This window comes from Xyrauchen texanus, chromosome 25 (genome assembly GCF_025860055.1).
Source record: "Xyrauchen texanus isolate HMW12.3.18 chromosome 25, RBS_HiC_50CHRs, whole genome shotgun sequence".
In the NCBI taxonomy this organism is placed as follows: Eukaryota; Metazoa; Chordata; class Actinopteri; order Cypriniformes; family Catostomidae; genus Xyrauchen; species Xyrauchen texanus.
Genome location: NC_068300.1, coordinates 41320967 through 41442862, shown reverse-complemented (window position 1 = coordinate 41442862; position 121896 = coordinate 41320967). Strand labels below are relative to the sequence as shown.

The 121896-nt window shown below is 44.2% G+C and overlaps 1 protein-coding gene across 2 annotated transcripts; it reads right to left on the bottom strand.

Moving 5' to 3' along the window:
* Nucleotides 1-255: 255 nt before the first annotated feature.
* LOC127618989 (uncharacterized) lies at nucleotides 256-111562 on the bottom strand. Of its 2 annotated transcripts, none has more exons than XM_052091702.1 (3): nucleotides 111426-111562; nucleotides 2052-3527; nucleotides 256-1516 (listed from the first exon to the last, which is right to left on the bottom strand). In XM_052091702.1, the coding sequence occupies exons 2-3, from the start codon at nucleotides 3378-3380 to the stop codon at nucleotides 1109-1111; spliced, it is 1737 nt and encodes a 578-aa protein (XP_051947662.1). In that variant the 5' UTR covers nucleotides 3381-3527; nucleotides 111426-111562; the 3' UTR covers nucleotides 256-1108. The 2 variants fall into 2 exon arrangements, with proteins under 2 accessions (XP_051947662.1, XP_051947661.1); XM_052091701.1 differs by lacking the exon at nucleotides 111426-111562 and adding an exon at nucleotides 8805-9105.
* Between the last annotated feature and the right edge of the window lie 10334 nt (nucleotides 111563-121896).

Below are 121896 nucleotides of genomic sequence, written 5' to 3'. Positions count from 1 at the left end.
CACTCGGTTAAGTTATTTCAGAAGGGAATTATGACTCTTAGCTTGTTATGAAATATTGCTCATTGTAAAATTGCTTATAAATGTCAACTTCTGAAAATTTTTACTTTCTGTGCTAAGAGAGCTATAAATCAGAATTTCAGTAATCCCTATTTTGTTCGGTTTGTAGATTCTAAAATGCTAAAAATGGATTTAGACTCTTTCTGTATAAATTTAGAAAGCTTTTGTTTTATTTATAGCAAACATTGTATTACCGTCTCACAACTTTAAAAATATACAATTTTAGAGCTATAACATTTATAATGAAAAAAATAACAGCAAAAGTTATTTGAAAAACCACCACAACAAAAATAAATCAGTAAAATAAAGTGATAGAGTATGCTTGATCAAGAGTAGATATACCCGTATCAGAGATCAAAACACTAGATTTCCATAGTTTTCCCTGCTCTCAATCACACGGAAACATTAAAGGGGAAACCACCAATCACCAGAGGACCTTTCTGATGTGTCATTAGCACCATAGCTCTTTAAAAAACACCAGCCCCTGTACGGTGTGTGCGTGGGGATCAGACTCCAGCCGGGGTGGTTAATTCCATTATTAGTGTCTTTTCCCTTGGTAAGAACAGACTGGAGTATAATACTAAAGTGAACTAGCATATTGACCCCACACTGAAAGCTTGGCTGAAGGCAGCTAATACATTCAGCTAGCCTGCTAGACTGAAGGTACAAATGCAGTTCATAAGCATGAAACAAGACTTCTATTGTTTTTTTTGTTTTTTAGCATATTCACTAAACACTTGTAATATATTTATATAATTCTGTATTTTATCCAATATTATTTGGATGTTTTAATACTAATTGAAAAGACATACCCTGCAGAAAAAGGCTTGAGATTAGCATAACTAAAAGGTGCATGGCATTACAGATACTTGATTTTTGATTGTCTTATTGTGCATGTAGGGCTTTCCCATCTGAACTTGCATTTAACAGTAAAGCACAGAAGGAAAAGGATTGACAGGCTATTCCATGAGGTTACTTATAATCAAATGCTAAACCTTTCCAGGTGACTTCCCCACTCCTGGTCTTCTCATGGTGAAGATAAGTAAGATTGTTACTGCAGTCTCTCATGCTTGGAGCCTTGAGGTAAATGGGAGCTAGTCTCATTTCCCGACTGGAGCTCGGGGGCGGACCAGTGTCTTTTGCGGGTGTGGGGGCATTCAGGGGGAGAAGGCTGGGCCACGGGGAGAGGAGGAGGAGCAGGTGGAGGGGGCATTCTCTCTGCTGTGTCTGTGCAAGATTCCAGCCCTGCTCCTGAGTGCAGTGACTGGCTGCTGGAGTGTGCAAGGGTTGCCGTTGAGTGGAGTGAAGTGGGTGTGGGAGTCAGTACCAGACACACATCGCCTGTGCTGAGTTGACGGCAGTGCAGGCCATACAGCTGTGCGCTCTGCTGAGGACTGCACGAAGACCAGCCTCGGTCCCGTACGAAAAATGGATACTCTGCTAAGACTGTGAGTAGCTCCTGCCAGCATGAAGATTAGCATCTTAGTACAATTGTAATACCATATAACACATCATAGTCCAAAAAAAAAACCTTGCCAAGAAAATGAACAGAGAAATTAATGAAGTAAATAATTTATGGTTCTTTTTAATCATTTTTATGAACAATTCCTTACAAAATCTATTTGAGGTGGTTGAGTCTCTTATTATAGAGACCCCTAGAGCAACCTGATGTTAAGACTGTATAAATTAGTTTGTTCAAACATGAGTTTGATTCTACCATGTTTTGAGTACTTAGATATCAGACATCAGAAATAATGTTCTACGTGACTTGCTCAAAGAGAAAATGTAGAACGTTTATGATCTTTTAGATTACAAGCCCAAATCTTTAACAAAGTAATATCAAAATTTAAGTTGGGATATTGGGAGTTGTTAAATTATTGTGGGCAAATTAACTTCTCAATAAACAAAGCAAATGTAAAGTCAAGCTTAAGTCAAAACCACCCAAAAAAATGTAATATACACTAATCATTGCGTGTTTGTTCTGCTGTACTCACCTGAGTGTTGTGATCTGTGAGCAGGATCTGCAAGTTGTTGAAGCCATTGGTGGGTCCTGGTGAAATTACCAGAATAGTGCAGGTGCTCAGATGAAACTCAGGCAAAGTGTCAGCACTGCGTAAGAAATCCTCTGTCTTTATCTCCTCCACCTTCTTCAGACGGCCTCCGGCCAGCTCAATCAGGGAACCTTTGGAAAAATGAGGTAGGACTGTAGAAGGGGGCGGGTCAGGGCCAGTGAGCACAGCGACTGCAGGGCGGTAGGACCCTGGAGAGGGATCACATTCTATCTCGGTTCCATGACTTTTGCGGAGGCTGTGCAGGGAGTTCCTTAGGGGGCAAGAAGGGGGGTCTGAGGGTAGATGTTGTGGGTAAGCCTGAGGGTTCTGGTGAGCAGTAGGGCAGAGGGACCCTAGGGCATAGTAGATCTGAGCTCCACCCTTGGAGGCACTTCCACCAAAATGGTCCTGAGAAGCCTTTCCAGCCTTTGCATCTGATACTGGGGACATTGGAGCTTTAAGAGTTTCCTGGGTGTCCCTGTCCCATGGTGAGGAATGTGCACTTGTGCTTTCTTGTAGCAGAAGGCCCCTCCCAGTGCTCTCTTTGGCTGCATCATTCTGCCTCCGGCCATTGGCATGGGAACTGTCCAACCTGGTCATGCTATCGTTCCCATAGTCATCACAAGAGGGCACTCTTCTGCTAGAGCTAAACCTGCTGTCTAGGTCATCAACACCATTGGGCCGTCTTGCTTGGTAGCTGTGGTGGCTGTCAGGGATGGTGTCATGGGGATAGACTGTAGACTGGGGAAGGAGATGGGAAGAGAACAGAGTTGAGCTGTAATCTCGTTGGCTGAGGCTGTAAGGCCATATTTCTCTTGACTCGCCTACGTAAAAACTCTTGAACATGGGCATGGATATCAGTGGCTGCAGACTCATTGGGGGGGTGTCGCCACGCCACCATCGGGAGTGGTGGGCAACCTGGTGCTCCAGTCCCCCTTCTGTACCCCGTCCACACACTGTCTCTCTCCATGATGCAGAGGCCAATCCTTGCCTCTCACCAACCTGGACCGGCACATATGTGTGATGCATAGACGGGGCGTAGGATGCACGCCAGGGCAGTGACAGAGGAAGGGGTAGGAGTGTGGGTGGAGGGGGTGGGAGTAGATTGCCACTCTCTCTGTGACCATCGGTGGAGTGGTAGTGCCTTTGGCTTCGGAGAGGGGCAGGGGGTTTAAAGTCATCATCCGAGGCCAGCTGTTCTGAAGAGCCCTGTCGGGACTCCCGCTTCTTGGGGGGGAGACACTCTTTGCTGCGGTCTGGGCTTGGATTCATGGGGCAATCCCCAGGGCTTGCCGAGCCACACTAGGTTACATGGGCTGCTGAGGAGAATGAGGGGCCAGGAGAGAGACACTTTCTTCTGCTGATCAGCATCACGCACACCACGTGTCACACACGGCCAGGCTCAGAACTCCAACTCACCTGAGAGAGACAACAAGAGAGGGCAAAAATCAACATATTACTGTTTTACCCCTTCTCAGATATATACAGTGGTCCCAAAAAATATTTGAACAATTAGGCCACTCTTTAAAGGATTTAGTTGCATAGATGAAACATCCAAGTATGTAGCTTTTGTTTTTTATAAAACATTTTATAAAAGTATGTTTGTGCTTTTTTTATTTATTATTAAATATTGATATTTGAAATATCAATGACATTCAGGCACTTTTAATGGTGGCTTAAAGGTACACTCACTAATATTCTGAATATGTCATATTGGACTTGCACTGGCACCTAGGAGCATGAATGCACATCATTCAAACACGATTGTTTTCATTTAGCGATTTGCTATATGCAGTTAGCCACGGTTAATTTAATCTATGAGTGAAAGTGTCCAGTAACAGGGTGGTTACTGAGACTAAGGAAGTAGTATTTGGCTAGTCATGGGTTGCAAACATGGCTGCCCCCATGAGGGAACCCTTTCATGTAGAATAAAAAAGCTTGTATAATACTACTGATATGACAGGAGTCTTCATAATCATGTCATGTGAGTGTTCATGATTTTTTGCATAAGTTTCAAAATTACTATTCATTTACACTGGAGTAAATCTTTTTAAATGAGAAAAAAAATACTAATTTCACCTTTAAGTATCCAAATATTTAGAAAGGCCAAAATGAAAAGTGTTTAAGGACTATTGTTCTGTGGTTGTGAGTTTGTAGATTTAAACAATCCAACAGCTTTCAGCAGGAAGCATAAATTGGCCAATTGTACTCTAAACTGATCTAAATATAACTTTCAAAAGAGTATCACCATGGTGCTGCTGTGCTACCAGCCAACACACAAAAACATATTGATTCTCTCTCCCACACATAAATATGGCAAGACACTATATTCCAGTTCTTAGGAGATGGGTTGCCAGTGTTCATTAAGGTGCAGGGCTGGACTGGGAAGACAAATCGGCCTGGGATTTAACATAGTAACTGGCCCAAAAGTTGTTGTGGGGGGTGTTCACTGTCCTTTTCTTCATATCGCGGTGCCGTTTTGTGGTCTGTTCTGCATAACGCGGTGGGTAATTTTAGCTTATCACGGCCCATTCGGTCCGTTTCGTGGCTGACCCACTGGACCGCTCAGTTCTTCCGATGGCCATTCCGCCCCTGATCGGCCCCATAGTGCGTCAGCCCACCGTGAAAATGCCTGGTATGCCAGATTACCAGTCCAGCCCTGTTAAGGTGTGATTGGAATCTCCACACCTATTCCAGAACCTCTCAGTTACTGTTACTGTAGCGATATGACAATTCTCCTCATGGTATTTATATTTTAATTTGCAGACCCTTTTAGCAGTGGCATGTAGTGAACCTTTGAAATTAGGAGGCAATGTGCCATCTCAGGATTCAGTTTGAATGATGAATGAATTACAGGGTAATGATGACCAGTCCAATCAAAGTGAAAACACTGCCTTCTCTCACAATCCCATTCATGCCATGCTTTAGAAGCTCAATGAGATAACAATGAGCTGAAGGGATTCGAGAGAGGCAATGCCTCCCTCTCAAACTTCATCCACGGGTGTGGTTGTTAGACAGTGTAGTTTTAGAAATATGACTTCTTTATTGAATTATTTTAGCTTACATTTCATAATATTTTAATTATTTAAATTATGTACAGTCAGTTGTATTTCTCATCCAAATGTTTTGAGGAGGCACTGCCTCCCTTGCCTCATAGAAAACGTCATTGCCTTTTAGTAAAATGTTTTTGGGCTCTCTGTGAATCAAACCCATAACCTTCAGTTGATCTACAGTTTGCCCATAAGTTCATTATGGGTATGTAAATGCAAAAAAAGATTTAAGCATTTAAGCGTGCTTGTTTCATTCACAGCAACATGTGGCAGAGTTTTTCTAATGTCACTCTGAACGCTCAATATTAGACACTGCCAGAACATCTGGTCTCCTCCTTAACGTATCTGTCTACCACGCTGTCTGTGCGGACAGAACCCAATACCCTTCTGCTGTCTCCATGGAAACTAAGTCCATACATTTACAGTGACCAAAGAAGGTTAAGAGGGTTATATCGGGATTCTCTCAAGAAATGTACGCAGAAAAACACTTTAATACACCCCAAAATAGGAGCAAGCTAAAACAACAAAAGTGAATAAAATAACAGTTGGGTTAGGTTATCCACTCTTGTGCTCACAAGTTGATTGAGTATTCATTTGAAGAGATGGATGAGATAAAAAGACTTGGAGAACTCAAGTTCTAGGGAAAATTATTGGACAGTATGTTTACATGAGTAAATAATGGTAACCATTATCAAGGTTGGTAAGACAAGCATTATTTTTACAAAGATATGAATGTGGAGTAGCCACATGATTACATACCAATGTAAATTTTTTGTATTTGTGTTTATTTTTTAAAGTAAAAATGTTTTTAGTTTGTTTTATCTTGCATACTATGTATGAGCACATTTTCATGATGTAATCTGATCCAAATTCAGATTTTTAGCCATATTTAATGCAGTTAAACAAAAATTTACTCCAGCATACAATTAAATACAAATTCATGTTATTTTTCTCACCTACTGATCTGCCTTGAAAGGATTTTTGTTTTTTTACAGTGTTTTTTGTTTTATTTTTATTATTTTACCACTTAAAAGAAATGTAGAGATTACAAAATATAAGAACTAGAGTGTAGAAAACTGTGTGCAATGATTTTTTTGCACATGAAACAAAGTCATTTATGTGAACTGATATTGTGCTTTTTAAGTGGATATTGTCTATTGAAGGACTTGTACAAATACGTTCAACATAGACTTTTTCATGTTTAAATGGGGTTTTGTTAATGTTTTGTGTTTTTTTTTTTTTTTGTTGTATAGTCATGTTTTCATGTCAAGTGATTTCCTGTTCCCTCATGTGATCTTATCGTGTGTTTCCCCTGTTCATGTGTCTTGTTTTCATTGGTTCATTGTTTGAGTATCTTGTTTATTAGTCTTGTCTTTTCATTGGTTCATGTTTTAGTAGTCTTGTTATCTTGTTATTAGTTTAGTCTTGTTATTGGTTGTCATTGTCATGTGTTTGCCCATGTCCTTGTATTTAAGCCCTCACGTTGTCTTCTGTCATGTGTTATTTGGTGTAACGTCGTCTATATTTGTTTTGTTTTCATGTTGGATTTACGATATTTGGATAGCACTTTGTAAATAAAATGCACTTGGGTTCTCACTAAGTCTTTGTCTTTCTGTCACTGCCTTGCCAGCCAACGTTATAGTCTTGAAAAAGCCTTTATCAACCAATGTGTTCACTGCAAAGTATTTTCAAAGAACAGCTGGTTGTGATGAATTTGATCTCTTTATGATATTTTTAGGTCAAGTACAAGCAAACTTGGAAGGCATCTTTAAAAAACATTGAAACTAAAAGAGTAGAAAACAGGAAAAACACTGATTGATGGGATAGACACATAGAAAAGACAATCCACATCTTTACTGTGTCCTTCACGAAGCACAGGAAGTCAAACTTAATTACAGTAAAACTCAATAGATATTCAAAAATATTTAAGGGGAGCTATTCAGGACTTATTAATATGGTGAAAACACAGGCACTGTTCTTAACTCTCCTAATAGACAACACAGTAAATCAGTAGGCAGTGTTGGGAGGGTTACTTTTGAAATGTATTCCACTACAGATTACAGAATACATGCTGTAAAATGTCATTTGTTATGTATTCTAAATACTTTGGATTACTTCTTCAGCACTGGTAGATTTTTTTTTCACTTGTTTTGACTATAAAAATGCCAGTACAGTAAAACAAAATACATGTTAAAAATACATTCTCTGAAAAAACTAAATGTCTTATGCAGTGTTGTTTCTAAAACAAGATTAATCAAATTGATCTTGTTTTAAGGATTTTTAGAAATCTTTACAGGAAATCAATACAAAAATCATTATCAAGAATATGTTTTTTTACCCTAATATCAAAGGTCTTACTAGAAAAAAACAAAAACATTATGATCCAACATGAATTTTCTTGATAAAAAAATTGGATCATTCTGTAACAATAAAGACTATTAGTATGCAGGGTACCTTTAAGATGCTGACCATTTCATTTGCATATGTGTGTGCTGTGTGATTAGAGAGCTACTCAGTCTGTGTGCAGGTGCAGGAGGATGATGACGGATATGCTCTTCCTGTATTATACTTTTATGTTTTGTGACACTAATGGTTTGTTAATTTTCTCATGTATGAGAAGAGCGTGCAGCCTGTGTATCTACCATTAAATGTATGGAATTCAGACTTTTGCTGTTTGGCTCCATGATATGTCAGAGTAAACCATTATATTCGGGTAAAAGCTTTACAGAGCCTGGTAACGTGCATGTAAAATGGCTAGAAATAGCATTTTAGCTTAGCGTAAAGCTGACAATTTACACAAGGTTTATTTCTATTTCCTCTGATCCAGACTTACATCAAACTTACTTCTCTGTCTGCTCGTATGAATGTAACACATCATAAGAAAGTGAAATATAAGTTACTTATATTTTGTATTTTAAATACGTATTCCCGTTACATGTATTCTGTTACTCCCCAACACTATCAGTAGGTCTACTAGGCAGTTGTAGCCAAAGATGCTGCCAAGCTGATTTTCTTATTGATGAAGCTGGATTGATGGTGATCAATGTGTCTGCAAATCTTGGGAAGCAGAGCTACAAATTTCCCTGCCTACAGCTTCTACATGGCAGAAAATCACTCACCCCACTGAGAGCTTCACCTAATGGAGACACTTTTATTCAAACTGAATCATTGTGAGGTGAAAAACATAACATATGAAACATAAAAGAATGTATATGTAAACTACAGAATTGAAAAATTGTAAACCACTGGAATAACTCTTACCAAAACTTAAAAATGCTTAAACCAGAATAAGCCACACTTTCAGACATTAGTGCAGCGTAGAGGACATGTACCAATTTCACAAAAATAAGAACGTTTCCTAACCTCTAAGAATGCATGCATGCATTTAACGCATCAGATCATGATCCACATGAAAATCTGTGCAGACCCTTACTGTCATTCTAACTACAGAAAACCTGTTATCCACTGGAATGACTCTTACTAAATCAAACTTAATACAGAGTAAACCACACTGTCACAGAGTGAAAAGCACATACACCGACTGTATAAAATTACATTTACCTAACCTACGAGCATGCCTCGAGCATACAAACGCAGTTTTAATGCATCAGATCATGAAAAGCGGTGCTGACCTGATGGGACTGACCTTGATAGGGTGTGATGAGCAGATATCCGTTTTACACCACTCCTTTCTGCAGTTATACACACACACACACTCTCATGTAGATGTACCACTAAGGCAATGGTGTACGCAAATCTACAGACAAACTGTGGAGTCACAACACGTCGAAATGCTTTGAGGCTGACTGTGAAACAGTGTGAGAGTTTGTGTGTGTGCGTGTACACAAGGCTAAGGAAATGAGTAATATTGTGCAGTGTCTGCTATGCAACAGCACACAGGCAGACCAGTTGCTGCTTTCGCCCACTCGCCTTACTTACTGTGAAAGGGATAAACACACATATGCATGCAATAACAGACAGGTAATCACACACAAACACACACAGACACACACACACGCACGCAATAACATACAGGTTCTCGCATAACAGACACACACACAAACCCTCTTCTCTGAACATATGCATTTTCATACGTGATAAGAATGTAAAGAGATAATGATATATGCCCAGATCAAACAAGCTTTCAAACACATCATATGTACATGAGTAGGAGAAACCGAGAAATGAAACTATTGAAAAGGGAAAGAGTGGTATAGTAGAAAAAAAATTTGAAAGAATAAAGTAATGTTGAAAGGTTAGAGGGCAGATAGTTTGCTTGAGTAGGAGAGAAACTAGTTACGAAGACCCAACCTACACAACCCCCCCCCCCCCACACACACACATATTTTGGTCCTTTTGCGTATGAGGACTCTCCATAGACATAATGATTTTTATACTGTATGAACTATAGATTCTATCCCCTAACCCTAACAAAAAACTTTCTGCATTTTTACATAAAAAAAAAATAAACTAATTGTTTAGTATGTTTTTTAAGCTATTTAAATTAAATTAATTAAATTATGGGGACACTAGAAATGTCCTCATAAACCACATTTTTAGCATAATACCCTTGTAATTACCAGTTTGTAACCTAACAGAATGTGCTTGTAAACCACCTTAACCTGCCCCCCTACCCCCCACCCCCCCCCCCCCACACACACACACATTGGTCTACCTATCATTATGAGGACTTTCCGTAGACATAATGATTTTTATACTGTAAAAACTATAGATTCTATCCCCTAAACCTAACACAACCCCTAAACCTCCCAAAAAACTTTCTGCATTTTTACATTTTCAATAAAACATAATTTAATAGTTTTTTTAAGCTATGAAATTTAAATTATTGGGGACACTAGAAATGTCCTCATAAAAAACATTTAAAATATAATACCCTTGTAATAACCAGTTTGAAACCTATGGGCTTTGTAAAAAGTTTCTAACTTCACTCCTTAATATAAGCATTTTTGCCATTTTCTGGACAGATACATTGAAGTCTTAAAAGTCTTGTTCTGGAATATTTCTGTTATTGACAGAAATTTATTGAACAAATATTGCCCCATTAGTTATTAAAAAATACCCTTAAAGAATCAGGTAAACCTCACAGTCTACCTTTATTATACTGTACAATATGTATGCCAGTGTGTTTTTTTTATGTTCTCACACACACACACACACACACACACACACACACACACACAGTTGTGTTTCCATGTTTTATGGGGACTTTCCATAGACATAATGGTTTTTATACTGTACAAACTTTATATTCTATCCCCTAAACCTAACCCTACCCCTAAACTTAACCCTCACAGAAAACTTTCAGCATTTTTACATTTTCAAAAAACATGATTTAGTATGATTTATAAGCTGTTTTCCTCATGGGGACCGACAAAATGTCCCCACAAGGTCAAAAATTTCGGGTTTTACTATCCTTATGGGGATAAATACACTCTCACACACACACACACACACACACACACACACACACACACACACACACACACACACACACACACAAAACTTAGTCACTGAGAAATTTTACAACTTCCCCATGTGACAACTAGCCCTGGTGGCCCTTACAGTTAAGGAGAATTGTGGGGCCTGGGGGCTCAGCAAGAAAAGGCGCTAACTACCCCCCCTGGAGTCATGAGTTTGAATCCAGAATGTGCTAAGTGACTCCAGCCAGCCCTGTGCACACAGTGGAGCATTTTGGATATAATCAGAACTTTGTGCATAACTTACTGTGCTGATGTTTTGCCCCTGTGACTATCATGTGTTTACTTTTGTGCATTCTTTTGTGTGCCTTTTGAGTCATCTAGGCTTGACAGACACTTCTATGGAGAGTAGCCACAGAAATAAATAAACTCCATTTAAAGACAATTTGTCTATCTGTGGAAAAATGAATATCTAAGCTCTTTGAGATAATTTTGTAACCTTTACATCTTTATGCAAAGAAAAACTTCTGTATGGAATCAATTCCACGCCACATATATTTGCAAAAATATAACGTATTGCAAAATTAAACAAAGTTTTGCAAAAGAAAAAAGTATTAAGCAAAAAAAATTATAAAAATGTAACCAAAAATTAAGTATCACAAAAGTAAAATAAAGTATCGCGAGAAAAAAGAAAGTTTTGCAAACAAAAATAAAGAATTGCAAAATATAAATAAAATATAGCAAAAACCAAGATATAATTAATTGCAAAAATCACTGACTGTTGTAAAAGAAACTAAAGAACTTTTATCCTTTTTATCTCTGCAACAGATTTTTAGTGTGGCAAAATCATTGCTGCCATCTTTTTCTTTGCAATGCCTACGAATTATTTTGCAACGCTCCTTTTAATCTGCATTTCCATCACGTGTGAGCTCATGATACCATTTTGCCTTTGTGCTTCACTTTTCTGTGCGTTTCACTTTATGGCACTGTTTTGATGTGGGGGTGGAGTCAGAGGATTGGGCGAACTTGAGTTCTCTTTAAGAAACACATTTTTAAATGATTATTGTCATCATTATTATTATAATATACTTAAGCAATATCACACGAGCAAGAGTACGATATGGCCCTACATCAGCACTGCTGTGATTCGGCCGCATGCACAAGTGCCGTAGGTAATCACAGCAGTGATGATTTAGGGCCATATAGCATGGTTGCGAGTGTGATATTGCTTGTATACAACAGTTCAATGAACAAGTATATTTTAAAAAATTAGGAAAAGCTGAGTACGGTCATAAAAACTCATTTGTGCATGGAATTACTTATGCGACCGATCAGAATCTGCCGTTGCTGGTTCAAAACAAATGATGCGTCCAAGCCTCCGAGACGGAGCGTTTGCAATCACCTGTTGCCACACCCAAGCAGAGATGCTGTCAGCTTTCTGAAGATTAGCTTTTTCAGTGGTAAAATAGCCATCCAAGTGGGGGTATTCCTCTCTATTTTGCGGTAGCGGTGCGCAAGAAAAATCAAATCAAATCACTTTTATTATCACACGACCATATACACAAGTGCAACAGTAGGTGAAAGTCTTGTGTGCAATTCCGAGCAACATAGCAGTCATGACAGTGACGAGTCATATTCCAATTTACAATAAACAACATAATTACACAACACAATATAATATACAATGTCCTCTGCCAATTTAAACAGTATGTATCCAATGTGGAAACTCCGGTAAGAGGAGTAATCAATCAGTCTGTGTTCCTGGATGCGGTAGAGTACTCTCCGCTTCCGACGGCCACAGGCGTTGTCTCGTGTGTCTGGGTAGCGATCACACCGAGGCTGCGTTTGTGGATGGTTCATGTTCTCATTGTGAGAACATGACCATGACAACGTTGTGATCGCGGCTTGCTTACAACCGTAAGCAAGCCACTCCAGCCGACCCCCGCTTCACTCCTTCTTCCCACGGGATTGAGGACGATGCGGCTGGCAATGGTGGCGATTCGGGGATGGTAGCGGGTGCAGCTCCGCCGGGTACGCCCCCTCAGACCACCCGCGCCCCGACACGCTCGTTGACTCCCGTCCCCGCTCGAGGTGGCGGCGACTCGCCTCACAGCCAGTCTGCATACCCTCTTGCGATGGAAGCAGACGAGTTCGCCGTGACATCGGAGGTCGTGGGATCTGATGCTGAGGACTCCTCTGGGCTGCCGCCTTCGGGCTTGCACGCCCAGGAAGAGGCCGATGCACAGATGTCCGATATGCTTTCCCGGGCAGCCAACAGCGTGGGCTTGGACTGGAACCCTCCATCCTCCCCACAGCCATCACGGCTGGACGACTGGTTCTTGGGTGTGGCGCCGCTCACAGCCTCGCCCCCCCGGTTCCATTCTTCCCAGAGGTGCATGATGAGCTGACGTCTTCGTGGAGAGCACCCCTCTCCACTCATCGCACCGCCACTTGCTCGTCCGCCCTCACCACACTCGATGGCGGAACGCGCCACAGATACACGCCGATTGCCCAGGTGGATAGGGCTGTTGCGCTCCACCTATGCCCCGGAAGCACTACCACCTGGCGGGGTCGCCCTGTACTCCCTTCCCAGTCCTGTAGAGCAACATCCTCGCTCACCGCGAAGGCCTACAGCGCTACCGGACGCGCCACTTCCGCCCGGCATGCCGTGGCTCTCCTGCAGGTCCACCAAGCCAAGGCACTGCGAAACATGCATGGGGGTGGCCCTGATCCCGACACGCTGCAGGAACTGCGCTCAGCGACCGACCTTGCCCTAAGAGCAACAAAGGTCACAGCGCAGGTGCTCGGGCAGGCGATGGCCACACTGGTGGTCCAGGAACGTCAGCAATGGCTGGACTTGGTTGAGATGCGTGAAGCCGACAAGACTCGCTTTCTCAATGCTCCTGACTCCCAGTTTGGCCTCTTCGGCGACACCGTTGAGGATTTCGCCCAGCAGTTCTCCCTGGTGAAGAAGCAGACAGAGGCCATTTCTCACATCATGCCTCGCCGCAAGCCTGCCGCCACGGCCCAGGCCCCATCTGCTCGCCGAGTGCGTCCTCCCGTGGCCAGAAGACCTTTTGCTCCGCCTCAACCCGGGCCCAGCTCTCAGCCCCACCGTCGAGCAAACTGCGGGAAGCATACGCCCCCTGTCTCACTGTCTTTCACTGCCCAACCTGTCGCGATGGCTGCACCGGACCATTCGACTCGGTTACGCAATTCAGTTTGCCAGGTCTCCGCTCCCCTTCGTGGGCGTTCATTTCTCCGCAGTGCACGACAGACACGCTCAGTCCCTGCGCGAAGAAATCGCCTCCCTTTTAATCAAGGACACGATAGAGCCTGTCCCTCCAACCAAAACGAAGAAGGGTTTCTACAGCCCTTACTTCGTCGTACCCAAGAAAGGCGGCGGCGTACGACCGATCTTGTATTTGTGAGTTCTCAATCGGACCATGTCCAAACTCCCGTTCAAAATGCTCACCCAGAAACAAATTCTATCTGCCGTCCGGCATCTAGATTGGTTCGCAGCGATGGACCTGAAGGACGCGTACTTCCACGTCTCGATTCTCCCTCGACGTCGACCCTATCTGCGGTTTGCGTTCGATGGCAAGGCGTATCAGTACAAAGTCCTCCCCTTCGGCCTGTCTCTGTCCCCTCGCGTCTTCACGAAGAAGGCTCTTGCCCCACTCCAAGGAGCTGGCATACGCATACTCAATTACCTCGATGATTGGCTCATTCTGGCCTCCTCGCGGGAATTACTATGCGCACACAGAGACCAGGTGCTCAAGCACCTCGGCCGTTTAGGGTTTCAGGTCAACTGGGAGAAGAGCAAGCTCACCCCGGTCCAGAGCATCTCTTTTCTTGGTTTGGAGTTAGACTCAGTCTCAATGACAGCACGTCTCTCCAACGAGCGTGCTCAGTCAGTAATGGAATGCCTTGCTTCCTTCAAGCCAGGCACCGTGGTCCCTTTAAAATGTTTCCAACAACTCCTGGGGCATATGGCATCCTCCGCGGCGGCCGCGCCGCTGGGGTTGATGCATATGAGACCACTTCAGCACTGGCTCCAGACTCGAGTTCCGAGAGGAGCATGGCGCCGCGGCACGCACAATGTGAAAGTTACCACTACCTGCCGCCAAGCCTTCAAACCCTGGACAGACCTCTGCTTTCTAAGGGCAGGAGTACCCTTGCAGCAGGTGTCCCGACGTGTTCTGGTTACGACCGACACTTCCAAACTGGGTTGGAGTGCCGTGTGCAACGGCGCGCAGCCGCAGGCTGGTGGAACCGAGGGCCGCTGCACTGGCACATCAACTGCCTAGAGCTGCTGGCTGTTTTCTTGCCCTAAAGAGGTTTCTTCCGCTAATTCGGGGCAAGCACGTCCTAGTCAGGACAGACAGCACCACGGTGGTGGCCTACATAAACCGCCAAGGCGGAGTACGCTCCCTCCACATTTCACAGCTCACCTGTAGTCTCCTCCTTTGGAGCCAGCAGCGACTCAAGTCACTGCGCGCCACTCACATTCCCGGCAACCTCAATGTGATAGCGGACGCGCTATCAAGACAAAGCTTGCCCAGTGGAGAGTGGAGGCTCCACCCCCAGTCGGTCCAGCTAATTTGGGACAGGTTCGTCAAGGCCCAGGTAGACCTCTTTGCCTCCCAGGAAAAATCCCACTGCCCGCTCTGGTATGCCCTCACAGAGGCTCCCCTTGGGACAGATGCTCTGGCACACAGCTGGCCCGCGGGGCTGCGCAAGTACGCTTTTCCCCCAGTGAGCCTTCTTGCACAGGTGCTATGCAAGGTCAGGGAGGACGAGGAGCAAGTCACTCTGGTGGCCCCCTACTAGCCCACCCGGACGTGGTTCTCGGATCTCACGCTCCTCACGACAGCCCCTCCCTGGCGAATTCCCCTGAGGAAGGATCTTCTTTCTCAGGGACGGGGCACGCTCTGGCATCCGCACCCAGACCTCTGGAACCTCCACGTCTGGGCCCTGGACGGGATGCGGAAGAGCTAGCCGGCCTACCACCGGCCGTTATAGACACTATCAACCAAGCCAGAGCCCCTTCGACCAGGCATCTTTACGCCCTAAATTGGCATCTGTTCGCAGACTGGTGTTCTTCCCGAGCCGAAGACCCACTCAAAGCTGCCAGGTCAGCATATTTTAGTAAACTCATAGAAAATAACCACAACATTCCTAGATGTTTATTCAGTACTGTGGATAAATTGGTTAGGAATAAAGCCTCAACCGAACCAGATATTACGTCACAGCTCAAGAGTAATGACTTCATGAATTTCTTTACAGATAAAATTGAAATAATCAGAAATAAAATTGGAATTATGCAATCATCTGTCATAGCACCTCAGAAAACAGTGTCGAATAATTTCCCTCATGTGCAACTTCAATCCTTCACTATCATAGGTCATGAAGAGCTAACAAAACTTATCGAAACATCAAAAGCCACAACTTGTTTGTTAGATCCTATACCAACTAAGCTCTTAAAAGAGGTATCTCCTGTAATATCAGAACCTCTTCTTAATATCACTAACTCCTCGCTATGCTTAGGACATGTCCCAAGAAACTTTAAAATGGCAATTATCAAACCGCTAATTAAGAAGCCACAACTTGATCCTGGAGAACTTGCTAATTATAGACCGATTTCAAATCTCCCGTTTATGTCAAAAATACTAGAAAAGGTAGTATCCTCCCAAATATGTTCATTTCTACAGAGAAATAGTATATATGAAGAATTTCAATCAGGATTTAGGCCTCATCACAGTACAGAGACTGGACTTATCAGAGTTACAAATGACTTGCTCTTATCATCTGATCGTGCTGCATTTCTCTTCTAGTGCTTTAAGATCTTAGTGCTGCATTCGACACAATAGATCACAACATTCTCTTGAATAGGCTGGAGAATTATGTTAAATTTGTGGAGTGGCATTAGCATAGGTTAGGTCATATTTAGCAGACCGCTACCACTTTGTCTATGTAAATGAGGAATTGTCAAACCAAACAAAAGTAAAATATGGAGTGCCACAGGGATCAGTTTTAGGGCCTCTGCTTTTCTCCATGTATATGCTTCCCCTGGGAGATATTATCAGGAATCGTGGAATAAGTTTCCACTGCTATGCTGACGATACACAACTTTATATTTCTTCAAAACCTGATGAGATTTCACAATTCTCAAAATTAACAGAGTGTATCAATGAAATAAAAGATTGGATGGCCAGAAATTTCCTTCTACTCAATTCTGACAAAACAGAGGTTCTAATTATTGGACCAAAAACTCTAAAAATAAGCCACTAAAATATAATTTGACTCTAGATGGATGTACTGTTACATCATCTTCAACAGCGAAGAACTTAGGTGTTATATTTGATACCAATCTGTCCTTTGAAAATCAAATTACAAATGTTTGTAGAACAGCATTCTTCCACCTCAGAAATATTGCTAAATTAAGGCATATGCTCTCGGTTGCTGATGCCGAAAAACTAATTCATGCGTTCATGACCGCAAGACTAGATTATTGTAATGCATTACTGGGAGGATGTTCAGCAAGATCAATAAATAAACTTCAACTGGTTCAAAATGCAGCAGCCAGAGTGCTGACGAGAACCAAGAAATATGATCATATTAGCCCCATTTTATCATCGTTACATTGGCTACCTGTTAAATTCAGTATTGATTTTAAAATTCTGTTAACTACGTACAAAGCTTTGAATGGTCTAGCTCCGCAGTACTTAAGTGATCTACCACGCTATATTCCAACACGTTCATTAAGATCGCAAAATTCTGGCCTATTAATAGTTCCTAGAATATCAAAATCCACCAAAGGAGGAAGATCCTTTTCATATTTGGCTCCTAAACTATGGAATAGTCTCCCAAACAATGTTCGAGATGCAGACACACTCTCTCAGTTTAAGTCTAGACTAAAGACTCATCTATTTAGCCAGGCATACACCTAATTTATCCTCCAACCCACAATTAGGCTGCTTTATTTGGGTCTGCCGGAACCAGAAACATTGAACATGAGCTCTAACTCTGCAATAAATTAAATGGCATCTACGCTTACATCTTTTTATTTGTTTCCCTGTCTCAACCTCGGGACTCCTATCCTGAGGTCACCAGAACCGGCTGGATCCAGCACCATTCCTGCTTCATGTTGGACTCCACTCCTACATGCATATTTTAGTAAACTCATAGAAAATAACCACAACATTCCTAGATGTTTATTCAGTACTGTGGATAAATTGGTTAGGAATAAAGCCTCAACCGAACCAGATATTACGTCACAGCTCAAGAGTAATGACTTCATGAATTTCTTTACAGATAAAATTGAAATAATCAGAAGTAAAATTGGAATTATGCAATCATCTGTCATAGCACCTCAGAAAACAGTGTCGAATAATTTCCCTCATGTGCAACTTCAATCCTTCACTATCATAGGTCATGAAGAGCTAACAAAACTTATCGAAACATCAAAAGCCACAACTTGTTTGTTAGATCCTATACCAACTAAGCTCTTAAAAGAGGTATCTCCTGTAATATCAGAACCTCTTCTTAATATCATTAACTCCTCGCTATGCTTAGGACATGTCCCAAGAAACTTTAAAATGGCAATTATCAAACCGCTAATTAAGAAGCCACAACTTGATCCTGGAGAACTTGCTAATTATAGACCGATTTCAAATCTCCCGTTTATGTCAAAAATACTAGAAAAGGTAGTATCCTCCCAAATATGTTCATTTCTACAGAGAAATAGTATATATGAAGAATTTCAATCAGGATTTAGGCCTCATCACAGTACAGAGACTGGACTTATCAGAGTTACAAATGACTTGCTCTTATCATCTGATCGCGGCTGCATTTCTCTTCTAGTGCTTTAAGATCTTAGTGCTGCATTCGACACAATAGATCACAACATTCTCTTGAATAGGCTGGAGAATTATGTTAAATTTGTGGAGTGGCATTAGCATAGGTTAGGTCATATTTAGCAGACCGCTACCACTTTGTCTATGTAAATGAGGAATTGTCAAACCAAACAAAAGTAAAATATGGAGTGCCACAGGGATCAGTTTTAGGGCCTCTGCTTTTCTCCATGTATATGCTTCCCCTGGGAGATATTATCGGGAATCGTGGAATAAGTTTCCACTGCTATGCTGACGATACACAACTTTATATTTCTTCAAAACCTGATGAGATTTCACAATTCTCAAAATTAACAGAGTGTATCAATGAAATAAAAGATTGGATGGCCAGAAATTTCCTTCTACTCAATTCTGACAAAACAGAGGTTCTAATTATTGGACCAAAAAACTCTAAAAATAAGCCACTAAAATATAATTTGACTCTAGATGGATGTACTGTTACATCATCTTCAACAGCGTAAGAACTTAGGTGTTATATTTGATACCAATCTGTCCTTTGAAAATCAAATTACAAATGTTTGTAGAACAGCATTCTTCCACCTCAGAAATATTGCTAAATTAAGGCATATGCTCTCGGTTGCTGATGCCGAAAAACTAATTCATGCGTTCATGACCGCAAGACTAGATTATTGTAATGCATTACTGGGAGGATGTTCAGCAAGATCAATAAATAAACTTCAACTGGTTCAAAATGCAGCAGCCAGAGTGCTGACGAGAACCAAGAAATATGATCATATTAGCCCCATTTTATCATCGTTACATTGGCTACCTGTTAAATTCCGTATTGATTTTAAAATTCTGTTAACTACGTACAAAGCTTTGAATGGTCTAGCTCCGCAGTACTTAAGTGATCTACCACGCTATATTCCAACACGTTCATTAAGATCGCAAAATTCTGGCCTATTAATAGTTCCTAGAATATCAAAATCCACCAAAGGAGGAAGATCCTTTTCATATTTGGCTCCTAAACTATGGAATAGTCTCCCAAACACTGTTCGAGATGCAGACACACTCTCTCAGTTTAAGTCTAGACTAAAGACTCATCTATTTAGCCAGGCATACACCTAATTTATCCTCCAACCCACAATTAGGCTGCTTTATTTGGGTCTGCCGGAACCAGAAACATTGAGCATGATCTCTAACTCTGCAATAAATTAAATGGCATCTACGCTTACATCTTTTTATTTGTTTCCCTGTCTCAACCTCGGGACTCCTATCCTGAGGTCACCAGAACCGGCTGGATCCAGCACCATTCCTGCTTCATGTTGGACTCCACTGCTACATGTCGCAGAATGATGATGACTAAATGCAGCCGGTGCCAGCCAAACATCACTTCAATCTATTATGACGGACTTCAGAGGATGAAATGATGCCAACTCCAACCTGCATCACCTCGGTCTATTTATGGACTACGATCTTGAAATGAAATGCATAGACTAACTATTGCCAACAAAAGCCTTCATCAGCCAATTAACAAGGACAATTGCATCTTACAGTTCAAACACAAACGATGTTTAATCACTGACACTTAACACTTAGTTTAATAATTTTAAACCATGATTTTACCTATACATAATTAATATTTACATTACATTCATAATGTTAGCCAGAGGGGAACTGGCCCCCACAGTGAGTCTGGTTTCTCCCAAGGTTATTTTTCTCCATTAATCTACATCTTATGGATTTTTGTGTTCCTTGCCACAGTCGCCTACAGCTGTGGTTATTAATACAATTATCATTTATTTATTTTTAAACACTATTTAAAATCGTATTTTATCTAAATTACACAATGATGATTAATAGAATTTATAGACATTACAGTTTTATCGTCTGTTAATGCTGATATTCTGTAAAGCTGCTTTGAAATGATGTGTGTTGTGAAAGGCGCTATACAAATAAAATTGACTTGACTTTACAGAAGTGCGCGGTTAGCTCAGTGCTCGTGTTTCTACAGGAGAGGCTGGAGAGGAGGCTGTCCCCCTCCACCTTCAAGGTGTATGTCGCCGCTATCGCGGCCCACCACGACACGGTAGATGGCAAGTCTCTTGGTAAGCACGACTTAATTGTCAGGTTCCTAAAAGGTGCCCGGAGGTTGACTCCCTCCCGGCCTAACCTGTTCCCCTCCTGGGATCTCTCGGTTGTCCTCACGGGACTCCGGAGACCCCCCTTTGAGCCGCTAGACTCAGTTGGACTCAGGGCCCTCTCTCTCAAGACCGTCCTGCTGATCGCGCTTGCCTCCATCAAGAGGGTCAGGGACCTGCAAGCGTTCTCTGTTAGCGACTCTTGTCTGGAGTTCGGTCCAGCAGACACTTTCGTGATCTTAAGACCGCGACCGGGCTATGTGCCCAAGGTTCCTACCACACCCTTCAGGATCAGGTAGGGAACCTGCAAGCGCTGCCCCGGGAGGAGGCAGACCCAGCCCTTTCACTGCTGTGTCCAGTACGTGCTTTACGTATCCATCTGGACCCCATACAGAGCACTAGACGCTCTGAGCAGCTCTTCGTCTGCTTTGGGGGACAGCAGAAAGGGAACGCTGTCTCCAAGCAGAGACTCGCCCACTGGGTTGTCGACGCCATTTCCTTGGCTTATCACACCCCCCTTGCGGGTCCGAGCTCACTCCACCAGGAGTGTTGCATCCTCGTGGGCACTGGCTAGGGGCACCGCCCTAGCAGACATCTGTAGAGCAGCGGGCTGGGCAACATCTAACACTTTTGCGAGATTCTATAATCTCCGAGTTGAGTCAGTATCGTCCCGTGTTTTCTCAGGTCTGAGCCCGTAGAACTCGGTAGCACACTGACGATCTGACCAGGTGAACCGCTTGCGCCTAGCGCCCTTTCCCCCTAACCAAGGGAAAACAGTGCGCCTCTGTTCCCAGGAGATCCCATTTTTGGGTCGCTGGTTGACTCCTCCCTAGCCCTCGCGGGTCCGCAGTTTGGCGGAGGAACTCGCCGACCTAAACCACTGCGGGTACCGCAAGCTACCCTGTACTGGTATAGGTGCTTCGCAGGTAAGGCCTCCTGTTCAGATTCCCCCTGTGTGTAATGCCACGGTACTGTCCCCTCACAAGTGGACCCCCGTGTCTCCCTTAGGCAGTTACAGCTGCCTCGGTCGCTGTGCTGTATGCTTCCCCCTCTACGAGGCTGGATCTACCACCGCACCAACTTTTCCACATAGGTCCTAAGTTAGGCCATCTGATGTATTTTCCACTAAATTTTGCCTCCCCTCCCGGGTAGGTGTGGCCTCCGCAGGGTCTTCTCCGCCCAGAATGAGGGCTAAGACCCTCTTCCCTCAATGCGTGTAAGGGCCCCGGCCGTAGTTGCTCTATGCAAGAAACATAGATAGAAAAGAGGCCCAGCCAGGCTGGCCCGTTCCCAGGTTGGTGGCCATCACCTTGTTCCCCCCTCCAGGGTAACGATAAGGAGTCTGATGGCTTAAATGGGGCATTGGGGAAGGGTACGTGCAGCCTGATACAGTTGGTCGTTCTGCACGTAAGAATACCTGCTCGCTCCTGTATCAGCAGTTCACGTACACGGCTCAGCGCATAGCACTTTTTAAGTGGACCCCTAATGTCGCTTCTCTGACACAACGTGGAGAGAGCGACAGAAGGGGAACGTCTAGGTTACGTATGTAACCTCCGTTCCCTGATGGAGGGAACGAGACGTTGTGTCTCCCCTGCCACGTCGCTGAGCCGAGCCACTGTTGTGGCCGGACCATTTCCGGCTCCTCAGAAAAATCCTGAATGAACTCCCGTATTTGTGCCGCTTAAATACCCGTATGTCCAGGGGCGGGACATGCAAATACTGGTTGCCAACTCTCATTGGCCTTTTTTCATAGTTCAGAGGTGAATATCAGCGCTCAAGAGAGACCCCTAGTGTCGCTTCTCTGACACAACGTCTCGTTCCCTCCATCAGGGAATGGAGGTTACATATGTAACCTAGACAATACCCACAATTGATACCACGCTGACTGAGCAAATTGATGCCCCGGTAACATTAGAGGAGATCATATGTTCTATCAAGGAAACAGTCAGGGAAAGCCCCTGGCCCTGATGGCTTTCCCCCTGAATTTTACAAAAAATTCCATGACAAACTGGCCCCACTGCTATTGTCTGTTTTTGAGGAGTCACTGAAGTTGGGCTCTCTTCCCCCCACAATGAGACAAGCCTCAATATCTCTTCTCCTAAAAGAGGGGAAGGACCCCACTACATGTGGTTCATACAGGCCCCTTAGCCTTCACAATGCTGATGTTAAGGTGTTGGCAAAGTTACTGTCATCTCGCATAGAAGGTGTGGCAACAGAACAGATTGGCTTCATAAAAGGTCGTCATTCATTTTTCAATATTCAAACCCTGTTTATTATAATTTATTCCAAAGATATAAATAATCACCCTGAATTAGTAAAAGTATCTTTTTGCCACATTGAGTAAGTTTGGCTTTGGTGATGCATTCATATCTTGGATACGCCTCTTGTATAAATCGCCTCTAGCGTCTATCAACACTAATAATTTCAATTCAGATCATATTACCCTGTCTCTAGAACTCGCCAGGGTTGTCCACTTTCCCCACTGCTTTTTGCTATAGCTATTGAGTCTCTCTCAATTGCACTCAGAACCTCGCCCTCATTTGTAGGGATAACCCGCAGAGGGTCAGAACATAGACTTGCCCTATACGCCGATGACTTGCTTTTGTTTGTAACTGACCCTGTCTCCCACTGTGCTGCCCCCTTGTGAGAAGAGTTATTTGTGTTTTGAGTTTCTTGTGTTTTGTCCTCGCAGAGTTGCCGTAGGGCAGTTTTTCGCTTTACAGTCCCACAGCAAGTCAAACTCCAGAGTGTTAAAGTCTGTAAATTACTATTTTGGTCCCTGAAAAATATCTGTCTGTAAGTATTTGTTTGATAGTAATCTTAGCTTCCTTTTAGATACCAAATTTAGTCATTTTAGCATGTTTTCAATTCGTAATTTGTAAGAAAATATGTGCGCTAGTATTGTAAGCGTCCCTATGGCATTTTTCATGTATATTAACATTGTGCTATTCGCTCGCTATGCAGTCGTTTTTGAGGGTTTTGGTTAATTCTAAGCTACTTATTTTATATTTGTATTGTATATTCACCATATCAAGATTGTAATATGCTTCTCTTTGTTTCTGTATGTTACAGTTTTACAGTACTTCCAGTAAAACACACTAAAAGAGCAAGATGCTTTCTGGTTCTTTATTGGAGACTGTTAGCTATCTGTAAAACTAGTTTACTCACACTAAAGGCAGAATAGTAAAAAGACAGATGGAAGGTCAGCCAAAATTAGACACAGAAGACAACACTGCTGTCCCGGATCACCAAAGTACAGTCAGAAACGTTGGTGACCTGTGGGAAACAAGATCGAACTGTTCCAACATATCACGTGCCAGTGAGCGGTCACGTGCCAGTGAGCGGTCACGTGTCAGCCAACGGTCCAATGCAAGCGTTTTGGCAGCAAAAGCACGTGCTAAAGCAGCTGCCGCTCAAGCACAGGCATCATATGCTGAAAGAGAAGCAGAGGTGATGAAAAGGCCCACATCGAGGCTGAGGCTACAAAGATGAAAGCAGAGCTCAGCACTGACCTCCTCAAACTGCGTCTACAGAGTGCAGCTGCAGCCGCCAACGCCGAAGCAGAGGTGCTAGAGGCAGCAGCCGGGGAGGAAGGTGGAGATACCTGGTTTCCAAAACACAGCGAGAACATCATCGAGTCCATACCAGTTCTACCTCCGCCAGCTAATACTCGCTTTGACTCCGCACAAGCAACCACACTAGGGCTTCCAACAGCTCAGCGAGTAAAAAACAGTGGTGATTTTGTGCAAAATAAAGTCAAAGAGCATAGCGTACAAAACAGTGAGATTAGTGAATATGGGTTTCAAGAGCTGCCAGTGGCGCATTCTCCACAGCATGGCATCATCAGTGGAGCAGATCGTTCTGCCCAAAGCTCCTTCAAAAATGCCTTTTTCACATCCCACTCACAGTATCCAACCCCAGTTACTACTGACCACAGATTTCAGCCACACTCTATGAATAAGTCTGCCCCTTTCCAGCCCAGGCTATCGTCCCCACGCCCTGTTGTCAGTGCAAATGAGTCCAATTCCCCGGCCACATCAGATTTAGCCAAATATTTGGTTCGCAGAGAGTTGGTTAGCTCAGGTCTCCTGACATTTGATGATAAGCCTGAAAATTATTGGGCTTGGAAGGCATCCTTTTTGAAAGCTATAGTAGGACTCTATTTATCCCCAAGAGAGGAGTTGGATCTCCTCTGCAAGTGGTTAGGCCCCAAATCATCAGAGCAAGCGAAACGATTAAGGGCTGTACACACCTATGATGCCACTGTTGGTGTCAAAATGGTGTGGCAAAGACTGGAGGACAGCTATGGGTCCCCTGAAGCGATAGAGAACGCTCTCCTGAAAAAGTTGGAAGATTTTCCCAAAATCGCAAACAGAGAAAATCACAAGTTAAGGGAGCTAGGTGATCTCATCTCAGAGCTTGATGCTGCCCGTGTAGACGGTCTCCAACCTGGCCTGAGTTACCTAGATACGTCCCGGGGCATCACTCCTATTGTTCAGAAACTCCCATTCCACCTCCAAGAGAAATGGATCACTTCAGCATCCTACTACAAAGAGCAACACCATGCTTCATACCCGCCATTTCCTGTTTTCGTGAAGTTTGTGTGCGACAAAGCCAAAACTCTTAATGACCCAAGCTTTGCCCCCTTGCTTTCTACTGGTTGCCCAAGTGTTTATAGGCCTGAAAAACTGAACAAGCCCAACTTCAAAACTGCGGTATCTGTTCGAAAAACTGAAATAACTCCTCCAAAAGGTTATCGCGACTCCTCTGACCAAAAGGTGGTTGACCCAGATAAACAGTGCCCGCTCCACAACAAACCACACTCCCTTCGCAAGTGTCGTGGTTTCAGAGCAAAGACCTTGGATGAGAGAAAAGCCATACTGAAAGAAAAGAACATTTGTTACAAGTGCTGTTCCTCCCTCAACCACATGGCAAAGGACTGCGACACAAGTGTGCATTGCAATGAGTGTAAAAGCGACCACCACACCACCGAGCTGCACCCTGGACCAGCACCCTGGAAAACGGAAGCTCCAGGCTCTGCAGCCCCTAACGGGCATGGCGGGGAGCAACCAGAAAGTCCTACCCGAGCCATTGTGTCCAAATGTACAGAGATCTGTGGCAAAGGCAACAGCTCACGCTCATGCTCCAAAATCTGTCTAGTAAACATTTATCCTGCTGGACACAGGGAAAAGGCAGTGAAAGCCTATGCTGTGTTAGACGAGCAAAGCAATAGGTCTTTAGCAAAGACAGAATTCTTTGAGATCTTTAACGTGAACACAGGCACCAAAGTTTACACTTTGAAAACCTGCTCAGGTGTAGGAGAGACAAGGGCACGCCAAGCTGATGGGTTCATAGTGGAGTCTCTCGACGGAAACACTAGCGTCCGGCTTCCCACATTAATCGAGTGCAACATGCTCCCATCTGAGATCGATCTGAGATCCCGAAGAGTCCAGAAGAGATGTACGTCCGTTATCTGATGATCGATCTGAGATCCCGACACCGGAGGTCGCAATACACCACACTCACCTCAAGCATTTGGCAGCCAAGATTCCAGATTTGGACCCAAATGCTTCAATACTGGTCCTCCTCGGTCGGGACATACCAAGAGTACACAAGGCCAGAGAACACTACAACGGCCCCCACGATGCTCCGTACGCTCAGCGCCTCGACCTGGGCTGGGTCATAATAGATGAGGTCTGCCTTGGGGGTGCTCACGTGCCAAGCAAAGTCAGTGTTTACCGCACAACAGTGTTGAACAACGGACGTACATCTCTTCTGGACTCTTGCCCCAACTCATTCCATGTTAAAGAAAAGGTCCTGAGCTCTGACTCCCCATTTAACTCTTTGAACATGTCCAGCCGAATGGACATAGATGAAAACGACTGTCTCACCAACAAATTGTTCATGAGAACCCCACATGATGACAAACCCGCCATGTCAGTGGATGATGAACTCTTCCTGGAGATCATGGATGAGCAAATGTTCATGGACGATTCCAACAGCTGGGTGGCGCCACTACCCTTCAAAACAAACAGGCACAGATTACCCAACAACCAAGACCAAGCGGTCAAACGTCTCAATTCGCTGCGTCGCGTGCTTGACAAAAAGCCCCAGATGAAAGAACATTTCTTGAAGTTTATGCAGAAAATGTTTGAGTCAGGACATGCAGAACCCGTCCTGCCACCCGACAAAGACCAAGAGTGTTGGTACCTTCCGTTTTTTTGGTGTATACCATCCTCGCAAACCTAACCAGATACGAGTAGTGTTTGACTCTAGTGCCACTCACGAAGACACGTCTCTGAACAATGTTTTGTTGAGTGGTCAGACTTATTGGGGTCCTCTTGCGTTTCCGCAAAGAACCTGTAACAATCACTGCGGACATAGAGCAAATGTTCTATTGTTTTGTCATTCGTGAGGACCACCGCGACTTTGTGCGTTTCCTGTGGTACGAAGGTAACGATCCCACAAAGGTCATCAGAGAGTACAGGATGACTGTACACGTGTTTGGAAATAGCCCGTCTCCCGCCATAGCAATATATGGCCTCCGGAGGGCGGCGCTAGCTACACAAGAGGAGTACAGTGACGAGGCAAAACAGTTTGTTCTTAAAAACTTTTACGTTGACGACGGACTGGCTTCCTTTCCTTCAGACGCCAGCGCCATCCAAACTCTGAAAAGCACCAAAGGAATGCTTGCAGACTCTAACATTCACTTGCACAAAATAGCCTCCAACAGCCCAGGTGTAATGGAATCATTTCCCTCTGAAGAACGTGCAAAGGAACTGAAAAATCTTGACCTTGGTGCAGATCCCCTGCCCTTTTAGTTTAGGGCTTAACTGGGATTTGCAGAATGACTGTTTCACCTTCCTCGTGTCAAGAGAAGACAAGCCATTCACAAGAAGGGGCATTCTTTCTGCTCTTAACAGCTTGTATGATCCCCTTGGTTTTGCAGCCCCCATCATCATGCAAGGCAAGGGTCTCATCAGAGAATTGTGCTCAGAGAACTGTGAATGGGACACTCCATTGCCAGCAGAAAAAGAGGCACAATGGAAATCTTGGAAAAACTCACTTGTTGACCTTGAGAAACTACAAATACCTAGACAGTATGTGAACACGTCACTGCAATCTACCTGTCAAAGAGAGCTGTGTGTCTTTGCAGACCCTTCTACAGTAGCCATTTCAGCAGTTGCGTACCTTCGAGTCATAGGCACCGAAGGTCACGTCCACGTAGGCTTCTGCATGGGCAAGTCCAAATTAGCTCTTAGACAAGTCCACACAGTACCTCGCTTGGAGTTATGCGCTTCAGTTCTGGCGGTGGAGCTGGCAGACATGTTGCTAAATGAACTTGACATCGAAATTCACAAAGTGAAATACTACACTGACAGCCGAGTAGTCTTAGGCTATATCAACAATACAAGCCGAAGGTTCTATGTCTACGTAGCCAACTGTGTTGCTCGCATCAGTAAGTCATCTGAACCCAGTCAGAGGCACTTTGTGAGCACGGAAATCAATCCTGCCAATCATGGAACACGGTATGTGCCAGCTTCACTACTGAGTTCTACCAATTGGTTTACTGGTCCTGACTTCTTGAGGAAAAGTGATGGAGAGTGTCCTGTGCAACCAAATAGCTTTCAACTTGTTGAACCTGCCACAGACAATGAAGTCCGCCCTCAAGTCTCGACATTTGCAACTACAACTGTGGAAAAATCGCTCGGTTCACACAGGTTTGAACGCTTCTCCAGTTGGAAACGTCTTACTCAAGCTATCGCCAAATTCATTGAAAAGGTCAGATCTATCTCAAAAGCTCCTGAATCAAAAATGGACGCTCTAACACAAGCAAAGTTAGTCATTGTACGAACTGTTCAAGGTGAGACGTTTGCAAAGGAATTAAAAACTTTGAACAAAGGAGAGGACATACTAAAACACAGTCCACTGAAGAATCTTAATGTGTTTTTGGACAAAGAAGGACTGGTGCGAGTAGGAGGACGTGTGACTTCTGCTGAAATAACTCAAGAACAAAGGCAGCCTATCGTAATTCCAAAGAAGCATCACATTGCTGCTTTGCTGGTTCAGTTCTACCACGAACAGGTTGTGCACCAAGGTAGACACATCACAGAAGGAGCCATCAGGTCTGCAGGTCTGTGGATCCTTGGAGAAAAAAGGTTGGTGACAAATCTTCTCAACAAATGCACAACCTGCCGCAGGTTAAGAGGAAATGTACAACAACAAAAGATGGCAGACATTCCAGCTGATCGTCTCTTCCAAACTCCTCCTTTCACACATGTTGGTGTGGATGTGTTTGGACCATGGAACATCATGGACAAGAGGTGGAGTGTTAGAGAACAAACTCTGGGCAGTAATGTTTACCTGTTTAGTTACACGAGCAGTTCACATCGAGGTAGTTGAGTCCCTCTCAACTTCAAGTTTCATAAATGCTCTCAGAAGGTTCCTGGCCATAAGAGACCCCACCAAGCTCTTTCGATCAGATTGTGGAACGAACTTCGTTGGAGCGTGCAAAGAGCTTCAGATAAGTTCAGAAGATCCAGAGCTTCAATCCTACCTCAAAAATGAGGCATGCACTTGGAAGTTCAACACACCTCACTCATCTCACATGGGAGGGGTGTGGGAAAGAATGATCGGAGTGGCCCGACGTATTTTGGACGCTATGATGCTGAAAGTTCACTCTCCAAATCTGACTCATGAAGTACTTGTGACGCTCATGGCAGAGGTAACAGCCATAATGAATGGTCGTCCATTAGTACCTGTGTCATCCGATCCTGATCAACCCGACTTGCTGACACCAAGGGCCCTTCTCACTCAAAAAATCTGTCCCGTCTCTATTCCACCTGGAGACTTTGATCCAAAGGACTTGTACCGGAAGCAATGGAAACAGGTGCAAAGTCTTGCCATCACATTCTGGAAACGATGACGAGAAGAGTATCTTGTAACCCTTCAACCAAGAAGAAAATGGCAAGCAGATCAACCAAACTTAGCCATTGGTGACGTTGTTCTCCTAAAGGACACTCAGGTCAAAAGAAACGAATGGCCTACTGGACTTATTGTGGACACTTATCCTGGTCGAGATAAAAGAGTACGTAAAGTAGATGTACGCATAATTAAAGAAGGTACTGCTAAGGTGTACACAAGACCTATTTCAGAAATTGTGTTATTAGTTAAAGGTTAATAGTGTTATAGCAGTATACCAGGCGGGGAGTGTGCTGCCCCCTTGTGAGAAGAGTTATTTGTGTTTTGAGTTTCTTGTGTTTTGTCCTCGCAGAGTTGCCGTAGGGCAGGTGTTCTCTTTACAGTCCCACAGCAAGTCAAACTCCAGAGTGTTAAAGTCTGTAAATTACTATTTTGGTCCCTGAAAAATATCTGTCTGTAAGTATTTGTTTGATAGTAATCTTAGCTTCCTTTAGATACCAAATTTAGTCATTTTAGCATGTTTTCAATTCGTAATTTGTAAGAAAATATGTGCGCTAGTATTGTAAGCTTCCCTATGGCATTTTTCATGTATATTAACATTGTGCTATTCGCTCGCTATGCGATCGTTTTTTGAGGGTTTTGGTTAATTCTAAGCTACTTATTTTATATTTGTATTGTATATTCACCATATTGAGATTGTAATATGCTTCTCTTTGTTTCTGTATGTTACAGTTTTACAGTACTTCCAGTAAAACACACTAAAAGAGCAAGATGCTTTCTGGTTCTTTATTGGAGACTGTTAGCTATCTGTAAAACTAGTTTACTCACACTAGTAAAGGCAGAATACACACATACCTAAGATTTTGTCTCTATTGGAAACTTTTGGTTCTTTTTCTGGTTACAAGCGCTTCTACTTCAACAGTCTGATTTGACATTCCAATTGAATCATCTTGGTTTCAAATATTTAGGAGTTAATGCTACTAGCTCACTATCTTCCCTGTTAGATGCTAACTTCACTCCTCTCCTTTCTCATATGAGGACTACTTTTCAGAAATGGCTTAACACTCCCATGTCTATGCTTGGGAGAGTTAATGCAGTTAAAATGAACATACTGCCAAAATTTCTTTACCTATTTCAATCCATTCCCCTATTTTTACCCAAATCGTACTTTAAATCTATAGATCAGGCTCTCATCTCTTTTATATGGGGAGGGAGGACTCCCAGAGTTAGGAAATCCCTACTGCAGCAATGCACTCTCAGCAGAGGGCTATCTCTGCCTAATTTTAAGTATTAATACTGGGCAGCCAACATCCAGAAGTGCTTGTTTTGGATGGATGCTCCACAGACATTGTGGTGTCAACTTGAGGCTGGGTCATGTGTGTCATCTTCCTTACCTGCTCTTTTGTTCTCTTCCATCCCCTTATCTCCTTCTCGCTACACAGACAACCCAGTTGTCTGTACCTCCCTTAAAATATGGTATCAATTCAGGCGTCACTTTCAGTCATGTTCTGCCTCTACTCTAATGCCCATCTGCAGCAACCATCTCTTTCCACCCTCTCAGTTAGATCCCGTCTTTGTCTCTGGGAGAGAAATGGCATAGTGAGCTTCAGTGACCTATACATTGGCAATGTTTTTGCCAAATTCTCAGATTTATCCACCTTTCACAACTTACCCCCTACTCACTTATTCAGATATTTCCAGGCTAGGCATTGTGTCTCCAACACCTTTCCCGACTTTCCCTCCCCACCCCCAAAGCAACCATGGGAAGAGTTATTTAATCATAAACCACATCAAAAATCTCTCATTTCAAAAATATATCAAACTATTTTGTCTTTTGACAAGCAGACTAGCTCTAAAGCCTCTGCTGCATGGGAGACTGAACTGGGAGTTGATTTTGGAGATGATCTTTGGGAGAGAGCCATCGAGAGAATACGTACCTCTTCGAAATGTGCTCGCCTAGGTCTTATCCAGTTTAAAGTGGTACAGAGATTGCATTTTTCACAATCAAGATTATCTGAAATTTATCCAGATGTTGATGATGCCTGTGTCAAGTGTGGATCAACTCCCTGCCATCTTAGCCATATGTTTCCCCTATGTCCAAAACTTGAACATTTTTGTCCACTTCAATATCCTTTCAGACGTTGTTCGAGTCCACTTAGACCCAAGCCCCCTACTAGCTATTTTTGGTGTTACACCAGTTCCACAGCTCCTTAATGGAGAACAGGCACATGTGGTTGCCTTTGCTACTTTGCTGGCAAGGCATAGGATCCTATGCTCCTGGAAATCCCTTCTCTGTCCCTGTGGCTGAAGGACCTAATTTTCTTTTTAAAATTAGAGAAGGTGAAATACACTCTCAGAGGGAACACTGATAACTTTTTTAAACACTGGAACTCTTTTATTACCTATTTCAATGAGCTACAAACACTTCCTTGATTAGGGTGCGCATTCACTCACAACCACTTTTTACTCCATTGTTTTTATTATATTTATTTATTGACTTTTTTATTTATTTATTTTATACACTCACTTAATTTGGTTTCTCAGTAAATGTTTGTTTGTGTGTTTATGTGTGTGTGTGACAAGTAAGACCTACCCTGGGAGGTGGCTGATATGGGATTGGGGACGATAGGGGCTCAGGTAAATGAAAGCTCTATTTTATACTCATTTATGTTGTATTATTATTGTACAATGTTTGTAACTTTTGTCATGACTTTATATAATAATAAAATAAACCTTGAACCAAAAAAAAAAACAAAACAATTATCTTTTGCCACCACCTGCTGGCTAACATATGTAATGTAAAAAAAATAAACTAGATGTAAAAAGAGACACATAGCCTACATTAGCGCTTAACACATATGCACTACTCTTACAATTTATTTTAGGACAACGAACACAAGTGGAGTGATACACACAGTGAAGCATCTGAGTGCTGATGGTGTCAGTCCAATCAGATTCGAGGACCAGAACTAACTGTTGTATATAATAGTAATATATTTCTGAAACAATTTAGCACATGGCATTGATATACAGACTCAAGCCTTCCCTTTAGTGGAATACTGAAGTAAGACATTGTGTTGTTGTTTCTGTTGACAAAATTCCTTCCATACTATACACAGTGAAATTCTCTAATCTCCTCCTCGCTCCATAAAACCATGGTGCCATGGGGTAAATAAAATTTTTTCTAAAATCTTTAAACGGCCAAACATATTTGTAATTACACGATGTGCAACTGAAGAAAATCTGGAGCGCACGCTAGCGACGAACCGAACAGAGCACAGCTGTTTTGTACAAAATGCACATAATCAGAGCATGAGATGCAATAATAAAAAAAAGGCTAGAGCCTTCTGAACCATTACTGAAAGGTTGACATCAACTGCCATCCCGAAAATGTCCAGAAGTGGATTTGTCCACATATGAATGAGATCATCTCGGTTAACTTAACTGTAACCCTTGTTCCCTGAAAAAGTGGAACAAGATGCTGCGCTTGATTTAGCGCTTTAGGAACATCTTTTTGGAGTGACCAGCTGTGAATATGTGTGCAACACGTCAATGAAATTGACTGGAATTTATAGCTTCTGCTGGTGACATCATCAGGATGCGCCGGTACCAGGGGCTATAAATAGATGCGCCACAGGTGCATTGTCAGGTATTTTTGTCTGAAGAGCAGTCCTGGGGCATCCTCAGTGCAGCAATGAAGCGCAGCAGGGAACAAGGTTAAGTAACCCGAGACGTTCCCTATCAAAAGCTACACTTTGATTTAGCGCTTGATTTAGCGCTTCGGGAACGAGAATACCCACGCCGCCACACTGCGGATGTCTGGACCCCTTACGGTTGTGTAGTTTATAAACCCAGAGAAACCAGATGAGTTAAGAGTTAAGCCAGGACATATCTTAACTGAGTGAGATACTACTAAATTTAAACTAATGTTAGCAGGTAATGGCATTTGATAGCATATAACCGAATGCAGAGAGAGGCTCATCGAGGACTGTTCCAGATAGGCCCAGGAAGGGAATTCAGAATTCAGATTGTTCCTCCAGTGTAAAATTTTCCAAAATGGTCTATTTCCCCATAAAAAGGAAATTATTTGTTTGTCCAAATCCATAAAAAACTTTTTCTTAAGGTAAATTGGAATATGTTGAAATAAGTAAAAAAATCTGGGAAGAACAGTCAGCTTATATGGCCAGCAAGAGAAAGAGAGAGGTTAGCCCAGCGTTCCATGTCAGATTCACAATGTTTAAGTAAGGGGACAAAATTAGAAACATACGTTCCAGTTAAAGATTTGCTCACAAAAACACCCAAATATATAAATCCTTCAGCCACCCATCTAAAAGGGTAAAAGTGGAATTTGCAAGGTTATCTGCTGAATAATTTACAGGGAACAACTCACTTTTATGAAAGTTAATCAAATAGCCTGAAATTTTAACAAATTGGTTTAGAATGTTCAAAATAATAGGAACAGAAGTGTTGGGATCAGAAATAATAGTAGAAGATCATCTGCATATAGGGATAATTTATACTCACTACCTAGCCGATTGATACCTTTAAAATGTACAACCTAATGAAGCCAGATAGCTAAGGGCTCAATGGCAATGGCAAAAAGCAAAGGCGACAGAGGGCAGCCTTGCCTAGAGTCCCTCTGAAGTAAAAATGGAGGTGAACCCACACCATTAGTTAACACAGATGCCTGTGGAGAGACGTACAATAGTTTGATCCAGGAAATAATTCAGGTTTTGTGCTGAGGAGCCGAGAGAGAAAGTCCCGGCTATTTCAGCAGGTAGTCTAGCATTGTGGCAGGAGGGACACAACGTCTCGTTCCCTCCATCAGGGAACAGAGGTTACGGAAGTAACCAGGATGTTCCCTAACTCATCACTCACTCGATGTTGTGTCGATGAAGTGACACTAGGGGTCCTCTACAAAAATACCACAACTAGCTGCCACAACTGTGTTACGTGAACTGGCGGTTCGAGACGGGCAGACTACTGTGTGCCTTGTAACCAGTGCACCAGGACAACACGCAACCTCCCCCAACGCAGTTATGAGCATCAAACGGCCCTTTGGGGGCAAGTCGACCACCCCAAAAATAGGGAGAGGCTAGCCCAGTCCTGCCTTATTCCCTCTTTTTCCTTTTTCTCCACAAAATGAGTAAACATTTGTCAACCGACTGGGACCACCAGTGTTCACATGTTGACTGGGGCAGAGGGGCCAAAGAAGACACAGTTTACCAACAGGGAAACGTTTTAGCGGAAGATATACGTCGCAAGGGGTTACCTACGGGGAACCAGAACATGCAGAGCACCTACAGGATAGCACATGAGCCAGCAGCGAGTTTCACCACAAACTCCAATCTTGATGCCGGATGCTTGCTAGAATACGTTTTTGCATCAGCATCTTGAATTGGAGTCTGTGTATAGCCTGTGACCTTGTCAGCTCTGTGTGCACTTCCGGGAAGAAAGGAACTGGGGTGGGGCGTGGCTGTGAGTGAGTGCCTGAGACTGGGTGACTGAACCCAAGGGGGACACGCAGCAGATGCGCCGGATCCACAATGGTGCTATTTTTGTTTCTTAGCCCAACTTTTATGACACATGGACATCAGAGCAAACGGTGTTAGTGTTTACCATCACCAGACACTACTCAAATACAAGAATCATGCAACAACCAAGCTGCACGATGATCTGCAGGAGAAGCTATGCGACCTCAGCTTGCTGCGAAGACCAGGCTTCCTGACCTCGGCGTCGCCTGATGCCGGTGGCCGGGGGAGGGGACGTCGTAAGCTGTGTGTGAGTAAGCAGAAGCGTGGCAAGAGGGCGGGGATCCATGCTAGGCTAAAAATAAAACCTAGCTGGCCGGCTCTCCTGTATATCCTGCTCTCAAATGTTTGCTCCCTGGACAATAAACTGGACTACATCCAACTCCAGCAGACTAGAAGGTGTGAGTTTAGAGACTGCTGCGTCTTTGTTTTCACGGAGACGTGGCTCAGCGACAGAGTTACGGACGCCGCCATTCAGCTAGACGGGCTCGCCTCGTTTCCTGCTGACAGAAATGCAACTGTGTGGTAAGACTCGCGGTGGTGGCTTGTGTGTTTACATCAACACGGAATGGTAAAGAACTCTATGCTAGTTTCTAGCTACTGCTCATCGCTGGTGGAGTTTGTGACTTTTAGATGCAGACCATTTTATTTACCACTTGAATTCAACACTGTCATTATAACCAGAATTTACATTCCCCCCAGTGCTAATGCTAAGGAAGTGCTTTGTGAACTGTATGGGGCTATTAACGAACTGCAGAATGCTCACCCTGATGGGCTGTTTATTGTCGCCGGAGATTTCAACCATGCAAATCTCAAGACAGTGTTCCCTAAATTCCATCATTATGTGGACTTTGCAACAAGAGGGGTGAACATGCTAGATCTTGTTTACACAAACATCCCAGGCGCATACCGGGCGGAACCCCGCGCCACATCGGCTACTCAGACCACATCTCTGTTATGCTAATCCCAGTATACAGACCACTCGTTTGGCACACAAAACCGAGTCAGAAGCAGGTGAAATCCTGGCCAGCAGGAGCCATCTCTGCTCTTCAAGACTGTTTTGAGTATGCTGACTTGCACATATTTAGGAAGGCTGCAACATATGGCGACTCTACCAACTTGGAGGAATACACAGCATCAGTGATCAGCTACATCAGCAAGTGCATTGATGATGTCACTTTCTCCAAGACCATTATCAAACACTCCAACTAGAAGCCATGGATTAGACTCTGCCTTCAGAGCAGGCGACAAGGTGGCCCTAAGAACAGCGAGCGCCAAACTGTCCCAGGCCATCAGAAAGGCAAAGCGTCACACGCCCAGAGAAACAACAGTCACTTCCAGGACAGCGTGTGGCAGGGCATCCAGGCCATCACCAACTACAGGACAACATCAGTTGCCTGTGACAATGATGCCTCCTTTCTAGATGTGCTGAACGACTTCTACGCTCGGTTTGAGGTGCAGAACGACGTGGCGGCAAGGAAGACCACCCCTCCTCCCAACGACCAGGTGCTACAGGTGAAACTCGAAAAATTAGAATATCGTGCAAAAGTTCATTAATTTCGGTAATTCAACTTAAAAGGTGAAACTAATATATTATATAGACTCATTACAAGCAAAGTAAGATATTTCAAGCCTTTATTTGATATAATTTTGATGATTATGGCTTACAGCTTATGAAAACCCCAAATTCAGAATCTCAGAAAATTTGAATATTACATGAAATCAATAAAAAAAAGGATTTTAAATACAGAAATGTCAGCCCTCTGAAAAGTATAATCATGCATATGTACTCAGTACTTGGTTTGGGCCCCTTTTGCATTAATTACTGCCTCAGTGCGGCGTGGCATGGATGCTATCAGCCTGTGGCACTGCTGAGGTGTTATGGAAGACCAAGATGCTTCAATAGTGGCCTTCAGCTCTTCTGCATTGTTTGGTCTCATGTCTCTCATCTTTCTCTTGGCAATGCCCCATAGATTCTCTATGGGGTTCAGGTCAGGCGAGTTTGCTGGCCAATCAAGCACAGTAATACCATGGTCATTGAACCAGGTTTTGGTACTTTTGGCAGTGTGGGCAGGTGCCAAGTCCTGCTGGAAAATGAAGTCAGCATCTCCATAAAGCTTGTCTGCTGAAGGAAGCATGAAGTGCTCTAAAATGTCCCGGTAGACGGCTGCGTTGACTTTGGACTTAATAAAGCACAGTGGACCAACACCAGCCGATGACATGGCTCCCCAAACCAACACAGACTGTGGAAACTTCACACTGGACTTCAAGCATCTTGGATTGTGTGCCTCTCCATTCTTCCTCCAGACTCTGGGACCTTGGTTTCCAAATGAGATGCAAAATTTGCTCTCATCAGAAAAGAGGACTTTGGACCACTGAGCAACAGACCAGTTCTTTTTTTCTTTAGCCCAGGTAAGACATTTGACATTTGAAGCCCATGTCCAGGACCCGTCTGTGTGTGGTGGCTCTTGATGCAGTAACTCCAGCCTCAGTCCACTCCTTGTGAAGCTCCCCACACATTTGAATGGCCTTTTCCTGACAATCCTCTCCAGGCTACGGTCATCCCTGCTGCTTGTGCACCTTTTTCTTCCACACTTTTCCCTTCCACTTAACTTTCTATTAATGTGCTTTGATACAGCACTTTGAGAACATCCAACTTCTTTTGCAATTACCTTTTGAGGCTTTCCCTCCTTGTGGAGGGTGTCAATGATGGTTTTCTGCACAACTGTCAGGTCAGCAGTCTTCCCCATGATTGTGAATTCAACTGAACCAGACTGAGAGACCATTTAAAGGCTCAGGAACCCTTTGCAGGTGTTTTGGATTAATTAGCTGATTAGAGTGTGACACTTTGAGCCTACAATACTGAACCTTTTCACAATATTCTAATTTTCTGAGATTCTGAATTTGGGGTTTTCATAAGCTGTAAGCCATAATCATCAAAATTATATCAAATAAAGGCTTGAAATATCTTACTTTGCTTGTAATGAGTCTATATAATATATTAGTTTCACCTTTTAAGTTGAATTACTGAAATTAATGAACTTTTGCACGATATTCTAATTTTTCGAGTTTCACCTGTATGTCTTACCACAGCTGATGTGAGGAAAACTCTACGTAGAGTCAACCCTCGGAATGCTGCTGGACCAGACAACATTCCTGGCAGAGTGCTCAGAGGATGTGCAGACCAGCTGGTGGATGTTCTTACCAACATCTTCAACATCTCTCTAAGCAGCGCAGTCATTCCAACATGCTTCAAGGCCCCCACCATTGTCCCCATGACGAAGAAGTCTTCAGTGTCCTGCCTCAGCAACTACCATCCCGTCGCACTCACACCCATCATCATGAAGCTTCGAGAGGCTCGTCATGAGGCACATTAAGACCCAGCCGCCCCCCTCACTAGACCCACTGCATTTTGTGTATCTTCCCAAGCGTTCAACAGAAGACGTCATCGACACCACCCTCCATCTGGCCCTCACCCACCTGGATAAAAGGACTCATATGTTCGAATGCTGTTCATAGACTTCTGCGCAGCATTCAACACAATCATTCCACAGCACCTGATTGAAAAGCTGAACCAGCTGGGCTTGGACACCTCCCTCTGCAACTGGATATTGGACTTCCTGACTGGGAGACCTCAGTTAGTCAGGATTGGGAACAGCATCTCCACCGCCAACACACTGAGCACTGGGGCCCCCTAGGGCTGTGTGCTCAGTCCACTGCTGTTCACTCTGCTGACTCACAACTGTGCAGCAATGCACAGCTCGAACCACATCATCAAGTTCGCAGATGACATGACCATGGTGGTTCTCATCAGGAAGAACGACAAGTCAGTATACAGAGAGGAGGTTCAGCGGCTAACAGACTGGTGTAGAGCCAACAACCTGTCTCTGAATGTGGACAAAACAAAAGAGATGGTTGTGTACTTCAGGAGAGCACATAGTGACCACTCTCCGCTGAACATTGACGGCTCCTCTGTGGAGATCATCAAGAGCACCAAATTCCTTAGTGTTCACCTGGCGGAGAACCGCACCTGGACCCTCAACACCAGCTCCATTACCAAGAAAGCCAAGCAGCGTCTCTACTTTCTTTGAAGGCTGAGAAAAGCACATCTCCCACCCCCCATTCTCCCCACATTTTATAGAGGGACTATTGAGAGCATCCTGAGCAGCTGCATCACTGCCTGGTTTGGGACTTGCACCGTTTCGGACCGCAAAGCCCTGCAGAGGATAATGAGCACAGCTGTGAAAATCATCAGTGTCTCTCTTCCCTCCATCAAAGACATTTACACCAAACGCTGCACCCGCAAAGCAACTGGAGTGGTGGTGGTGGTGTAGTGGTCTAAAGCACATAACTGGTAAACTGGTAATCAGAAGGTCGCTGGTTCGATCCCCACAGCCACCACCATTGTGTCCTTGAGCAAGGCACTTAACTCCAGGTTGCTCTGGGGGGATTGTCCCTGTAATAATGGCTCTGTAAGTCGCTTTGGATAAAAGCGTCTGCCAAATGCATAAATGTAAATGTAAAAATGTAACCAGCATTGTGGATGACCCCACTCACCCCTCACACAAACTATTCAGCCTCCTGCCGTCTGACAACAGATACCAAAGCATTTGGGCCCTTACGGCCAGACTGTGTTACAGCTTCTTCCCCCAAGCCATCAGACTCCTCAATACTTAGAGATTGGACTGACACATACACACACACAATCCAACTTTTGTACAGATGTCCAGAGTTGCACTTAATTCATTATCACTTTATACCTGGCTGTTACCTCAATAACTACTATGTCCATAGAACACTATTTCATAGTATGTAATGTTTACATTCTGCATTTTTTTAAAGTATCATCTTTTTGCACTACTCAGATTAGAAATGTGTACTGGGCGGCGCTGGACAGTCTCTCACTGTGCCCATTGTCCTGTTTCCTTTTTAGTAATTATTGTACTGTCCTGTACTTTAGCACACATTTGCATGTGCACTTTATGTAGGAATGTGTAGGCCTTATTTAGTCTGTGTAGACTCATGTGGTTCTGTGTTTGTCCTATGTGGTTTTATGTAGCACCATGGTCCTGGAGGAATTTTGTCTTGACTTGACTTGAATATAATTTGTATTATTAGATTCTTTAAAGTCTTTAAACCGATTCCCCCACCCCCCACCGGTGCTACTAAATGAGGTGCCATTGTCACCTCTCTAATAGTCTGGACCTCTGGACTGGGATAGAGTGAAGAGGTGCTGCTTTCTCTGCGAATCGAAGTAGGTTTGACAAATTAAAATGAACCATCACAATAGACCAATTCGATCCTGCATTGTTTTAGAAGAATAGTACTCTGTATTTTAATTTAAAGTTATTAAGTACTTAGTACTATGAACTGTCACCTGCATTTTGCATTAAATGGGAAAAAGTAATTTATCTTTCCTGAATTTTATAAGACTATTCTGTTTCCTTATTATTTTAGGGAGAACCGTCAAATTGGATCAAAATACAATGCAAATTTAAATTAATAGTTTATTGTTGTTTACTAAATAAAAATAAAATCCATGATTAAAGTAAAACCTTATGTACTTTTTTAGATAAGTTTAAATAAATAAACAAGACAATCCCAAGAAATAATCAGTTTAAATATTTTTTTTAAACTGAACTAGCCTTGTAGATTAAGAACTATTGCCAAAAAATAAAAAGATTATGTCATGAGACTTTACCTGGACTCTACCTCAGAGACTTGTGAATATAACTGCCTTTAAACAACATTCAGCAATAATTAGAAACATATTTGAGAGGCAGATTATTGCCTTGTATTAAACAATAATACCAGGGTATTAAACAAGTTTTAACAAATTGACTTGAGTCACAACTGCACTGAAACTATCAATGATCCATTGAAGTAAAGAGATCTAATGTGAAAGAGAGAGAGAGATATTTCAATATTATAGATATTGAAAAACAATCCCTCAAATTTTGGACACACCTAAATTCAAGTTCCCCTAACACACAGCAGCATGAAGCCCTTAAAACCAAAGAGCTGAAGCCTAAAACCAGTCCCCTTTGTCAGCTGGCTCTGAAACTCACAAACAACTAACAAGCACCAGTTTCAGATCAGCACTGCTGAACTAAACCAAATCAGAATAAAACAAATCATAAAAGAAAGCAAAAATTAATATTTGGACCTTTGGGAAAATGAAAGTAAAAACCAAAGCAAATTGGAATGTTATCGGGCCCTAAACAGAACATATAATCTGGCAGAATATTTCCACACTGTAAGCGATCCAAAACAGAAACGGATCCTCACCAAATACAGACTCAGTGATCACAGTCTGGTCATAGAAAAAGGCTGACACAGACAAACATGGCTTCCAAAGACAGAACGACTCTGTGCTCACTGTGACATGGGTGAGGTCGAGACAGAGACACACTTTCTCCTTCACTGTGAGAAATTACAGAGGTGAGAGAGAAATACCTCCACAAACTCTCAAACCTCATGCCACAGTTTTCCAGTTCAGCAGAAACAGATCAGATGCTGGTGTTACTGGGGGAGGACCATCATGCATCAGTTACAGCCTCAGAAACCAATTACTGCCTTAAATGTACTTCAGTCACAGTACTTTTATTTTCTTATGTTCATAATGTCCTGTTAAATGCTTATTTTATTTTATATTGTATAGTCTATATTTTTATTATAGTTTTTATTTTATTTGATTCATTACCTGGCACCTTATTTTAATTCTATCTTTATTGTTATTTGTTACTATTTTATTATTAATATTTGTCTTGTCATTATCTGTTTTATGTATTAATACTTTGGTAATATTGTATGTAAACACAATCATGCCAATAAAGTACTTTTAAATTGAAATTTTAAATTGAGAGAGAGAGAGAGAGATTTAGATTTTAAACAAAACTTTATTTACAATTCGCCAAATCACACATTATTCTATAAATTCACATCATAATTAGTAAAGAGGAAAAAAACATTAATTTAAAAACAAAAAAATAACGCATCATCATCATCAATTTTACACAGACCTTCCCAACTACACCATTTCAATTTAAAAGTACAAAGATTACACATAGCTTTGTAAAATCTGAAATCAATCAAAATTCTTGCTTTAAGTAACGATTTAAAAACAAAAATAACATCATCATTGCTTTTTTGCTCAATTTTGTTTTTCCTACTCATGTATATTGCCAACTTCGCTTGTCCCAAAATAAAATTCAACAATTCAACAATTGAAAAACAACTTGCTTTTTTTTTTTTTATCATATTTAAAACCAAAAATACAAATCTCAGGAAAAAAACACTCTTTACACTTATTACACAGTCTTTCTACCATTTCAAACAAAGGTTCAAGTCTGATACATTGCATGAAAGCATGAAACACAGTCTCTTTTTTTTTAAACAAAAAGGACAACCTGAGTTATTCTTCGAATCTAAAATGGAAATAAAAGAATTCACTGCAACAGCTCCATGCAAGATTCTCCACTGTAAATCTCCTGTTCTTTTTGATAATGGTGGCTTGTACAACACTCTCCATTCAGGTCTTACCTCATCACCCAACTTTAACACAGCACGCCAAGGGGTATCAACTCTATTATTCAAATTTTTGTTTAAAACGAGCACACACATTTTATACAGTTCTTTCCCAACACATGAAAAGAAATCAACAGATGAAAACTTCCTTTGTTGAATAAACCATCCCGCACACTCTTACATTTTTGGTTGAATTAACAAAAAGGAAACAAATCTTCACTGTCAGGGATATTAGTCCCTAAAGAGAAATCCAACATCAATTTTTCTTCATCTGTAAATACTTCTTTTAATTTATTCAGATAACGAGAAACTGAACGAACAGATCGAATTCCAATCTTTTCAGTAAAAGTTTCTACATTCTGAAAACCAGGCCCAGTTAAACACAATAAATGATTTAAAACATAAATTCCTGAGTCTTTTAAACTCCTACTAAATCCTGGTAGGAAACTGGGTGCAGATACATCTAGTCTTGCATTAAGTATCAAGGGCTTTCAAGAGTGAAATTTTCAGTCCTTTTGAATGTGAAAAAGATTCCAGATCTTAAAAAGGTGTTGATAAAAAAACGGCAATTTCGAGAGGTCCAAACACTGAGGGTCCATTAGGAAAAGAGATTTGTCCATTCCGAAATTTCCAACAGTCTTAAGTAGGGCACAACTGATTGCCCTCCAACTCACATTCATCGGTCCGTCACGAAATCTTTGTAAAAAATGCTGTCAGAAAGCTGCAATCCTGCTCTGTAAGTGAATCAACCCCTGGCCTCCTTCTTCCTTAGGTAGAAATAAAATACTCTGTGGAATCCAGTGAAGTTTGTCCCAAAAAAATCAACAAAAGCCGCTTGAATTTCGGCTATTAGTTTCACAGGAGGATCAATACAAACCAGTCTGTGCCATAAAAAAGAGGCAACCAAATTATTTACAATAAGCGCTCTACCCCTATAGGACATGTTGGGTAGAAGCCACTTCCATTTATCTAAACGTCCTTTAACTTTTTGTAAAACACCATCCCAATTCTTTTGTAACAAATTATCTCCCCAAAAAAAACCTAAATATTTCAAACCCCCCTATTCCAACACAAACCTTCAGGAAGACTTGGTTTCCCTTCCTTCCAATCTCCTAATAAAAACGCTTCAATTTCTTTCCAATTGACTTTTGCTGATGACCATTTTCCAAAGTCCTCTATCAGTCTAGATAAAACACGTATATCACTTTGTTTATTAATTACTATTATGAGATCATCAGCATAAGCTGATAAACAAAAATCAAATTCACATAAAGGTATCTTGAAACCATCTAAATTCTTCCTGAGTTTTTGTAAAAGGGGTTCAATGACAAGAGAATACAACATTCCAGATAACAAACAACCTTGTCTAATACTTCTTTTGACCTTGAACGGAGCACATAAGCCACCATTAATCTTAATTATACTCTCTATGTCACTATAAAGAATTTTAATCATGTTTAGAAAATTCTCATTAAAACCAAAAGCTTCTAAAATATTCCATAAAAACTCATGCTCAACCCGATCAAAAGCTTTTTCTTGGTCAAGAGACAACAAACCACAGTTGATATTAAATAATTTGGAAACTTGTATAGCATCTCTAATCAAAGAAATATTGTCAAATATTGACCTACCAGGTATACAGTATGATTGATCTGAATGGATCACCTGTCCCATTACCTTAGTCATTCTCTTAGCCAAAGTTTTAGAAAGTAATTTAAAATCACTGCACAAAATTGATACTGGCCTCCAGTTCTTGATCTCAGAAAGATCCCCCTTTTTCGGAAGGAGAGTAACTACTGCCCTTCGGCAACTCAAACTGTCGTTGAATACCTCTAGCAGGTCAACTCCTAACTCCGACCAGAAAGCCTTCAGAAAATCCACTGGAAGCCCATCTATACCTGGAGATTTCCCAGACTCCATATCATGGAGTGCCTTATACAGCTCTCCCAGGGTTAGGCTACATTCCAGTTCTTCACTGGACTCCTCTGAGGTCTTTGGTAAATCCTCTAGAAAAGGAGATTTTCCTTTATTTTCCGGCTTGAGTTCACTTTTGTACAGGGATTGATAAAAAAAATTGCTACATCACGAATCTGTCTGGGATTATATAACAAATTGCCATCCTCAGAACGTAGGGCATGAATTAAACGTTTCTGCCCATTTTTCTTCTCATGACCAAAGAAATACCTGGAAGGTGCATCCATTTGATCGTCTAGGTTACGGATGTAACCTCCGTTCCCTGATGGAGGGAACGAGACGTTGTGTCGGAGAAGCAACACTAGGGGTCTCTCTTGAGCGTCGAATATGCCTCTGATCCATTGAAAATAGGCCAATGAGAAGTTGGCAGTCAGTATTTGCATACCCCGCCCCCGGACATACGGGTATAAAGGCGAGGCAAATACTAGAGTTCATTCAGGATTTTTCTGAGGAGCCGGAAATGGTTCTGGCCACTACAGCGGTTCGGCTCAGCGACGTGGCCGGGAAGACACAATGTCTCGTTCCCTCCATCAGGGAACGGAGGTTATATCCGTAACCTAGACGTTCCCCGTCTGTCGCTCTCTCCACGTTGTGTCGGAGAAGCGACACTAGGGGTCCAATTTAAATCCGCCATGCGCTGAGCCGTGTAATGGTTCTGCTGACACAGGAGTGGGCAGGTATTTGTTACGTGCCAAACGACCAGCTGTGCCAGGGCACGTACCCTTCCCCAATGCCCCAGAAAAGTCGTCGGGATCCTTCTGGTTACCCTAGGCAAGGGAACAAGGTGACGCTTGCCAACCTGGGAACGGGCCAAGCCTGGCTGGGCCTCTTTTCTCTCTATGTTTCTTGCATAGAGCAATAGACAGCCGGGGCCCTTACACACACTGAGGGAAGGGGGTCTTACCCAATTTCCCATACTTTCGGGGGGGGGGAGACCCGCGGAGACCACCCCTGCCCAACTGGGGAGGTATGGAGGTGAATACGTCACATGTGTTTTTAGGCGACACGTGGAAGTGGCGCGGTGGCAGATCCAGCCTCAGCGAGGGTGGAGTTGCTACACACGGCGACCAGGGGGCAGCCGAAACTTTACCCAAGGAAAACGCGGGTCTGCTCATAAGGGGACCGTATCGTGGAAAATACACACAGGGGGAGTCCGCGTAGGAGTCCCTACTCTGTGGAGCACCTATTCCAGTACAGGGTAGATCTGAGTACCCGCAGTGGATTGGGTCGGCAAGTTCCTCCGCCGAACTGCGGTCCCATGAGGTCTAGGGAGGAATCGATCAGGGATTCGCGTTGAGTGGAGTCTCCTGGGAAAAACGACACACTGTTTTACCTCAAGCGAGGGAAAGGGCATATATGCAAGCGATTCACCCGGCCAGCCCATCAGCGTGTTACCGAGTTCTACTGGCTCGGACCTGAGAAAACACGAGATGAAACTGACTCAACCCTGAGATTGTAGTATCTCGCAAAGGTGTTGGGTGTCGCCCAACCCGCTGCTCTACAAATGTCTGCCAGGGAGGTACCCTTGGCCAGTGCCCACGAGGACGCAACGCTCCTTGTCGAGTGAGCTCGGACCCGCAAGGGGGGGGCACGGCCTGGGTGTGATAAGCCAATGAAATGGCATCTACAACCCAGTGGGAAAGCCTCTGTTTGGAGACAGCGTTTCCTTTCCGCTGTCCCCCAAAGCATACAAAGAGCTGCTCAGAGCGTCTAAAGCTCTGCGTGCGGTCCAGGTAGGTACGCAAAGCATGTACCGCAACGAAGGGGCTGGGTCTGCCTCCTCCCGGGGCAGCACTTGCAGGTTCACTACCTGGTCTCTGAAGGGCATGGTAGGAACCTTGGGCACATAGCCCGGTCGCGGTCTTAGGATCACATTAGTGTCTGCCGGACCAAACTCCAGGCAAGTGTCGCTGACAGAGAACGCTTGCAGGTCCCCGACCCTCTTGATGGAGGCGAGCGCGATCAGCAGGGCGGTCTTAAGAGAGAGGGCCCTGAGTCCAACTGATTCTAGCGGCTCGAAGGGAGGTCTCTGGAGGCCCGCGAGGACTACCGAGAGGTCCCAGGAGGGGAACAGGCTTGGCCGGGAGGGATTTAACCTCCGGGCGTAAGTCGTGCTTACCAAGGGACTTGCCGTCTACTGCATTGTGGTGAACCGCGATAGCAGCAACATACACCTTTAGGGTGGAAGGGGACAGCCTCCCCTCCAGCCTCTCTTGCAGGAATAAGAGCACCGACCTAACTGCGCACCTCTGTGGGTTTTCCGCCCTGGAAGAACACCAACCTGCAAACAAGCGCCACTTCTGGGCGTAAAGCTGCCTGGTAGAAGGGGCTCTGGCTTGGTTGATCGTGTCTACGACGGTAGGTGGTAGACCAGCTAGATCTTCCGCGTCCCGTCCAGGGACCAGACGTGGAGTTTCCAAAGGTCTGGATGCGGATGCCAGAGCGTGCCCTGCCCCTGAGAAAGAATGTCCTTCCTCAGGGGGATTTGCCAGGGAGGGGCTGTCGCGAGGAGCAAGCGGTCCAAGATCCAGGCCTGGTTGGGCCAGTAGGGAGCCACTAATGTGACTTGTTCCTCATCCTCCCTGACCTGCACAGCATCTGTGCAAGAAGGCTCACTGGGGGAAATGCATACTTGCGTAGCCCCGCGGGCCAGCTGTGTGCCAGCGCATCTGTCCCAAGGGGAGCCTCTGTTCGGCCGTACCAGAGCGGGCAGTGGGAGGTCTCTCGGGAGGCAAGCAGGTCTACCTGGGCTCTGCCGAACCGTTCCCAAATCAGCTGGACCGACTGGGGGTGGAGCCTCCACTCTCCGCTGGGTAAGCTTTGTCGTGACAGTAGTCCGCTACCACATTGAGCTTGCCGGGAATGTGAGTGGCACGCAGTGACCTGAGTCGCTGCTGGCTCCAAAGGAGGAGACGACGGGCGAGTCGTGACATGTGGCGAGAGCGTACGGTGCCTTGGCGATTTATGTACGCTACCGCAGTGGTGCTGTCTGACCTGATTAGGACGTGTTTGTCTTGAATTAACGGGAGAAACTGCCGCAGGGCAAAGAAAACAGTCAACAACTCTAGGCAATTGATATACCAGCGCAGCGGGGCCCCTCTCCAACGGCCCGCGGCTGCGTGCCCTTTGCACACAGCACCCCAACCCATTCTGGAGGCGTCGGTAGTGACCAGGACGCGTCGGGACACCTGCTGCAGGGGCACTCTTGCCCGTAGAAAGCAGAGGTCTGTCCAGGGTTTTAGTGTTTTTCAGCAGGCAGGGGTGATTGTCACATGGTGCGTGCCGTGGCGCCATGCTCATCTCGGGACTCGAGTCTGAAGCCAGTGCTGAATCGGTCTCATATGCATCAACCCCAGTGGCGTGGTTGCAGCGGAGGCTGCTATATGGCCCAGGAGCCTCTGGAAGAATTTTAGAGGGACCGTAGTGCCTGGCCTGAATTTGGCGAGGCATTTCAGCACCGACTGCGCACGCTCGTTGGTGAGACGTGCGGACATTGAGACTGAGTCTAACTCCATGCCGAGAAAGGAGATGCTCTGGACCGGGGTGAGCTTGCTCTTTTCTCGGTTGACCTGAAGCCCCAAGCGGCTGAGGTGCCTGAGCACCTGGTCTCTGTGAGCACATAGTAACTCTCGGGAGTGGGCTAGTATGAGCCAGTCGTCGAGGTAATTGAGTATGCGAATGCCGGCTTCTCGGAGTGGGGCAAGAGCTGCCTCTGCGACCTTCGTGAAGACGCGAGGGGACAGAGACATGCCGAAGGGGAGGACTTTGTACTGAAACGCCTGGCCATCGAACGCGAACCGTAGAAAGGGTCGATGTCACGGCAAAAATTGAGACGTGGAAGTACGCGTCCTTCAGGTCTACCGCTGCGAACCAATCTAGGTGCTGGACACTTGTCAAGATACACTTGTGCGTGAGCATTTTCAATGGGAGTTTGAGCAGCGCTCGATTGACAACTCGCAGGTCCAAGATTGGTAGTAAGCCGCCGCCTTTCTTGGGTACAATGAAGTAAGGGCTGTAGAAACCCTTCTTCATTTCGGTTGGAGGGACAGGCTCTATCGCATCTTTGAGTAAGAGAGTAGCGATCTCCGCGTGCAGGAATTTGGCATGTTGGCCGTGCACTGCGGTAATGCGGACGCCCGTGACGGGGGGCAGGGGCCTGGCAAACTGAATTACATAACCGAGTCCGATGGTCCGGGCCAGCCAGCGAGACGGGTTGGGAAGTGAAAGCCACGCATCCAATCTCCGTGCTAGGGGCACCAAAGGGACGGTTATTTTTGACGTACCCGGCGGGGCTTCGCAGCGGTGTGGAGCAGGTAGTACGTCGTCGGGAGAAAAGACTCAAAGCACTTACCTTGCTCCGGACATCCGGCAGGGAGACTGAGGAGGAGGAGGTCCTGTAGTGGCATCCTCTGGACTCGTCAGAACCGGTCGGCCGGGGAACAGTCGTGGGGCTGAAGGCTGGCCTGGGGCCGCGTCCAGTGTGCCGGGACTGTTGAGATCTGGGGGCAGAGTGTCGTGAGAATGGCATTTGCGGGCCAGATGACCCAGAGGCAAAGGAAATAGCTCTTTTATTGAGAATTTGGGTACCGCTGCCCCGGTTAAGGGGAGCGGCAAAAGAAAAGTTAAAGGAAAATTCTCCTCCCGGCCCTCCACCAGGGGACGGAGTGGTCTTACGCATCTCGACCAGGTTCAGCCATAGGTGTTGTTCCTGGACCACGAGGGTGGCCATCGCCTGCCCGAGTGACTGCGCTGTGACCTTCGTGGCTCTGAGGGCGAGGTCGGTCGCTGAGCGCAGTTCCTGCAGCACGTCGGGATCAGGGCTACCCACGTGCAGTTCTTTGAGCGCCTTGGCCTGGTGGACTTGCAGGAGGGCCATGGCGAGCAGGGCGGAAGCGGCAGTTCCGGCGGCGCTGTAGGCCTTTGCTGTCAGCGAGGATGTTGTCCTACAGGAACAACAGGGCGACCGCGCCAGGTGGTAGGGTTTCTGGGGCATAGATGGAGCGCAACAGCCCTATCCACCGGGGGGATCATTGTGTACCCGTGGGCCGCTCCGCTGTCGAGGGTAGCGAGAGCGGATGAGCATGTGGCTTTGTGATGTCGTGTGGTGAACGGTGCCCTCCACAGCGACGTCAGCTCATCGTGCACTTCCGGGAAAAACGGGACCGGGGGGGGCACGGCTGTGAGCGGCGTCGGGACCCCAGGAACCAGTCATCCAACCGCGATGGCTGTGGGGAGGACGGGGGATTCCAGTCCAAACCCACGCTGGAAACGGCCCGGGAAAGTATGTCGGACATCTGAGCATCAGCCTCGGCTTGGGCGTGCTGGCCCGAAGGCGGCAGCCCAAGGGAGTCATCTGCGTCAGACACCGCGCTTTCCGATGTAGCAGCAAGCTCATCCACCTCTAGCTCTAGAGGATAGGCAATCTGGCTGTGAGGCGAGCTGCTGTTGCCTCGAGCACAGACGGGAGTCAACGAGCGTGCCGGGGGACGGGTGGTCCGAGGGGGGGTACCCGACGGAGCTGCACCCACTGCCATCCCTGAATCGCTTCCAGTGTCACTCGCTCCGTCCTCAATCCCGTGGGAAAAAGGAGCAATGCGAGGTGCGGCTGGAGTGGCTTGCTTCCGGTTGAAAGCAAGCCGCGACCGCAACGTTGTCATGGTCATGTTCTCGCAGTGAGAACATGAACCATCCACAAATGCAGCCTCGGTGTGATCACAGCTTTCGCTGTGAGCCGAGCTGAAATAATGTGTGGAACACGTCAATGAACATTGACCGGAATTTATAGCCTCGGTTGATGTAATCATTAGATGCACCTGAGGCCAGGCTATAAATGTATACGTCACCAGGTGTCGTCAGATACTTCTTTTTGAAGAGCAGTCCTGGGACATCCCAGTGTGGCAAAGCAGCGCAACATCTCGTTCCGCCTTTTTCAGGGAACAAGGGTTACACATGTAACCCGAGACGTTCCCTTTACAAAAGGCTTCACTTTGATGTTGCGCTGCTAAGCGCTACGGGGAACGCAATACCCACGCCGCCGCACTTGGGGCTGTCCGGACCCCTACGGTTGTGCAGTGTACTCACAAAAACGCGAGAGGTCTCAGACATGAGCTTGAGATATCGACTCAAGGGCATAAGAGCCCGGAGTAGCATAAACATCTAAACCATTCAATTTTGATGAATGTGTGTGGAGAGGACCAGCCTGCCGCATCACAAACTTGTTCAGGCATGAGCTGAGATGTCGACTCAAGGGCATGAGAGCCCGGAGTGCAGAACATCCAAACTAAAAAAGTCCAATGAATGTGTGCGGCGAGGACAACCTGCCACATCACAAACTTGTTTAGGCATGGGCTGAGATGTCGACTCAAGGACATAAGAGCCCGGAGTAGCAAAGCATCTAGCCCATAAAGTTCGATGAATGTGTGCGAAGAGAACCCTATCGCAACACAAACTTGCCATAAAACTGATGAATGTGAGCAGAGAGGACCAGCCTGCCGCATCACAAACTTGCTCAGGCATGAGCTGAGATGTCGACTCAAGGGCATAAGAGCCCGGAGTAGCAAAGCATCTAACCCATAAAGTTCGATGAATGTGTGCGAAGAGAACCCTATCGCAACACAAACTTGTCATAAAGACTGATGAATGTGAGCGGAGAGGACCAGCCTGCCGCATCACAAACTTGTCCAGACAAGAGCTTGAGATGTCGACTCAAGGGCATAAGAGTCCGGAGTGGCAAAACATCCAAACTATAAAAATCTAATGAATGTGTGCGGAGAGGACAACCTGCCGCATCACAAACTTGCTGCAGAGGGAGACCTCTAGCCAAGATTTTAGAGGAGGAGTGCCCTCTGGTAGAGTGCGCCCTGAAACCTACTGGCGAAGCTTGACCGCGCGCCTCGTAGGCCCGGGCAATAATGAGGATGCCTCTTTGAGGGCACCCCGCCCACCAAGCCGTGGCAAACCGCAGTGGCCAAATACAGCCTGGCAGTGGCGAGGCAAGTGCCCGCTGACAGTTCTTTCTACAGAAAATCCAGAACTGAAGCAAACTGGCAGTTAGCTGGTTCTGTAATAAGAACTTTAGCAGAAGGAAACGCATGCAGGCGCATTTGCGTTTCTACGTTCAGCCCCTCCCGAGGGGGAGGGGGGGGCTGGGCGACTCGGGGAGAAGTAGAGGAGACATTGCGCTATCAACAGAGGCGAAGAGGTCCTCTTCTGCCCTGTAAAATCTACCCAGATCAGTTCCAAGTGGAGAGAGCCATAGCACTTGAAATGCTCTCGATGACCTCAAGGATGAGAAGGTCCTCCCTGTTCGGAATCACCCAAGGCGAGCCGTCGAGGAGAGGAATTAACTCCGAGAAACATATCCTGTTCGGCCAGCGCAGCGCCATTATTAGGAGGCAAGACCCTTGCTGGTGAACATTGCCAAGACTCCCGGGAGCAGAGAAACCGGGGAGAGAAACACATACAGACGCATTCTGGGTCATGTATGTGTCTTAACGTCCAGACCCAAGGGGGCTGGGTGATTTCAGGGAGAAGTAGAGGAGACATTGCGCTATTCATAGAGGCGAAGAGGTCCTCTTCTGCCCTAAGATCTCACCCAAACTTGTTCCAAGTGGAAAAAGCCCGGCGTTTAAAAAGGTCTCGATAACCTCAGGAGAGAGCCCTGTGTCCCTCAGTTGGTACCCTTAGGGGCCAAACATGAAAGATTCCACAATTTGGGGCAGGGATGAAATATTGCCCTGTGCCTGAGATAGAAGATCCTTCCTGTTCGGAATCGCCCAAGGCGAGCCGTCGAGGGAAGAGATTAGCTCCGAGAACCAAGCCCTGTTTGGCCAGTGCGGTGCTATCAGTAAGAGGCAAAAACCCTTGCTGGCGTACTCTGGGCAACTACTACCTTAGGGTGGAGTTCTTAACTCCCCCGTTGGTATTTCCTGTCTGGACCGTAAATCTGCTCCCGTATCACGGGCATCCAGGGATATAACTGACCTGAGTGACAGGAGCTTACCCTGGGCCCTAAGGAGAATCCGACGTGTCAGAAATACAGCTGACAAGAACGTGGGTCTCCTTGAAGATTTATGTAAGAGGCTACCGCTGTATTGTCCACCCGCACCAAGACATGGCAGCCTCAGGAGGAGGTATTTCAGGGCCAGAAATACAGCCATCAACCCGAGACAGAGACTGTGACAACCGAGCTGATGACCCTCCTATCCCCTTAAGCTGGACGACCACTTAAGGCCACTACCCCGCCCATCAGGGAGGCGTCTGTCGTTAGCAGTCTGCGACAACAAGACGCACCTAGAGTGGGACCCAAGGCAGAAAACCGGGGTCTGAACCACATAAGAAGGGAACGAAGCCTGAGGCGCGTAACCCTATTTAGCCCAGGGGTTTTGGCCCTTGGAAGAAATCCCCTGGCTTTTGGCCACAACAAAAACGGTCTCATGAGCAGAAGGTCCAGAGGGATCACCGTGGATGCGTTCGCCCTGAGACCTGGAAATCGTTGGTACTGATAACAGTGCAACCTTGACCTAGCCTGACTTTGCTCAGGGTGATCTGAATGGACTCAATCCTAGCGGGAGACAGTTGTGCCCGCATTGATATTGAACTCCATACGATGCCCCGATAGACAGTGACCAAGAGGTGGTGGGAATGGAGGGGCTTCGAGGGGGTACCGGGAGGGGTGTAGTGAAGCACGCGCCCCGTCCCGAGGGGAGCTACCCCCTAATCTAGGCGCAAGACTGTCAGGGTTTTCTCTTACTAGAATTTATAGTCCTGAGGTCTTGCTTCGGGGGCTGGCGAGGGCGGCGAGACTGTCCCCAATCCCTGGGAGGAGGAGCACGACTTGCCACGCTTTGCTTTTGAGCCTCCCTTCAGTCAGGACCGAGGTGGGTCTGAGGCTTGCTTGTCAAGCGCAGAACCCACACTCAGGTCGTCCAGGAGGTCAGCCTGGTACGCCTGAAAAACAGCATAGTGTGCAGAGCAGCACCAGCCTGACCTGCTGCTTGATAAGCCCTTCCCACTAAAGTGGAGGTTGTCCTACAAGGCTTTGAGGGGAGAGAGGGCTTCTTAAGTGACGATGTCGAGCCCGGCGAGAGATAGCCCTCAAGCGTCTCTTCGACCGGCGGCATCACTGAATACCCCCGTGCCTCAGCACCCACGATAGTCGAATATAATGACGTCGAGGGTATGTGAACACGGGAAGAAAATATATATATATATATATTTATTTATTTATTTATTTATTTATTTTTTTAGGGGTTCTCCATGAGAGAAAAGCTCTTCATGGAGGTTATCAAAGAAAGGGAAGGGACCCATGAGGCGTTCCCTTTCTTAGACTGGAAGATAAAATCTATCCCCTAATTTGGAGCGTATGGAGCGTTTGGGGGTCTCTTTTTCGCGTGGCCAGTCCAATCTGGCAACCGCACGAGTAACAACATCGAGCAATTCCTCCGTATATTTTTTTATCGCGGACGGAAAGCTCGGAGGCGGGAAGAGAATTGCGATCCACCTCATGATCCGAAGAAGCGTCGGAACACGCTTCGAGATCATGTGAAGGACCAGCTGGGTTTGGGGAGAGAGTGAGAGAAAGGGATCAACCCGTCTCTTGCTCCTCAGCCAAATCCATGCACGAGCCCCACGAACGATCTATTCGTGAGTGCTGACTCCCGGAAGCAAGCGAGGCGAGCACGACGCACTCTGCCTGTTAAAGCAAATCGCAGTGTTCGCACCCGCCCTGCTGCAACGCGAGAGCAGCGTGCTCTTACCCCCAAACAAACAGCAAAAACTGATGTGTGCCGTCTTCAGCTATAGAGCGAGAAGAGAGGAACACGCACCGTTTGCTTTCAGTCATTCTCTCTTTTTTTTTTTTTTAAATATATATATAATATTTTCTAAACAGAAGAGAAAAATAGAACAACATTTACTGCACACTGCCTAACTGATTCTATCTCCTAACAGAGGAAAGAAAGTTTTGACAGGGTGTGTGAAACACACAGAAACAGAATCGCTCTGAAAAAAGAGTTTCTGACGACACCTGGTGACGTATACATTTATAGCCTGGCCTCAGGTGCATCTAATGATTACATCAACCGAGGCTATAAATTCCGGTCAATGTTCATTGACGTGTTCCACACATTATTTCAGCTCGGCTCACAGCGAAAGCTGTTCCCCGTAGCGCTTAGCAGCGCAACATCAAAGTGAAGCCTTTTGTAAAGGGAACATTTGTTAAATAAATTTAAATGATGTTTAAATACATAAAATCTATCTAATCTCGCCAGTGATATATAATTATCACACATGTGTGCCCATGTGTACTGTTTTTCATTACCATTTATCATTCTCCAAATGTCACATAAATTATATTTCTCAATCAGATGAATTAACCTCTTACGTGAAGCCATATGAGGTTCAACATGATTCCTGTCCATATCCAACTCAGTACAATTAAAATCACCGCCCAAAAAAAGAAAATCTTCAGAACCGCAATCTTTTAGTGTTGCACAAAGAGTATCCAAAAAAAGTAATCTTTCTATAGGTGCCGTTGGAATATAAACACAAATAAAAACACACACAACATTTTCATAAGAAGCTCTAACTTTTAACAGTCTGGCTTTCACAACTTCAACTACATCATATAAACTTGGTTTAAACTTTTTATTAAATAAAACAGCCACCCCACCACTTATATTTGAGTAATGACTTAGAACGGATAATCCACTAAATTCCTTCATCCAGTCAACCTCATTCTCCACACTACTATGAGTTTCCTGTAAAAAAGTTATGTCTATATTTTTCTGCTCAATTTCCTCAAAAATATGTGCTCTTTTCTTTAAATTGTTCACCCCATTAACATTCATAGATGCAATATGAATGTCATTCATAAAGAAGGCAAAGAAAGAGAAAGAACACAATACGCCATACCAACAGGAAAAATTATTCCTTTTCTTCCACTTATACAACATCATTGTTGTGAGTGATATTTATGTTCCTCACTATTTTCTTCAACCTATACGCTACTTTATTGGTAAATGAATTACTAGCCATCAAACTCTTTGCCCGATCCACAAATTGTTTCAAATCAGGAAAATATTCTTGCACTTTTACACCTCTTTTATTTTTTGTTGACCTGAGAAACAATTTAATGTCCTCAAGATCATAACTATGTACATTAATTTCACCTTGCGAAAAACTCTCACTGCATACAGACGAATCACTGTCACTTTCCGTCTCTTGAGTATCCTCATCTCGTAGTTCAGTTGTCTTACTGATTTTAGCATCTAGCACTTTATTTTTCATCTTTCTTTTTTGCGGTGTCTTAAAAGAAAACTGCTCTTGTTCTAATGTCAACCGTGCTTCTTCAGCCATTACGCTGATTTGAAACTCTTCACCCTTTGCACCTTTTTTGATTAACCACCCTATCAGAAACACTTAAAACACTACTTGTAGGTAAATTCTTAGGAATTGGATTTGCTTGTTCAATCTGAGATGAAGCTACTTCAGCCTCAATTTCTACCGAACGATCTACCACATCTTCTTCTTGAACGTCCACATTACCTTCTTTTCCATCATTTTCCTTACCCTGTACAACTACTTCATTACTTTTTTCTCCCTCAACATTTTTGGTTGGGCAATTCTGAATTAAATGCCCTTTATTGCCACATCCAAAGCATTTGACTTTACCAGTCATGACAAATATTGAATAACTAAAATCCTCAATACGAAAATTCAAAGTTAAATCTAAATCGGTGTCATCCGGAATTATCATGTATACGAAGCGCCTAAAAGAAACGATATGCTTCAATAACGGCGATTCGCTACTGATTGGGATCTTTTTTATCGGTGACACCAATTTACCATAGCGCGACAGCGCTTGAGTTAGAATTGCATCACTAACAAAAGGTGGTACATTAGAAATGATTACCTTTTTCGCTGGCATAGAAAGTGGTAGAACTGAAATAAATTCCTCATCGATGACAATTCCCTGCTCAACCAACTCATTTGCCTTGTCTACACTATCTAGAAAAACTACTGTCACATTGTTCATTCTAGACGCGGACAAGACGCTAGAATGTCCAACTAAAACTCCAACGGCCAAACAACATGCCTCAATGCGTCTCGTGAGTGTATTCAACCCCTGTGTTTGTTGGGCCGCCATGCCTCCGACTGACGGACAGCACGTACCCGACCCTCCAAATAACTAAACAAATAACAAAACAGACAACAACAAAAAAAAAGAAACCAGATAAGCTAAAAAAAAACTCACACCGCTCTGCACCATGCTCACACACCCTCGCTCAACAGTGTTATGGTTACCCTGTCTTGTTTCACTGTTGCCCTCTTGTTTTCCATCTTGTCACTTTTGCACTTCTTAGTTTTCACTTTAGTCCCTTATGTAACTCCATAGTCCTCTGTTAGCGTTCGTGTTCCCTGTTATTGTTTTCACCTGCCCTCATTAGTTTGCCATTTGCTTCTGTTAATCACCTTATTATCTTGTTTGATGTCAACCCGGTGTGTGTTTCCTCCTCGAGTCCCCTGTTTTGCTCACGTCGTGTGTAGTTTACTATTTTATGTTTAATTTCCCCATCGTGGGTTGTTCCTTTGTGTTTTCCTGTTTTGGTTCATCTAATAAAGTTCAAGCTGCGTTTGGATCCGCATTTCCTCGTCTGCCTCGTTACTCAAGCATAACAGAACGATCGACCACCCATGGATCCAGCAGTCCAACTTGCGAACTACCATCTGCTCTGCTTAAAGCAAGAGGACCGCCCCATTGAAGACCACATCCACGATTTCCTGAACCTGGCGAGTGTCTCAGACTTCCCGGACTCAGCCTTGGTGGCCTTCTTTCGGGGCAATCTGAACGCGGCGCTGAGGGAGCGGTTGCCACAGGCAACGCACGGCTGGACGCTCTGCGACTTCCTGGAGGCGACCCTACTAGTTTGCGGCTCACAGCTCACCGTGGGCATCGTGGAGGAGGACCCTACCCCTCCACCCACTGTGGAGACCCTTCAGCTGTCCGGGGCCCCCCCTGTCACACCTACCCCGGTCTGCAAGCCAGAGCCCACGCCTGCCCCGGTCTGCGAGCCAGAAGCCACGCCTGCCCCGGTCTGCAAGCCAGGGCCCACGCCTGTCACAGTGAGCAAGCCAGCGGCCACGCATGTCACAGTGAGCGAGCCAGAAGCCACGCATGTCACAGTGAGCGAGCCAGCGGCCACGCATGTCACAGTGAGCGAGCCAGCGGCCACGTATGTCACAGTGAGCGAGCCAGCGGCCACGTATGTCACAGTGAGCGAACCAGCGCCTACGGCCTCTACCATCAGCAAGCCTGAGTCGTCGTCAACCACGGCCAGCGAGCCTGAACCCACGCTGACCAGGAACAGCATCCCAGCCACGCCAGTCGCATCAGCCCGGAGGAAGAGGAGAAAGGGAGTGGTCTCTGTGCTCCAGCCTCCGCCTGCCGCAGCCCCATGCCCTAGACCCCCCTTGACTCTGCCCTCAGCGCCCGGCGAACCTAAGCCGGCACATACCACGGTAACCCAGCCAGAGCCTGTAGCCTCAGACGTCAGTGAGCCAGTGCCGTTAGCCTCAAACGTCAATGAGCCAGTGCCGATAGCCTCAAACGTCAATGAGCCAGTGCCTGTAGCCTCGACCGTCCCTGAGCCAGCGCCTGTAGCCTCGACCGTCCCTGAGCCAGCGCCTGTAGCCTCGACCGTCCCTGAGCCAGCGCCTGTAGCCTCGACCGTCCCTGAGCCAGCGCTTGTAGCCTCGACCGTCCCTGAGCCAGTGCCTAAAGCCATGACCGTCCAAGAGCCAGTGCCTAAAGCCATGACCGTCCAAGAGCCAGTGCCAGTAGCCGTGACCGTCCAAGAGCCAGTGCCAGTAGCCATGACCGTCCAAGAGCCAGTGCCAGTAGCCGTGACCGTCCAAGAGCCAGTACCAGAAGCCTCGATCGTCCAAGAGCCAGAGCCTGAAGCCATGACCGTCCAAGAGCCAGTGCCAGTAGTCATGACCGTCAAAGAGCCAGCGCCAGTAACCATGACCGTCCAAGAGCCAGCACCAGTGGTCGTGCCCATCCTAGAGCCAGCACCTCCCGAGCCTTCCAGGGCTCCTCCTCTCGAGCCTACCAGGGCTCCGCCTCCCAAGTCTCTCAAGTCTCTCGAGTCTTCCAGGGCTCCTCCTCCCGAGCTTTCCAGAGCTCCGCCATCCGAGTTTCCGAGCTTTCCAGAGCTCCGCCATCCGAAGTTTCCGAGCTTTCCAGAGCTCCGCCATCCGAGTTTCCCGAGCTTTCCAGAGCTCCGCCATCCGAGTTTCCCGAGCTTTCCAGAGCTCCGCCATCCGAGTTTCCCGAGCTTTCCAGAGCTCCGCCTTCCGAGTTTCCCGAGCTTACCAGAGCTCCGCCATCCGAGTTTTCCGAGCTTCCCAGAGCTCCACCTCTCAAGCCTCTCGAGCCTTCTAGGGCTCCGCCCCTCAAGCCCCTCGAGCCTTCCAGGGCTCCGCCCCTCAAGTCTCTCGAGTCTTCCAGGGCTCCGCCTCTCAAGCCTCCCAAGCTTTCCAGAGCTCCGCCCTCTGATCTTACCAGGGCTCCGCCCCTCAAGCCTCTCGAGCCTTCCAGGGCTCCGCCTCTCAAGTCTCTCGAGTCTTCCAGGGCTCCGTCTCTCAAGCCTCCCAAGCTTTCCAGAGCTCCGCCCTCTGAGCTTCCCAGAGCTCCGCCTCTCGAGCCTGCCAGGGCTCCGCCTCTCGAGCCTGCCAGGGCTCCGCCCCTCAAGCCTCTCGAGCCTGCCAGGGCTCCACCCCTCAAGCCTCTCGAGCCTCCCAGGACTCCGCCTCTCAAGTCTCTCGAGTCTTCCAGGGCTCCGTCTCTCAAGCCTCTCGAGCCTCCCAGGGCTCCGCCTCTCGAACCTCTCAAGCCTTCCAGGGCTCCGCCTTCCAGGCTTCTCGAGCCACCCAGGGCTCCGCCTCTCGAGCCTTCCAGGGCTCCGTCCCCAGAGCCTCTTGAGTCTCCTACGGCTCCGCCCCCAGAGCCTCCTACGGCTCCGCCTCCCGATCCACTCAAGCCTTCGACGGCTCCGCCCTCAGAGCCTCCCGAGCCTCCTACGGCTCCGCCACTCGAGCCACTCAAGCCTTCGACGGCTCCGCCCTCAGAGCCTCCCGAGCCTCCTGCAGCTCCGCCTCTCGAGCCTCCTGCAGCTCCGCCCCCGGGGCCTCCTGCGGCTCCGCCTCCAGAGCCTCCTATGGCTTCGCCTCTCGATCCACTCAAGCCTTCGACGGCACCGCCTGCCGAGCCTCCCGAGCCTCCTACGGCTCCGCCGCTCGAGCCACTCAGGCCCTTGATCTCTCCGCCCTCAGAGCCTCCCGAGCCTCCTATGGCTCCGCCTCCCGAGCCTCCTCCGGCACCGCCTCTCAAGCCACTCAAGCCTTCGACGGCTCCACCCTCAGAGCCTCCTACGTCTCTGCCCCCAGAGACTCCAGAGTCTTCCTGGTCTCCGCTCCTAGAGCCTCCCACGGCGCCGCCTACCCCGGCTCCGCCTCCTGAGCCTCCTTCGGTTCCACCTCCTGAGCCTCCCTCAGCTCCGCCTTCTAGGCCTTCTGAGCCATCACCTCCCTCGGCTCCGCCTCAGAGGTCCTCCTTGGCTCCGCCTCACACGGCTCCGCCGGCCTCCCCTGTGGCCACTCCATCTCCTAGGCCACCAAAACCGGCCTCTGTCCTGTGGTCATCTCCCAGGTCCCCTGAACCTGCCCTTGGCCCACGACCACCTCCCAGGCCACCAAAGCCGGCCTCTATCCTGTGGCCTCCTCCCAGGCCTCCTGACCCGGTCCCTGTCTTGTGGCCTCCTCCCGGGGCTTCTGACCCTGTTCCCGTCCTGTGGCCTCCTCCCAGGCCCCCTGACCCAGTCCCTGTCCTGTGGCTTCTCCCCAGACCTCCTGACCCAGCCCCAGTCCCGTGGCCTCTCCCCAGGCCCCCTGATCCAGTCCCTGTCCCGTGGCCTCCACCCAGGCCTCCTGACCCTGTTCCCGTCCTGAGTCCTCCCTCCTGGCCTCCTGACCCAGTCCCTGTCCAGTGGCCTCCTCCCAGGTTCCCCAAACCTGTCCTTGCCCGGTGGCCAGCTCCCAGACCATCAAAACCTGTCCCTGTCCGGTCGATACCTCCCTGGCCCCCTTAACTCTCATCTCCACTTGTGCCCCCGTGGACTGTCTCACCTTCATTCGTGCCCTCGTGGACTGTCTCATTTCCCCCCCAGACTTCCTGTCTGCCCCTGGCACCTCCCGGACCTGCCTGTCTTGCCCTCTGTGCCCCCCGGACTTCCTGCCTGCCCAGTGTGCCCCCCTGGTCTGCCTGTCTGCCCATGTGCCCACTTGTACTGTCTGTTTGCCCCTGGTGCCCTCATGTTGTTCTTGTGGGTTTTTGTCTTTTGTTATTTGTTGTTAAGGATCGTCTGGAAGCCGATCCTTTAGGGGGGGGGCTCTGTTATGGTTACCCTGTCTTGTTTCACTGTTGCCCTCTTGTTTTCCATCTTGTCACTTTTGCACTTCTTAGTTTTCACTTTAGTCCCTTATGTAACTCCATAGTCCTCTGTTAGCGTTCGTGTTCCCTGTTATTGTTTTCACCTGCCCTCATTAGTTTGCCATTTGCTTCTGTTAATCACCTTATTATCTTGTTTGATGTCAACCCGGTGTGTGTTTCCTCCTCGAGTCCCCTGTTTTGCTCACGTCGTGTGTAGTTTACTATTTTATGTTTAATTTCCCCATCGTGGGTTGTTCCTTTGTGTTTTCCTGTTTTGGTTCGTCTAATAAAGTTCACGCTGCGTTTGGATCCGCATTTCCTCGTCTGCCTCGTTACTCAAGCATAACAAACAGTCACACCGGAAAACGAGAGAGAGAGAGAGAGAGAGAGAGAGAGAGAGAGAGTATAGCATTGCTAATCTTCTGATGGTCTAGGCTAAAACAAGATTAGTGGACTTGTTGGTGAAAAGCTCAGAGTGAATGCTGGTGAGCCTCACTGGTATAAATAGGACTGCAGCATTTAAGCCAGCTTTCATGCAGTGGAAGTTAAAAATATGACTTGTCTAATTTCATCCTGGATTACAAATGCTTAATAGGAATCAGATAGAAGGCTGCTGTTCAATGTTTGATGAAAACTTTAGAGCTTTTCAAACTGCGCTTATAACCCCAGGTAAAGAAGCCCCGGCTTAGCACCGCTTTTTACCCAGAGTTATAAAACCCTGCTCCAGAGGTGGACATTAACAGTGTACATTTTCAAGTCAAGTCAAGTGGTTTTTATTGTCATTCAACCATATACAGTACAGTACACAGTGAAACGAGACAACGTTCCTCCAGGACCATGGTGCTACATAAAACAAAATAGGACAAACACAGAACCACATGAGACTACACAGACTAAATAACATACCTATATAAAGTGCATGTGCAAACATATGCAAAAAGTATGGGACAGAACAATAAATTAATAAAAATTAACAGGACAATAGACACAGTAAGAGAGAGTGCAGTGCCGACCAGTACACAGTAGTGCAAAAAGATGACAGTTTCTAAAAATGCCAAATGTAAACATAACATACTATGAGATAGTGTTCTATGCACATAGCAGTTATTGAGGTAGCAGCCAGATATAAAGTGACAATAATTAAAGTTCAACTCAGGACACGTGTGTGTGTGTCAGTCCAGTCTCTGAGTATTGAGGAGTCTGATGGCTTGGGGGAAGAAGCTGTTACACAGTCTGGCCGTGAGGGCCCGAATGCTTCAGTACCTCTTGCCAGATGGCAGGAGGGTGAAGAGTTTGTGTGTTGGGTCATCCACAATCCTGGTTGCTTTGCAGATGAAGTGTTTTTTGTAAATGTTTTTGATGGAGGGAAGAGATCTTTTCAGCTGTCCTCACTATCCTCAGCAGGGTTTTGCAGTCCAAAAAGGTGCAAGTCCCAAACCAGGCAGTGATGCAGCTGAGGGGAATAAAGCGCATATATGTATGCACAGTCTTCCACTAACTAGGATTTATAAAGAGAGCTTTTGCCATCTGCCGGGGGGTGGAGGAACCACTGCCGTCCGCCAGGGGACGGAGGAGTGGATGTCGTCCACCAGGGGGTGGAGGAGCGGCTGAGGACCAGGTGGGCAACATGCCCCCGGGAGCCAAGAAAGAGCGTTTCTTTTCTTTCTTTCTTCTCTCTCTTTCTCTCTCTCTGTCTCTCCCACTTGCTCTTTCTCTCTCCCCCTCCCTCTCCTCATCTCTCTCAGATTCTCAGGAGGCGGGGAGGAACATTGGGTGGTGGAACGGCCTGAATCAGGTGGTGGAGTAGAGTGACAAGAAGGAGGCCTAATAAGTGGGAGGGAGAAAAGGGAAGAGCCAGGGATGCGACAGAGAGAGAGAGTGTATATATGTGTATGTTTATGTTGCTGTGTTTTCAGTTTGATATTCTGTTTAATTTGTTAATCTGGTTCCCACATCCTCCTTTCCCGAACTGTTACACATATAAACTTACAAAATGTATTTCAGGGTAAAACATGCAGCTTCTTGCTGACATGGTGTACATTACACTACTAAAACCATGGTATAGTTACTTGATTTGAAATATCTATTTAAATTAATAGGTTTGATTAACTTTTTGATTTAACATAAGATTTAATGGTTATTTGTTTTATTTGTGTACAATAATGTGTTGTATATATATAATTTATTTATATAATTATGGGAAAACTCAGTTAAATTGTCTAGCATCTGCAAAGAGCATAAAACTAGCACTGGTGCAGTGACACTCAGTATTTCATAGCTAAATAGCATAAGTTGCATTTAAATGCATAAATATTTTCACATTTAGAGGCAAAGTGAATTTTCAGCACAATTTATGGCGATTCCAACGCTGCTGACACGTCAGCATTTCACTGGTGACGTTAGAAATGTCCTGCCCCTTACTGAAATGAAAAAGATGTTTGGCTGGCAGGCCAGGTTGAACTGCCATGCACCTCACTGATCTTTGCCTGCATCACCTAATAAACAATATTAGTCTATTGATGGACTACACTCTTGAAATGGAATACATATACTATCAATTGCCAACAAAACTTCATCAGCCAATTAACAAGGACAATTGCATCTATTTGAACTTCTGCAGTTAATACAGTATGGACTTAAAAGACATTAGTCATTAATCGTACAGTTCATAGAAAATCTTAGTTTAAACACTGTCCCTTAACACTTGCTTAGTTTAATCATTTTAAACCATGACTTGTACTATACATAATTAAGTAATACTGGCATTATATTCATGATGTTAGCCAGAGTGAGTCTGGTTTCTCCCAAGGTTATTTACTCCCATTAACCAACATCTTATGGAGTTTTGTGTTCCTTGCCACAATCATCTTTGGCTTGCTCACTGGGGTTATAAATACAATTATTATTTAATTTCTTATTTTTAAACACAAATCACAATCGTATTTTATCTAATTACACTGATGACTCATAGACATTATATATATATTACAATTTTATCTTCTGTTAATATCTGATCTTCTGTAAAGCTGCTTTGAAAGGATATGTGTTGTGAAAGGCTCTATACAAATAAAAATGACTTGACTAGCAAATAATCGAATTGGTTGCTCAGCTGAGTCAGACTGTCTATCTTGCACATGCCTTCAGTCAAAGCGTGCTTCCATTTTTTAAATTGTGCATCAAAGTTTCCTTGCTCCTCTGTTGTCAAGCCTGAATTTAAGTCATGAATTTAAGATTCTGCATCGTTTTTATTGGACTCCTTTTAGATTGTATAGGCTTTGCCTTAAAGACACACCTACTTGTTGGCGATGCCAGTTGGAGGATGGTGACATAGCCCACGGATTTGAGCTTTGGTCGAGGTTTCAGAATTATGTCTGTGAGTTCTTGAGGACTCAGATTTTATTCTGCACCAGACTTTGTATTTTGGATGATTGGGCATGTATTAACGTAGAGGACAAACAACGTAAAAAACTGGGTCCTTACCAGCGTAATGCTCGCCAGGAAGGTGATTCTTGGGAGATGGAAGTCGGCTGGTGCGCCGTCATTTCATGAGTGGTGCACAGAGTTGGGCAAAGTGGGGGCTTTCGAAAAGATGTCGCATAGATGGCTGGGCAGCTTCGATGCTTATGGCAGGAAGTGGGGCACTTATTTGGCCTTACTAGAGTGTTGCCAGGGAGGAGTAGTGGAGAGGGACAGTTTAGATTTTATAAATATAATTAATTAATATGTGGTTTTAGTACTTTTTTGTACTTTGTTGGTTAATTTCATGTCATTCTTTGAACTGTCTGTTTATATGAGTGTCTGTTGTTATTATGTTGTTATTGGGTGGGGGAGCATAAATTGATAAAAGTTGATTCCATGTTTCTATGTGCTGTTTGTGTTAATTTGAGTTTGGAATCAATAAAAAATTGTTAATGACAAAATGTGACGTAATGAAGCTAGGAAGCAAGTTGCAAGTTGACAATTAGTTTATTGACAGTCAAATTGAGAAGATAGGGGAAAAGTCCGGGGTGATGGTCTAGTGGCGCAGAGTCTCCAATGGTCAGATGATCGTGGTGAGAAGAGTGAAGAGAAGTGTTGAACAGACACGGCGAATCCGGGTAACAGCAAACAGGACACGAAACAGGGACAACGAGAGAACTGGACTGGAACTCTGAAGAGCGAACAACACCGGACATCACAAACAACGATCTGACAAGGAGATGAGAGAGTGGTGAGAATTTAAAGGGAATGGGAATGAGTAACAGCTGGTGAGAGGAGTGATTGCGGCAGAGCGCTAATCATGGTACAAACAACACGCCCACACATTCACGCACCCACACAACACACACTAAGAACAAGGCACGAGACAAGGAAGAGACATAGGATTAAATACCGTGACACAAAATCCAAAATCATGAAGGATGTTTCAATTCTCTAAATGCACCACGAGGAGGCTAGGATCGAGGAAGCTTCCCAAGGATGCTTGAGCGAGGAAGCACAGGAGCATCTGATGCATAAGATTTTTTGGTCGAAGCACCTGACGCACACATCAATTCTCCTCCCCCTTCACATCTGACATAACGAATTAGGGGTGGACTGAGAAGAGAAATCGGCCTGGGATTTTACATAGAAACTGGCCCAAAAGTTGGTGGTGTTGCTGTCCTTTTTGGCAGATCGATGCCCCATTCAGAATATTGCGCACACGTGCCCTCCTCCGCTCTACACTCCTCTTGGTGTTGCCCAGTGACTCCGTCCCACGGCGGACGGCAGCGGCACTCCCCTGGGTGGACGTCAGAGTAGAGGACTCCGCGATGGGCATCCCTCCTCCTTCCCAGGCTTCGGCACCAATTTAAAGTGGTTAATGGGCAAGGAGGAGGCGAGAACCGGCTTGGCAATATAAATAATAGTTTTAATAATAAACTGAACAAAAAACACACAAACATAAACACAGAGCAGCTCCATGTCATTCTCTCTCTCTCTCTTGAACCGTTGTCACTGGCCAACATTATCCCTTGTGCCCACCCTCCTTCACTCTACAATTAGACAATGAACTGTGCCTTCTATTGGTGGGAATGAGAACTTCAAATGGTGGCATTCACTATGATTGGGCTTTGACACTTTAGAATGGAGAAGATCCAGTACGTAAGTATAACTGTTTATATATGTAAGTGGACATATGGAAATAAAAAAATAAACATTTAACATGAATACTTGTCTTGTTCATTTCCTTAACATAATACACAATGAAATACATGAATCAACCATAAGGAAATGTATAAATAATTTAAACATTAAACCGATGAACACATATTGACACAATAGGTACAGGAACAAAATTAAACAATAGACAAGAGCAGTTGTCCAAACATATCTACGTTAACTGGTGTTATTTTGTGCAAAACAGATGATGTATGTTTGGTGTTACAACAGGGAGTGTATTTATGTTTATGTACGTTCACAGTCTGGTGTCATAATAAGAGTCCTTTCACAATAAAAATATCTAGTCACAGGATCTCACTGTGACAGTGTACTTATAGCATATTCTTGCACATGTGCTAGACCAGTGTTTTCCAACCACTGTGCCGTGAAAGATTGTCAGGTGTGTCGTGGAAAATTTAAAAATTCCACAAAATAAATAAATGCATGAAAAAAAGGGAACCAAACTCCTCACCTTTCGGAGAAGTCTCCTTTTTTTGAAACCATAATCAGTCACTTTTGTGTCTATGTTGTCTATGGTGTATGCCACTTTACACCTAAGTGTTTTTCACACACACACATTTTTGCTTCATCAATAATGTCTTTGAGAGTATTAATCAACAAGAAATATTTAAAAACTGTCTAGATTTGTGAAGAGACATTGAATGTCTCATAATTTCTTTTAATTAAATATTACCTTATCGTTTAGGAATATCAGAGACCCCAGTTATTGAACTCAATTAAATTCACCAAGAAAATGCTTAGTCCTAAACATAAACGAGTCATTTTATTACTTTCTGAATCAAAGCAACTGCAAGTTTTTTTCTCTCTTCCAAATTTCAATGTTTATTGTGCACACCTCCCGCTTTTTTACATGGCAAATTCGTAAAATTGCCCCTCTGTGATGCTTTCTGCAACTCTTGTGGAGTTCAATGTGGCGCTTGATTATGGCGTTGACTTGAGCGTTGACGCATCGACTGAATTCATGTGAAATGTGCTTTACAACGCATTTTTTGATGCAAGAACATTATTGAAACTCAAAATTATTATTTGTCTCTTATTGTGGTCAGGCTAATGTAGAAATATTATACCATAGATCTGCTTTGTGTTTAGAATTCTTATACAGAATTCAGTAGATTTGTAGACATAATTTTATGTTTTAATAAAGGAGAATGTAAGGACGTTATTGAAACTCACTATTATGAGACTAATATTGTTGTCTTTTTGGATGAAAGATAATGTGCAGGCTGAAGGAAGACTATAGATCTGCTTTGTTCTTTTAATGCTTCAACACTATAAAGTCTCTTGGTAGATTTCGGTCATGAACGACTCAAAATGATTCACTGACTCACTCATAGCACATAAGATGCTCATTTGTCGCCACCTAGTGACATTTCCAAAAGGGGTTACTGAAATGTAAATGTATGTCTATAAAGCCCCTATTTTCTTTTCTATAAAGCCCCTATCCTTTTTTGTAAAGACTTGAAATATTATTTAAATACTCTTTGTACATCCAACAACTCCAAAGCATTGAAAACGTCTAGGCTACGGATGTAACCTCCGTTCCCTGATGGAGGGAGCGAGACGTTGAGTCGAAGAAGCATCTCTCTTGAGTGCGGAATATGCTTCTGATCTATGAAAAAAGGCCAATGAGAAGTTAGCAGACAGTATTTGCATACCCCACCCCCGGACATACGGGTATAAAGGCAAGGAAATGCATCAAGTTCATTCAGGATTTTTCGGAGGAGCCACACTACAGTGGCTCGGCTCAGCGACGTGGCCGGGAGGACACAAAGTCTCGTTCCCTCCATCAGGGAAAGGAGATTACATCCGTAACCTAGACGTTCCCCGTCTGTCGCTCTCTCGACGTTGTGTCGAAGAAGCGACACTAGGGGTCCAAATTAAATCACGCCATGCGCTGAGCCGTGTACGTGTTCTGCTGACACAGGAGCGGGTAGGTATTTTACGTGCACAGGTGACCAGCTGTGTCAGACTGCACGTACCCTTCCCCAATGCCCCGTCAGAATCCTTCTGGTTACCCTAGACAGGGGAACAAGGTGACGCTTGCCAACCTGGGAATGGACCGAGCCTGGCTGGGCCTCTTTTCTCTATGTTTCTCCGCATAGAGCAAGAAACGGCTGGGGCCCTTTCATGCATCAAGGGAAGAGAGGTCGTACCCAGTTTCCTATTCTTTCAGGGGGAAAAGACCCTGCGGAGACCACACCTGCCTGGCAGGGGAGTTAAGAGTGGTAAATACATCACATGGGTTTTTAGGCGACATGTGGAAAGTGGCGCAGCGGTAGATCTAGTTTCAAGGAGGGGGGAGTTGCTACAACACGGCGACCGGAGGGCAGCTGGGACTGCCTAAGGGAGACGCGGGGCTACTTTTGTAAGGGGACCGTACCACGGATAACACAGGGGGAGTCCGCGTAGGAGTCCTTGAAAAGGGGGCACGGCCTGGGTGTGGTAGGCCAATGAAATGTCATCCACAACCCAGTGGGAAAGCCTCTGTTTGGAGACAGCGTTTCCTTACCACTGTCCACCAAAGTGGTAATGTTTTCACATTATTTCTTTAGTAAGTGACCTTGCACAACCTCCAGAGGACTTCAATGGAGAGGTTGATATGGAACATTTTTGGGAGGCACTTTCAAATGGAAAGGATTGGTCGAGGATTTGTAACAAGTAATGCAAGCCAATATTAATTTATCAACATGTAACACCTTTTTCAATGACTGCAGAGTTATGTGACAAACTATTTAACAAATTAAAACACGGAGATAGATCATAACATGTTTACATTTATCTATATGTCAAGATCAAGATATTTTGACGTATTTCTTGTGTTTTGATATTTCCAAAGGTCACCAACACAATCCATTTGCAGTTCCACCAACTTTCCACTTTTGGGCGCCATGGATAGGCAGAAATACACGTAGCTCAAACCATGTCCTTAACACGGAATTTGAAAAAGTCAGCCAAAACCAGTTAAGATCTGTGAAATTTGCAGTTCTACCAACTTTCTACTTTTGGGTGCCATAGATCAAACCATGTCCTCCAAAGACCGTCTGAGAGAGGAACTGTACAAGCAGTCTTTTTAAGAGTGATTTACGCGCCATTATTTGACCTGAAAACATGCAGCTCCACACGCATTTAATTTTATTTAATAGGTTCAAGTGGTTAGGACATTATCGTGACAAGGCGGAGGGCAGGGCCGGGTCGTGATTTTACACACCCTGTCTCTCTTATCAGGCTAATTAAGCCTCTGAGAGGAATAAAGGCCGAATGCAGATGGTGGTGTGATAGAGAGAGAGATCGTTTACTGCAAGAAACTGGACCCAGACTGTGATGGCCATCCAATAACTGGTTCAGCAGAGCATTACGCTTTGTTTGACCAATTCCATGAGGATAATACAAAGGATGCCGTGATGCCCTGTGGAAGCTTGGCCTGGTTCCGCAACTTGCCGGGAAAATTCAACAGTCAAGTAGCAGAACAGCTGTTCTGTTGCTAACTATTACTTCTTAAACGTGGCTTTACCATCAACCCATCTGATTCTCATGAGGAATATCATTCACCATTACAACATTCACAAAAACAAACAACGATTTGCTTTAAACTATAAGACAGATGTCTGTCTGGTGGCAAAAAAAAAAAAAAAAAAAAGTAAGGGAACGCTATATTAGTCCCTTCCTTTCTTTGATGACCTTCAATAATGCCGCCGGTCGAAGAGACGCTTGCGGGCTATCTCTCGCCGGGCTCGGCATCGTCATTTAAAAAGCCCTCTCTCCCCACAAAGCCTTGCAGGATGACCTCCACTTTAGTGGGGAGGGCTTATCAAGCAACAGGTCAGGCTGGTGCTGCTCTGCACACAATGGCTGTATTACAGACTTACCAGGCTGACCTGCTGGACGACCTGAGTGTGGGTGCTGCACTCAACGAGCAAGTTTTTTTTGAGCTTCGTCGAGCCACAGATCTTTCTCTCCGTGCGACCAAGCAAACAGCCCGTGCTATTGGCCAGTCTATGTTTGCCTTGGTCAGCATGGAGAGGCACCTTTGGCTCAAACTTTTGGGTATCAAGGACAAGGATAAAGTTCTCCTGTAGGCATGTCTACTGGGGAACAAACTGCAAAATCTCTTGGTTAAAGGGGCCATGGAAGTATTCCCCTTCCAGAGAGAGAGTCAGGTTATTACAGCAAATACTTCCTGGTTCCCAAGGAGGGTGGGGGGTTTGCGTCTGACCTTAGATCTTAAGGCTTGAACTGCCCAGTCTGGGTGTTCAAGCCCAAGATGCTGCCTATCGAGACGATCGTGTCACAAGCCCAACATCACGTTTGGCTGGTCACCATCGATCTCATGACACAACACAGGAAGTTCCTGAGGTTCGCTTTCGGGGTGAAGCCTTCCAGTATCGGGTTCTTCCATTCAGCCTAGCCGTTTTTACCCGCACATTCACAAATGCAAGATGCAGCGCCGGCTCCATTGCGACTCCGGGGCATCCGCATTCTGAATTACGTAGACGACTGGCTGATCTAGCGCAGTTCCAGGAACTGGCAGTTCAGCACAGGGATATCATCTTAGCTCATCTAGTTTCTCTGGGGTTGAGGCTCAACGCCAAGAAAAGTGTCCTCTCTCCCACTCTGAACACTGTCTTTAGGGGGACCATATGGAGTTTGATCACAATGCGGGCACAACTGTCTCCCGCTAGAATCGAGTCCACTAAGAATACCCTGAGCGAAGTCAGGCTAGGTCAAGGTTGTACTAGGTCTCAGGCCGACTGCATCCTCGGTGATCCCTCTGGACCTTCTGCTCATGAGACCGTTTTTGTTGTGGCTTAAAGCCAGCGGGGTTTCTTCCAAGGGCCAAATCCCCATGGCTAATAAGGGTTACGTGCCGTGAGCTTCGTTCCCTTTCTATATGGTTCAGACCCCGGTTTCTTACCTTGGGTCCCACTCTAGGTGCATCTCATTGTCGCAGGCTGCTAACGACAGACGCCTCCCTGATGGGCTGGGTAGCAGCTTTAAGTGGTCGTCCAGCTTAAAGGGAATAGGAGGGGCATCAGCTCGGTTGTCACAGTAACTGTCTCGAGTTGATGGCAGTATTTCTGGCCCTGAAATACTTCCTCCTGAGGCTGCCATGTCTTGGTGCAGGTAGGCATTACAGCGGTAGTCTCTTACATAAACCATCAGGGAGATCCACGTTCATGTCAGCTGAATTTCTGGCACGTCGGATTCTCCTTGGGGCCCAGGAAAGCTCCTGTCACTCAGGGAAGTTTATATCCCTGGATACCCGTATATGTGAGCAGATTTACTGTCCAGACAGAAAATACAGACAGGGAAGTGGAAACTCCACTTTTTTTCCTGGGCAGAAGAGGACATGTCTTCAGCACAATGTCTCCTCTACTTCTCCCCGTGTCACCCAGCCCCCTTGGGTCTGGACATAAAGGCACATACATGAGCCGGAATGCGTCTGTATGCATTTCTTTCCCCGGTTTTTCTGCTCCCGGGAGTCTTGGACAAGGTTCGCCAGCTAAATTCTCCCCTCGATGGCTCGCCTCGGGCGATTCGGGCGATTTCTCAGGCACAGGGGACTGTATTTCATCCCTGGACTGAATTGTGGAACCTTCTCATGCTTGGCCCCTGTTGGGTACCAACTGAGGTACACAGGGCTTTCTCCTGAGGTTATCGTGACCATTTTAAGTGCTAGGGCTCCCTCCACTTGGAACAAATCTGGGTAGATTTTTCAGGACGGAAGAGGACCTCTTCACCTCTATGAACAGCGCAATGTCTCCTCTACTTCTCCCCGAGTCACCCAGTCCCCCCCTCTGGGGCTGAACACGGTGGTGCATACATGGCCCAAAATGTGCCTGTATGCATTTCCCTTTATTAAAAGTTCATATTGCAGAACCAGTTAACTGCCAGATCGCTTCAGTTTTGGACTCTCTGCAGGAAGAACTGTCAGCAGGCTTATGCCCCGCCACTCTCAGGGTCTATGTGGCCGCCACTTCGGCTTACCACGCCTTGATGGACGGAGTGCCGTTTGCAACACCGGAGCAGCAAGGACTTCACAGACTGTGTCCTTTAGACTTATGTCCACCGCACTATCCAGTGGCATAAGTCAGGACAACTATTCGTTTGCCATGGGAGCCGCAACCGGGGGGCGGCCACCTCCAAGCAGACTATGTCGCATTGGGTGAGGGATGTTATTGCCCTGGCCTACGAGCTTCGCCATTAGGTATTGTAGAATATTTTTATCACGTTAAGTATACATTAATCAAGTATAATCGATGCCATTTTATTCTACAATTATTTCTGATGGTCAAGTATGTATTTTACTGTGTGTGCGTGTGTGTGAGAGAGTAAAGAGGCCTGTGAAGGGGCCTAATGGCCCCTCAGAATGCAATGTGTGACCACATATGGTACTCATATATGGTAAGCTTGAGTCTCATGGTTTGACACTAGAGAAGATTTAGTGGTGGGGCCTCAAAGATGTTTTTCTGCTCAAAACACTACAGACAGAAGACACAGAACAAAAATGTATGGAAAGTTGAGCCACGCCTTGTGAGACCTATGTAAGCGGGTGCAAACTCAAGACATGTTAGTTGTTCTGGAGGCAACTCGGCTTTATGGTCTGACAATAAAGTCTATTCTTCTGAAATCAAAAACTAAGAATTTAAGAGTGATTCCTGATGGAACGAGAGAAACCACAACAAATGGCACCCCAGATGGGACGGAACAGGGCAGAGTGACCACAGCAGCATGCTGACTGGCCAAGCAACACAATAAACGGTGGCCATCGAAAAGTTTGTGTTGCTTGCCAGTTTACTTGTGGTGGTGGAACACTCTAAAAGCTCTTCCAAATTTAAATAAGGAAAATTAAAAATAAATAAAGGGTTTTGATTCCAGAAGAAATAATTGCATGCAATGATCAATTTTCGAAATGTTAAGTGGGCCTTGACGGATAACATTAAAAATATTCTTCATTGGTTGAGGAAGTAAAAATATTCTTCATTGGTTGAGGAAGTAAAAATATTACTCATTGGTTGAGAACTTAAATATATTCCTCATAAGTTAAGGAACTAAAATATTCCTCATTGGCTGAAGAAAAATATCCCTCAATGGTTGAGGACGTAAAAATATTACTCATTGGTTGAGGAATTGAAAAGTGTGCATAAATCCTGTAGATGCAGGTCACTCAAGAGGAGTGGTAGAATAGTTGCGTTCTAGAATTATTTTGTGTTATTGTGAGCTCTGTGTTTATAAAGGCCTTGTGTGTGTACTAAGTGTGACATTTCTGTGGTTGTGAGTGTATTTGAGTCTGTGTTTGAAAGTGTGGGTATGGAAGTGTATGACTGAGTACAAATATAAACCCAGTACAGGGATTGAGATGTCTGATGAATCCTTAAACAATAAAAGGAACACAGAGTGGATGTTATATGAGCCCTAAAAAATAAAAGGGACAGGACAAATGGAGTACATGTTGTCTAATAAAGAAGATTTGTCTTTTATATTTTGAATGGATGTTGGGAATGAAAGCCTGTCTTGTGACACTTTGGAAAGGAATTTCCTTGGTTAACAGAAATCTTGGCTTTGTTGGTTGTTTGACAAATTTACAAAGTTGCAACATTTGTAATCCAGATAGAAAAACTCAGTCTTTAATACAAAACTAACGAAGAAGAATATATACAAATTATAGCAAAGAAAATCTATTTAGATCTATTTTCAATCTTCCATCAAGAATTTTGAACCTAGAAGCAAAAGAGTAATACAGTGTAAATTAACAATAGTGAAATTATAAAAACTGTAAGACAACATGGCTGTAAAAATGTGCATGGAAGAGAAAAATTAACTGTTGGCTGGCAGAACAAGATTTAGTCATGGGCTGTTCTATTCAGGCAACACAGGAAGCCTGGTGTAACTGAGAAAAAGCAGCTGTTGACTGGTCAAAACATCTCGGGTTACATGTGTAACCCTTGTTCCCTGAAAAAGGCGGAACGAGATGTTGCGCTGCTAAGCGCTACGGGGAACAGCTTTCACTGTGAGCCGAACTGAAATAATGTGTGGAACACGTCAATGAACATTGACCGGAATTTATAGCCTCAGTTGATGTAATCATTAGATGCACCTGAGGCCAGGCTATAAATGTATACGTCACCAGGTGTCGTCAGATACTTCTTTTTGAAGAGCAGTCCTGGGACGTCCCAGTGCGGCAAAGCAGCGCAACATCTCATTCCGCCTTTTTCAGGGAACAAGGGTTACACATGTAAACCGAGATGTTCCCTTTACAAAAGGCTTCACTTTGATGTTGCGCTGCTAAGCGCTACGGGGAACGCAATACCCATGCCGCCGCACTTGGGGCTGTCCGGACCCCTACGGTTGTGCAGTGTACTCACAAAAACACGAGAGGTCTCAGACATGAGCTTGAGATGTCGACTCAAGGGCATAAAGGCCCGGAGTAGCATAAACATCTAAACCATTCAATTTTGATGAATGTGTGTGGAGAGGACCAGCCTGCCGCATCACAAACTTGTTCAGGCATGAGCTGAGATGTCGAATCAAGGGCATGAGAGCCCGGCGTGCAGAACATCCAAACTAAAAAAGTCCAATGAATGTGTGCGGCGAGGACAACCTGCCGCATCACAAACTTGTTTAGGCATGGGCTGAGATGTCGACTCAAGGACATAAGAGTCCGGAGTAGCAAAGCATCTAGCCCATAAAGTTCGATGAATGTGTGCGAAGAGAACCCTATCGCAACACAAACTTGCCATAAAACTGATGAATGTGAGCGGAGAGGACCAGCCTGCCGCATCACAAACTTGCTCAGGCATGAGCTGAGATGTCGACTCAAGGGCATAAGAGCCCGGAGTAGCAAAGCATCTAACCCATAAAGTTCGATGAATGTGTGCGAAGAGAACCCTATCGCAACACAAACTTGTCATAAAACTGATGAATGTGAGCGGAGAGGACCAGCCTGCCGCATCACAAACTTGCTCAGGCATGAGCTGAGATGTCGAATCAAGGGCATAAGAGCCCGGAGTAGCAAAGCATCTAACCCATAAAGTTCGATGAATGTGTGCGAAGAGAACCCTATCACAACACAAACTTGTCATGAAAACTGATGAATGTGAGCGGAGAGGATCAGCCTGCCGCATCACAATCTTGTTCAGGTATGAGCTGAGATGTCGACTCAAGGGCATAAGAGCCCGGAGTGGCAAAACATCCAAACTAAAAAAGTCCAACGAATGTGTGCGGAGGGGACAACCTGCCGCATCACAAACTTGTTTAGGCATGGGCTGAGATGTCGACTCAAGGGCATAAGAGCCCGGAGTAGCAAAGCATCTAGCCCACAAAGTTCGATGAATGTGTGTGAAGAGAACCCTATCGCAACACAAACTTGTCATAAAGACTGATGAATGTGAGCGGAGAGGACCAGCCTGCCGCATCACAAACTTGTCCAGACAAGAGCTTGAGATGTCGACTCAAGGGCATAAGAGCCCGGAGTTGCAAAACATCCAAACTATAAAAATCGAATGAATGTGTGCGGAGAGGACAACCTGCCGCATCACAAACTTGCTGCAGAGGGAGACCTCTAGCCAAGGTTTTAGAGGAGGAGTGCCCTCTGGTAGAGTGCGCCCTGAAACCTACTGGCGAAGCTTGACCGCGCGCCTCGTAGGCCCGGGCAATAATGAGGATGCCTCTTTGAGGGCACCCCGCCCACCAAGCCGTGGCAAACCGCAGTGGCCAAATACAGCCTGGCAGTGGTGAGGCAAGTGCCCGCTGACAGTTCTTTCTACAGAAAATCCAGAACTGAAGCAAACTGGCAGTTAGCTGGTTCTGTAATAAGAACTTTAGCAGAAGGAAACGCATGCAGGCGATTTGCGTTTCTACGTTCAGCCCCTCCCGAGGGGAGGGGGACTGGGCGACTCGGGAGAAGTAGAGGAGACATTGCGCTATCAACAGAGGCGAAGAGGTCCTCTTCTGCCCTGTAAAATCTACCCAGATCACTTCCAAGTGGAGGGAGCCCTAGCACTTGAAATGCTCTCGATGACCTCAAGGATGAGAAGGTCCTCCCTGTTCGGAATCGCCCAAGGCGAGCCGTCGAGGAGAGGAATTAACTCCGAGAAACATATCCTGTTCGGCCAGCTTAGCCCATTATTAGGAGGCAAGACCCTTGCTGGTGAACATTGCCAAGACTCCCGGGAGCAGAGAAACCGGGGAGAGAAACACATACAGACGCATTCTGGGTCATGTATGTGTCTTAACGTCCAGACCCAATCAACCGCTGGGTGATTTCAGGGAGAAGTAGAGGAGACATTGCGCTATTCATAGAGGCGAAGAGGTCCTCTTCTGCCCTAAGATCTCACCCAAACTTGTTCCAAGTGGAAAAAGCCCGGCATTTAAAAAGGTCTCGATAACTTCAGGAGAGAGCCCTGTGTCCCTCAGTTGGTACCCTTATGGGCCAAACATGAAAGATTCCACAATTTGGGGCAGGGATGAAATATTGCCCTGTGCCTGAGATAGAAGATCCTTCCTGTTCGGAATTGCTCAAGGCGAGCCGTCGAGGGAAGAGATTAGCTCCGAGAACCAAGCCCTGTTTGGCCAGCGCGGTGCTATCAGTAAGAGGCAAAAACCCTTGCTGGCGAACTCTGGGCAACTACTACCTTAGGGTGGAGTTCTTAACTCCCCCGTTGGTATTTCCTGTCTGGACCGTAAATCTGCTCCCTTATATGGGCATCCAGGGATATAACTGACCTGAGTGACAGGAGCTTACCCTGGGCCCTAAGGAGAATCCGACGTGTCAAAAATACAGCTGACAAGAACGTGGGTCTCCTTGAAGATTTATGTAAGAGGCTACCGCTGTATTGTCCACCCGCACCAAGACATGGCAGCCTCAGGAGGAGGTATTTCAGGGCCAGAAATACAGCCATCAACCCGAGACAGAGACTGTGACAACCGAGCTGATGACCCTCCTATCCCCTTAAGCTGGACGACCACTTAAGGCCACTACCCCGCCCATCAGGGAGGCGTCTGTCGTTAGCAGTCTGCGACAACAAGACGCACCTAGAGTGGGACCCAAGGCAGAAAACCGGGGTCTGAACCACATAGGAAGGGAACGAAGCCTGAGGCGCGTAACCCTATTTAGCCCAGGGGTTTTGGCCCTTGGAAGAAATCCCCTGGCTTTTGGCCACAACAAAAATGGTCTCATGAGCAGAAGGTCCAGAGGGATCACCATGGACGCGTTCGCCCTGAGACCTGGAAATCGTTGGTACTGATAACAGTGCAACCTTGACCTAGCCTGACTTTGCTCAGGGTGATCTGAATGGACTCAATCCTAGCGGGAGACAGTTGTGCCCGCATTGAGATTGAACTCCATACGATGCCCCGATAGACAGTGTTCTGAGTGTGAGAGAGGACGCTTTTCTTGGCGTTGAGCCTCAACCCCAGAGAAACAGATGAGCTAAGACGATGTCCCTGTGCTGAACTGCCAGTTCCTGGAACTGCGCTATGATCAGCCAGCCGTCTACGTAATTCAGAATGCAGATGCCCCGAGTCGCAAGGAGCCAGCTACATCATGCATTGTGAATGTGCGGGTAAAAGGGCTAGGCTGAGTGAAAGAACCTGACCCTGGAAGACTTCGCCCCGGATGTGAACCTCAGGAACTTTCCATGTTGTGGCAGAACTTCTAAATGAAGTATAGAAGTGCGTCATAAGATCGATGGTGACCAGCCAAACGAGTTGTAGGGCTTGAGACACGACCGTCTTGACAGGCATCATCTTGGACTTGAACACCCACGGGTAGTTCAAGCTTTAAGATCTAAGCCAGACGCCACCCCTCACCCTCCATGGGAAGCGGGAAGTATTTAGTGTAATAACCTAACTCTCTCTCTGGAAGGGGAACACATACCATGGCCCCTTTAACCAGGAGATTGAGTTTTTTTGTTTTAACAAAAAAGAAATCCGGTTACTGGTAGTGAGAACACGCCATTGAAACACGGAAAAGCGGCGAGAGAATTAAATCCTGACGCCCTTATAAGACCCACAGAAAAGAATATATCCGGCAGAAGTTTCCACGCTGCCAGGATCTCTGAGATGGGTATTATATTTTAACACTTCCTGTTGAGGGGTTGTCGGGTGTTTCGCGTCCTGAATAAAATGCGGGAACAGCGAAAACACCCGATTTTGACGGAAGTCTCTGCAACCCGAAACACCAAGAGGTGGAGGGAATGGAGGGGCTTCGAGGGGGTACCGGGAGGGGTGAAGTGAAGCACGTGCCCCGTCCCGAGGGGAGCTACCCCCTAATCTAGGCGCAAGACCGTCAGGGTTTTCTCTTACTAGAATTTATAGTCCTGAGGTCTTGCTTCGGGGGCTGGCGAGGGCGGCGAGACTGTCCCCAATCCCTGGGAGGATTTTTTTTTTTTTTTTTTTTTTTTTTTTTTAGGGGTTCTCCATGAGAGAAAAAGCTCTTCATGGAGGTTATCAAAGAAAGGGAAGGGACCCATGAGGCGTTCCCTTTCTTAGACTGGAAGATAAAATCTATCCCCTATTTGGAGCGTTTGGGGGTCTCTTTTTCGCGTGGCCAGTCCAATCTGGCAACCGCACGAGTAACAACATCGAGCAATTCCTCCGTATATTTTTTTATCGCGGACGGAAAGCTTCGGAGGCGGGAAGAGAATTGCGATCCACCTCATGATCCGAAGAAGCGTCGGAAGCAGCTTTGAGATCATGTGAAGGACCAGCTGGGTTTGGGGAGAGAGTGAGAGAAAGGGATCAACCCGTCTCTTGCTCCTCAGCCAAATCCATGCACGAGCCCCACGAACGATCTTTTACGTGAGTGCTGACTCCGGAAGCAAGCGAGGCGAGCACGACGCACTCTGCCTGTTAAAGCAAATCGCAGTGCTCGCACCCGCCCTGCTGCAACGCGAGAGCAGCGTGCTCTTACCCCCAAACAAACAGCAAAAACTGATGTGTGCCGTCTTCAGCTATAGAGCGAGAACAGAGGAACATGCACCGTTTGCTTTCAGTCATTCTCTCTTTTTTTTTTTTAAATATATATATAATATTTTCTAAACAGAAGAGAAAAATAGAACAACATTCACTGCACACTGCCTAACTGATTCTATCTCCTAAAAGAGGAAAGAAAGTTTTGACAGGGTGTGTGAAACACACAGAAACAGAATCGCTCTGAAAAAAGAGTTTCTGACGACACCTGGTGACGTATACATTTATAGCCTGGCCTCAGGTGCATCTAATGATTACATCAACCGAGGCTATAAATTCCGGTCAATGTTCATTGACGTGTTCCACACATTATTTCAGCTCGGCTCACAGCGAAAGCTGTTCCCCGTAGCGCTTAGCAGCGCAACATCAAAGTGAAGCCTTTTGTAAAGGAAACTCCTAATTAGACTGAAGCCAAGACAAGTATTTAACTTCATACAAAATAATTTATACGGCTAAGTGATATAACTGTGCTTACAAGGTCATGTCATAGAGACAAGTAAGAATATTAAAATAATATAGTACTTTAATTTCATTTGGGAAATTACATTATCTGAGAAAAAACTTTGACTCCAGTGTTTTGCAATAAACTAAAATTCAACTAAGCAATTGGATTTTAAACAAAGGTTGTATTAAAGATAAGTATTGTCATAATACATAAGGTATAATTATGGCAGCCACTCCTGTGGACATATTAGGATTAAAATATCCATTGTGTAAAGAACTTATAGATAAACTCTCAAACAAATGGCAAAAAAGAACCAAAGATTTGATGACAAAATGGCCAAAGGAAGGGACATTTGATGTATCCTTGTGTGAGGAAATAGAAACATTGATAAAAAACTACAAAAGTAAAGATAAGAGTAAAAAAAATAAAAAGAGAGAGGAAAAAAGAAAAAGGGAGAGAGAAGTGCTAGCATTGTTCAAAACAGAAGGAGAAAATTATCTGAAAAATATAATACAGGCTAGAAAAATATTGAAGGATGCTGAAAAAGTGATAAGTAAAAAAGGAGATGAGGTACTTGTCAAACCACCACCATATGTGCCCTCAGAAGGTCAGTTCCCAATGCTCAAGGGAACTGTAGAGATTCTAGGAGAAATGCAGATGGAGGGACATGTGGAGTTAGAAAAAGAAAGCCAAACAAGACTGGGAGTCAGACCGAAGGAAAAAAAGAGAGTTCAGAAAAAGTGAGAAAAGCTTGCCATTAGATTGTTATGAACAAGCACGGGCAGCTTTAGAGAAGATAAAATTGAAATATGATAAAGATACTGTATGTGAAAAAGAACCATTAGGGCAAGTGAGAACAGAAGAAGAGAGGGCAGTGGTGGCTCAGTGGTTGAGGCTCAGGGTTACTGACCAGAAGGTCTGGGGTTCAAGCCCCAGCACCACCAAGATGCCACTGTTGGGCCCTTGAGCAAGGCACTTAACTCCAGGTTGCTTCGGGGGGATTGTCCCTGTAATAAGTGCACTGTAAGTCACTTTGGATAAAAGCATCTGCCAAATGCATAAATGTAAATGTAAGAGGAGGTTGAAGCAGAAGTGCAATAAATAGAAGCACAAATACATAAAAGAATGAAAGAAACAGAAAAATTAATACAAGACACAGATAAATTGGTGAGAAATAGAAGTAGACTATTAGATAGTAGGGATATAGAAAGTGACGAGGAGACATCATTTGATGAAGGAAGGTGGGCACAGGGGAGAGAACAAGGAATGCTTAGGCTGTTAGCACAGCAACTCCCCATTTTAATTAAAGGTACACAGGGACATTATGTGCCTTGGGCTACACAGGACCTTGAGGGGCTGGTCACTCGACTCCCTAACATCCACGAGGGGTCTGGGAAATTGATTTTTTTGTTTGTGTTTGAAGAACAAACAATGGGCAAACTGTTATCTGTGGGGGACATTAAAGCACTCCTGGCAAAAATTGTAGGAGGAGCAGATATGGGGAAAATCCTTCAAGCATCTGGTTTGGCAAGAGCTGTGGACTCTTATTACATGGATGGAACTGTTTTTGATGCATACCGTCCAGCAGTGTGGCAGGCAGAGTATCCAACCAGAGTGGACCCTAAAGCATTAAAAGGGGAACAGCTGGGGGAAACAGAAAACCCAATCACATATGTTCAGAAACAACTAAATAAATGGAAGCAAGAGACTGAAGGGAATCCAGAAGGAGACTCATTACTGGCTACATTGTTTAGAAATGCTGTGATAAATGCTATGCCAGAAGCTGTAAAGAGCAAGCTGGAAGACGTGGTCAGCTTAACCTCCAAAACACACAGGGAATTTTGTGATCATGTGACTCATGCAGTAGAGCAATATAGAAAAAATTAACAAAAGTTAAAAACCCAAGAGAAAGAGCTGCAGAAAAAACTAACTCAGTTACAGCTTGAAGAATTGACACATAAGCATAAGAAAAAGATTCAAGCTACAGTAAAAAAAGAAGAATCAGAGCAAATGACAATAATGGCTCCTGTAAATGCTCCAACACCAAACATGCAGCTGAATCCACTTACAGCAACCCCTACAAGTACACACCAGGTCCCTGTGCCCATCATCAATGTTTATGCTCAACAACCAGATATGATGGGATGGAAAAGAAAACCATCACAAGGGGAACAGAGAGGAAGAGGCAAACTTAAAAGATTTCCTCCAAGAGTGTGCTGGGGATGTGGACAGAGTGGACATAAAAAAGATGAATGCCCCATAACTCCATGGCAACCACCACCTGGTGTTGGGGGGGCAGCAGCCCTTTCGAGGTCAATCTCAAGGTCCAGTAAACCCTTGGGGAGTTCCAAATCAAGGCTATTAGGGATGCCCAGAGAATCCTACAGGGGAGAATCAGCTTCCAATTTTAACAACCAATGCTGATCAAGAACCTATGCTACAGGTTAAAATAGAGGGAAAAATCATACCCATGCTAGTAGACACAGGAGCAGTTTACACGTGTGTACATTCAAATTATGCCTCACATCTCCCCTTGTCTGGAAAATTTGCAAAGACAATAGGATTCTCAGGACAAATGCAACTAATTCCAATGACTGCTCCAGTTTGTCTACAAACTAAAAACAAAACTGCAACCATACCTATCCTGGTATCAAATCAGACACCAGTTAATTTGTTAGGAAGAGATGCATTGTGTAAATTGGAACTTCAAATTTGGTGTTCTCCAGAGGGAGTGTATATAGATTTACAGGGAATAAAAACTCAAATGATGATTTCTGAACCAAGAGAAAATGTGTACTGGATAGGACAAATAGAAAATGACGTGACACAAATAATAAATAAATGGGGGAAATTTATTGAAGCACAGATTTCTGAAGCACAGTTGCCAAAATCAGAATTTCACTGTACAATGATATATGATCCTGAAAGAGATGCAGAAGTAGAAAAGAAATGGCAGGAAGGAACTAAAAGACAAAAAAATCAAACTTACCTCACAATACATCATAATAGGTAAACAGGGAGCAGCTTTAAGTATAACTGAGAGTGAATTTGTTAACAATTGGTTCAATGTAGTAGATTCGGCTCCACATGTATTCTTATATGTAGGGGAAAATTGGGATGCAAAAGATTTGGGGCCAATGATGAAAAAAGCTAAACAGAGCCAATGGGAAACAACAGTAAATCCATTGATTTTCCATTCTGCTGACAAAAAATACATAAAAATTTTGTGTGGGACTGCATTGATGGGTACTCCTCAGGAAGTAGTCATCAATAAAAAAATACAAATGCAGATGACACCAACAAACAAATTGATAGAGACCATTGATGCTGAAATACTTAAAGAAGTGGAGCATCAGGTACCAAATGAGTTATGGTCTCAGCATGACACAGATGTAGGACTGGTAAATTCAGCCAGTCCAGTAAGAATACAACTTAAACCAGGGGCACGTCTGCAAAGAAAATCGCAGTACCCTTTGCGGCCTGAGGCTGAAACAGGCATAAAAGACACTATAGATGGTCTAGTAAAAGCAGGAGTATTAATGGAAACAAACAGTTACTGTAATACTCCAATTTTTCCAGTGATCAAAGCAAACAAATCTAAGTGGCGCCCGGTCCATGACTTACGAGCAATAAATGATATAGTAGAGGATTGGCCAGCTGATGTTCCAAACCCTCACACACTGCTGACGAATGTCCCTCCTGATGCCAAATACTTTACCGTGATTGATTTATGTTCTGCCTTTTTCAGCGTTCTGGTGGCAAGGGAAAGTAGGTATTTGTTTGCATTCACATATGCTGATAAACAGTATACCTACACCAAAATGCCACAAGGATTTAAACACTCACCACATATATTCAATCAAGTTCTCAAAGCTGATTTAGAAGACTTAATGATAGACAGTACGCTGCTGCAGTATGTTGATAATTTAATGATCTGCTCCACATCATTGGAACAGTGTCATAGAGATTCTATTAAAGTACTTACTAGGTTAGCTCAAGGAGGACACAAGGCATCCAAAACAAAACTACAGTATTGCCAGCCACAAGTGGAATACTTAGGACGATTAATCTCATATGGCACGAAAGCTATAGCTCCAAATCATTTAGAAGGCATGAGTAAAATACAATTGCCGCAAACAGTAGGGCAGATGATGACTTTCCTAGGAATGACAGGCTTCAGTTCTGATTGGATAGAGGGAAATGCAGTAAAAACAGCTCCATTAAGAGAAATCATGAAACAAGCAGGATTGCAAAATTTCAATACTCCATTGAAATGGAATTCAGATGCTATGATATCGTTTGAATCTATAAAGAAAGAACTACAACAGGCACCGGCCCTCTGTAATCCTGACTACACTATACCATTTCACCTGTATGTGGCAAACAGAACTGATGGCTATGCATCAGCTGTATTGATGCAAGAGACATGTAGTGGCAGGAAAAAACAACCCATAGCTTACTATAGCACCAAATTGGACAATGTAGCACAAGGTTCCCCACAATGTTACCAACAAGGCCTTGCAGCAGTATATTACACATATGAAAAAGTATCTACATTAACCATGGGATACCCAGTAACCATTCATACACATCACAAAATTGTGGAGCTAATAGAACAAGGAAAATTTGTTCTGACTCAAGCCCGCATTCTAGCATATTCATCACTATTTACATATCCAGATGTTACAATAAAGCGATGCAATACAGTCAATCCAGCTGAATTGATTCCATTGGCTTATGAAGGTGAGCCACATGACTGTGTGGCTAATTCATTGGCATTTACTAGACTGCGACCAGATCTTGAATCTGCACCAATCTATGATGCAGAAGTCACTTACTTTGTGGATGGTTCTAATTTTAGAGACTATATGGGAACTCATACAGGATATTCAGTAATAAAGAAAAACATGGATGAATTTGTACCTGTAATCTCCCAGCAGTGTGTACAACCTTGCTCTGCTCAATTAGCAGAATTGAAAGCTCTCACAACTGCATGTCAATTAGCAAAGGGACAAACAGCAAATATTTTCACTGATTCCGCATATGCTCATGGTGTATGTAATCTATTTGGAGCAGTATGGAAACAGAGAGGTTTCAAAAAGAGTGATGGAACTCCCATCCAACATACTGAACAAATAGGTCAATTAATTTCTGCTATGATGCTACCAAAACGATTGGCTTTTATCAAATGTCAAGCTCATAAAAAAGGAAATGACTTTGTCATTAAAGGTAACAACATAGCAGATTTTGAAGCTAAGAAAGCATCAGGTTGACAAGTAGCAATATTAGCTCCAGTAGTTTTGATAGAACCACAACCTCAATTGGATGATGTTATTTGAATTCAACAACAAGCAGATCCATAAGAACAGTCCATGTGGAAACAAAGAGGAGCTAAGATAGACACAAAAAATATTTGGCGTTCACATGAAGGACAGATCGTCGCACCAACCACACTTTTAAATGTCCTTATTCCAGATTCGCATGGTTTTGACCATTGCGCCAGGGGAGAAGTGATAAGCAAAATTAAACAGCAAGGATATTGGTCTCCATACTTACATGCAATGGTAGTTGAATTTCTGTCCACATGTGAAGTCTGTGCCAAAAACAATGTTAGGAAAGGAACAGCAACACCAATAGGCCACATACCAGTACCAGAAGGACCATTCAAGCACCTGGTGATGGATTATGTGGACATGATAAAGCGAGTACAAGGAAAAAGGTATATGCTTGTGGTAATAGACAGATTTAGCAGATGGGTAGAAGCAATACCATCAGCAGATGAGGGAGAAGGAACAGTAATAAAATTTCTAACAAGAGAAGTAATTCCTAGATTTGGAATACCATCAGAAATAAGCTCAGATAATGGATCAGCATTCATTCAAAAAACTGTAAAACAAGTATTGCAACAATTGAGAATAAAACAGAGGCTAGGGTGTGTTTACCACCCACAATCTCAGGGGCTGGTTGAAAGGGTAAATGGTACCCTCAAGGCCAAACTTAACAAAATATGTGAAAGTACTAATCTTAACTGGATTGATGCTTTACCTCTTGCGTTAATGAGCTATCGCATGCAAACTAACAGAAGCACATACTTAACACCGCATGAGATGCTTACGGGTCGACCCATGCCTGTGCCATAATGTAGAGGTCCCTACAAAGGACCCCCTCTGGAGCAATTGCAAATGGAACTCAGATCTTATATGAAGAAACTAACCTCAATACATAAAGCTATCTATTTACAGGAAAAGAGAAAAGAGCCTGAAGAAGAGACAGAGATATCTTGTCCAGTTGTTCCAGGTGACCAAGTCTATTTGAGAGTATTCAGAAGAAAGTGGAATGAGCCCAGGAGAGAGCGACATTACAAAGTGGTGACAGCTACTCCAACAGCAGTCCAAGTGGAAGGAAGCCACCTGGATACCACCTGGTATCATCTGAACCACTGTGCAAGGGTACCCAGAGTAAGTAAGGAAGGAGAAGAAGAGAAACTTAAACCAGACGATAAGAAAGAAAGTGTGGTGAGACCAGAGACGCAGAATGAAGAAGTACAGAATGTCAAAAGCTCAGAAGGAGATGCACAGGGAGTGGAGCAAAGCAGAGAATATCAAGAAAGTGGTAGGAATGAGTCCAAAAGCATGTGTGATGATCATCACATACCTATTGCATCTGGCAATGCAAACTCAATCTATAGCCAACACCACTCAATAATAACTCAAACAGATCAAGAATCAAATAAAAAACAAAAAATATCAAAACAACGTAGAAACATTGAAAATAATTTCAATAGTATTGGAAAAATTAGGAAATTAGAAACAGCACAAAATAATGAATGGTATGAATGGGCAACTTTTACAGCAAAACAGATAGGTATGGAAAATTGCCTACTGTGCTCCAAATCACCTCTAAATAAGGTAACGGTAATTCCAAATCAACATGACTATCAAAAATGTGCCAACTTATTAAAAACTTTTGTCATTTAAAAAAGCATCTTAGACCATACTGCCCGGCTGAATGTTTGGCGTTTTTGGGAAATTCCATTCTTAAGGACCATTTCAATAAACCACATTGGGGAGATTGGTGTAGATATGGGGATATAAAAGAGAACATTAAAATAAAAAAAGGAAAGGTAGAAATCCCAAAATGGTATGACATAGGTTATAGCCAAGAGTATGAGTGTTATAGTAAACTTGAAGTAATTCATTATTTGGGAGAATATACGGGAAGATGTGCTACTACTTGGAATTTAGACAAAACAAATGCTTGGCAATCAGATGTACCTGTAAGATCCCCAGTACTTCAAGCACAAGGATTGAGAAAGGGAATAAAAATATATCGAGTGTGAAAATCAAACCATAGCATTACCGTCAATAGAGTTATATGAAGATCAAACAATGGTGGTGGCAGATTTTTTTTGGGTATGTGGAAAAGAACAACTTATGGCCTCCTTACCACTAGGATGGAAAGGGATATGTGTTAGAGTACGATTGATTCAGGAAATAACAATGGCACAGTGGGAAGCAGGACAATTCATAAAAGGAAGATAGGAATAGAACGCAAAGAGCATATAAAACAGTCCCTAATATGTTTTTAGACTCAATCGGTCAACCTAGAGGTATACCTAATGAATTTAAGGCTAGAGATGAAGTCAAAGCAGGGCTAGAATCAATATTCATTTGGATTACACAAAATAAAAACACCGAATGGATCAATTATATTTACTATAATCAACAGAGATTTATTCATTACACTGATGATGCTTTATCTGCTTTAGGAGAACAAGTACATGAAACAAGTAGAATGACATGGCAAAACAGACAGGCTCTTAATTGGTTACTGGCAAAACAAGGGGGTGTTTGTGTTATGTTTGGAGATCAATGTTGTACTTTTATACCAAATAATACCGCTTCGGGAGGAACATTTAGTGAAGTCATGGTTAAATTAAAAACCTTAAGAACCGAAGTTAAATAAAATGCTGGAAGAGATAATCAAATGTGGGATTGGTTTGATTTAAAGTTAGGAGCATGGGGAGCATGGTTTGTTAAAGTGGGAATGTTTTTGGGAATTGCAATAGTGATAGGAGTGTTAGTATTCTGTTGTATGCTTCCTTTATTAAGGTCACTAGTCATCAAAGCAATGGTTAAACAAATGGAAATGCTAAGATATCAAGAAAATGGGAAAGTGAATTTGGAGGGTAACTAAAGTATATATTACCAGGATTGGCTTCATGAACTAAATGAGGATTCACAAACATTGGATGAGGATTCAAGTATCTCAAATGATGATGAAGATGATGAATAAAGATTAACCACACCCTGGGTGTAAGTGCTAGCCTAACCTCTCCCCAAAGGGTGACCCTCTACGATGCGCAAAGTATCTGGGTTGAAGATGTCTACACTCAAGCAAGAGCTCTTGACATTATAATGAATATTAGTTTTATATTTGCAAGGCTGAACCAATTGCACGCTCATGCTTAAAACAATTTTGCATGTTTTATTTCTTGGATGAAAATGGGGACAGAATCTTTTACTCTATTCTTAATCAAAGTTGAATAGAGATGTTTGGTTCTGTGATCTCCAACGGAGTGCGGTGGCATAATCTGGTCATTGGTAGCGAAGCTGTGTGAGTTAATTTAGTCATTAGATAGCATAACAAAGGCGACTGAATTGTGAAACTGCACTCTGAGGAAACAAAGTGGAAATTTGACTTCTAAGTCACAAAGGGGGATATGTAGAATATTTTTATCATGTTAAGTATACATTAATCAAGTATAATCGATGCCATTTTATTCTACAATTATTTCTGATGGCCAAGTATGTATTTTACTGTGTGTGTGTGTGTGTGTGTGTGTGTGTGTGTGTGTGTGTGTGTGTGTGTGTGTGTGAGAGTAAAGAGGCCTGTGAAGATTAGGCCCCTCAGAATGCAATGTGTGACCACATATGGTACTCATATATGGTTAAGCTTGAGTCTCATGGTTTGACACTAGAGAAGATTTAGTGGTGGGGCCTCAAAGATGTTTTTCTGCTCAAAACACTACAGACTGAAGACACAGAACAAAAATGTATGGAAGGTTTAGCCACGCCTTGTGAGACCTATGTAAGCGGGTGCAAACTCAAGACATGTTAGTTGTTCTGGAGGCAACTCGGCTTTATGTTCTGACAATAAAGTCTATTCTTCTGAAATCAAAAACTAAGAATTTGAGAGTGATTCTTGACGGAACGAGAGAAACCACAACAGAATCAGGGCTCACTCCACCAGATGGGTCACCTCCTCTAAAGCCTTGGCTAGAGGGGTCCCTCTGCAGAAAATTTGTGATGCGGTAGGCTGGTCCTCTCCGCACACATTCATCATTGTTCATGCTACTCCCGGCTCTTATGTCCTTGAGTCGACTTCTCAAGCTCATGTCTGAGACCTCTCACATTCTTGTGAGCAGACTTCACAACCGTAGGGGTCCAGACAACCTCAGTGCGGCGGCGTGGGTATTCTCGTTCCCAAAGCACTTTTCTCAGTGCAGCATCCTAGTGAAGCTTTTTGTAAAGGAAACGTCTCGGGTTAAGTAGTGTAACCCTTGTTCCCTGAAAAAAGTAGACCATCAGTAACAAGAGATGTAATACTCTGGATGGCAGTGTCTCTTTTGAGTATTTATTTATGGCATTTGTGCACCAATACTTTAGCTTTTTCCTATGCAATATTTTAGATTAATCTTGTTGTTAATGTTTGAAAGGCATGGCCAGAGGTTTGCCTTCTTGACTTGAGGCGAGAAGCTTGCTACAGGGAACCCTTCAGCCAGTATTCAGAATGCCCTAGACAGAGTGCCATCACTGAGGATGTTCCAGTCCACATGCAGGCTGTCATTGACCGCACTGCAGAGGAAAAGAGACTCACAGGGAGCTGAACAGCATTTGGTGGTACTTTGACAATGTTCACATTTTTCATCATTACAGACTGAAGCATAGTAAAGATTCAACAAGGGCTTTTGTTAGAAATATCGTCAACTATGCGGCCCATTTATCTTTATTTTAAATGTACTTTATGTATGCATTTAATGTAACATTTAAAGTATTTAATGTGACATTTAAAGCTAGGATATTCAATGTATTAAAGAAGAATTTTTGTTACATTTGTGTAGTCTCTTTACATTCCAACAGCAATCAATAAATTAAGTGCTCTGATAATGAAAAGAAAAATTCCGTAATCTATGGCAGTCACAGGTCAATAAAAACCCTGTCCGTGATTGGTAGCCCACCTTCCTCTCTAAATACATACCTGCCTACCTGCACACACACTGCCCATGCACTCATTGATCTTTACCGGAGTCTTCCTCCAGCAGTACTCGGGCAGTGCATTTGTTTTGGAGGTTTGGCTTTGAAAGAAGCCCTAAAGGTAGGGGGTGGAATATTTTTGGTTGTTTGCTTTCAAAATCTAGCTTAGACTTGCTCGTTTCTCCAATTCTGCATATTCTAGCTTTAATGTCAGTTGTTCTTTGACTAACAGCTACCAAACAATACACTTAAAAATCCTATATCTCAATATATTTCACTCACTCACTCATGCACTCACTATATCTTTCACTCACTCACTCACTCACTCACTCACTCACTCACTCACTCACTCACTCACTAACAATCTCTTTCAGTCATTCATCACTTACTCACTCACTCACTCACTCACTCACTCACTATCTCTTTCAGTCACCCATAATTTATTGTATTTTATATTTATTGTCATTTATGTTTATATTTTGTATTTACTGTGCAACTTCCTTTATACAGTTTGTTCTGGACTCAATTGTGGTTTTTTTGTCTGAATGCTGACACCTACTGGTTATTATAAGAACTGTAGTGCATTAAGTATGTAGCAATCATCTTGTTTTAGTCCGAGCACATGGTGGAGATCTCAAGACTGCATACATGTTCTTCTTTCTTATATATTTGCTCCCGAGAAAGGCATAATCTGTAAGTTTTATACTCTAAATCATTTGTATGTGATCTTATTATGTGGATGTCATAAGATTGTGGATTTATTTGAGCATAATCTATATTCTGAATATATAGTGTGAGTGAATATAGACTTCACGTAAGTTTAGATATGCTGAAGATATCATAGTTTTCTGAATTCACATATATTGCATATATATATTGCATATATATATATATATATATATATATATATATATACGTAAAGGCATTTGATTAGATTTAAATGGTTTCAGTCTATGTATGTGTGTTTTTCTTCATATTGTCACGTATGTACATAATCAAAGAGACTTTGTAAGAGACAATATTCTGAGAATATCTTTATTGTTTGTTGCAGTTTCACACAAAAGACAAAAGAAAAGACAAAAGATAAAGGAAAATGGATTTCAGTAAAGAAGTTTGAATTCCAATCCTGTGTATGCCTTTTCCTGGGTCTCGTGTTTAGCTCGCTGCTAAAGCTTGTATCGTAAACGCAGGCTGAGAGCAGAAGAGTGAAAAGATTGACTTTTCGTCAAGAGCATTAATGAAAACCATATGCACTGCTTCTGAGGATACCCATAATGACAAGCCCGCAAAAAAGCAGCCAGCCCTCTGAGCTAAAGATTAGATCGGCGACCAGATCTCTGTCTTGCAAGTCGTCAATCTCACGCCGCTCCAGCAAGTCTAAAAGCGATTCTCAAGATGGAATCCTTTGTTAAAGGCCTTAGCTCGGTTACAACACATCACCAAGTCCTTCAGTCATAATCCAGAACATAACTTTGGTTCTAAAGTTTGCATCCCCATTTCTGAATGTTATAGCAATGTTTTCTAATAATATCTTTGTATCTTTTTCCATTAAATGTTCATCCAACCTCTTTGAGTACTCTTTGAGCAGATTTTTTTTTAGAGGAATGTGTGGATGTGACTCTCCCATTCACTGTTACGATGCTCTTTTCAGGTATTCAGAGCATGACCAAAGTTTTCCATTACATCTCCAGTTTTAATGTTTCCCCTCCCCCAGTTTTATAAAGGTTAAAACCAGCAGATCATATAGAGAAACACTTTGTTTATTTTTCTTACTCAATTGGCAAACAGTTTTTTCTTGTTTTCAGCATAAATCTCACTAAATTAGATTTCTGTCAAAACAAGACATAAAATCTGCTCGTCAAGTAAATAAATCATGTTTTAAGAATGTTTAATATTTTTACTGGAAAACAAGACAAAAATACTTGTTTTGAAAAAAAAACATTTGCAGTGTAAAATGGTCCCACAAATGTTTTTTTTTTTTAGAAGTTGCAAGCGTTCTGGGGTGTATTCCAGAAAGCAAGGTTAACTTACCGTCAGATAAACCTTAAACTCTTGGTTGATTAACCCCAAACTTGCTTACTCTAGGTATGTCGGTTCCAAAACACCTGTGAGGAGTTAGTTTAATCAACCTACTGCTAATAACCTCGAAGTTAATACGTAGCACGGCGTAACATATAAAGGCATTTTCAATGGAACGCCGAATTCAGGAGTCACCATGGAAACTAAGGGTGAAAAGTTACGTGTCGCAGTACTTCTCGAGCGGAGTTAGAAGTTTTAATGTTGGCTTATGAGGAGTTCAAGCCCATTATAATGAAAAAAGCAATACAGCTGCATATGCGAGGGAAAGACAATTGGCTTGGCAAAAAATAACTGACAGAGTAAATGCGTACCTTTTTTTTTTTATTACATTTTAAATATGCTTGCCTTTCTTTTGTTAATTTGCAAAGTTGAACAATTGTCTTTTTGAGCATGTGGCATGACTCGACAAGCATTTACTTTTCTCTACATCAGTTTCTTTCAGAATACAGTGCAATGTATATTGACAAGAAATATTTAGGCCTCTTGTTTTATAAGGTGTAATCCTTCTGGAGCCAAAAGAACTCTTTCCCAAGTCAAAATGAAACACAAAAACATTCTCCAAAAAGGTAACATTTTATTTTAACTGTTGTAAGATCAATGTCTTAAGTTACTTTTACAGTATTCTTCCTATATAGCTAATAGAAAGAAGGCTGAGGCCCGTCTAACTGGCAGGGGTCCACCTCCACCTTCTCTCACCCCATCTGAGGAGTTGGCTCTTTCACTTAATAAAGGTCGCCCTGTGTTCGATGGTATTCCAGAGGGTACTTCGTCAGACTTTGCTACCTCCCACAACAACGCAAGTGACTTGGTACAATGTAGGTATACCACATTAGTACTTATGATTATTTAGTCAGACGTTTGGACAAAACGATCATTAACTCTTGTCATTAGGAAGAAGGCTAAATGCTTCCCAAATGCAGTCATTGTTTCACTTGTGCATTATGCATACATATTTTGTTTTACAGCATATGCTGTATACAGTAATCAGTTTTTTTTTATTCTTGCATGTTCCTAATGCCTTTATTCAGTGTCTGTCATACTTTAGTAATTTACACATTGAGTATCTTTTTTTTCTTGCAGTTGCTGATGGACTCATTGTATTATTGGATCCTCCTGAAACCACACAGTCTGTCACAATTGTTAGAGGTGCATTTTAAGAACCAGTTGCTTTAAGATCTTTCACTTTGTCTGCCAGACAAAGTAACCTTGCATATTTCCACTCTAGAATGATGATGAAGAGACCACATCTGCTGTGACTGAACAAGAAAGTGCTGGGAGACCCACAGAGGTATGATGCATATATTGGACAATGCATAGCTTTTTAGATGGAGTGAAAAATGTGTCATTTGTCCTGTGACAGAATCTTGCTGGGGATGTACATGCAGATGAGGGTCCATCTACCTCTACACATAATCTTAGCAGTGTAAGAACTTGTCCCTGGTTGTCCTTATTTACATAATGTTACTATGTGGCAGATTTTCTTCTTTAACCATCTTATTTACTTTGCCTTCCTAGTTGTCTGCAAAGGAGGTGTATAAGGTCCATCTATTAAGGCAAAGTAAAAAAACTGACATGGACCTTATACAGCTTCAGCTAGAGGAGAAAAGGCTGGCCATTAAAAAGGCCAAACTTGAAATAGAACTACTGGAGCGTCGCCTTAAGGTGAGAAGAATCATATGTGAACATGAATCTGTTATTTAAAAATGTTGTGTGTGTGTGTATAAAGCAATAAATACAAATCTGTCATGTCTGTTTTATTTCAGGATATGAAGAAATAGAACAGATTAAATAAAGTGATTTTGACAAATCATGTCTCTAAGCATTCTGCCATCTCGGTGGTCTGCTAGATTCAATGGGTGTTGTTCTAGGTCATCTTCATCAGGACAGGGGGGATGCCTCTCCTCTTATTGTGGCAATGTTGTGAAGTACCACACAAGCAACTGTGATGTCACATGCCCTATTTGGAGTGACCCTGAGCCCACGCAGACACTGAAACCTCACCTTCAGAATGCCTATTGTCATCTCCACCTTGGCCCGTGTTCTGCTGTGAGACAGGTTGAAGCGTGTCTTCGGAGGGAGGAGTTGCTACAGACACAGCGACCAGGGGGTAGTGGGAACTGCCCAAGGGAGACATGGGTCCGCTCGTAAGGGGACAGTACCGCGGAAAATGCACACAGGAGAGAAGTCCACGTAGGAGCCCTGACCTGTGGAGCACCTATTCCAGTTCAGGGTAGATCTGAGTACCCGTAGTGTATTGGGTCAGCGAATTCCTCCACTGAATTGCGGACCCAGAGGGCTAGGGAGGAGTCATCCAGGGAGCCGAGTGAGTGGGATCACCTGGGAGAAAAAGCGAGGGAAAGGGCACTAGGTGCAAGCGATCCACCCGGTCAGTCCATCAGTGTGTTACTGAGTTCTATTGGCTCGGACCTGAGAAAACACAGGACGAAACTGACTCTACCCTGAGATTGTAAAATCTCACAAAGGTATTAGGTGTTGCCCAAACCGCTGCTCTGCATATGTCTGCCAGGGAGGTGCCTCTGGACAGTGCCCATGAGGAGAGGACGCAACACTCCTTGTTGAGTGTACCCTGACCAGCAAGGGGGGGGCACGGCCTGGGTGCGATAGGCCAATAAAATGGCGTCCCACCACCCAGTGGGAGAGCCTCTGTTTGGAGAGAGCTATCCCTTTCCACTGTCCACCAAAGCAGACAAAGAGCTGTTCAGAACGTCTAAAGCTCTGCGCGCTGTCCAAGTAGGTACGCAAAGCATGTACCGGACACAGCAACAAACCTTGGGCACGTAGCCCGGTCCTCGGCCCTCTTGATGGAGGTGAGCGTGATCAGCAGGGCCGCCTTTAGGGATATGGTCCTGAGTCCAACTGATTCTAGCGGCTCGATGGGGGGGTCTCTGAAGGCCCGAGAGAACCACTGAGAGATCCCAGGAGGGGAACAGGCTTGGCAGGGAGGGATTTAACCTCCGGGCGCCTCTTAGGAACCTGATAATCAAGTCGTGCTTACCCAAAGACTTGCTGTCTACTGCGTCATGGTGGGGGCGTGCTAACATTGAGATGGAGTCTATCTCCATGCCGAGAAAAGAGATGCTCTGAACTGTGCTTGCTCTTTTCCCAGTTGACATGGAGCCCTAAGTGACTGAGGTGCCTGAGCACCTTTATTGAGAATGTGGGTACCGCAGCCCAGAGGGGGTGCGGCAAATGAAATAAATTCAAACAAGGATTCTCCTCCCAGCCCTCCCCCGGGGGGACGGAGTGGTCTGCTTACCAGCTCCGGAGCGAACATCTTGGTCTCTGGATCGTCTCAGGAGCGCCTGGGAACCTTCTGGGTCCTCGATGGGGTCCATGAGACAGGGGCGTGCGCTTCCTGCAGGGTGCTCGACGCAGGGGCTGAGAGCTGGGCACAGGTTGAGGCAGAGCTGCGCATTTCTTAGCCACAGGAGGATGCCCTCGGTGAGCAGACGGGGCTTGGCCCTTGGCGGCAGTTTTGCGGTGGGGCAGAATGTGTGAAATAGCCTCCGTCTGCTTTTTCACCGCAGAGAACTGTTGGGCGCCACTACCCTCCATCTGGCCCTCACCCACCTAGATAAAAAGGACTCATACGGTCGAATGCTGTTCATAGACTTCAGCTCAGCATTCAACACAATCATTCCTTAGCACCTGATTGGAAAGCTGAACCTATTGGGCCTGGACACCTCCCTCTGCAACTGGATCCCGGACTTCCTTTGTGGGAGACGTCAGTCCGGATCGGGAACAGCATCTCCACCACCACCACACTGAGCACTGGGGCCCCCCAGGGCTGTGTGCTCAGTCCACTGCTATTCACTCTACTGACTCACGACTGTGCAGCAACGCACAGCTCAAACCACATCATCAAGTTGATGACACAACCTTGGTGGGACTCATCAACAAGAACGATGAGTCAGCATACAGAGTAGGTGAGTGGCTAATGGACTAGTGTAGAGCCAACAACCTGTCTCTGAATGTGGACAAAACAAAAGAGTTGGTTGTTGACATTAGGAGAGCACACAGTGACCACTCTCTGCTGAACATCGACAGCTCCTCTGTGGAGATCGTCAAGAGCACCAAATTCCTTGGTGTTCACCTGGCGGAGAACCTCACCTGGTCCCTCAACACCAGCTCTATCACCAAGAAAGCCCAGCAGTGTCTCTATTTTCTTCAAAGGCTGAGAAAAGCACATCTCCCACCCCCCATCCTCACCGCATTCTATAGAGGGACTATTGAGAGCATCCTGAGCAGCTGCATCACTGCCTGGTTTGGGACTTGCACCGTTTCGGACCGCAAAGCCCTGCAGAGGATAGTGAGGACAGCTGAGAAGATAATCGGGGTCTCTCTTCCCTCCATCAAAGACATTTACACAAAATCATCCACAAAGCAACCAGGATTGTGGATGACCCAACACACAAACTCTTCACCCTCCTGCCATCTGGCAAGAGGTACCGAAGCATTCAGGCCCTCACGGCCAGACTGTGTAACAGCTTCTTCCCCCAAGCCATCAGACTCCTAAATACTCAGGGACTGGACTGACACACACACACCTGTACACCATCCAACTTTTGCACATATCCAGAGTTGCACTTTATTCCATTGTCACTTTTTACCTGGCTGCTACCTCAATAACTGCTATGTCCATAGAATGCTATTTCATAGTATGTTATGTTTACATTTATCCATCCATTCATCCATCTTCAACCACTTATCCGAAGTCGGGTCGTGGGGGCAGCTGCTCCAGCAGGGGGCCCCAAACTTCCCCATCCCGAGCCACATTAACCAGCTCTCCCCGAGGCGTTCCCAGGCCAGTGTGGAGATGTAATCTCTCCACCTAATCCTGGGTCTTCCCCGAGGCCTCCTCCCAGCTGGACGTGCCTGAAACACCTCCCTAGGGCGGCGGCCAGAGGGCATCCTTACCAGATGCCCAAGCCACCTCAACTGACTCCTTTCGACGCAAAGGAGCAGCGGCTCTACTCCGAGCTCCTCACGGATGACTGACCTCCTCACCCTATCTCTAAGGGAGAACCCCGCCACCCTTCTGAGGAAGACTATTTCTTGTACTCGTGACCTAGTTCTTTCGGTCATGACCCAGCCTTCATGACCATAGGTGAGTGTAGGAACAAAAATTGACCGGTAGATCGAGAGCTTTGCCTTTCGGCTCAGCTCTCTTTTCGTGACAACGGTGCGATATACTGTATACTTTATACTGTATGAACTATAGATTCTATCCCCTAAACCTATCCCTACCCCTAAGCCTAACCCTCACAAAAACTTTCAGGATTTTTACATAACATAAAAAACATAATTTAATATGTTTTTTAAAGTGATTTGAATTATGGGGACACTAGAAATGTCCTCATAAACCACATTTCTAGAATAATACCATTGTAATTACCAGTTTATAACCAAAAAAAAACTTGGAAGTAGCAGGGCGTGGAGCATGGGATGGGGGGGGGGGGTGTTGGGGGACATGAGAGGCTCATTGTAGGGATGCCCAAATGAGTTGTAGGGATGGAGGCCCCCTGTGGAGCAGAGGCGAGCCTGGACTGGCTTGCTTATGACATGGCATGGAGCAGTCTGGGGATTGGCTGTGACATGGCATGGAGCAGAATGAGGTTCGTCTGTGACATGGCATGGAGCAGACTGGGGATTTGCTGTGACATGGCATGGAGCAGAATGAGGTTCGTCTGTGACATGGCCTGGAGCTGACTCTGGCGTGGCTGTGACACGGCCTGGAGCTGACTCTGGCGTGGCTGTGACATGGCCTGGAGCTGACTCTGGCGTGGCTGTGACATGGCCTGGAGTGACCTCCGTGGTCATTAACATGGGCAGAGACTTAGAAATTATCTCTGTGGTCGTGGGCATGAACAGAGTCTCGGGAATGACCACTGTGGTCAAGGGCGAGGACCGAAACTCGGGAACGACTTCTGTGGTAGTGGGTGTGAACAGAGTCTCGGGAGTGACCTCTGTGGTCGTGGGCATGGACAGAGTCTCGGGAATGACCTCTGTGGTCATGAACACAGACTGAGACTCAGAGACGAAATCCCTTTTCTTCCTCCTCCGTGAGGCCGAAGTTGGCGGTGCAGGCTCTGGGACAAAAAAGGCTGGGAACGCTGGCTCTGGGATGGACGAGGCTTCCAGGTTGTTGGCCGTGGTAGGCGTGGGCATTGGCTCATTGGTCGTGGCATGGGATGCTGGCTTGACGTGAAACTCTGGCTTGGTGGCAATGATGTGAAACTCTGGCTTGGCGGCCATGATATGAAACTCTGGCTTGGCGGCCATGTTGTTGAACTCTGGTTTGGTCGGCGGCCGTGTCGTGGAACTCTGGTTTGGCGGCGGTCGTGTCGTGGAACTCTGGTTTGGCTGCGGCCGTGTCGTGGAACTCTGGTTTGGCGGCGGCCATATCATGGAACTTTGGTTTGGTCGGCGGCCATGTCGTGGAACTCGGCGGCGGCCATATCATGGAACTTTGGCTCGGTATCCGCCTCCCCCACAGTGAACATGGAACCAGTGATCTGCTGGGCAAGGTCAATATATTGGGCCAGATTGAGGGGACTGCGACCGCCAGGCATCAAGGAGGAGATGGGCTCATTAAGTCTGACCCTAAAAATGTCCTTCAGCGCAAGCTCATTAAAAGCCACCTGACAGGCTAGGGCACAAAAGTCCTCAACATAATCCTCTAGGGGACAACTCCCTTGACAGAGGCTCAGAAGCTGAACTGCTGGGTCCATTGTGAAGGTCTAGTTTTCTATCACATATTGTAGCTTGCAATGGCAAGGACGAAGAAGATGACGAAGGAGTGAAGAAACCAAGTGCAGTTTATTTAAATAAACATGGAAGCAAAAACCCTAACTATAAACATGAATTAAACTTAACATAAACTTGAAACTTGAACATGAACTAGACTAGACTAGATGAAACAATAAACCAATGAAAACAAGACACGTGAACATGGAGGGAAAACAGGGCATAACATGACTAGACAAGGAAGTGAACAAATTTCTAAATAAAAGACATGAAATCAAAACATGAACAAAACCACATCTAAACATGACAGTCAGTAACGTGTTCTAAATACTTTGGATTACTTCTTCAGCACTGGTAGATTTTTTCACTTGTTTTCAATATAAAAACTCCAGTACAGTAAGACAAAATACACATGTTAAAAATTCATTCTCTGAAAAAAGTTTCAGATATTTTTACAGGAAATCAATACAAAAATCATTATCAAGAAGATAAATTTTACCCTAATATCAAAGGTCTTACTAGAAAAAAAATAATTATGATCCAAAGTGAATTTTCTTTATAAATACATGATCCTGCCTGGTAACGTGCATGCAAAATGGCTAGAAATAGCATAAAAAAAATTCCACTTAAAAGGACTAAATATTAAATGAAACTAATTATATTAAAATGCAAAGTAATCTCTTCAAGTAATAAAAATACTTTTTTAAAGTAACTATTCTAAATATCAATGATTTTTATCAGATTTTTTTATTTTTATCATTTTATAGTAAATCCTCATTTTTTAAATTGACTTGTTCATTGAACTGTTGTACAAGCAATATCAAATCAAATCAAATCACTTTATTGTCACACGACCATATGAACAAGTGCAACAGTGGGTGAAAGTCTTGTATGCAGTTCCGAGCAACATAGCAGTCACGATAGTGACAAGACAAATACCAATTTACAATAAACAACATATTTACACAACACAATTTACATATCAAATGTATACCTCATTACACAACACAATCAAATGTACACCTCATTACACAGCACAGTAATAATATACAATGTACAGTAAACAATACACACAATATAGAATACACATACAATAAAAATAAAAAGTATATAAAAATATATACAAAGTAGTTATATTGTGAAAAGAATATAATTATGACAGTCCAGTGTGAGATAATAAGATTAATAAAGTGCAGTGCTGATGTATACTGATCATGATAGATCAAGTGTTCAAAAGTCTGATTGCTTGGGGGAAGTCATGCTTGTCATGTAGTCGGCTGGTGCGGGTCCTGATGCTGCGATACCGCCTGCCTGATGGAAGCAGTGAGAGCAGCCCATGACCCGGTTGGCTGGAGTCTCTGATGATCCTCCAAGCTTTTTTCACACACCGCCTGTTATATATGTCCTGGAGGGAGGGAAGCTCACCTCTGATGATGTGTCTGGCAGTTCGCACCACCCTTTGCAGGTCTTTGCGCTTGTGGGCGGTGCTATTGCCGTACCAGGCAGTGATGTAGCCAGTCAGGATGCTCTCTACAGTACTGGTGTAGAACCGTGTGAGGATGTGGTGGTTCATTCCAAACTTCCTCAGCCATCTCAGAAAGAAGAGGCGCTGGTGAGCCTTTTTCACGGCCTCAGTGTGGAAGGACCATGTGAGTTCCTCAGTGATGTGGACACCGAGGAACTTGAAACTGCTGACTCTCTCCACCGGTGCTCCATTAATTAATTCTAACCACCTGACGTCTGCCTGACAGGAAGTCCAGGATCCAGCTGCACAGCGAGCTGGTTAAGCCCAGAGCCCGGAGTTTCACATCAAGCTTGGAGGGCACTATGGTGTTGAATGCTGAGCTGTAGTCTACAAACAGCATTCTCACATATGTGTTCCTTTTTTCCAGATGGGAGAGAGCAGTGTGTATTGTAGATGCAATGGCATCATCAGTGGATCGGTTGTTGCAGTAGGCAAACTGCAATGGGTCCAGAGAGGTGGGCAGCACAGAGCAGATGTGATCTCTGATTAGCATCTCAAAGCATTTGCTGATGATGGGGGTCAGAGCAACAGGATGCCATTCATTTAAACAAGTAATTTTTGATTGCTTTGGTACAGGCACAATGGTGGACATTTTGAAGCATGTGGGGACTACAGACAAGGAGAGGGACAGGTTGAAAATGAAAATGTTAAATCACCAACCAGTTGGTTCGCGCACGCTCTGATGACGCGGCAGGGAATGCTGTCTGGACTTGCGCTTTACGGATGTTCACCCGTCGGAAGGATCTTGTTACATCCACAACAGAGACGGAGAGTGAACCAACCTCTGTAGCTTCGGCCGCGAGTGCTCTCTCCGCGAGGGCGGTGTTATTTTCCTTGAAACGAGCATAAAATATATTTATCTCATCCAGGAGAGAGGCAGTAGTGTTCACGTGTAGTTTCTATTCCCTTTGTAGTCTATGATGATGTTAATTCCCTGCCACATACTTCTAGAGTTGGTGGTGTTGAACTGTCCTTAAATTTTGTGCCTGTACTGGCGTTTGGCTGCTCTGATAGCTTTACGGAGGGCATAACTGGCTTGTTTATGCTCCTCCATGTTCCCGGAATTAAAAGCGGAGGTCAAGGCATTAAGTGCCATGTGAATATCACCGTTAACCCATTGTTTCTGGTTGGGGTAGATCTGTATATTTTTGGTCGGAACAATGTCCTCTATGCACTTCCTGATGAAACACGTTACGCTATCAGCATTAACCTCGATGTCGTCATCAGAGGCAGACCGGAACATCTCCCAGTCCGAGTGATCAAAACAGTCTTGTAGCATATAGTCTGATTGGTCCGACCAGCACTGGATCATTCTGAGGGTGGGTGCTTCTCCTTTCAGTTTCTGCCTGTAAGCGGGCAGAAGCAGAACGGAAGAGTGGTCTGATTTGCCAAATGGTGTGCGGGGGAGGGATTTGTAGCCATCCCAGAAAGGAGAACAGCAATTGTCCAAAACCCGGTCCCCTCATGTGTTGAAGCTGATGTGTTGGTGGTATTTTGGTGCAATTGTTTTAAAAATTATTTTTGTTAAAGTCCCCGGTAACAATGAACGTGGTCTCAGGGTGCGCGGATTCCTGCTCACTTATACTCCCATACAGGTCCTTGAGTGCCCGGTCTGTGTAGGCTTGTGGGGGGATATACACAGCTGTGATAATGACCGCTGTGAATTCCCTCGGTATCCAGAATATCAGATATGCAATCATGATATATGGCCCTAAATCAGCACTGCTGATGCACTCCTGCTGGTATTCCCTATCTGTCACTCACTCGATGTTGTGTTGATGTAGTGACACTAGGGTTTCCTATACAGAATACCACAACTAGCTGAACTGTGTTACGTGGACTGGCTGTGTGACCCTTGTGTGCCTCGTGGCCAGCACACCTGGCCGTAACATAATCTCCCCTAATGCACTTACAAGCATCGTACGGTCCCCAGCAGCTCGGGGACAAGTCGACTGCCCAAAAACAGGGACCAGCTCTTCTCCTTTTTTCTCCCCAAATGGAACAAAATCATTCAGCTGGAGGCCATATTGAGTCCGTATCGGGAGGGTGTCGTGGATATTCCAGAGGTCAGGTCGCGGGTGCCAGATGGTGCCCCGTCCCTGAGAAAGAAGTTCCTTCCTCAGGGGAATTCGCCAGGGGGGGCTGTCACGAGGAGCATGAGGTCCGAGAACTAGGTCTGGATGGGCCAGTAGGGTACTAGGATGACCTGCTCCATCTGTGCAAGTAGGCTCACTGGGGGAACCACATACTTGCGTAGCCCCAGGGCCCAGCTGTGTGCCAGCACATCTGTGCCGAAGGGAGCCTCGGTCAGGGAATAACAGAGCGGGCAGTGGGGGGATTCCTGCAAAAACCTTGACTCCAAATCAGCTGGACCACCTGGGGGTGAAGTCTCCACTCTCCCCTGGCGTCTGCTTCCTGCGGGTGGATCCACACCATGGGGGGGCTGTAGCAGAGCCGGTGTTGCTGCCGCAGGGGGACGCCTTTGGCGACGAGCAGACCAGGTGCGGGATCTTAAGGATGTGTTGGATGGCCTCTGTCTGCTTCTTATCCGTCGAGAACTTCTGTGCAAAATCCTCGATGGTGTCACCGAATAGGCCAACCTGGGAGATGGGGGCATCAAGGAATCTAACCTTGTCAGCCTCCTTTGTCTTGACCAGATTGACGCCTGCTTGCAGCTCGCAGCTGCCTGGGCAAGCATGGCCACCAGCTCTGTGCAAACCTACGACTGGGCGACCGCACCCGAGGGTGGGAGCCCAGCCAGGTCCTCGCCGTCAGACCGGTCAAGCCCGCTCTCTGATGATGAGATCAAGAGCTCATCCTCTTTGCGAATTCCGAATGAGATTGTGAACTCGCCTTGAGACGAGAAGGCGGTCTCATCCCAGAACTTGACCAGAGCACATGAGCATGCTGGGGAATGGGAGGTCCATGGGGGTTTCCTGACAGAGAAGCTCCCATTAAGTTCCCCAAATCACCCCGGTGCAAACTGCCTCAGCCTCATACCTGTAGGTAGAAGGACCGAGGTGGTGAGCCGCTGGTGTGGCTTTCCCTCTGACGAAATAAAGCCGCAACCACAATGTTGCCATGCTCATGAACCATCCACGAAAGATGTCTCTGTTTGGGCAGCACCCAAACATGTGAGACAGCGATCGTGGCAATCAGAAGCGGAGAGTTAAAGAACGCAACCAGGACGGAAAGGCATCTTGACAAAGACGCTCCATCAGTGCCACTCTTTATTAGGAAAATATAGGAAATATACTCTTTTTTTGGTGGAAAGAATATACCCTTTTAGCTGCTGAAGCTGAATTCTCTGCACAGCAACGATGCAAGAGGGGGAGAAACCGCTGTAATTTGCAGTAAATCCAACAGCTTCACTAACTTCAGAGGTGAATGGACCTGCAGAGGAATTCAGCTCTCTGATCACAACCACTCGGCTCCGAAGACAAAATCTGAAGGAGTGGTTGCAAGCCAGCTCCTTTTAAACCCGTATGTCTGGGGGAGTGGCATGCAAATTGGCCTTTAAAAATAAACCTTGTGTAAATTGATGCTAAGCTAAAATGCTATTTCTAGGCATTTTACATGAACCTTGGATCATAATTTCTCCTTTCTAGTAAGACCTTTGATATTAGGGCAAAAATTTTATTCTTGATAATAATTTTTCCTGTAAAAATATCTAAAAATCCTTAAAACAAGATCAATTTGATTGATCTTGTTTTAGAAACAACACTGCATAAGATATTATCTTAGTATAACCGAGAATGAGGCTTGATGTCCAAACTCCAATGAAGAGAAAACTTTACTAAAAAAAATTAAATATACATAGTGGTATAACAAAAAAAATTCACAAATGTGCACAAAAAAAACATGAATATGTGCACAAAAAAGCAACTGTTTCAGACCATTGCAGATTATATTTAGTGCAGTCAAGACAGCGTATATAAACACATGTTTGATGGCAGCATTGATTACAAATAATGATTAGACACACTAGATCATTATAAAGGATAACAAGATGAAAATCATTCAATTAACCAATGAGTAAATGATGCAAAGGCACCACCTACATCCGTAGTGCACTCTACAGCCACATTGTCAACAACAACAACAACAACAACAACAACAACAACAACAACAACAACAACAACAGGAGGAGGACAGGAATGATACCTACAAGAAACAAGAAAGGTTTAGAGTTTCATTAGCTTCTTTAAAATATCTGCCAACTTTTTTATTCACCTCTGCAGGTGGAACTACTTTGTTAAAAGGCAAACCAATAGACAACTCTGTACTCCGATTAATGAACATTGAAGTTTCATCTGCAGTGGTGACTTAAAATCTCAGGTTGCTGGACATTTTAAAGAAGCCAATAATGAAGTCCATACCCTTTCTGCTTTTGGCATTAATAAAATTACCCTCTCCTGTAGATATTCAAATCTTGAACTAAGGCTACTGCAGTGTGAGCAGATGGATTTTTTCAGTTAAAACAGAACAACATTTTGGCCTTTAATGAAACTCTAAACCATTCTTATTTCTTGTATTTGTCATTCCTGTCCTCCTGTTATTGTTGTTCAATGTCAACATCGTCAGCATCTCCACAATTGATAAAGTGCTGAAGAGAAATCATATTGCAATGAAGCAACTCTACAAGGTGCCTTTTGATAGGAATGGTGAGAGAGTGAAGGAGCTGAGGTACTAGTATGTACAGGTAAGAAGTCATCATTGTACACTACACAGTGCTGTAATCTCCTTGTCTTTCAGTATTGACAAGTAAACCTTTATATGCAGAATATGTTACACAATGTGGGATATTTGTAACTGTATGATTTACAATATCTACTGTAAGTTATTTCCTAAATTGCTAAACTATTTTTTATAGAGAGCGATTGAGCTGGAGGCTGATGAATACCCACACATTTTTGTGTATGTTGATGAGGCAGGAATAAACTTGACCAAAGTCAGGAGACATGGCCATAATATTATTGGTCACTGAGCCACTGTTGATGTACCAGGCCAGCGTGGACGGAACATTGCAATGTGTGCTGCCATATGTGGAAATGTTTTACTCAGCCACATTCCCATCACTGGGCCCTATAACACACAACGTCTCCTCAATTTCCTGGTTTTCTGCCCACCCATGTTTTTTGATGGAGTTTCTCCAACCATACTCCCCATTCCTAAATCCTAGGAGTTATTTTCTGCATGGAGATGGAAGGTCTATGATCACCGTCCTCATGACCAGTTGTCCTTACTGGGTGCAATGGATGCTGGTTGAGAGGATATCACAGCAGATTGTTGTAGGGGGTGGCTGCATCATGGCAAAATATTTTTCCCTCGTTGCATTGCAAGTGAAGTTTTCAGGTGTGATGTAGATGAAATGTTGTGGCCAGACAGAGAGGAGAGATTGGAAGACCCATGATGTTGATGAAATTGCAGCATATTTCCTTTTTTCTTGCACATATTATAGTTCCTGATTTTTTTTTGTACAAGCTTTCTTTACGTATTTTCGGTTGGATGTAAATGTGTACATACAATGATAAGAAATGTTTGAATAAATGTTTTGTGGAAAGTATAGTGTGTGTGCCATGACTTTTTGACATCAATACTATTCAGCTGCCTACATACAGTATACAATGTTAGCAATTGGACAATATTACATGGTGGGTAACTATCACACTTTCAGAGTACACTGTCATTTGACAAGATGTCTTTGCATTTTGACTTCGATTGAGAAAAACTGATATAACATAATTTTATACATTTTGTAATATTGATATTGGCCCTTTAAAAGTGTTTCTCCTCAATCGTGAGGGTGTTTTCATTATTGTAAACTGCAGTAACCTCTCCCACGAAACAACCCAATCATACTGGAAATAAAGGTTTGAGATTTGAACCCAGGATATCAGAAGTTACAGAAATATTCAAACCAGCCCATCTAGCATCAACAATCATGCCACAGTCCAAATCACTGAGAACAAAATTGTCCCCATTCTGATGGCTGATGTGAACATTAACAGAAGCTCCTGACCCATATCTGAATTGATTTTATACATTACACTGCTGCCACACAATTGGCTGATTAGATAATCGGAATAAGTAGATGTACGGGTGTACCTAATAAAGTGTCTGGTGAGTCTACAGTATTAATTTTAGGTCTTAAATGGGTCGTAAAAAGGCTTACATTTGATTTGATAAAATGTCCAGCAATCCTGGGAAAGCTAGGGCACATGTCATGATTTATAGTGAATAAGGTCTTATTTTTTTGTCTGTTTCTCACCCAAAGCTATTGTATCACTTCAGAAGAAATTGATTAAACAACTCAAGTCGTATGGATTACCTTTATGCTGCCATTATGTCCTTCTTAGAGCCTGAAAGTTTTGATCCCCTTTGACAGGCATTGAATTAAGAAAACAAAAATAGACGACAAAAAGAAAGAAATGACTAAATAAAGTCATACCATTTTGGAACAGGTTTCGAACAACATGAGGGTTAGTAAATGATGAGAGAATTATCATTTTTGGATGAGCTATTCCTTAAACCAACCCACAGACTGAACTGTTAATTAACCAGCAGTCTGAGCTTTTAATTAAACCATAGTCTTAAGTAACCTGCAGACACTTCACAGCTTCATCTGTCATAAACCAGCACAAACTAGCAGAAATATTCCAATTACGCTCCCACTGACTTGCTCCTATTCTCTACTTCCTCCTCCTCATGCATGTGTGTCACAGTGTTTGTGTGTGTGTGTTTGAACACTCCTTTAAAAATAGACATCTTAAAGAGACAGCAGCCACCCGAGAATCACAGACCAGCAAAGGAACATTACAGTTTAATGGAGGAAAGCCAATATCCTAATCCCTACCCTATATCCATACTCTTCAAACTTCAGCTTTTTCATATTAAGCCAAAAAACTAATGTATTCCAACATAAAATATGTATACCCTTAATATAAACATAATGGGGCTCATTCATGGAACTTTAGTAAATATATGAGTAAATTCAGATTAATTTGCGAATAAATGGGCCTTCCCGAAAACTTTTCACCAGATTTACGCTTTGTTCTTCTCAGATTTGTTAGTAAAATGTGTGTATGTTAGTATATTTCAAACACTGGTAAATAGGGACCATGTGCATGTTAATTCACAATTATCATAAACCAAGCCCATGAAAATGCCATATAAGGAAGGCACCGAAGGCTGTTAACATCTATGCGGAACAGTAATGAAATTTATAAAGTGCATTAAAATCGAAAAATTATCATGAAGCAAGTACAATAATGTCTCAAAGAAATATTTTTTTTGCTGTCAACTCTTTTGTAAATCAAACACTTTAAGTCTATAAAAATGGTTTGACAGGAGTGTAAAACATGTTTGGTTCACAACGGGAGGAGGATGTCCACCACCAATAATCTTCATTTGTGAAACTTCATGATTGTAACAGTGATATACTTGTAACTGGAAGAATCTGAAGAAGATCTTTGACCATGGGAAAAATCTACTTAAAAATACTTTGAGAAATGTATGCTAGCAGCAAAGAAACTTTTCTAAATAAGTCTAGGTTATGGTTTAAAAAGAAAACAATTTTTTTTTTCATTACTTATTTAATTTAATTTCCATCATAATGTAGTAATAGCAGTTTTTCTGACACAACAACACAACACATTCAGATGTCTTGGATCTGGATTGTTCATATCAACTAATGTTGTAAAAATACAAAAACTTTCATGAATCAGAGTTTAAATCAAAACGGCTTTGCAAAATTGTATCTGCACATGTTTCATGAACGAGGCCCTATATTAAAAGTTTACTTTTACAGACTTCACTCAACTAACACGGTATTAAAAAAAATGTAATCTACAGTTTTGGTCTAAGTCACTTGTGACATATGAAAAACATTGATGAATTGAAACATGGGATCTCAAAGTGATTTCACATACTTGACAGTACTGCATTACATACACAATAATGTAAAACAAGACACTGTGTGAGTTGCTGATAAAAGTTCAGAAAATTCAGATAAAATGGCACAGTGCTCTGGTTTATATGCCCGCGGAGACATGCATCAGAACATTATGTGGCATCTGCCAATACATTGCCATGATATTTAAGGGCTTTAGAGATCTTCACTTCTGGAAGGAGTTTCACATAGCGTAAGCAAATTATGCTATGTTCTGACAACTTGAAAGGGAACATGTATCGGTATAGGTGAGTACAGAAAAGGAAGTATCTGTATCGGGACAACCATAAAGATATACTCGTTCAGGCTTTCAAGATGCAGGACAATTTCCTAATCTCTAAATAAATAAACAATTACATGCTCAGGAAGATTTTACAAGGCAGATTTTAAATAAACCAGTGGTGGTTGAATGACTAATGTTTACTTTTTGAAATAAGTTGTTTTACTATTAAGTCAATTAACCTTGTAAACCAGCAAAACAAGTGCGCAAGCATCTTAAAAATTTTTTATTTGAACTTCCATTCTAGCGTTTTCTAAATAAATATCTATAGTGTTAATGTCAACGTATATTTGCTAGCAAAGTGTATTTAGTGGTTGTAGAATTGCCTAAAGTTATCATGAGTTTAAAGTGTTTAGGAGGTGTCATAACAACTGGAAGCAGAGCGGGGAGATTTTAAAACCAGAATACTTCAGTGAGAGCCAACCTAAAATCATGAATAAACTGATTCTTAGATTAAACTCAGACAAAAAGAGCTAAAAATGGCACCACATGGTTCCAATGCCAGTGCGTTCCAGAAACTGTAAGATTAAAACACTATATGATATCAAACGTCACTGCTGATTCAGCATACTTGCATAAAGTATCATTCAATTCACAGTTTGAACTTTTTCTGTTTGTCTCTTTACATTCGTCAAATAAGCAGTTTAGCATCATTAAAAAATAAACTTTAATGCACACTTTTTTGAAGGAATTGAAAACAACTCTAAGTCAGATCAAGTCCATGACTTTTGAATGGCTGGCTGAGAGTGGTGTGACTAGCTTTAAAACATTACACACAGAAAACATACAGGCGTCAATGCAAAGGTCAAAACAATATTTACATGGAAATGTACATACAGTATATACGTTATACTACAAAAACAGCATGTTCCTGTAATGCCATGTGTTTTGATAATATCCATATATTCTAAATGAAAAAAAAATTTAATTAATAAATGTACACTGTAAAAAATCTATTTGCCAGGAAGCTAGTAATGAATGAATGAATAAATGAATGAATGTTACATTTATATAGCGTTTTTCTAACACTACACTCAAAGCGCTTTACACAGTGAACAGGGGACTCTCCTCAACCACCATCAGTGTACAGCATCCACCTGGATGATGCGACAGCAGCCATAATGCACCAGTATTCTCACCACACACCAGCTATTGGTGGAGAGAAGAGAGTAGATTTATAGAGCCAATTAGTGGATGGGGATTATTAGGAGGCCATGATTGAGAAGGGCCAGTGGGGGTAATTTTTTACACCCCTACTCTTTACAAGATGTGCTCTAGGATTTTAATGACCACACAGAGTCAGGACCTCGGTTTAACATTATCCGAAGGACGGTGCCTTTTTTACAATATAGTGTTCCTGTCACTATACTGGGGCATTAGGACCCACACAGACTGCAGTGAGCACCCCCTGCTGGCCTCCCTAATTTCAGCAGCAACCTTAGTTTTTCCCAAGAAGTCGCCCATCCAGATAATGACCAGGCTCAACTCAGCTCAACTTAGCTTCAGTGGGCAAACATGTCTGGGTGTCTCAACATGTCTGCTTTATATGGTAACATCAAGATTAATGGGTTTAATTTATATAATTTCATATGACTGAATTCAATAATTTACAATAATAAAAGTACTGTGAAGGGTTGAATCATGTAAAAACAATTGCGTTTACATTGTGTGAACTGTAAGTGACAAACACAATCACTATTCATGACACATTTGATAGTAGCTGAGGCCTAATTGTATGTGTAATGTACCATGTTGGTAACACTTTAGACAAATATTAACAATACGTTCCTATACATTAACATTATTTAATGCATTAGGTATCATTAACTAAAAATGTACTTTTTTTTTTATTTTATTTAAAATAATTTTTACAGCATTAATTTATCTTGGTTAATCTTAATGGTATGGTAATACGTTACATTTTAAAATTGTCTCTTCCAATCCAGTCCTATGCAAAGCATGCAGGGAACTAGAAATCCGCTGCCCAGTTTCAGCAAAACATTGATGCAAGAAATATTGTTCACACGGTCCCATAAAAATTGGTTTAAGTGAACATAGATGATTGTACACACTGAAAGTAAGGTTATTTTATTAACATTAATTAACGCATTAAGTTTAATGAGCTAACAATAAACAATAATTAAATACAGCATTTTATAATTTCAGCTAATGTTAATTAATAAACATACAACTGGTCATTGCATATTCTTGTTAGATCATAATGCATAAACTAATGTTAACATATGAAACTTTCCATCTTAAAATCGTCTTATATGTTAAAATTAATATGAACTATGATTAACGAGTGCTGTACAAGTAGTTTAAAGTTAGTTCTCGATTTACTAATGTAGTTAATGAATAAAACCTTATTGAATGGTGTTACCATTTTAATTTAGAAATGTACTATTGTTCATTGTTAGTTCATTATGCATTACCTAACACAAACATATTTTAATGTAAACAAACATATTAGTATTTGTAGAAATTAACAATAAATACAGATTAATAAATGCTGTAAGTGAATTGTTCATTGTTAATTCATGTTAACTATTGTGTCAGCCATGTTACCCTATAGAGTCTAATTGTAACATGTTACCACCATTGCTATATGTTCTCATTTCTGTATTTAGTTTCAGCCGTATCCTCTAATTTTAGTACACTAAAAGAATGTCTTTGCTTCACATATAAAGCTGGTGAGAGACTTTGAGCACACACTCTCTCTCTCTCTCACACACACACACACACACACTGAAAATCACACATTTCTAGTCATATCATTGCTGAAATACTCACTAGAATACCCACACAGTGTCTAATACACCTCAAACACACATGTATCCCTACAGCACTCATTCTGTCACACTTGTCGTCATGAACACACACACACACACATATGCACTCAGAAGTGTCCTACCTCTCTGGTTGTCTTTTTATGGTGACACATGCAGTAATGAGTGATCATTGAAAAGTAGCAGTCTCGCAGCAGATGGGAACATCCAGCGTGATGCTGTAGAGTCACGCTCTCTCTCTCTCTCTCTCTCTCTCTCTTGTCTTATCTTGTCTCACCTCCTCTGTCTTTTACAATATCTGCTGTCTTTTCCCTGTCTCACCCACTGTGAGCTCTTTCTCTCGCGCTCTCTCTGTAGGTCTAAAGCTCACTGCTCACACACACACACACACACACACACACACACACACACACACACACACACACTTGCCTTCTCACACCTCAGCTCACTCGCCCTTTGTGACCCCCACCTATTTCTTCCTTCTCTCTCTCTCTCTCTCTCTGTGGGTGTATAATTAGACTCACTCCTGTCATGATACAGCTCTTGCTCATTGTGGGAGCATCTCTGAGCTGGCAGGAAGCCGAGCAGCTTTGCTCATTAACCTCTTAGGAGCTGGGGAATGTACAGGCACTGCCCACACCCCATTGGTCACTTTCTTCTCTCATTGCAGCCACAGGCTGCTCTGATTGGCTGCTGCAGCACATGCTGCCAGGCTGCAGCTCACGCCATTAGCTGCAGGGCCACAAGTGCCAGACTGCAGCTTGTGCACATTTAAACACCAGCTACAGTACTATCTGACTATGTACAATTTAAACAGAGTATCACAAAAAAGTATTGTAGTTTTGTTGTGGTCCACCTCAATTAGTGCTCGGTATGTTCATATGGAGAAGTGTTGTCATGATGGTCGCTAGTTTAGTTTAGTCATGTAAATAGTAAGCTACACACTATTATGTAAGGAGGCAATCAGCTTTAAATAAGTAATTTTACTCCTCATTATTAACATATGAATGATGCTGTTGTAATGCTTGCCCTAACATTTTAGAGATTTTACTGTTTAATAATTTTGACATATGCTGTATTTGTTATGCAACTCTAATTGTATTTAAAATATTTATCTCAATTAAATAAAGAAAAAGATTTGAGTGAAAATGGCATGGGTAATGCATAGTCTCTTGTTGCCAGATCAATGATTACAGCAAAGGTCTGGGCTCTGCCTTTGGTCACCTTATGCGCCAGAGAAACTAGCATGCAGACATTTTGAAAATGTTGTCTTGGAACTAGCGGTGCTATATGGATATATATGGTGTTAATGTCTATGCCTCTATGTTAATGAAATTCCACGAGACAATACAAATTCAATCAAAATATCTCTGTACAAAACCTCTATCCATCTATTTGTGTCATTCACTCATCGTGTTATCGTTAAGATTAGATTGTTTAAATGTGTTAAACCGGAATAGGGAAGGGGTGCCACTACGCACAAACACACACACACACACACACACACACTATAATTATTGTTAACTAAATAAAACAAACACTTTCACATATTAAATCACATTTTTAATCACACTCTTTAATCATACTAATTAATAAAAAAAGTACAAATGTAATATCCTTTAATGTTGTGAATTTGCATGTGAAAAAATATTAGCTGTCAGTGTCACTGTTTGAAATGTCATGGCAGCAACACATTTTAACACAAATTATTAACAAGTTAAAACATAAAACTTTAAGTAGGATGACACACATAACATTTAAACACTTGTATCATTAAAAAGTGTTGTGCTGTGTGTCATAGCTGTCAGAATGTGATCAGCCAGCTCCAATATATTTCTGTGGTTCTCGAAAAATGAACATTTACAGTGACAGCAAAACACCTCACTATAATGTTCATGTAGTAAATGGGTGGTGTATACTCACACCATCAACTCTTGGTGAAAAGTACTTTGTGCTCCCACACTTAATCCATTTTGATCAAATCATCTCAGTTGCTTCTATGAAAACAGGAAGTTAGATGACAAAATCCAGAAAAGCCGAGCACTGAAAAGGGGTGGGGCAGCATAAGGTCAATTGGCCAAGAACCACCCATTTAGACAGGATAAGCAATTTTACTGACATGTTAAGTGACCAATCACAGTTGGTTTTATTATTATGGTTTGTTTAGGGGTAGGGTTATCAGAGATGTATCATTCCATAATAAATGACCAACATGGGGAACTAAAAAATGTGGAGCTTATTTCAAATCATTTGTCAAACCAGTCATGTTACAGGGTATTGATTTTGTTTTAGAAAATCAAACCCAAACTGTTTTTCCCATGAGCTTTTTACCCTATGACAAGCACTTCTGCTGAATTATTATAATTATTTACATGTATGAAGCAGAAAACAACTAATTTTTTAGAAGTAATTTTTACTAATTTATGTTATTTATTAAGGTTAATTTAATCAATTCAATAACAAATATTTTTTGTATTAATTATTTAATGTCACTTCTATCAAAATATATTCATTGCAGTTTGCCTGAAAGAACACAACATTTTTGGATGACTTATGCACGATTTACCAGGTAGGGCAGGGGCAGGGGTGGGAGTGTTCAACATCTGCCTTAGCACATACAGTAGGTTTAGTGATTTGAACAAGCCCTATCCCCAAACTTTTGTACTACGGACATCAGTGAGGAATAACTCAAATCATGTGGCTTATTGAGGAGAAGTGGGCTATTAATTTTATAAGAGATTATATTTGCAAGTAAAACTAGCAAAAATATCCAATAGACTTACACTGAAGAAGAAACTCTATTGAAGGAGTTGCATTTACAAGGTTCCACACTGATGCAATGAGCGCTTTGAGGATGAAATTATCACAGAATTTGCCCAAGTTTGCCAGGTTAGTGACATCAAATCTTTTAAAGATATTCAGAATTTTGTTTAGGTCAAGTAGCAGAAAGTAAAGCAGATCGCCATGAGTAGAGCTGCATTTTCTGCTGTATTTACTTTGTGTATTTCTCTATAACGAGGTTTCCTGTGCTGTACCTATAGTCTCTACATATTTTCAGCTATTTTCCCATGTGTTTTCTGTGCAATCGCTCGCAGAGACTCGCACGCCATTCTATAATTTAGGTTTCGTTCACTCAGATAGGCATCGATATACCGTGTTCAGTTGATAAAGCATTGTCTATGTTAATGCTGTTAAACCTATAAATAAACACATGTCGTGGGATAATAGAAGAGAAAAAATGTAAAAAGCAACTCACACTGTTTGTAAAAAGAGCGGCTTACAAATCTTCTTAGCTTACAGCGTTTTGGTCAAAGACCTTCTTCACGCATTCTATTAATTTCTCTGAAGATTCTTCCAGTTGGAAGGGAACTATATCACTGTAACCATGATAATTTACCAGAGAAGCTTCACCAATGATGCAGGCAATGCACTCAGCTGAGCCAAATATTGGACTCCTGCATTCTTGAGGGAACCTCTGATGACAGCAAGAACATATGGTGACGATAAATTCCTTTCTTTCTTTAAGAGCGGACACACCAGTGTATCAAAATAAAATTACAATTTTAATGCACTCACTTAAAAATCTCTTATATTACTGTTCCACATATAAGTTAATAGCATTCTATTCTCATTTATTAGCGAGCCTAATGCCTTCCTTATATGTCCATTTATAGGTGAAGATTATGATAACTGCGAATGCGCATGCTTGCATGCCCTATTTACAAATGTTTTTAATTCATAAATACACACGTCTAACAAACAAATCTGTGGTGCACGCAGCTTTTGTGAATCCAGATGAAAGTTTTCAGGATGATCCATTTTATATACAAATGACTCCCAATTTACAAATTTACTGTATTTCTAAAAGTTTAATGAATGAGGCCCATTGTTTTACATTCTTTAAGATAAACAAAAACATTTCTTCGAAAATATTAGAAAAGTAACTTAAAGGTAAAGTAATCAGTAATGTGATTACTTTTTTATTAATAGATAACCCAAGTAATCTAAGTAATTCGTTTCTTCTGAGTAACTTTCCCAACACTGTACGTAACAACTATATTTTTCACAAATGTTCATCTGAGAAGGCTCATTTGCTCAAATCCTGTGTTTTAGGAACTCTGAGATATGAGATTCAGAAATGGGTCCCATCTTATATGTAGGGTCTTTAACTACTACAGTTTACATTATAAAAAAATTTAACCATTTGATACAAAGTACATTTCAGTTAAAGACACCTAATGTAATGTGGGACACAATTACATTTTGAAGTTGAGTTCAAAATGTATTTTATTAAACAATAAAATTATTTGATATGTATTTTCTTTCTATTTTTAAATTAAACAATGTTTTTAAAGGGGTCATGACATGAGAAACCAAATTTGCCTTGATCTTTTGGTATATAAGAGGTCTTTGTATCATTAAAACGTCCTGTAAGTTTAATATTTTAAGACGTCCTCCCCATTCTAAACGAATCATTTATTTAATCAAGCTCAAAATACAGCTCGTTCTGGATTCATGGTTAGAAGTGACGTGACGGTTAGAAGTGACGTACCAGCGTTTGCATATGACCGCCTCCAGCACAAGATAACTACGCTTTAAGCGCAAGACAACTACGCTCATTTCAGTATCGCCGTCGCCTCACAAGTGTTCAGTCGATGGACAGCGAGCTCTGACAGAGACTACTTGTGCACAGGAAAATTACGATGCCACACAGATGTGCTGTTCCTGGCTGTGGTCAAACAAAACCTCTGAATAAGCTGCCGAAAGATCCAGACGTCAGGGAAAAATGGATGCAGTTTATTTTTTGCGGACGTCCCAGTCACGGCAGTGTTAACTTAAGCGTTTGTTCTGTACATTTTAAGGATGACTGTTTTGAGAACAAATCTCAATATGATGCAGGCTTTGCCAGAAAACTGTTGCTCAAAGATAAGTCCGTGCCGACTATTCTGGGAACAACGACGACGCAAACTGTAAGTAATCTATTTTAAACTTTAAACTACTTTTTAAAGTGCAATTTCATTCATTATGAATAATCACAGTGTTTTTACTTAGTTTACTTGCATATTGTTCTGGCTGGGGGCGTCAATATTTGATACATAGGCACTGACGTTAGCCAATCATAACAGTGGGCGTTAACACTGAAGTCTTAAATGGAAAACGCCCCCAAAACAGACTGTTTGAATCAGAGGATGAGAAACAGGGTGGGAAAAGGTCATAAATCACAAGATTTTAAAAGTTTTTCTTAAAAAAAAATATATTAATACTATAATTGCACCTAAGGGAACATAATAATACAATAAAAAAACCCATGTCATGACCCCTTTAAGGATGCTTACAATAACATGTTTGATTCCCCTTCACGTAGTTTATCTTTGTCACCCCAACACTCATGCCAGAAAACAAAAATAAAATAAAAGTACATCAATGAGAAAATAAAAAAACAAGAAAGTTTTAAAAACAAATTAAATTAAACAACAAATATCTGAGTGAACAATGTGAATATGTATCAGCACAGAGATAAAAAGTGCAGTATTCACATTAGAGCCTTGGATAGTATTATATATTCTTCATAAAATCCGGAAAATGACCCCAGGTTTTCACAACAATATTATTGCATCCTGAGACTCTGAATATTACTTCATAACTGTCATTATTTTTCAGATTTCTCTAGTTTTCAATGATTCATGGAACTTCACTGCAGAGAAAACACACACACAAACACAGTGTGACTAGCACATGGGCATCCAGTCACATGCTGCGTGCGTGCGTGTGCGTGTGCGTGTGCGTGTGCTTTCATTAGTGCTGCAGTGAACAGCAGAAGACAGAGGTCTCACTCTCATTTCCTCTCTGCATCAGACACTCTCACTTCTGTCACACTGTGACTTTATGTGACTACTATCACACACACACACACAAGCAAAACATATGACGTTGTCTCTCTGACCATTAATAGATGTTGCTGGAGTATGTTATCTGGTTAACCCATGGACCCATTTAATTCTGTCACATGGAGTTGATGTTGATAATATAGAAATTCTGCAGCAGAGCGATGACATCTCGGATCATTACCTCGTCACTTGTATGCTGCAATCAGCTAATGTTACTCAATCTACACCATGCTATCTTTCAGGTAGAACTTTTCTTTTGACCACTAAAGATAGCTTCACAAATAATCTCTGTCTTACCACGGCAGATGTGAGGAAAACTCTACGTAGAGTCAACCCAAGGAAGGCTGCTGGACCAGACAACATTCCTGGCAGAGTGCTCAGAGGATGTGCAGACCAGCTAGCAGATGTTCTTACCGACATCTTCAACATCTCTCTGAGCAGCGCCGTCGTTCCAACGTGCTTCAAGGCCACCACCATCATCCCCATGCCAAAGAAGTCTTCAGTGTCCTGCCTCAACGACTACCGTCCCGTCGCACTTACACCCATCATCATGAAGTGCTTCGAGAGGCTCGTCATGAGGCAGATTAAGACCCAGCTGCCCCCCTCACTAGACCCACTTCAGTTTGCGTATCGTTCAAACCGTTCAACGGACGGTGCCATCACCACAACCCTCCATCTGGCCCTCACCCACCTAGACAATAAGGACTCATACGTTCGAATGCTGTTCATAGATTTCAGCTCAGCATTCAACACAATCATTCCCCAGCACCTGATTGGAAAGCTGAACCTGCTGGGCCTGGACACCTCCCTCTGCAACTGGATCCTGGACTTCCTGACTGGGAGACCTCAGTCAGTCCGGATCAGGAACAGCATCTCCACCACCACCACACTGAGCACTGGGGCCCCCAGGGCTGTATGCTCAGTCCACTGCTGTTCACTCTGCTTACTCACGACTGTGCAGCAATGCACAGCTTGAACCACATCGTCAAAAAAAAAAAGGAAATTTCATCAAGTTCGCTGATGACACGACCGTGGTGGGTCTCATCAGCAAGAACAACGAGTCAGCATACAGAGAGGAGGTACAGCGGCTGACGAACTGGTGTAGAGCCAACAACCTGTCCCTGAATGTCGACAAAACAAAAGAGATGGTTGTTGACTTTAGGAGAGCACAAGGTGAACACACTCCGCTGAACATCGACGGCTCCTCTGTGGAGATCGTCAAAAGCACCAAATTCCTTGGTGTTCACTTGGCGGAGAACCTCACCTGGTCCCTCAACACCAGCTCTATCACCAAGAAAGCCCAGCAGCGTCTCTACTTTCTTCGAAGGCTGAGGAAAGCACATCTCCCAACCCCCATCCTCACTACATTCTATAGAGGGACTATTGAGAGCATCCTGAGCAGCTGCATCACTGCCTGGTTTGGGACTTGCACCGCTTCGGACCACAAAGCCCTGCAGAGGATAGTGAGGACAGCTGAGAAGATCATTGGGGTCTCTCTTCCCTCCATCAAAGACATTTACAAAAAACACTGTATCCATAAAGCAACCAGCATTGTGGACGAACCCACACACCCCTCACACAAACTCTTTACCCTCCTCCCGTCTGGCAAGTGGTACCGAAGCATTCGGGCCCTCACGGCCAGACTGTGTAACAGCTTCTTCCCCAAGCCATCAGACTCCTCAATACTCAGAGACTGGTTTGACACACACGTGTCCTGAGTTGCACTTTAATTACTGTCACTTTATAACTGTCTGCTACCTCAATAACTGCTATGTGCATAGAACATTATCTCATAGTATGTTATGTTTACATTTTTAGAAACTGTCATCTTTTTTCACTACTGAGTACTGGTCGGCGCTGCACTGTCTATTGTCCTGTTCATTGTCAGTAATTTGTTGTACTGTCCTGTACTTTTTGCACATGTTTGCACGTGCACTTTATATAGGTATATGTAGGTTTTTTTATATAGGTATTTTATTTCGTTGTGTTGTCTCATGTGGTCCTGTGTTGGTCCTTTGTTGTTTTTATGTAGCACCATGGTCCTGGAGGAACGTTGTCTCGTTTTGCTGTGTACTGTACTAACTGTATATGGTTGAAACGACAATAAAAACCACTTGACTTGACTCATACACTCAGTAAACCCCAAAGCCCAGAAGAACTTGATGAAATAACAAAAAATATAAATACAGTTCCCCGTCTGTCGCTCTCTCAATGTTGTGTCAGAGAAGTGACATTAGGAGTGCCGAGAGCGTGGGGTTGGATTGGAACCCTTCATCCTCCCCACAGCCATCGCGGTTGGATGACTGGTTCCTGGGGTCCGGGCGTCACTCACAGCCTCGCGCCCCCCCCCACCATTTTTCCTGGAGTTGCATGATGAGCTGACGTCATCGTGGAGAGCACCTCTCTCCACTCGTCACAACGCCGCTCGGTCATCCGCTCTCGCTACCCTCGATGGCGGAGCGGCCCACAGGTACACGGCGATTCCCCAGGTGGATAGGGTGGTTGCACTCCACTTATGTCCTGGAAGCCCTACCACCTGGTGGGGTCGCCCTGTGCTCCCCTCCTGTTCCTGTAGGACAACATCCTCGCTCACTGCGAAAGCCTACAGTGCCGCCGGACATGCCACTTCCGCCCTGCACGTCATGGCCCTCCTGAAAGTCCACCAGGCCAAGGCGCACAGAAATCTGCATGGGGGTAGCCCTGATCCCGATGTACTGCAGGAACTTGCGCTCAGCGACCGACCTCGCCCTTAGAGCCATGAAGGTCACAGCGCAGTCACTCGGGCAGGCAATCGTCACGTTTGTGGTCCAGGAACGTCATCTGTGGTTGAACCTGGTCGAGATGCGTGAAACTGACAAAGCTCGCTTCCTCAACGCCCCTGTCTCACAGTTCGGCCAGTTCGCCCAGCAGTTCTCCACGGTGAAGAAGCAGACAGAGGCCATATCTCACATCATGCCCCGCCACAATGCCGTTTTCACAGCACTTTGCTTCCAGATATCAACAGTCCTGGTTCCCTGGTACCTCCACCCTCAGCCCCATGACTGTTCACCGGCCGGCTGGTTCAGACGAGTCCAGAGGCAACGGACATCGGACCTCCTCCTCAGTCACAAACCCGCCCCCTGCCGGGTGTGCGGAGCAAGGTAAGTGCTTTGAGTCTTTTCTCAGCACCAAAGCCTCAGGACGCACCCTTGCCTCCCGACGCCACATTACCTGCTCCGCCCCGCTGCGAAGTCCCACCGGGTACGTAAAAATACGGCACGTACCGTGTGATGATCACCCCTGCCTGCCGCCAGACATTGAAACCCTGGACAGACCTCTCTGCTTTTTACGGGCAAGAGTACCCTTGCAGAAGGTGTCCCGACGTGTCCTGGTCACGACCAATGTCTCCAGATTGGGTTGAGTCACCGTGTGCAACAGGCACGCAGCTGCGGGCCGTTGGAGAGGGGCCCCGCTGCGCTAGCATATCAATTGCCAAGAGTTGCTGACTGTTTTCTTTGCCCTGCGGAAGTTCCTCACGCTGGTTCGGGGCAAACATGTCCTAGTCAGGTCAGACAGCACCACTGTGGTAGCGTACATAAATCGCCAAGGTGGCGTACGCTCCCGCCACATGTCACAACTCACCCGTCGTCTCCTCCTTTGGAGCCAGCAGCAACTCAGGTCGCTGCGTGCCACTCAAATCCCCGGCAACCTCAATGTGATAGCGGATGCGCTATCACGACAACGCTTGTCCAGCGGAGAGTGGAGGCTTCACCCCCAGTCGGTCCAGCTGATTTGGGAATGATTTGGCAAGGCCCAGGTAGACCTGTTTGCCTCCCAAGAAACCTCCCACTGCCCGCTCTGGTATGCCCGAACAGAGGCTTCCCTCGGGGCAGACGCATTGGCACACAGCTGGCCCACGGGGCTGTGCAAGTATGCATTTCCCCCAGTGAGCCTTCGCACCCAGATCTTTGGAACCTCCATGTCTGGCCCCTGGACGGGACGCGGAAGATTTAGCTGGTCTACCACTTGCTGTTGTAGACACGATCAACCAAGCCAGAGCCCCTTCCACCAGGCACCTTTACGCCCTAAAGTGGCGCCTGTTCGCGAATTGGTGTTCTTCCCGGGCTGAAGACCCACAGAGGTGCGCAGTTAGGTTAGTGCTTTTATTTCTGCAGGAGAGGTTGGAGGGGAGGCTGTCCCCTTCCACCCTAAAGGTGTATGTCACCGCCATTGCGGCCCACCACGATGCAGTAGACGGCAAGTCTCTGGGTAAGCACGACTTAATTATCAGGTTCCTAAAGGCACCCGGAGGTTAAATCCCTCCCGGCCAAGCCTGTTCCCCTCCTGGGATCTCTCAGTGGTCCTCACGGGCCTCCAGAGATCTCCCTTCGAGCCACTAGAATCAGCTGGACTCCGGGCCCTCTCTCTTAAAATGGCCCTGCTGATCGCGCTCGCCTCCATCAAGAGGGTCGGGGACCTGCAAGCGTTCTCTGTCAGCGACAATTGCCTGGAGTTCGGTCCGGCAGACACATATGTGATCCTAAGACCGCAGCCAGGCTACGTGCCCAAGGTTACTACCACACCCTTTAGAGACCAGGTAGTGAACCTGCAAGCGCTGCCCCGGGAGGAGGCATACCCAGCCCTTTTGTTGCTGTGTCCAGTACGTGCTTTGCGGACCTATTTGGACTGCACGTGGAGGTCTAGACGTTCTGAGCAGCTCTTTGTCTGC

Bases quoted from the DNA above. Each gene is read 5' to 3' on its own strand.
- LOC127618989 (XM_052091702.1), bottom strand. From the start codon at position 3,380: ATGAATCCAAGCCCAGACCGCAGCAAAGAGTGTCTCCCCCCCAAGAAG. The intron at 1,517-2,051 runs GTGAGTACAGCA...TCATGCTGGCAG, and splicing joins TCACAGATCACAACACTCAG to GAGCTACTCACAGTCTTAGC.